At 45.9% G+C, this 121,896-nt stretch overlaps 2 protein-coding genes across 2 annotated transcripts; both read left to right on the top strand.

Moving 5' to 3' along the window:
- The first annotated feature begins 2,637 nt into the window (after nucleotides 1-2,637).
- Nucleotides 2,638-68,664, top strand: LOC113836553 (transmembrane protein 92-like). The gene is made up of 5 exons (XM_027424097.2): nucleotides 2,638-2,664; nucleotides 2,929-3,051; nucleotides 67,559-67,581; nucleotides 68,263-68,455; nucleotides 68,599-68,664. Exons 1-5 carry the CDS (start codon nucleotides 2,638-2,640, stop codon nucleotides 68,662-68,664), a joined length of 432 nt encoding a protein of 143 aa, XP_027279898.2.
- A 39,623-nt stretch (nucleotides 68,665-108,287) lies between these two features.
- On the top strand, nucleotides 108,288-111,942 carry LOC103163033 (transmembrane protein 92). Its single transcript, XM_027424100.1, has 4 exons — nucleotides 108,288-108,386; nucleotides 110,812-110,834; nucleotides 111,510-111,702; nucleotides 111,847-111,942. Exons 1-4 carry the CDS (start codon nucleotides 108,288-108,290, stop codon nucleotides 111,940-111,942), a joined length of 411 nt encoding a protein of 136 aa, XP_027279901.1.
- Nucleotides 111,943-121,896: the final 9,954 nt, after the last annotated feature.

Genomic DNA, 121,896 nt, shown 5'->3' with positions numbered 1-121,896 from the left:
TAGTTAGTGGTCAGCCTCCAAGGAGCCTGAAGATGAAAGGAGGGCCTGTGGGTAGCCAAAACGCAAGATGAAAGGAGCCTGGGTCTCTGAACAAATCAGAAAAGGAAAAAAAAATTTCCCAGTCTTGGGGTACTATCTTCCAGATTATCAGATAAGAGAGAAGCTAAGCGCTGTCTTTTTAATTGTGCTTTATTGAAATATAGTCTTAGAATGTAGCTCAGGTTAGCCTGGAATCTGATTTCCCTGCTTGAGCCTTCTAAGTCCTGGGATTATATGCATGGGCCACCATAACCAACCTTTACTGTTGTCTTTATTTCCTGTTTTAATTTTTTTGTCGTGTGTGTGTGTGTGTGTGTGTGTGTGTGTGTGTGTGTGTCTGTCTGTCTGTCTGTCTGTCTGTCTGTCTGTCTGTGGGCATGAGTGTGGATGTCAGACGATAACTTGTGGACATTGGTTCTCTCCTTCTACCCTGTAGGTTCCTGTTAGTGAAGTACCTTTGTAGCAAGTACCTTTACCTGCTGAGCCATCCTGATGGCTTGACACTATTATTTCTTGACCTCAATAATGAGGAGTGAAATCTAAATCCTTCCCAATAAGGAGCTGAAGGAAATAGTGGAGATTGATACTGTGAGCCCATCCCGTCCCTGACCACCTTCTTTTTAGTATGCAATGCAAAGATAGGAGAAGTGAGGTTCAGAGTCTATGCTTAATCGGGAGCTGATCCAGCTGTGAAGGAAAATGTCTCCCACACAGAGTCTTGAAAAGAGTGAGGAAATGAACCCATGACTTCATGTTTTCACAAGGCTAGTCAAGATCACGTCCACAGTCCTGAGTGGCCTAAGCAGACAGCAATATAGTCAACAACTGAACTGCCCAGACATCACCAATCTATTACAGATTTACTGTTGCGTTTATGTTGACAGACCTTTTCTCTATGGTTTGCACTGGTGATTGAACCCGGGGCCTCACTCATGCTCTGCTAAGCACAGCTCTAATTAAGCCACAACCCTGTGCACAGCAGAATGTCCTAAAACCAAACTGCAATGCTCCACTATGGGGGCTTGAAACTCCCTCACCATTTGCAGAGTTTTGTTTCTGAGCAGGAGACTGGAATCAATGACATATTATTAAGACTATTTAAAAACCACATCCAAACATTACATCAGAACTTAAAGAATTCTTTCCAGGGTCAAATTCAACCAAAGAACAGATTGCTGCACTGCATGCTGCTCTTTCTAAACTGCAGTGTGTGTGGGGGGGTGGGTGGGCTTATGTCTTTCAGAAATCTGCCATCTACTGACCTTGCACACTTGAGAAGTGAGGGTGGATTGTCGGAGAGACACGGCTGCGTGGATTCCTGATTGGTCTGAATCCAAAACCATCTGACAGAGCCACTAAATATTCGTTGCCATTTCTAATGACCTATAATTGTGGCTTGGGGTTTTCTAATTCAGTACAAATAGGAGTAAGAAAAGAAAGTGACAGGATTCAAAAACCCTTATGGTTCCCTATAACTGCTGTGTCTTCTCCCTCATTAATATGGGGTAATTTTTCCTCTTGTTGCTTTTAAAATGTTGCATTTCTTTATTTTGGAAATAAATGCTTTTAAAGTTGGTTTAAACTTGGTGGTTGGTGAGCTCAATGCTGGTTAAGGAACTGCTAATATTAATAGTGTAGAAAACAAGGCCAGGTGGTGGTGGTGGTGGTGGTGGTGGTGGTGGTGGTGGTGGTGGTGGTGGTGCACACCTTTAATCCCAGCACTTGGGAGGCAGAGTCAGGTGGATCTTTGTGAGTTGAAAGCCAGCCTGGTCTACAGAGCAAGTGCCAGGATAGGCTCCAAAGCTACACAGAGAAACCCTGTCTTGAAAAAAAAAATTGTAGAAAACAGGTGAGTGTGGAGGCCCACCCCTCTCATCTTGGCCCTCAGGAGGCAGAGACAGGTGGATCTCTTGAGTTTCAGGACAGCTGGATCTATGTAGAGATTTCCAGGCCAGTCACAGTGATGTAGCAAGACCCTGCCAAGGGCAGGGGGCAGGGAGGGCATTGAGAGGCAAAGAGGGAGGAGTGACAAGAGAGAGGAGAAAGAGTAAAGGATGAAAACCAGGATGTAGAGATGCACATTTATAATCCTAGCACTTGGGAGATGGAGGTGGAAGGATCAGGAAGAGATCAAGGCTAGCCTCAGCTAGTTACCTCATGAGTTCAAGGCCACCCTCAGCTACAAGGAAACTCCCCCCCCCCCAAAAAAAAAAGTGTGTTCAAAGGCTTCCCAGCTTACTCCCTGGGCTGCTGCATTCCACAGTGATAAGGAAATTCCAGTGAGGAATCCTGGTGGCCTTTAAGATCTCCCAGCCTGGCTCACCGTGTACAAGCATACTGTACAGCTGGGCCCACACTCTCCATGGCTTCTGCTGGAAGGAGATACTCAACATCCCAAATGCTGCACTTGCACAGGGGAGGTGCAAGGCATTCCTATTTGACTTGAGGACCCCAGCCCAGTGCTTCTCCCCAAAGCCTTTTGTCTAAGATGGTTCATGGCTCCCTCCCCCAGGCTCTCTTTCACCTAACAGTCTCAACAAGTTAGCAATCGCCCCGTGGAGGCATCTTCACAATTTTCACAACCAAACTCCTCTGGCTATGGGGGTCCTCAACTGCACTCTAGAGGTGAGGTCCAGAGTCATGGAAAGAGCTTTCTAGTTCTAAGATCAAAATTTCTCCATCATGATCTCTCATCCAAGCTGTGACCTCCTTGCTCTGCCCTTCATTGCCTGCAAATGCCAGCCACCATCTCCAGCTCTGCTCCTCTCCCAGCATCCCCCCTCCAGTCCCCCTCCTGCCCCTAATCTTTCTGGAAAAGTCAGCAGCTGCATGGTCTTCCCAGGGTGTTTGAGCTTTTGGACCCTTGTGTAATGGTCCCCTCCCACAAAGGGACCCGACCCCCCAGCCATCCCTCAGCTCCTGCGGCTGGAGGCGGGCTGGTGCCACGTCCTGCAGAGCACTGGTGGCCTGCCAATGCTGCTGGCCCTCCCTTCCCAGTGGCGCAAGGCCTGGGTGTGTCCTGCCCAGCATGGACCCTGCTCCAGAGCAGTGTGAGGAGACAGTCCCCTCCCCTGTCTCCTATGGTTGCCATGCTCCCTCAGGCCCCACTCTCAGGGTGTTTCAAAGACTCTCCCGAGATACCACCTCTGCCCACCTGACACTCCACAGGGAGCTGGCTGATGATGGGGGACAGGGAGGCAGCTTGAGGGATTTGGGAAGGAGTAAAGGAGGAAGGGGGAATGGTACAAATACATTTTAATTAAATAAAGGAAAATAATAACCATAGGGAGAGGGTAGACAGATGGCACTGGGAGCCTGGGAGAGGCTCCATCCTACTCCAGTCTCTCCTAGCGCCTTGCCTAGTGGGTATTGAATGCTCAGAGAATACTGGAGAACTCCATAGGCTCCGGGCTCAGACCCCCATTTCAAATCCCAGTCTCTCCTTTTCCCTGCCATGCGATCTAAGGCAGGTTTCTTTCCTTCTCTGTGCTGCTCTCACTTGTCCTGTCTCTAAAATGGGGAGAACGATCCTTTCATTTTATGGAAATGTAACTCTCCTAGGTCCAGTCCAGTGCCAGGTGTGCAGTTGCCCCCCCTCTGGGAACAAACTCTTCTAACCTGCCTGGTCCCAGTCAGCATCCTCGCCCTGGGGCCTGCTCTCATCCCTCTTTCTTCTCCCAAGAACTCGAGTACCCCTTGTTTCTCTCAGCTCCAGCAAAGGTGCTCTGAGATCTAAGGAAAGACTTGGGAGGAGGAGGCAGGAGGATCAGGAGGTCAAAGTCATCTGTGGCTATGCAGTTAGTTTGATGCCAGGCTGAGTCACATGAGACTTTGTCTCAAAAACAAACAAGCAAGCAAACAACCAAATGAGATTGGGAGGTGACTCAGTGCCTACTTCATGAGCATAAGGCCCTGGGCAGAGGAAGAGTAGAGAGAGGTGGAATGCCCCAAACTTGCTGGCCCTCTGTCTAGTCAGTCAGTGAGGCCCAGGGTAATGAGAGTCTGTTTCTGCCTCCAAAAATAAGATAGAGTGATGGAAAAAGGGAAAGCAGATCGACCCCAGATGCTCTTTGGGAGGCCAGTACGGGACTAATCCAGCTCCCTGATCATGGATGCCAATGGGGAGGCCACTGCACTCCTGGGAGCCTCTGGAGGTGGACTGGCGTTTTGCCCTGGTGGGTGGGTGGGACTTCGAGAGCCCATCCCACTTGAAGGGATTCGCTCTGTCTCTGAACACATGGGGAGGGGCCTAGACCCAGCACAGGAAGATTTGGTGGACTTGGTGGAGCCCCGGTTGGGGGCCCTACCCTGCCTGGGGAGTGGCGGGTGGATGGGGTGGGGGGTAGGTTGGAGGTGGGGGAGAAGGAATGGGGGTGAGGGGAGGGAGAGGGGAAGTACATGTGAAACAAGCCTGTTCCCTAACTTGAATTAATAATAATAATAATAATAATAATAATAATAATAATAATAAGAGAAAAAATAATCAAAAAAAAGATAGAGTGATAGAAGACACCCAGTGTCAACCTCCTGCCTTCACGTGTGCACACGCGCGCGCACACACACACCACACACACACACACACACACACACACACACCAGTGTCCATACACCCCTGCTCCCACATGTACACACGCACCTGCACTTACATGTGCATACACACAATCCTAGGGAAAGATTGTCTTCCACCGCATATAACAGGCCAGCCAAGACATATGACCCATTTCAGAAACGCCCCAATCAAAAAGCTCTAGAATGAACTCCGGGCTTTCAGGGAGGAGCTCTGCCCTCTAGTCACCTGGCTCTGTCACCAAACATCCTCGAGACTGAACCTCCCTGAGCCTCCCTTTCCAGTTCCATGCGCGGGGGGGGGGGGGGGGATGCTTCCCATCCAGCCTCCCTCCTGGGGTTGTCTGGGGGTTCAGCTGTATAGACTGGTGCCCAGTGCTTGGTAAACCTAGACAAGGTGGAGAACTTTCAGGCCTGGTTATCATAGGGATGGGAGGGGAGAGTGGACCAGGCCTTCAGGCGTCTGTGCTGAGGCTGTGCCAAGGGTGTAGTCAGTAGGCTGTGGACTGGACAGCGAGCTGTTCGGAGACGGGGTTGACTGGGTGAAATCTTAGAACCAAGCTTTGTGCAGGCACTCGGGCCTTCTGCTTGCCGTGGCCTGCCTGCCACCTGCTCTCCCTCCCGCTTTCTCCCGAGGCATCTTCAAATGCCTACCTTGCGGGCGGGTGCAGGAACCCACACTGGATCCTGATGCCCTGAGGCCCTGCCAAGTCTGGCTGTGGCTATAATTCCCCTCCCTTCAATCCTCTGAACTCCAGCCCAGGAGAATTAGGCATTTCCTAATATTAGTCATGATTCCTTCAGCCACAAGTGCCAACAGCCTAGCGCAAAGTGGCTTAAGCAGAAAATTAAAGCTATTTGGCTTATTTTACCAGAAAGGCCAGTGTGCCAGGCTCTGAGGGCTGGGAGGTTATCAGGAAGTGGTTTCTGCCTCTCTTGGTTTTGCTCTTCTCTGTGGCGATGGCTTTTGTCCTGCACAGTTTGGCTTCATGAGAGAGGTACTCAGACAGCCTCCTTAGCCTATTTTCTAAGAGAGTAACAATCCCAGGAGAAAAACAAAACCTCTTTCATAATCATTTCACAAAGGGGGGGGAAATCCCGAAGACTGACCCACATTGAGCTGGCTTAAGTCGTATGTCCTTCTCTCAACCAGTGACCACAGCCAAGCAGATGAAGAACACTGGCTGACTTGGGCAGATGCCCACACTAGCAGCATGTGGAGAGTGGGGGAGGGCTGGTTCCCCAAAATAAAATCTGGATGGCTTTTCTGGAGTAGAGAAGAATGAGTGCTAAGGCAGGCAGAAACAATGGGTGTCTGAAACACCCCACCCCTTGGCTGCTAGAATGTACACCCAATGAGCTCTTTCCATACACATCCCTTTAGAAGCTCTTCTGTCACCATTTTATCTTTCTTTTTATTTGGAAAAACTTTCACATTTATAGAAAAGTTCCCAAAACAGTGCAAAGCACTTTTCTCTTTAGCAGCCTTGGGAGTGAACTGCTACCACGGTGTCTCAGCGCTCTTGCGCACCTTAGTGTGCAGACCTTAGATGGCATCCTCCCAAGTCACCAGGAAGCTGCAGAGAAAATCTACAGTGTTATAATTCATGCACATTTTGCCGTTTGCCACAGTAATGTCCTGTGTAGCAGAAAGACCTACTTGGTGGCTTTGCTCTTGTCCTCAGTTTTTTTTTTTCCCCTTGACACACATGAATGTTTGTATTGCTGTGATAAATAGACGGCCAACGAAACCTTAGCAGGAAAGGGTTTATTTCATCCTGTGTTTCAGTCCATGGTTGAGGGGAGTCAGGCAGCAACCCAAGCAGGAGCAGATGCAGGAACGCTGGAGCAAAGCTGCCTCTAGACTTTTCTTACACAGCCTAGGCCAACCTGCCTAGGAATGGCACCACCCACTGTGGCCTGGGCCCTCCTGATCAACCACTAATCAAGAAAATGCCCCCACAGACATGCTCTCAGACATGCCAGTCTGATGGAGGCCATTCCACATTTGAGGTTTCTTCTTCCCAGGTGTATGGGTTTGCAAGATGGCAGACCATGATTCCACACAGTGTCTTTTAATGCGCGTTTGTCTGATATGTCTCCAGTTATGAATGTGGGCCAGGAACCTCACAGAAGTGACACTGCTCTTCTCACCAACTTCCGACATATTACTGTCTCTGTTGACTGAGTCTGACTGAGGGAATGTCTACCAGGTTTACCCTGTGACCATCAGCTCAATCCTTTTCTCATTGTAATTCAATGCATTTTGTGGGCAGGAACTGTGAGCCATGTAGCCTCATTCTTTATCCACTTGCATCTGTTGGCTTTGACATCCATTGACCCCTTTGACTGAAACACTTTAATATGACAATCAGATGCCTAACTATGCACTATGGCCTGGGGAGGGAGGCGCGCTTGTCAGCAACAGAAATCTTCTTCTTCGAAGAGAGGAGGCTGAAAGTCTGAATTCAGGGTACTGGTGATGCTCAGGCAGGCCTTCTTCCCTTCTCCTGTGGTAGGAGGACAGCTAAAGGGAAGCATCCTGTCATAAAGGCGTGGTAATGCTACTTACTTCAGGGAGGCCACGAAGCAGTCAGCGGAGCAAGCAAAGGGGTGAAGACTGTGCCCTTCAAAGACACAACAGAGCTCAGTGATCAGAGCACTCGCTGTTCTCGAAGCACACACATGTACACGTGTGAATGGCTGTGAATGCAGACCCACGTGTACACGTGTGAATGGCTGTGTGTGAATAGCTTTGTGTGTGCATGTGCACACCATGCATATTGCCTGTTGCCTGCAGAAGCTAGAAGAGGTTGGGCAGACACAGCAGAGGGCTGCCATCTGCACGTGGAGAGATCGGCTCTGCCAGCACTTTGAATCTGGATTTCTGGTCTCTAGAAAAACAAGTGTCTGTCATTTCAGCTGCCTGGACTGTGATGTTTCATTACAGCAGTCCAGGCTGCCTGAGGCGGCCCCATTATTCTCTGAGTAGTTTCCTTTGTGGGATAGTTGTACACTGTGTGAAGCTGTGTCACTGTGATTGGTTTAATAAAGAGCCGAAAAGCCAATAGCCAGGCAGGACTTCTGGGGACACAGAGGACTCTGGGAAGAAGAAGGGTGGAGTTGCCAGCCAAACAGAGAGGAAACAGGAGATGAAGGAGAGACAATATCACATGACAGGATGTAGATTAATAGAAATGGGTTAACTAAGATTATAAGAGCAAATTAAAAACAAGCCTAAGCTATAGGCTGAACTTTCATAATAAGAAGTCTCCATGTCATGACTTGTGAGCTGGAAGCCCAAAGAAAAATCCAACTACAAATGGCCCTGCTGTTCAGCAGAGCCCTTGAGCAGCTGGTGTGCTAGGTAAAAACACCTCTGGTTTGGACTCAGGAAATTCCCAGAGATGGGGTGGTAAACAGAGCTCCTACCACCCAGTACCACAGTCATGAAGCTAGGCCCTCAGGAAACCAAGGAGCCAGCAGCAAGAGTCACACAGTGGCTGTTTAGCAGCTTAAGGTTTGGCAAATGCAAGCACTGAGTAAGGTCAGGTCCAGACTGAGAAAACCTCTGAACAGATATAGTATGTTTAAAAATGTACTTAGATACCAAAGAAAGAAAAGAAAATGGGCATAGACAGTCATAGAAAAAACTAGTTTAAAAATAATAATGTGAAGTCTTTAAAGAGAGAACAAAGTAATATAGAAAGAATAAGGCATGTAGGATGGGAAATACACAGAACATCTGGATCTTGTATGGTGCTTTGTTGACTTTGAATTTTTGAGATTTTAATGTACAAAAACAGTAGCTGCTGAGAGACATTGGATTATGGAAACTTCTAAATTAAACCAACCTATATATTTTAAGAATGTTTTAACTTCAAAATGGAAGTCAAAGAATATGTTATACTGGGGGAGAGGTTGTATCCTCTCCTGTGGAAACAAAGAGTTATGGTTCTCTTCAAAATTAATAAAGATAAGATTTGATCAGGGATGAGCGTTGGTGGCTCATGCCTTTAATCCCAGCACTCGGGAGACAGAGACAGGCAGATCTCTGTGAATTCAAGGCCAGCCTGGTCTACAGAGCAAGTTCTAAGACAGGCTCCAAAACAATACAGAGAAACCCTGTCTTGAAAAACCAAAAAAAGGCTGAGCGTTGTATAGTAAGAAATTACCAATACAGAGTCAGGTAGAAATATAAGGGTATTTAATAGGGAAAAGCCTTACTTACAGAGCGAACCAGCCAGCCGGTGGTAGTCTGTACAGCAAGAAGCAAAGAGAAAGAGAAACCGAAAACGCAGTCCCCCTACTCACTCTGACCACGCCCTCACAAGCCCTCAGGTACTCTTGTAGCCAGCCCCTAAGAAGGCGTGGCTACAGCTTCCCCTACAATTCCCCTTTTAGTCTAAAAGAGGATTAAAACTTAACAGTATAAAGGTAAAATATAAGAAGATAACTATCTATTTTAACTAAACCCTAAAGTCATAAACAATAGGAAGCTATTCCTAACTAGGTATATACACTATCCTAAGTGACAACAATGGGGAAAGGGGGCGTAGCATTTTCCAAGTTACTTCCTGCTGAAATGGGACGATGATAGTCATGTGGGGTCCTGTAGAAAGAAAATGTTAGTATCCAGTCCATGTTAGATGGGATTCACTTGATTGAAGATCTCGCTTGAAATCCTCAACTTGATTGAAGTCAGTACCCGAACCTCTGGCCAGAGTGTCAGTTGAAATGGAGCAAGTTGGATCCAGTGCAGTCGAGGAGATGTGGCCCATTTTCTTTCCAGGGTGTCCAGGGATTGCTGTCAGGCAGGTCTTCATTGGCTGTGTGGGACTCAAACATAAACAGTTAGCAGAGAAATGTTTGCTTGTGTATGTACACATGCTAGGGAATGCAACCATGAGAGCATAACAATTATGAAAGGGTGTACACCTTGAGAGAAAGATCCAAGAAAAGACAAAGACAGTCCCCAAATTCTTCTTTTATTCTGTATTACATCAATTGGCTTCTTGATACAATACAGAAACACTAAAGCTTAGTTAAATAATGTGCTTGGATTTTAGAGGAGGAAAGCCAAATCCACCTCTAAGTCCAGCATTGGTTTAATTGAATAGGGACTAGGAAATAAAGAGAAATAGAGTTTTTTGAGAGACAGCTGTAAAGTTTACCGTATGGCACATTCCTTCTATTTGATGGTTATAGCTACCTTTTCTTCTTAAGTATCTACCCATGCAGTGTCTTTTGCCTTCTGAAGATGAGTTTTCCTGTGAAGATAAAAGCAAAACACTTCCCTTTCCTTTGGGAGGTTTCTATTTAGTTTATAAGATATACCTTAGTAGAATACCTGTCATTTGTCCTCGTTGAGAGGTTTTTCCTTTTCCAGTCGAATCTTGATCAACTTTGATGGTATCCAAAGTTTTTCTTCTCCTGTAGAAACCAATGCAAAACCCCTACCCCAACGTAATACATGTCCTGGTTTCCATGCAGAGGTTAGTACATCTTTGAAGTATACTGGCTGATTGAGTTCAGCAGTTTTTTCCGTAGTCCAGTGTCTTTCTGCAGCTGTTTGTCCTTTTTCATTGGCATTAAGAAAGTTTAGTGTTAATAAAGCATTATGCAACCTATGTTTGGGGGGTTTAGTCTTCCAAGCTTGTTTGTTGAGCATCTCCTTAAGTGTTCTATTAGATCTCTCAACCACTGCTTGTCCTGTAGGATTGTGTGGTATACCAGTAACATGCTTTATGTTATAATATTTGAAAAATTGTTCCAATTTCGTAGAGACATATGCTGGAGCATTGTCAGTTTTTATTTGTGCAGGTATACCCATAACTGCCATCACCTCTAGCAGGTGTATAATAACAGAATCAGCTTTTTCAGAGTTAAGAGCAGTAGCCCATTGGAACCCTGAGAATGTGTCTATGGTATGATGCACATATTTCAAATTTCCAAACTCTGCAAAGTGAAAGACATCCATCTGCCAAACCTCATTTCTCCGAATGCCCTTAGGATTACAACCTGCTGGCAATGGAGTTTGATTATAAAAGGAACAAGTAGGACAGTTTTTCACTATCTCCTTGGCTTGTTGCCAAGTGATAGAGAAGTCCTTTTTCAAACCTTTGCTATTTACATGATGTTTCTTATGAAATTCTGAGGCTTCTAGCACACTTCCAATTAATAAACAATCAATCTCATCATTGCCTTGTGCTAGTGGGCCAGGCAGACCCGTATGGGATCTGATATGTGTAATATACATAGGATTACTTCTGTTTCTGATAGTTTCCTGTAATTGTAAAAACAGAGAAGTTAATTCTGTATTATCAGGAACAAATTCTGCAGTCTCAATATGTAACACGACTCTCTCTGCATACTGAGAATCAGTAACTATATTAAGAGGTTCTGTAAAATCCTTAAGTACCATGAGAATTGCATATAATTCTGCCTTCTGTACAGATGTATATGGACTTTGAACTACTTTACTTACCTCACCTGCTTTATAACCTGCCTTACCTGATTTGTTGGCATCAGTGTAGAAGGTAAGAACTCCAGAAATGGGAGTTTGTCTTACAATACGTGGAAGAATCCAGACTGTCTTTTTTATGAATTTAATTCTGTCAGTTTTGGGATAGTTGTTGCTAATTGTTCCCAAAAAGTCAGTAAGAGCTATTTGCCAATATTCATTATCTTTCCATAAGGAAGAAATTTCTTCATTAGTTAAAGGTACTATAATTTCTGCTGGATCTTTTCCAGTCAGCTGGCGAAGTCTTAATTTACCCTTTAAAATCAAATCAGAAATCTTTTCTATATATGTCTTTAACTTTTTATTCTGTTTATGTGGCAGAAATATCCATTCCAATATAGTGTCTTCCCTCTGCATCAGAATTCCAGAAGGGTATTCTCTGGATGGCAAGATAACCAGAATACAGTCTAAATTAAGGTTTATCCGATCTACATGTGCATTCAATATTCTGTTTTCTACCCATTGTAACTCTTTTTCTGCCTCATCAGATAATATTCTAGGACTGTTTAGGTCCTTATCACCTTTAAGGGCCATTTTTAAATGCTTTAAGTCATGTCCTTCTACACCAATAATTGTCTGTAATTGAGAAATTTCCCCTAATAATTTCTGAAGAGAATTAAGAGTTTGATACCGATCTCTCCTAATTTGTACCTTTTGAGGTCTGATTCTCTGTAAGTCTATCTTGTAACCTAAATAGTTAATAGAATTTCCTCTTTGTATCTTTTCTGGTGCAATCTGTAATCCCCAACGAGGCAGAACTTCCTTCACCATTTCAAACATACGTTCCAAAGTTTCCTTATTAGAATCTGATAAAAGAATATCATCCATGTAATGATAAACAAGAGATTGTGGAAATTTCTTACGAATTATTCCCAAAGGTTGCTGTACAAAGTGTTGACACAAAGTAGGGCTATTTAGCATTCCTTGTGGCAAAACCCTCCATTGATATCTCCTAACTGGCTGTGAATTATTAAGAGTTGGTACAGTAAATGCAAATTTTTCTCTATCATTTTCCTGTAACGGTATTGTGAAAAAACAGTCTTTTAGATCAATGACTATGATAGGCCATCCTTTAGGTATTAAGGAAGGTAATGGCATTCCAGGTTGCAGAGAGCCCATTGGTTGAATTACCTTATTTATAGCTCTCAGGTCTGTCAGCATTCTCCACTTACCTGACTTCTTTTTGATGACAAATACAGGAGAATTCCAAGGACTGGTAGATTCCTCTATATGTCCAGCATCTAGCTGTTCCTGTACTAACTTTTCTAAAGCCTCTAGCTTCTCAGAGGTCATAGGCCATTGTCCTACCCAAACTGGTTCATCTGTAAGCCACTTCAATGGCAGGGCCTTTGGCTCCTCTGAAGGTCCATCATTTGTACCTAGTTTCTGTACAGCATGGATGGTTGGTAACCGTTTTCCATAGCGTCTTACCAGATCTTTTTCATAATTTGTATCTGACACTGGAGGAATATTAATCTGAGTATTCCATTGCTGTAAGAGATCACGACCCCAGAGATTTATAGCTATATCTGCCACGTATGGTTTCAGTATCCCTTTCTGTCCTTCCGGTCCAATGCAGACCACTGAGTTAACACTCTGTCGAACTCTAGATAGAGTTCCAATTCCTAAAAATTGTACATTTGACTCTCTAAGAGGCCATTTCTGAGGCCAAGACTTTTGAGTAATAATAGTTACATCCGCCCCAGTGTCCACTAAGCCAGAAATAACTTTATTATTAATTTTAACTTTTAACTGAGGCCTTTTATCATTAATAGAAGCTTGCCAAAATATGCGTTTCTCATTTTGTCCATTCACACTTGATTCTTCATCACTATTCAAACTACCATCTAGAGCAATATCTTTTTTCACAATATGCAAAGTACTATCTATTGTTCCTGTGAGAGATTGTCTTCCACTGCTATTGGAAATGACCTGACCTTTCTCGATGTGGGGGCCTTCTTGAGGCCCCCCTCGGGGTTTCCCGACCTTAAGGGGTTTCCTTGTATGTCCCTGGTCGATCTACATTCATTGGTCCAGTGTCTGCCCTTACCACATCTTCTACACAATCCAGAAGGCAGTGGCCTTCCATATGAGGCATTGTTAGAATTCATTTGTCTACAATTTCTCTTAGTATGTCCCATTTTACCACAGTTGAAACATCTAGGTTCCTGGCGCCTTCGTGGTCTCAAGGGGAAGGCTCTTCCTCCCCAAGGTTCTGGTTCATAGTAGTAGTAACCTCTAGCCTCTTGGTACCTATGTTGACCTCTGTAAGGTGCTTCTCCTTGCCAAGCCCTTACATCCTCACCTCTAGAACTTTTAATTTCCTGTTGCCGTTTTAAACCTTTGGAGATGGCTTCTCCTACCCAAGCTCCAGTATCTTGCACATTATAGTCAATGTTGGCTGCATACAAAACCCATTCTTCTAACGGAGCTGATCTGATCTTTAAAGGCAAAAGTATTCTTTTGCATATAGGGTTTGCATTTTCATAAGCTATTGTATATATAATTGATTGTCTTGTTTCTGGTTCTGTTACCTGTAATTCTACTGCCCTAGTTAACCTTTGTAAGAAGTCCTGGAACTGTTCTGTAGGTCCCTGTTCTATTCTGGTATAAGCTTCTAGACGTTCTCCTGGCTCACGAACCTTATCCCAGGCATTTAATGCTGCTTTCCTGCAAAGAGACAGTATATCGTCATCATATTCAGCCTGAACCTGTGGGTCAGCATAAATACCCTGACCAAGAAGCTTATCTAGAGGCGCTTCAAAACCTTCCTTTATGCCCTGACGTTCAAGGAGCTTTGCCTCTTCCCTTACCAATGCCTTCCACTGGATTTGGCATGAATTCTCAAGTACAGCTGCTACCAATCGTTCCCAATCTGTGGGTGTCACCCTGTTAAAGGTTGCCCATGAATGTAATAGCTGTTTTACGTATGGGCTATGGAGACCATATGAGACAACTGATTCTTTAATATTCTTAAGATCCTTCGGCTGTATAGGTTGCCATTCATAAACCATTCGTCCATGAGGGTGTTTCTTAGAAGCTGGCTTTTCTACCATGGTAGCTGGGTACACTAATGGTGTACGAGTAACAACCTTAGAAGAATAGTCACGATACCTGGGTGGAGTAGGTGCCTGGGATTGGAGTGATTCTGCTTCTGAGGCATCCCACTGATCTTTAAGCCTAGCAATGATATCCTTTTGAAAAGTTTCAATCTCCTTAATCATAAAAGATTCTAAGCACGTTAGTGAATCTGTAAATTGCTCTAACTGCTCATCTACACGTTTTTCTAGGTCTTTCATACGATCATCCTTAGACAGCATCTGGATGGCATGGAAACTGCCTTCTAGGTATTGGAGTCTAGATTCCAGGTCATGATTTGCTGATTTTGAGTCCTCAGCAATCGACCGTATGGACCTATGTAATCTGTCAGCCCTGTACTGTAAATTATCTTCCAAACATTCAAATCTAGACTCAAACTTCTGATCTGCTACCTTGGATGCTTCAATGACTGATTGAATGGCATTGTCCAATTCTTCAACCCTATGCTGGGTATTTTGCACCGTTGCATCTAGTTGATGAGTAACATTGCCTATCTGAGTTTCTAGCTGGCTACAGATATTCTTTAGCTGGTCATGGTCTTCTGACAGCCTAGCCTCTAAGGCCTCAGACATGGAGGATCTCTCTGTGTTTATCTTATCATAAATACGCTGTATCTCATCAGACAGCTCTGTCTTTAGTGTATTGGACACAGAGCCAAGCTTATCATCCAATTTCTGTTCCACTTGCTGCACAATTGTGGTCTGACCTAATCGTAAAGCTGTTATTTCCTGCAAGCAGGTGGTGAGGTTATCCTTATCCCTATTCCTGTGTCCTCTGGCTAGTAATACTATTTGTACCAGCAAGCTAACTGCCATTATGGCATATAGGCCAGTAATTGGCACATTAACATCCTCCTCAAACAGTGAATTCACGTAATAAGCAAAAATATTACCAATTTTAGCAAATGATAAATATTCCGCCATAATTTTACCTGATTTCTACTCCAGATGCAGTAAATATATTTGATCAGCAGGTAGCACAGGCGTTCAGTTATTCCGAGGCGTTTGGCAGCAGTCAGTCAGCGGTGGAGAGAGGTCACAAAAGCGGCTGCGCTTATCTTAGAGAGTATACGGCCTTGCGGCTACAACCACTGAAACAGATTCGGGCTTTCCCGCAGGCCAGGGGAAGCCACAGCTGAAAGCGGAGGCCTACCTGGACTCTAGGCAGCTAGAAACTGTCTCTGAGCTGGGTGGATGGTTCTGAGCAGCTCAGCAGCAGTGGGTCGGCTGCTAGCCGGGAACGCCTGTGGAGAGTGGGTGCTTTCCGGGCCTAGGCAGCGGGCCCGATGGAACCCACAGCCTGTCCCAAATGGGGTGTGGGTTTCCAATATCCCGCTTCTGACACCAGATATAGTAAGAAATTACCAGTACAGAGTCAGGTAGAAATATAAGGGTATTTAATAGGGAAAAGCCTTACTTACAGAGCGAACCAGCCAGCCGGTGGTAGTCTGTACAGCAAGTAGTAAAGAGAAAGAGAAACCGAAAACGCAGTCCCCCTACTCACTCTGACCACGCCCTCACAAGCCCTCAGGTACTCTTGTAGCCAGCCCCTAAGAAGGCGTGGCTACAGCTTCCCCTACAGCGTTGTTATAAAGAAAAACCAAAAAAAAAAAAAAAAAAAGATTTGATCAGGGGAGACCTCCTGAGGATCTTGGCTGTAGACATGAGTGAAAAAGCCAAGAAAGATTACAAGATATGTGATGTATAAACTGATCCATTGGCATGAGAACATCTCTGACACTGTATGAGACTTGATAAATATTGGCTAACAGAATCCTCATGACTTAATATTATATACTATCCTTTCATATGGCATGGATAGAGGTTTATCGATGTTTTGAGTAATACACTCCAAACAAACTTATAAAGTTAACAGAAGCCTTTTACCTGCTCAAATATAAAACAAAAAAAAAAAAAACATCTTTAACTGACTTGTGCACCCCTCACTTTCCATATCTGTGTTAATGTTACCTTTAAAAGTTTGTGCGTTTTCAGAAAGAAAAAAAGGATCAAACACAATAAAGTAGGTCAGGTTATCCAGTCTCTTAGAATGTCTCTGTTGCAGTTTCCTCAAAATTTTGCATCCGGAACAACTTCAATACCCATCACACAGAGACTGGACAACAAACGATACAGCCATTATCTCAATTTTCTCATGCTTTCCTAGAGATGCCATCATCCCCAGACAACAGGAAGAAGTCTAGAGAACACGATACCTACATTCCCAAGAGGTGGTATGGGTGATTTTTAGTCATTTGGTGGGTTACGGTGTTTCTCATCATTTATGGGGATTGGTTACAAGTTGTTATTGGTCATAGTCAGGAAAAATGTTGGGCTAAGGAGATTAGATTCAGGGATCTCTTTCTGAAAAGTAAAAGGGAGATATGGAAAAAGGATAAAAGGGTAGATTATTGAATTTACTTTAAACTAAAAAGCAGCTGCTGATCTCAAATATTTTACATTGGTATGGATTTTGTACATTGATGTAAATTTAAGGTTATTTTTGCTATTCTATATATGTTTCTATTCTTGTTTAAGGCATTGTACCCATGCAGCTCATTTAAAAATGTAACATATAATGAAGAAATACAGGTTAGTTAGTCATCTATAATAATCAAACTTGTAGTCATGTTAGATATGCTTTCATAGTTAAACAGAGACATATTTTAGATAGATAGGCTGTCTTCAAACACTTCAGAGACCTAAAGAATATGGCATTTAAGATGTTTTAATAACCTAAGGCTTTTCATAACAGTGAGATACATCTGCTCCTAACAGCATCAATTCACTACATAAAAGGATGATGGGCATTGAAGAACCTCCATATGGAGTTCACTTTTATTGTGGCAAAGTTAGCCACTGGGCAAGAAACTGCCCTTGCCGTGACTGCTGACAATATGCTGTCCAAATTGGACAAGCGGGAGACAAAAGAAGGTGACTGCCCAAATTTTGCCAAGACAAGGTTGGACAGTCTTTCAAAGTTCCTGCTTCACAGAAAAGTCTGTCAAATATTCTAGGCTTATATGCCAAAGATGGATGCCCCAACTTTGCAGAGGAGCCTTGGGTGACTATCCAGGCAGCCAGCTGCTTCTGGCGTATTTATAGTTTTAGATGTTTGTTTACATTTACTATTTACTCAGGTAAATATTTTATCCGTCTTGGGTCTCTGATGGAGTTGAAGCTAAGATAGTTATAGTTACAGTTCTCCTTGTTACCAAATTCAGAAAGAAACTCACAAGAGAGGTATAAGGTTGAGAGACATAAAAGTTTAAGTTGTTTATCTGAGAAGATGTTTTGAGGTCTAAAAGGAGAGTTTTAGTATGGAATTCAAGTTAGGATAGAAAATGGTTTAGGTATAAAATTTTGAACTCATCAAGATAAGATGGATAAATTTCTCCAAATTTGACAAATACAAATGAACTGGACATTGTGAATGTAATTCTTAATTGATAATTGTATATTATTTTACTGTATTTTACTGTATGTTATTTACTGTATTTTACTGTATAAAAAAAAACCTTCCTTTTACTTAGATGGGGGAAATGTTGTGGGGTATTTGTACACTGTGTGAAGATGAGTCACTGTGATTGGTTTAATAAAGAGCTGAATGGCCAATAGCCAGGCAGGAAGAGGTTAGGTGGGGCTTCAGAGACACAGAGGACTCTGGGAAGAAGAGTGAAGTTGCCAGCCAAACAGAGAGGAAACAGGAGGTACAAGATGAAAGAGAGGCTGGGTGGTAGTGGTGGTGCATATCTTTAATCCCAGCACTTGGGACGCAGAGGCAGGAGGATCTCTGTGAATTCGAGACCAGCCTTATCTACAAGAGCAAGTTCCAGGACAGGCTCCAAAGCTACACAGAGAAACCCTGTCTCAAAAAAAAAAAAAAAAAGATGAAAGAGAGGACCAATCAGGTTTTCTAGATAGGCAAAGAATCACAGCCTCAGAGAGTTAAACAAATGCAACATAAAAGAATGCAACACATCTTTGCATCATTAAAACAAATGTCGCACAGCAAAAATCAATGTAACACACCTTAAAATAATGTTCCACAACAACACCCTTTCCCATGCCACTGTTACACTGCATAGGTCATTGCTGAACACATCTGCACCTCCCCCTGCAGCTGCCCCTCCCCCAAGACAGGTGTCCCTATAACTCTACTTTGACTTGGACACTGTTGTGTGCCATCACCACAACCATGGTGCCTACCCTGCACTTATTGTAGTGCTGAGTTGTTCAGGCATGGAGAAAGGAAGAAGGAAAAGAAAGGGTGGGAGAAAGAAAAGAGGAGATAAATACTCTTCTAAGGATTTCATTTGTAATTTTAATTTGTGTGAGGTCAAGAGTAGTATGGACTACCTTATCTCAAAAACTTTTTTTTGTGTGTGTGGAATTCCTAATCATGGTTTATTCTTGGTTTTCTTGAAACCTTTATTTTCCTTTTACTACTCAAATTTTCATCTATCTATCTATCTATCTATCTATCTACCTACCTACCTCTCTATTCATTCAGTTTGAGACAGGGTCCTACTATGTTCCCCCTGCTGGTATTGGGCTCCCAACATATTTATTTAAAGCACCTAAATATTATTATCACTCTTATTATATTTATTTATTTAATAGGCACAGGGTGGCTAATGCATGCCATAGTACACATATGGAGGTCAGATGACAACTTGCAGGAGGTGGTTCTCTCCTTTCACCTTGTGGATCCCAGACAAGGAATTCAAGTTGTCAGGCTCAGCAACAAATGCTTTTACCCTATGGAGCATCTTGGTGACCGCCACCCCTCATATGTAGAAAAAGCTGGACTGTAACTAAAAAAGGTCTGCCTGCCTCTGCCTCCTGAGTGCTGGGATTAAAGGTGTGCACAGCCATGCTGGAGACGTCTTTTGACTTCCAGGTTCCATGGCCTTACCCAAGCCCTCTGTGTACTGAGCTTTCCTCCACTATACTCAGGCTGCTTCCAGTCCCACACAATGCCCAGGATGGCTACATGATAATTTGGACTGGGCCAATGTTTAGTGCCCTGCTTGCTCTGAGGATGTAATCGGCCCATTGTCTGAGCTGTGTAGTGTTTTAGGATCACCTTCTGGGGTAATAGGTACCTGGCTTTGCTGCTGCTCACTTCGCTTCTTGGGTAATTACCTCTCTGTCAGCCCTGCTGTTTGTTGAAAGACTGTCTGTAGGTGACCAGACACACCAGGGTCTGTGTCAGCTTCTCCTCCAGAAGCACTGTCTATTAAAGACTTTGGACCTACTGGTCGTGAGCTGGTGCAGCCTGTGCTCTCACCTTGGAGCCTCCCTGCCCCATTCCCTTACCTACCCTTCTCCCACTCCTGGAGTCCATGTTCTAGGCTTGGTTCCCTTGTTGCCTGAAGTGTATGTCTTCCTCACTCACTTTTTAGAACCAAGGAACTGTAAAATTGATATAATTTCTGAAAATTTTTAAATAAGTGAATGCCCTTAACATTCCCTTATACTTGATTGAGCCTCAGCTAGATTCTCACAGAATCTAGAAGCCTGAAACTCACAGAAGTCCACCTTGTTTCTGCCTTCCGAGTGTTGGAATTAAAGGTGTGTGTCACTGCCCTGCACCCCTTACAAGTTTGAAGTCCTATTTCAGGTCCTAGTATGTTTCTCTCTTGCTGTGATTGATCCTATGACCAAAAGCAACTCAAGGAGGAAAGGGCTTATGTCATCTTACAACTCCAGGTCACAATCCCCAGCACTGTGTGGTATTATGACAGGAACTCATGTCAGTAACTTGGAAGCAGGAACTGAAGTAGAGATCAGAGATTAATGCTCTTACTGGCTTGTTCCCCATGATTTGTTCAGCTAGCTTTCTTTTTTTTTTTTAGATTTTATTTATTATGTATACAACATTCTACTTTCATGTATATCTGCACACCAGAAGAAGACACAAGATTTCATAACGGATGGTTGTGAGCCACCATGTGGCTGCTGGGAATTGAACTCAGGACCTCTGGAAGAGCAGTCAGTGCTCTTAACCTCTGAGCCATCTCTCCAGCCCCCAGCTAGCTTTCTTATACAACCCAGGACCACCTCCCCAACCAGGCCCATGCGTGGACAGATGTCCTGGGTTATGTAAGAAATCTAGCTGAGGCTCATTCAAGATGGTGGCAGCTGCCAACACCCTGTAAGGCCAAGGGGCAGCTCTAAGAAGCTGGAAAAACCCATGGAGGCTTCTTAGGAAGAGTCAGTGATGGAAGATGAGACTGCAGAACTTGAAGTATCACTGATCACTGGAACTGAAAAAAGACAGGTCTTGTGAGAGCCAAAGTCACATTTTAAGTTTTAAATACTATGCCTTAGAGATCCATGGAACAAACAAAAACAAAAACAAAAACAAAAACAAAAACAAAAAACAAAAAACAAAAAACAACCCCCCCCCCCCCCCCCCCCCCCGCCTCTGATCTGCAAGGCCCTTGAGGAAGGACAGATAGTTCCTGAAATGCTGGAGGCTATTTTTTATGGGAGCTAACAAGCCACATGTTTTTCATTCCCCTAAACAAGCTTGTTTGACCCATATGCACCAGATGTGTTTGATCACATATGGGCCGGAGGTTCACAGGCTGGAGGTAGTCATGATGTATACTTGCTCCTGATTGGACCTGACGGGAAACACAATGAGTCATGGGCTTTCTTTCTTAAACCACCATAAACTATGATTCTGGGCCACTTCCCAGGAACCTGGGTCTGGACTGGTCAGAGCCCATCCACCTGGCTAGTAATTAATTAAAGCTTGCTTCAAATTTGCTTTAAACTGTGGTAGTGGTCTTATGGCAGAACTGAGTGGCATTTGCTGCAGAGCTAAGTGGAATGGCGATAGGTATGGGAATGAGGCTGGTGAGGACAACCGGGCATGCCACGGCTAAGCAGGGCCTGTCCTCGTGCTGCTTGGAGGCTCAGGCCATCATCAGGCCTGCCTCACCCTGGAAGGCTCAGGCATTATGCTGGCCTGCCCCTGTTACCGGGTGGAACAGGCAGTACCCTGGTCAGCCCAGGGTTCCATGGGAACTAAGTCTGTACGCAGGTGCGGAGGACCCCTTTAAAAAGACAGATCTCTGCCCATTTACGCGCTCTCTACACTTCTCTCTCTACACTCTCTACTCTTCTCTTTTCTGTTTGCTTCTGCCTCTCTATTTCTCTCTCTATGGCGACTGGCCATGGCGGTCAGCCATTAACCATGTTTCTCTTCTCTTTTAGTCTCCCTACTCTGCCGGGCTTATAATAAACTAGTTAATATGTCTCATCCTGTGTCTCATCTTGGGCCCCTTCTTCTTCTTTATGTTTAATTTAAACAAAAATCTAACACACTCAGTCACCATCTGCCATCTGCCAGCAGACCTGGCCTTGGGCCTTGGGCCTTGGGCCTGGAGTTGCTGCTGCTGCTGCCTTGCTAGGGGGAAGAGAGCAGCATGCGTCCGAGAGATTAAGCCCAGGGAACCAGTAGGGTGGTAGGCATGAACGTGGAGTGGCGTACAGCAGCCTGGAGCTCGTGCAGGTCTTGCCCCCAGTACAATGCCCAACTACAGGATCATTCTGAGAAATAACAAATATCTTGAAGGGACCAGCTCCCCATTTTGGCAGCCGTAGCAACCTAACACGTGCTTGCCTGACCTTGCCTTGGTCACTAGGAGGTCAGATGCCTGCCTCGTGGCATGGAATCAATCAGAAGTTAGCTAGCAGGACTATGCTTTATGGCTCTGGGTGTGCTTTACTGACGGACAAGTGCACAGCAGTGGTGTATAGAACATAGCAACTGCCTTGGGTGGTCCAATAGGCCATAACAACCAGTTGACCAATCAACACAAGACAGGTCCTCCAAGCCTGGAGGCACACCAATCCTGAGCCTGTGCGTACCCCAGACACTCCCCTTACACTGCCCTATAAGATCTCTGTCCTGTGGTTTCTCGGGGTCTTTTCCCCAGCCATCCACTGTGGTGGGTGGATGAAAGGCCCGAGCTAATGGGCTTAGCTCGTTAAACAACTGCAATAAAAGACTCATTGTTTTTGCATCGAAATGGGCCTTTTGGTGATTTTGGGGTTCAGAATTTGGGCTCAACAATCTGAGAATGGTTCATTTACCCGGTTAAGTCTCCTCGAAAGACTTCCATGGTCTGTGCTACTGTCTGAGGCCATGTTGCAGTCCATGATCTGTACTGCTGCCAGAGACCATGCTGATGTCCATGGTCCAGCAATCGCTGGAGACCATGTTGATGTCTGTGACTTGTGCAGCTGCCAGAAGCCATGTTGAGGTCCATGCCACCAGATGCTGTGTCCACAAACCAAGCTGCTGCCAGCTGCTGTGGTCAAGGAAGCTTCTTTTGCAGTAGTATTGATGACCGCAGGCTCATAACTGAGAATGAGAGACACTGAAGGCTTCTGTGACAACCTCTCACCTCTCCCCACCTAAAAAAGAAAAAAAGAAGGAACTAGTCCAGACAGAAGCTATTGAAGAAAGTACTTAAAAATTATGACAAAGATGCTGAATTGAGGGCTGGAGAGATAGCTCAGAGGTTAAGAGCATGGGCTGGGCTGCTCTTCCAGAGGTCCTGAGTTCAATCTGTTTGTCCTCTATGTAAACATATATTTCAGGTAAATAAGTTTAATGCAATTTAAAATACACATTTTGTTCACCTTTTAAGTTAATGAAATAACAAATTTAAACTGAAAAAGAAAGATGCTGAATTGTAGCTCTTCCAAGTTGATGGCTTACGGCTGAGGTTGGGGGTGGGGAAGGACTCAGTTTTCTTTAAGGGGCTGGCCACTGGGAGTTGGACCTGATGGGAAATACAGTGAGTACATGGGCAACACAAATTGGACTGGGTGTTTTTTTTTGTTTTTGTTTTTTTTTTTTTACTGTTTTTGGGAGAGGGGCCCAAGGGTGAGAGGGTGGACCTGGGAATGGGTGTATTGTCTGAAATTTCCAAATAATTAATAAAAACATGTTGGGAAAAAAAGAGGAATGATAGAATCAAGGAAGGAAGGAAGGAAGGAAGGAAGGAAGGAAGGAAGGAAGGAAGGGAGGGAGGGAGGGAGGGAGGAAGGAAGAAATGTAGCTGAGTAAGCCATCTGGGTGTGGTGGCACACACCTTTAATCCCAGTACTTGGTGGCTGAGGCAGGTGGATCTTCAGGCCACTCAAGGTGTTTGGCATGCTGGGCAAAAGTTCAACCATTGACTTATATCCCAGCCCTGTTTGTTTGTTTTTGAGATAGGGTCTCACCATGTAACTCGGGCTGCTTGGAACTTGGAATCCTCCTTCAGCTCCTGAGTGCTGGAGTTGCAAGTGTGAGCCACTACACCTGGCTTATTTTTGGCCTTTTACATTTCCCTATAAATTTTATTATCAGCTCATCAGTTCGAACCAAAAGAAAAAAAATCATCTTGGTGGTTTTTCTTAACACTATTGAATTCACCCACTTTAATAAGTGTGTAATTCAAAGGATTTTGTTAAATTCACAGAGTTGAGCAACCATTACCAAAGTAGATTTTAGAACATTTAACACGCTCCAGAGAAAACCCCATGCCCATTAGTAGTTCAGTCCCCTTCCTTTTTCATTCTGCCTGAAACCCGAGGCAATCATTAATTCTATTTAATCGTCACAGATAAGCTTATTTTGAATATTTCTTCTAAGTGGGATTGTTGGGCTGGCTGCTCTGCTTTGATCCAAGTTCAAGCCCAGAATCTAGTTGGTAGGAGGAGAAGCCACTTCCCATTGTCTTCTGACATCCACATAGACACACACACAAAACCCTCTCCAATAAATAAGGAAATGTAATTTAAATTTTGTTTGTTTTTCAAGACAAAGATTTCTCTGTGTAGTCCTGGGTGTCCTGGAACTCATTCTGTAGACCAGGGTGGTCTCAAACTCAGGGATCTGTTTGCCTCTGCCTCCTGAGTTCTGAGATTAAAGGTGAATGCCACCACTCCCCAGAAATTTAAAAAAAATAATAATAATGGAATTGTAGTATGTAGTATTTCGTGGCAGACTTATGTAAAGCTATCACTGGCTGTATGTGCCATGGTTGGTGATTGGATACTGAAAGGTTCAGGCATTATGCTGGCCTGCCCCTGTTACCTGGTGGAATCCACTCAGGCAATACCCTGGTCAGCCCAAGGTTCCATGGGAAAGAAGTCTGTACGAAGGTGCAGAGGACCCCTTTAAAAGATAGGCCCCTGCCCTCTCTCTCTCTCTCTCTCCCCCTGTTCCTGCTCTCTGTCCCCTCTCTCTGTTTCCCCGCTCTGTCTCTCTATGGCGACCGGCCATGGCGGTCAGCCATTACCCTGTTCCTCTTCTTAGTCTACCCATTCTGCCTTATAATAAACTTACAGTCAATATGTCTGTCTCAGCAATTTCTCTTTTCTTCTTTTTAAACAAAAGAATAACATTTGGCGCCTGAACAGGGACATGCTAGCATAATCTGTGTGTATTTACATTTCGTGAAATCTAATAGTATTTCATTTTTATGGTGAATGATGTTTGTTTGGATATATCACATTTATTTATCTGTTTATTAGCTGTTTCTACATTTTGGTTTTTATGAATAATGACACTGAACATTTAGGTATACTTTTTTGTTTGTTTTGTTTTGGTTTTGGTTTCTGTTTTTCTGGCAGGGTTCCTGGCTGACCTTGAACTTGATAGGTATGTCAGACTGACCTTGAACTTCTGATCCTCATGTCTCCACCTCCTGAGGACTGTTATTAAAGGTACATGCCTTTTTGTATATATTTTAGTGCAGAGATAAGATTACAATTGCTGGGCCACTATGTGACCTGATGATTTGGGTTTTGTAATCTTAAGAGTTTTCACATTATAGATCCCATGGGCAATGAATGAGGGTTTTTTTTCGTTCTGACTTTTTATTTTTCAGCAAATTAGTTGGGAAAAAGAACTGACCACTTTACAATATGGATATCACCAATCAATGAACACGGTATATCAATGTGACTAGTTTAGTGTGTGTGTGTGTGTGTGTGTGTGTTTATGACAGGTCTCACTGTGTAGCCCTAGATGGCCTGGAACTTGCTATATGAAACAATCTGGTCTTGAACTCACAGCAATCCACCTGATTCTGCTTGATGAATGCTGAGATTAAAGTCTTGTACTGGGGCTGGTGATATGGCTCAGAGGTTAAGAGCACTGGCCTCTCTTGCAGAGGACCCCAGTTCAATTCCCAGCACTAACATGGTAGCTTACCATCATCTATAACTCCAATTCGGAATCCAATACTGGCTTCTAAGGGTGCCAGGCACACATACAGGCAAAACATTCACATAAATGAAAATAATAAAGCTGGGCCATGGTGATGTACACCTTTAATCTAGTACTCAGGAGGCAGAGGCGGATGGATCTACGTGAATTCGAGGCCAACCTGGTCTATAGGGCGAGTTCTAGGACAGCCAGGGCCGTAAAGAGAAACCTTGTCTCAAAATAAATAAATGGGAAAAATAAAGCCATGTGCTACCACTTTCATTTTGAAAAAAACAAAACAAAACAACACCCCCCAAAAACCTGGGTGTGGTATCGAACACCCTTAATCCCAGCAATCAGAAGGCAGAGGCTGGTGATCTCTGTGAGATTGAGGCTGCCTTGGTCTACAAAGTGAGTTCCAGAACAGACAGGGCTGTTACATAGAGAAAGCTATGTCCAAAAACAAGAAATCAAACAATCAAACAAACAAAAATAGACTTCTTGTGTCTCAGTTAGGGTTTCTATTGCTGTGAAGAGATACCATGACCATGGCAATTCTTACAATGGAAAATATTTAATAGGGCTTACATACAGTTCAGAGGTTTAGTTCATTATCATGGCGGGAAGCATGACAGTGGGCAGGCAGACATGGTGCTGGAGAAGGAGCTGAGGGTTCTACATCTGGATCTGCAGGCAGCAAGAAGAGAACAGGAGTGAGCTTCAGAGACCTCAAAACCTATGCCCTAATGACACACCTCTCCAACAAAGCCACACCTACTAACAAGGCCACACCTCCTAATAGTGCCACTCCCTGATGGACCAAGCCTTCCAATACATAAATCTATGGGGACATCCTTTTTTTTTTTTTTTTTTTGAGAACTGGAACTCGATCTGTACAGGCTGGCCTTGAACTCACAGAGATCTGCCTGCCCAAGACCAAAAACCAGCTGGGCAATTCCAAACTCTGAATCTTTATGTCTGATGTCAAAGTGCTCTTCAGATCTCTAACTCCTTTCTTCTTTTTTGACTGCAACATACACTTTTCTCTTGGGTGGGTTCCACTCCCCGGTAGCAGCTTTCCTCAGCAGGTATCCCATGACTCTGGCATCGCCAACATCTTGGGGTCTCCAAGGCAATCCAGGCTTCACCTTCACACTTCATGCAATGACCTCTCTAGGTCTCCATGCGGGGACACCCCTGCCACATGCCTGGCCTCAGCAGCTTTCCTTAGTCATGGAAAGAGATTCTATAATGCCTTTATTCTATCCTTGATTCTAAAGTCAGAACCAAGTGGCCGAAGATGCTAAATGCTGCTGCTTGCTGGGCCTGCAACTTGGCTTCCATGTTCAATTACATCTTCACTTCACTTCTCTGTTTTCCGATAGTTTCCTTCATTATCTAAGCTTGGCTGTCCTGGAACTCACTTTGCAGACCAGGCTGGTCTTAATCTTAGAGATCCACCTGCCTCTGTCTCCCTGGCTCTGGGATTAAAGGTGTGTACCACCAAACTAGGCCCTAAAATTTTCTTAGATTCCTTTTTACAATCTGGAAGCTTAGCTAGCTGGTATCTTACCCTGAAGTAACCACTCCCTTTAGTCCATTTAGCAGCAGAATGTCCTTTAACCTGTTTATCTCCTTGAACACAAGATTTAGCTCCATTCCCTTCCTGGCATCCCTTTCTCTTCAAGTGTCACATTTCAAATTTTTCCTTGCTCAGATTGCTCTTTTTCACTGTAGATCTGCATAAGAATGAACACCAATAGCTGAAGGGACCAGCTCCCCATTTCAGCAGCCATAACAGCTGAACACGTGCTTTTCTGACCTTGCCTTGGTCACTAGAGGTTAGGTGCCTGCCTTGTGGCAAGGAACCACTCAGAAGTTAGCTGGTGGCGCTATGCTTTACGGCTCTGGGTGTGCTTTACGGACAAGTGCACAGCAATGACGCTTAGAGCATAGCAACCACCCTGGGAGGGCCTATGGGCCATAACAACCAGTTGGCCAATCAACACAGGGCAAGCCCTACAAGCCTGGAGGCACACCAATCCTGAGCCTGTGTGTACCCCTAGACACTTCCCTTACACTGCCCTACAAGATCTCTATGCAGCCCCTTCGAGCTGTCTTTGCTAGCCATCTGCCATGGCGGGTGGGTGAAAGACCCGAGCTAACATGGGGTTAGCTCATTAAACAACAATAAAGCCTCATGCAGTTTGCAGCAAGCTTTTGAATCCGCCTGGTGATTGGGGTGACTGAGGTCCTGGGCTGAGACCCCGGAGACCTGAGTTTTCCGGGGGGTCTAACATAGTCACAGGATAGAGTCAATACTAGGTTGTTTTGAGATGTCCTCTGCTCAAGCTGTTGTTAATTTAAAACTCTTCGTTTATCGTCAGGCAGTTTATCATCAGGCAGACTTTTTGTATAAGGGCAAACAGCAGCCACAGTCTTCAAAATATCACAAGAACAGTCTCTAGGTCACATGCTAACATTATTCTCATCTGATGAAACCCCTTGAGCCATCCCCCCCCACCCAGTTCAAATCACCCTCAGCACCACTGTCTTCCATGTTCCTCCTGGGATGGCCCATTAAGCCCCACTTAAAGCTGCTTTTCTAATCCAAAATCCTAAAGTCCACATTTCCTCAAACAAAAGCATGGGCAGGCCTATAACAGCAATAGTCTCTGGTACCAGATGGTGGTGGTGCACACCTTTAATCCCAGTACTCAGAAGGCAGAGACAGGCGGATCTACAGAGTTAGTTTCAGGACAGAGGACTACTCAAAAAACTCTATCTTGAAAAACAAAAATAAAAAAACAAAAAAATGACATCCTTAAAAAATGAATATAAACAATAGCAACAAAAGGAGGGGTCTGTAGGGATGGCTCAGAGGTAAAGAGCATGCCCTGCTCTTACTGAGGACTGGAGTTCAGCCCATGCCCAATTGAACTCCAGCTTTACGGGATCCCACACCTTTGGCCTCTAAGGGCACCTGAACTCACATGCACATAACTACACAGAGATACATACACATAAAAACAATCTAAAGATAAATCAGAGGCTAGAGAAATCACTCTACAATTAAGAGTGCTTACTGCTCTTCCAGAGAATCTGGGATCTGGTTCCCAGCACCCAGTGGTGGCTCACAACTGCCTGTATCTCCAGTTCTGGGGGATCCACCGGGAAACCAGGTTCCTGCACACTCATGGTGCACATAAACTTACCTAGGCTTATACATATAAACATCAAAACTATTTTTAAAGTCTAAAATGTGTTTTCTTATGAGTATTATTCTGTAACTTCATGTGTAGACTCGAGCATATTCTAGGTCTAGATTTAGATTTTTATCTTAAAGAAAAATTCTATTGTTGATGAAAATGTCCATTTTCTTTTAAAAATAATTAGTTTTGGATATATTTTATTTTGTTTGTATGAATATGTATGCATACCATATGTGTACCTAGTTCCCTCAGAGTTCAGAAAAGGGCATTAGATGCCTTGGAACTGGAATTACAGATGGTTGTGAGCTACCATGTGGGTACTGGGAATTGAACCAAGGTCTTTTGCTACAGCAACAGGTATTCTAAACCACTAAGCCCCCTCTTTAGTCTAAAAATGTCATTTTCAAATGGCAGCTGCTGGTTTATAGGAATGTGGCTGGGTTTTATGCATTGACCTTGTTTCTAGTAACACTGCTAACTTTATCAATCCAAGGGGGCAACATCTGTACTTAAGAAAAAAAAGGTCCTGCCTCCACAATCATGGTATTAGCAGCCTTACGCTCCCCCTACCCTTTTCCTCACCTTTTCCTACCAGTGAGGCCTTCTGAATATCAGTGAACAAAAGTGTTGGCCATCATGTCGAACCCTCGATGGCCCCACCCTCAGGGGCTGCCTGTCAATACTCTACACCACTAAGTGTAGAGTCTGCTGTGGCTTTTATTCATCACCAGACTGGGGGGATTCCTCTGATGCCTGCTTCTGATTATTTGTTTTGTTTGCTTTTTGTTTTTTGAGACAAGGTTTCTCTGTAGGTTTGGAGCCTGTCCTGGAACTCTCTTTGAAGACCAGGCTGGCCTCAAACTCACAGAGATCCGCCTGCCTCTGCCTCCCAAATGCTGGGATTAAAAGTGTGCGCCACCAACGCCTGCCTGCCTGCTTCCGATTTCAATCACAAAGAGATGTGAACTTTTATCAAGTGCTTTTTAAATGTCTATTTAAGTATGACTTTATGCCTTTCATGTGGTTAGTTACATAATTGACTTTTCAAAGATGATGCCAAGTTTGCATTCCTGGAGTAAGTTTAAATTCATCCTGATGCATAATTGTTTTTATATAACCTTGCATTTTATTTGCTGCTGTTTTGTTTAGCTTTTGTGTCTATGCCTTGACAGAAATTGCTTTACCGCTGTCCTTTCTCATAATGTCCTATTTTAGTTCTAATATCAGGGTTATGCTGCCCTCATCCAAAATGTTAGGAAATGTTCTCACTGTCTCTATTCTATTCTATTTGTGTAAAACTCGTGTTATTTAATGTTTGGAAGAATTCAGCAGACAAACCATCTGGATTTCAAATTTTTTTCCTTGTGGGAAGATTTTGAGATTGAGATTTTTAAATTAAGGATATACTTTCTCTAATAAAGTACAATATATTGTTTTATGTAAGATTTGGTAGGCTACAATTTATTTATTTATTTATTTATTTATTTATTATTTTGTTTTTGTTTTTCCGAGATAGGGTTTCTCTGTGAAACACTCCTGGCTATCCTGGAACTTACTTCATAGATCAGACTGGCCTCGAACTTACTGAGATCTGCCTGCCTCTACCTCACAAATGCTGGGATTAAAGGCATGTGCCATCACCCTGCTGGGGTTTGTTTTTGTTTTTTAAGTTTAGTCATTTCATCAAACATTTCTAATTTATTGGCTGGCTAGGATGACTCTTACCTTTAATTTAAGCACCTGAGAGGTGGGAATGGGCATTCCAGTTCCAGTAGCCTGGTCTACACAACAGTTCCAGGTCAACCTGGTCTACACAGCATTTCCAGGTCAGCCAGGACTACATAGACACTTTAAATGCTAGCAGTTGGAGGTAGAGGAGGTTGGATCTCTATGAGTTGGAGGACAAGTTGGTCCACACAGTAACTTCCAAGCCAGCCAAGGCTACATAATGAGACCCTGTCTCAAAAGGAAAAGAAATGTTTTGCCTAATTAATGTTAGAAATTTAGAGATTTTCAAGTTGTCTTTATGTTACAATTCCTAACCTCCTTTTATGGCCTTTGGGGGAACCACACTCTATGATTTCCACCATTTGATATATCCTGAGGCTTGCTTTCTGGTGCCAAAATGAAATTCATGCATGTATACATGTGTACACACACACACACACACACACACACACACACACACACACACACACACACGATGTCCAATTGGCTTAAAGTCCCTATATCTTCACTATTTTTGTCTGCTCCTTCTACCAGCTCCTTGTGGTGATATGTTTGAATGAAATATCCCTACATTCTAAGAGACTGGAAGCTTGCTGGACCTCACAGCTTAGTAATAATACAATTTAAGGTTACTTATGACTTCACCTGATAGCCTTTAAGAGAACAATGTAACAACCAACCAACCTTACTTGCCTTGTATTTCCCCGGTAATCAGCTTTTACAGTCTAAGTTAATGTGTAACTTTAATATTAATATTAAATTACATACTCTTCCATGCCCCTAACCCAGGGGGCAACTCGTGTGTTATGGTAATCATTTGTTGAAAAACTGCAAACAGGTTGAAAGCAATCTTATACACCAAATATCCTCCCTAATGTTAGAAACAACATACAAACACTACTAGATAACCGTGTGTTTGCACTACTGAGTGCCACAGGGTCAGTTGCGATCAGCTGGAACAAATACCTTTCATTCATTTGTTTATTTATTTTTATTTTACGTACATTGATGTTTTGGCTGCATGTGTGTCTGTGTGAGGGTGTCGAGTCCCCTAGAACTGGAGCCACAGGCAGTTGTGAGCTGTCATGTGGGTGCTGGGAATTGAACCTGGTTCCTCTGGAAGAGCAACCAGTGCTCTTAACTACTGAATCATCCACCTTTCCAGCCCCTGGAACAAATAATTTAGTACCTTGTAAAACTCTATTTATAAAGGTTTCTGTAAAATATCCCTCATCCCCCTCCTACATGATTTTCCGGGCTGTTCAATAAACAGAACACAGACAGCCCTTTGTCAGGGACAGTTAGACATCGAGCAGGCATAGGGTCACATACAAACAAGTAATAGGGACAGAATGAATACAACAGACTACAGACCAGCCTGAAACCCAAAACTACGTACAGACAGAAGACACAGGGAGAGGAGAATTCAGACTTGGGCTTTCTCTTGGTCAAATGAATCCAGGGGAAGTGCTTAGTTTTTCTTCCTTAATGTGACACCAACACAATTTGGTGCCTCTGAGGTTGCCATCACTGCATTTGACTGATGTAGTTACCAAGAGGGGTATATTAAAATTTCTAATCCACAACAGGGATTTGTGCAAACTTATAGGTATTTCTATCATTAATTCTTCAAGTTTTCATTTTATGTATTTGGGGATGGATGGGTGTTGAGACAGGGTTTCTCTTTGTAACAGTTCTGGCTGTCCTAGAACTCACTTTGTAGACCAGTCTGACCTCGAACTTACAGAAATCCACTTGCCTCTGCCTCCCAAGTGCTGGGATTGAAGGCATGGGCCACCACCACTCAGCCATTTTCTGTAGTTTAAGACATCATTATATTCTTAAAGATATGGAAATTAAAAAGGATTGTATTGTTATATTTGCCTCTTCTAAAATCAGAAAGATCACCATTTATTACTAGTTCCATGTCTTGACATACACCCTATTCTATTTATATAAGCAAAATGGACAAAATTTATGTAATATATGTTAGATGTAGTGGCTTCCACTTATAATCTTGAAATTTGGGAGGTAGACTATGAGATTTTTAGGCTCAAGATCAGCCTGGATCACACAGCTAGGACAGATCAAAACCAAACCAAACATTTTCCAAGGTCATACGTCTTTATATCTCCCAGGGTCTTACATCTTTTGGTTAGTATTTACATTATAGCTTCATCAGTCTTCATTTGCAATACTTCTTTGTATTTGTATTTTACAATGTTTCTCTCATAGTAGCAAAGCTTTCCCCGCCCCAAAATTGTTCTCATCTGAGGGGTGCAGCCCCAGTAGCCAGGTCTGACCAGCTCAACCCATAGCCTTGGGTTGGCCCACCCTAACATATTCCCCATCTAGGACCTCCTGGAGAGTGTGAAGGGACCAGTCCTGTGGAAAGATACCCACAGAATCTCCATGACTTGGGGTGGCTGCAGGGTATCTGAGAGGAGTTTCAGTGAGGGTCCAGTGATGTTGTACCAGAAGCCAGAGGCCTTGAACCAGCCCAATGACTCACTGCAATGAACAGTTATAAGTAAATCTGAGAGGCCAAAAAGGTATACTGCAGGACACACCATGGTCACCAATGCCACTAAGATGAATGAAGAGGTGTTGGAGAGGCAGAAAAGTAAAGTGGCTTTTTGTTTGTTTGTTTGGTTGCTTTGAATTTTTAAAAATTTTCTTTTGGGGCTGGGTCACTGCAAGAGTAAGGGAGGGACTGGGAAATGATCAGAATTGGGGTACATGATGTGGAATTCCCAAGGAATCAATAAAGATCACATTAATAAACAAAACAAAACAAACAAAAAACCCCAGAGTCTCTCTGTGTAGCCCTGGCTGTCCTGAAACTCACTCTGTAGACCAGGCTGGTCTTGAAATTGGAGATCTGCCTGCCTCTGCCTCCTAAGGATTAAAGTTGTGCGACAGCATCACCAGGCTAGGATATAATTTTTAATGTAGCTCTGCCAGTGATGAATAAAGTGTCTTTTTGGCCTCCAAATATCTCTATTTCCTTCATTCTGTTGACTAATTTTTTAGATTTATTGAATTTTATGTTTATGCTTTGCCCTGGTGTATGTACACGCAGTACATTCATGCTGGAACCTGAGGAGGTCAGAAGAGGGTGTCAGGTCCCCTGGAGCTGAAATGGTGGATAGTTGTGAGCCACCATGCGGGTGCTGGGATGGTGATAGCTGTGAGCCACCATGCGGGTGCTGGAATGGTGATAGTTGTGAGCCACCATGCGGGTGCTGGGATGGTGGATAGTTGTGAGCCACCATGTGGGTGCTGGAATGGTGATAGCTGTGAGCCACCATGCGGGTGCTGGGATGGTGGATAGCTGTGAGCCACCATGCGGGTGCTGGGATGGTGATAGCTGTGAGCCACCATGGGGGTGCTGGAATGGTGGATAGTTGTGAGCCACCATGCGGGTGCTGGGATGTGAACTTCATCTTAAGAGCAACAAGCTGCTCTTAACCTCTGAGCATCTCTCCCGCCCAGTTTCACTTTATTATAAAATTTTTTACTTGTTACTGTGCGTACATGCATACTCGAGTGCTCATACACAGCAGTGTGTGAACCCAGGCACACATGCCAAAGTCGGAGGACAGCAGTGGGTTTGGCTCCCTCTTCGCGCCATGATCTTGGGAGATGAAAATGTCATCAGATTTGTGTGACAAGTGCCTTTACGTGATGAGTCATCCTACCTGCCCTATTTTTTTTTTTCATTTTAAAGTTTAACTTTTGTATATTTAAGTTATAAAATATCTACTATTGCTAGATGTGGTGGCACGTGCCTATAATCTTTGAACTTGGAAAGTGGAGGCTGGAGGATCAGAAGTCCAAGGCCAGCCTCGGCTACGTACTGACTTTGAGGTGATCCTCAGCTACAGAGACCCTCTGTCACAAACTACTTTCTTCTACAGAGCAGAACTATACTGTTGAGAGGCCGTACATTAACCCTTGGGTTTGAGGATCACTTGCTTTATTTCCAATTTTCAAGTGTAACATATTACAAAATTGTTCTTTATTTTTAAAATCCCAAAATATACAGTTTGAGGCCAGCCTGATCTACAGAGGAGTGCTAGGACAGGCTCCAAAGCTACACAGAGAAACCCTGTCTAGAAAAAAACAAAACAAATCCCAAACATACAAAAAAAAAAAAAAAAGCTGGAAAAAATGCAACAAATACTTGAGTACCCACATCTAGATTCAGCATCTGTCCAGGTTTTCGTTTTTTGTGTGTGTGTGTGTGTGTGTGTGTGTGTGTGTGTGTGTGTGTGTGTGTGTATGTGTGTGTGTGTGTGTGTGTTCTGAAGCCCTTTCAAAGTAAAATTACAGACACCATGGAGTTTCTTTGCTAAATACTTCAACATAGTAATGTATTCTTGCCTCACCGCCATCCATAATCATACTCAACAATGCTGAGAATTATCCTGTATTATCACCAACCACCCAATCTACTGTCTAATTTACTCCTTTGTCTCAAAAGTGTTTTTCCTCCAAAGACACTGCCAAGAATCACCCACTATATTTGATCATAGTGTCTCTTACTTCATCTGTCTAATCTTTGTCCAAACTGACTTTTCATTTTAGAACAATTTTAAGTTCACGGGGAATCTGAGCAGAAGGCACAGAGACTTCCTCCTACCTCCTGGCTCTGCAGCACAGTCTTCTCCATGCTCCAAACCATGCCAGGCAGTCTGTGTGGTGAGCATAGACTGGCTCAGAATCTGCACCCACAGTGCACATCTCTGTGAATTTCATAGGCTCTGACAAGTGTATATGACATCTGGCCGTCACTGAAGCACCATAGAGAATAATTTTGACTTTTCCTAACTCTCTCTCTCTCTCTCTCTCTCTCTCTCTCTCTCTCTCTCTCTCTCTCGGGCTTGGGCGATCGTATGGTAAGACAATGTTTAGTTTTGTAAGCAACCTCCCAGCTGTCTTCCAAAGTGGCTGCAGCATCTTGCATTCCCACCAACAATTTAACCTTACTGAAGTGCTTGTAAACCAGAGATGGATCCCCAAAAACCACTTAAGAAAAAAAAAATGAGTGTAATGTTGGGCTTGTAATCCCGGCACTGGGGAAGTGGAGACAGCTCATTGGTCAGCTATCCTCCTGCACCCTTGATGAAGTCCAAGCCAGGAAGAGAGCACTTGCTTCTCTTTCAGAGGACTCAGCACTCGTGTGGAGGCTCGCAACTATCTGTAACTCTGCCGCTAGGGGATGAGACGCGGTCTTCTGTCTCTAATGGCATCATGCATACCCTGCACGCATGGTGCACATACAAAATGCAGGCACACACTCATACACAAAATACAAATAAATAACTCTTAAAAAAAACAACAGTGGATGGTGCCTGAGAAATGACACTGAGGCTGTTTCCTGCCCTCCTATACCTGCACACACACAAAAAGAAAAAGGAAAAGAGAACTCATCTCTTCTCTCTTGCACACATCTCCCTCCCCTTGCCCCTGGCGACAACCAATGCTTTTAGTTTTCATAGTTTGTCCTTCTCTAGAACCTCATGTAATTGAAAACCTGTAGTTGACAGCCTCTTCAGATTAGCTTCCTTCATTTAGGATTATGCAGACTTTGCTTCATTTTTTTTTTCCTATGCTGCTGAGTATCTCCTTAGCACTGAGTATCCTTTCCACTGCCTGTGTGTACCAAAGTGAATTTACCCACTCACAGAAGGACATCTTGGTTGCATCCAACTTTTGGCACAAACAGAGCTGTTGTAAACATTCATGTGCAGATTCTCATGTAGAACTGACTTTTTGACTCATTTGGGTAAACACCACCGAGCACGAGTTGCTGATCGTATGGTAAAACTATGTTTAGTTTTGCGAGCAACTGCCCAGCTGTCTTCCAAAGGGGCTGCAGCATCTTGCATTCCCACCAACGATGAATGAGAAGCCTTGTCCCACACCCTTGACAACAGTTGCTGCTCATTCGTGTGTGTCTTCACTGGTGAGATGTCCTTATCTTTTGCCCACTTTAAAATTGGATTATTTCTTTTCTTTTTTTTTTTAAAGATTTTATTTATTTATTATGTATATAACATTCTGCTTCCATGTATATCTGCACATCAATACAGGGCACCAGGTCTTATAACGGATGGTTGTGAGCCACCATGTGGTTGCTGGGAATTGAACTCAGGACCTTTGGAAGAGCAGTCTGTGCTCTTAACCTCTGAGCCATCTCTCCAGCCCGGATTATTTGTTTTCTTATTGTGGAGTTCTAAGAGTTCTTTATATATTTTGGATAAAACCATGTAATCAGCAAGTATTTTTTCCAAAAGCTTGTTTTCCTATTCTTTGCTTTTGGGGGCTAGGGTGGGATGAGGTGAGGATTATGTACATATGTGTGATGTGCACACATTCGAATGTTCCGGTGTTATGTAGGTGCATGTGTGTCTATGTAGGTGCACACTTGTTTACTTGTGTATAGATGCCAGAGGTTGCCATTGGGTGTCTTCCTTGAACATTCACCGCTTTATTTATTGAAGCAAGATTGCTACATGAACCCAGAGCTCAATGGTTTCAGTCTAGCAGCCATCTTGCTCCTGGGGATTCCATCTCGGTCTCTGGTGTGCTAGGATGACAGCTCAGGTGTCATGCCCCTCCAGCTTTCTTTACATGGATAAGACTATGTTGGCGCTGGCCATTCTGGACCCTTTGACACTCCACATATGGTTGAGAATCAGTTTACCAATCTTTGATGGATTACCTGTTGGGAGTTCTACCGGAATTGCCATGGGGCTGGGCATGGAGCATGAGTGATAAGTGCTTGTCTAGCATGCACGGAGCCCTGGGTTTGATTCCCAGCACTGAATAAATCCAGGAGGATGCTGAACATCTGAAATTCTAGCACTTTGGCATGCAGAGGATCAAGAGGTCAAAATCAGCTAGGTCTATTGACACACACCTTCGATCCCAGCATTCAGGAGCAAAGGTGGAGAATCTTTGTGAGTTTGAGCTAGCCTGGTCTACAGAGTGAGCAAGTTCCAAGACAGCACAGGCTACATAAAGACTCCCTGTCTTAACAACAACAACAACAACAACAACAACAACAACAAACTAAATACAAAAGGAAAAAAAAAACCAATGGTGTTAGCTGTGAGATATTTTGATGTTCTGTGATCAAGCTGAAAATGTGCCTCACTTTTTGAGAGCTTTTGTTTGTTTTTCATTTTTTATTCATGAACAGGTATTGTATTTAGCCAAATGTCTTTTCTGCATCTATTTCTTTTTTGAGACAGGATCAGTGGTTCTCAACCTTCCTAATCTTGTGGTCCTTTCATACTGTTCCTTTTGTGGTGATCCTCAACCATAAAATTATTTTCTTTGTGCCTGGCAGTGGTGCCTTTAATCCCAGAACTCAGGAAGCAGAGGCAGGGGGATCTCTGTAAGTTCGAGGCTAGCTTGGTCCACAGAGTCCCAGGACAGGCCCCAAAGCTACACAGAGAAACCCTGTCTCTAAAAACAAAAACAAACAAAAAAGGTATTTTCATTGCTACTTCATAACTGTAATTTTGCCATAATTATGGACCATAATGTAAATATCTGTGTTTTCTGATGGTCTTAGGCGACTCCTTCAACTCTCAAAGGGGTAGAGACCCACAGGTTGAGAACCGTGGCTCTATGTTATCCTGGAGCTCACTATGTAGATCAGGATGGCCTCAACTTCACAGAGATCCTCCAGCCCCTCCTGAGTGCTAGGATTAAGTGTGGGCAGCACCACATCTGGCCTCTGCATCCACTGATGTGGTAGAGAGATTTCTTTCTTCTCTGGTCTATTCATGTAATTAATCAGATTAAATTAGCTGATTTTCAAGTGTTGAGGCACATTTGCATGCCTGAAATGACTCATACTTGGCAGTGGTTGCAGTTATTTGACACACTGTTGGATTTGATTTGCCCTTGTGAAAAGATTGGCTGAACCGACATTAGAACAGGACAAGGAACTTGACAGATGACCCTTGAAGACAAGAGGGTGTTTGCAGAGTGTTTGCCTTCATACTCCAACAAGTACTTTCTTGAATAGATGTCAGATGAAGGACTCATTTAAAGACAGAGTCCTCAGATATACCAGGAGCTATTCAAACACCCCTTGCACAAAATGAGTTTGGTTAAGGATGTTGACAGCACACCACTTGCCTCAAGTTTTTAGAATTGTTGCTGAACTCTGTATCCTTGACATTATCTTTTGAAGAAAAAAATATATGATCTACCAGGCAACTCAAAACTGAGGGAGTTTGCTCTTGACAGATATTATTATTATTATGATGATGATGATGATGATGAGGAGGAGGAGGATGATGAGGATGATGAGGATGATGATGATAATGAGACAGGGTTTCTCCGTGTGACAGTCCTGGCTGTCCTGAAACTTGTTTTGTAGATCAGGCTGGCCTCGAACTCACCAAGATCTGCCTGCCACTGCCTCCCAAGTGCTGGGATTAAAGGAGTGTGCCACCACTGCCTGGCTGTTTTTTGATTTTAAATAGCAAAGACAAAAAGTTATTTAGTGAGAAGGGAAATTATCTAGGTCAGAAACTCTAACTTACACAAAGAAAGAAAAGTGTCAAAGAAAAGAGTAGGAGCTGGCTCACTGAGCAAAGCACTGATCGCAGCAACCGTGTTGGGCAAATCCAGGCACAGTGTGTTGTGGTAGAAGGAGAGATGGGTCAGGCTGGGGGAAGGATGGATCCTTGGAGCTTACATACTGACCAGTCCCTTTAGCCAAATGTGTGAGTGCCAGGTTCAGTGAGAGAGAAAGACCTTGTTTCAAGACTAAGGTGGGAAGTGGTTGAGGAAGACACCACCGTCAACCTCAGGCTTTCACACGCACATATACACACTGCATGCCCCCACATGAACACAACAGACATGTGCCTATACACATAAAAACAGAAGAAAAACAGTGAAGACGAATGAAAACTTTTACTTTTCTCTTTCCTAACTAACTGTCTTAACAGAATACTTTGTTCAAAATAAGAAAGACTACCAATAACCATGGAGCTAAAGATGGTTCAGTGGTTAAGAGCACTGGCTGCTCTTGCAGAGGACTTGGGTTTGGTTTCCAGCACTCATAAAGGCAGCTTGCATCTTCCTGTAACTCCATTTCTAGGGAATCTGAGGCTCTCTTCCAGCCTCCAGGCCTGCATGCATGTGGTACATCACACACACCACACACACACACACACACACACACACACACACACACACACACACCTTAAAAAAAAATAAGCTGGACCTGGTGGTACACATCGTAATCTCAGCAAGAGGCAGAAGCAGGAGGATCTCTGTGAATTTGAGGCCAGCCTGGTCTACAGAGCAAGTTCCAGGACATTCTGGGATACCAGGCTACCTTGTCTCAAAAAACAAACAAACAAACAAACAAACAAACACCAGGGGAGCATGATGTTGCATGCCTGTAATCCCAAAGCAAACTGCGTTTCCCAAGGTCATACGGTCATACATCTTTGTACCTTCTGGGCCTTACATCTTTTGATTAGTATTTACATAGTATAGCTTCACCAGCCTTCATTTGCAATATTTCTTTGTACTTGTATTTTACAATGTTTCTCTCATAGCAGCAAAGCTTTTTTTTTTTTTTTTTTTTCACCTCCAAAATTGTTCTGGCAATCTTTGTTTCAAACTCATCTACACTTTATTACTTGTTTTTTACTTGTTTAAAATCATGGCAATTCACTTCTTCACCCTTTGCCTCCTGAATCCTGGGGTTGCAGGTATGCACCACAACCGACTTGCTTTTTGTTTTGTTTTATTTTGGTGACTTTGAAACAGGGTCTCACCAAGTAATCCTTGTAGTATAGGTTGGCCTCAAACTCACATAGATCTATCTGCCCCTGCCTCCTGAGTGCTGGGATTGAAGGTGTGGTATCACCACACCTGGCTGGTTCTATGCTTTTTGAAGTGTCTGATATAACCGATATCTTTACTCTTTTTTTTTTTTTTTTTGGTTTTGGTTTTTTGAGACAGGTTTCTCTGTATAGCTTTGGAGCCTATCCTGGCACTCGCTCTGGAGACCAGGCTGGCCTCGAACTCACAGAGATCCGCCTGCCTCTGCCTCCTGAGTGCTGGGATTAAAGGCGTGCAACACCAATGCCCTGCTCTTTACTCTTTTATAGATAGGGTGCCCCTATCCCGTTTTCTTTCACTATTTTCTATTTCTATTTGATTCTTTACAGTGTGAGTAGGATATGCTTTGGTAGACTTTGGTTTCTGCCTTTTGCATTTATCCTGCTAGTATTTTCTGAACTTCCTGGATCTGTATTTCAGCGTCTGGCATTAATTTGGGGGAAATTCTCCGTCATGATTGCTTCAAATTCTTCTGTTCCTTTCTTTTCCTTCTGGTGTTCTCATTATGTGTAAGTAACTCCTCCGCAGCTGTCCCCTGGTTCTTGGATACTTGATTTGTGCTTATTGTTTTCCAGTCTTTCTTCTCCTGGCTTTTCTGGTTTGTAAATTTCTATCCACATACCCTCAAAGCAAGAAATTCTCTCCTCAGCTGTATCCAGCCTGTTTTGAACTCATCAAATGCATTGGTCATTTTTGTTATGCTGTTTTGTTTTTTATTTTATTTTATTTATTTTGAGACATGGCTTCTCTGTGTAGTCCTGGCTGTTCCAGAACTTGCTCTGTAGATCAGGCTAGCCTCCAGTTCACAGGGATCTGCCTGCCTCTGCCTCCCAAGCCTGGCATGATTTTTCTTGTTGTTATTGTTGTTGTTTTTAATCTTAAGCACTATTTTGTTTGTGTTGTTTTGGTATTTCAAAAAATATTTATAACCAAAATGGTGTTGCATGCCATTAATCTCAACACTCAGAAGGCAGGGTCAGGTGGATCTCTGTGAGTTTGAGGCCAGCCTGGTCTCCATAGTGAGTTTAATAAGAAGTTTCCCTGTCATTGTTTGGGAGCTTGCTGGTGGGACAGAAAAAGACTAGTTACATATGGTGCCCAGTGTGGGGCTCGAATATCCACATAGGGCCTGAGAAAGCGGTCTCTCAGGTAGGCTCACAGTACAGATGCTCTTTTAAGAGGGCCTGCTTACAGCTGAGCACTTGAACAGCTGGCACTGGGTACAAAATCCTGCATTAGGAAGACACAACAAATTCCCAGAGCTGGGGAGAGTAAATGTGGGTCTGGGGCTAGAACCCACTGACATGAGACAAGACTGTCATGGTACCAAGGGTAGGGCTGAGCCAGTGCACCATATGCTAAGCAGAGCTACACAGTGGTAGCCTGACAATTTAAGATTTGGCTCACATGGTCAGAGAAGGCTGCAGACACATAAAAAAGAAAACAAACAAAAATAAAAAAGCCAAGTCCAGGCAAAAAAAAAAAAAAAAAACTCTGAACAAGTTGCAGGCTAAATAAAAAAGGAAAACGGGTATAGCCAGTCATAGAAAAAATAATTTAAAAATAATAAAGTCCTTAAAGAAAGACTAAAGTAATAGAAAAAGAATAAGCCATGTAAGGATGGGAAATACACAGGACATCTGGATCCTGTATGGTGCTTTGTTGACTTAGAATTTTTTAAATGCTAATGAACAACAACAACAAAAAAAGCAAAGCAAAACAGTAGCTTGGTCTGGCAGTGAAGGTGAAAGCCTTTAATCCCAGCACTTGGGAGGCAGAGGCAGGCAGATCTCTGGGAGTTCTAGGCCAGCCTGATCTACAGAGCGAGTGCCAGGATAGGCTCCAAAGCTACACAGAGAAACCCTGTCTCAAAACAAAACAAAACAAAACAAAACAAAACAAGAAATACTACAGGACAAGGGACATAATTCTGATCCCTCTGCTATGGGAACAACTCTGACAGAGGATGAGACATGATAAATCTTGTTGGCTACAAAGTCCTCATGACTTATTACTATCCCTTTCATATGCTATCCCTTTCATATGACATGGATAGAGGTTTGGTTATAGAGTCCAAATAGATTTATAAAGTTGACAGATCCCTTTTATCTGTTTAAACATAAAACAAAAAATAATTTTTAACTGACTTGTACACTCTGGACATTCTATATTTGTGTTAATACGGATATATATGTTACCTTTAAAAGTTTGTGTTTTCAGAAAAAAAGGACAAGACACCAATAAACACAAGTAACCCAGGTTATTTCACCTCTCAGGATGTCTTTGTTACAGTTTCCTCAAAAGTTTGCATCCAGAATAACTTCAAAGTTGCTAACTGAGATGGTCCAGCCTCATAGACTATCCAGCCAAGACTTCAGATAAACTCTATAATTTCCCATCACACATGGTTTAAAGAAAAAATGATGCAGCTAGCTCTCCCAGAACTTGATCATTATCCTGTAGCAGTCTTGCAGTGAATTTGTGGCCTCAGGCAGACAGAAGCAGAAAGAGGGAAGCTTGAGACATGGCTTTTCTTTGTGCCTTTTTTCTGGCGGGTCAGTGGATCCAGTAGGAAGGGCAGAGAAACACTCCCACAGTTCTTTTTATTTTTCTGTGTAATTGTTCCCTAATAAACACCCATTTATCATTTATCTTGGGTCTAGTGAAATAATTACATCCTTCATTATCCTAATTTTCTCAGGGTCCTTTAAAGATGCCATTGCCCCCAGATAACAGGAAGCAGTATAGGAACACGATGCCCACATTCCCAAGAGCCAAGGTGGGTGTTTTTTGTCATTCGGTGGCTTATGGATATTTGTCATCTTTTAGGGTGGATGGTTACAAGTTGTTATTGGTAATGGTCAGAAAAAAAGCTAAACAAAGGAGATTAGATTCAGTGATCTTTCTGAAGGTAAAAAGGGGAGATATAGTATAGAAATGATGGATAAAAGGGTGGATTGTTGAGTCTACTTTTGAACAACCACTAGTCTCAAATATTCTACATTGGTATGGGCTTTTGTATATTGATACAAATTTAAGATTATTTTTGTTGCATATATATATTACATATATATATATATATATGTTTCTATTCTTGTTTACAGTATTGTACCTATGCAGCTCATTTAAAAATGTAATATAAAGTTTTAGTCTTTGAAAGCTATTTAGGATAATAAAGAAAGACAGGTTAGTTGTTAATCATCTATATCAATCAAACTTTATAGCCATGATAGGTATGTTTTCCAGGTCAAACAGAGATATAGTTAAAATAGATAGATTCTCTTCAAACACTTCAAAGACCTACAGAATATGAAATTTAAAATGTTTTAATAACATTTTAATAACAGTGAGACACATCTGCTCCTAGCAGCACCTATTTACTTCAAAAAAGGATGATGGGCATTGAACCTCCGTGTGGAGTTTTCTTACTATGTGTCAAAGCTAGCTATCTTGGCGAGAAACTGTCCTTGCCTTGATTGCTGTCCAATAGTATGCTGTCCAAACTGGACAAGCAGGAAACAAAAGAAGGGGACTGCAGAACTTGCCAAGACAAGTTAAGACAGTCCTTCAAAATTCCTGCTTCATATAAAAGTCTGTTGGATATTCTAGGCCTGTAGGCTAAAGATGGATGCCCCAACATTGCAGAGGAACCTGATTGACTGTCTGGCAGCCAGATGTCTCTATAGTTTCCATCGTTTTGGAAGTTGTTTGCTCTGCACTTCCTGTTTACTCAGGTAATATTATACCCTTCTTGGTCTTTGATGGGGTTGAAGACCAGGTAGCTATGGTTAGTTTTCCTTGTTACCAAATTTAGAAAAAAAAAAACTTACATAAGAGATATAAAGTTTATACGGTTGAGAAACATTAAAGCTTAAGTTGTCTGTCTAAGAACATGTTTTTAGGTCTAAAAAGATATTTTTAGGATGGCAATACAGGTTCTGGTAAAAATGGTTTAGGTAGCCAGGCAGTGGTGGTGCATGCCCTTGATTCCTGAACTTGAGGGGGAAGAAGCAGGGGATCTATGTGAGTTTTAGGCCAGCCTTGTCTACACAGCAAGTGCCAGCACAGGCTCCAAAGCTACACAGAGAAACACTGTCTTGAAAAACAAACAAACAAAAACCAACCAAACCAAAAAAAAAATGGTTTAGGTATAAAACTTTGAACTCACTAAGATAGGATATTATCATAGGGTACTTTCTCCAAATTTTGCCAAATAAATATGCATTAAACATTGTAAATGTAATTCTTACTGGATAATTGTTCTTATTATATATAGTTTACTATGTTACTACTTTCCTTTTTATTTAGACAGAAAGGGGGAAATGTTGTGGGATATTTGTACACTGTATGAAGGTGGATTGCTGTGATTGTATAATAAAAAGCTGAAAGGCCAATAGCTAGGCAGGAGGTACAGGTGGGACGTCCAGGGAGAGAAAGAAAGAGGAGGGGGAATCTAGGAGCATGTGAGACACCAGAAGACACAGAAGGGAATCAGAAGGTGTAAGAGGGAAGAGAGGTAACACCACACCATAGAACTTAGATTAAGGTAAATAGAATAATTTAAGTTATAAGAGATAGTTAAGAACAAGCCTAAGCTATAGGCCAAGCTTTCATAATAAATAAGAAGCATCCATACCATTACTTGGGAGCTGGCTGATGGGACAGAAAAAGACAAGTTAAAGTTTCCATTTGAGGCCCTGACAGCCACTAATTTACTGAACTGAAATTTTGATACTAGATGTTTGATAGAAATGGAATCACACAATATGTGAACTCTTGTGACCATCTTATTTCATTTAGACAATGCTTTTGAGGTTTGGCCAGACTGAATAATTACTTCATTGCTATTGAGTATTACTTTATCATTTAATGTATAAGCACACCATTCCTTTCCGTGGCTAACTAATATTCCATTGTTTGGATATAGTTCATTTTTTTGATCTGTTCATCAGCTGGACATTCCTGTTGTTTCTACCTGTTTGCTATTATGAGTAATGCTGCTGTACTCGTTCAGGTACAAGCCTTTGTGTGGATACGTTCTCGTTTCCCTTGGGGACGCTTAGGGATGGAATTATTGAGTCACACGTCAACTCTGTTTCATCATCTCTGAACACTTTCCTTTCTGACACAAAATGATTCAAGCTTACCGTGTACTTTCCCACCCCCCCCCCCCCGTCCTGACCCTGTGATCAGACATCCCCAAGAAGCCTTGGTTGCTTCAGTAGACAATGGCATGTAGTAACAAAGGTGGATGGTGGTGATGCCCTGCTATTATTAAAATTGTGGCTCCCCCCAGACCTCCTTGGTGGATGAAGCTGGGAAATACAACTTGTGTGCTCATAATCTTATGGACACTGACACATACAGCATAAACACTCGGTGGCTTAAAGCAATCTGTTTCTATAGCTGAGTTTTTAAGGACAATTTGATTTTTAATTGTTTGCATAAGTGTGTGGGGAGGTGTGCGCATGTGGGTATATGTGCAGGTGCCCGAGGAGGCTGGAAGAGGGTGTATAACTCTCCTTAGCATTGGAGTTATAGACAGGTGCTAGAAACTGTGCTTGGGTCCTCTGCAAGAGCAGCAAGCACTCTCCCCCTGAATCATCTCTCCAGCCCCCTCCAGCCCCTCTGTAGCTAGTTTAAAATTCTCACCAACACCTCCACTCCCAGTCCAGGTGTGGGGAACTTTGGGTGGCAACACCTTTTCCATGCTTATGGCACTCATTATAACAATGACGAATCATCTATTTGCGAGTTGCTAGGTCATATTTGCTCCTGAAGCAGTCCTGCTTCAGTCAACCGATATCCCATCACCCCCCCCCCCGCCCCACCCTCCGTCTCAGGCTCTGACCCTGTCACTGGACCAGCCCACCACTTGGATAGACCTTATCCGTTTAGGCTCCAGCACGCCATGACTCAACCTCCACAAAGAAGCCCCTGGAACCAACATCTCAGAGTGCATACCCCACACAGAAGTGCCCTCATCTTACAAGCTATTGCCTCCCACACTAAGGTCCCTGGGTACCCTATGGGCTCCCCTCTCTCTTCTGGATTCCACTATCTGCTTGTCCACTAGCCCAGCCAGGGGCCCTCTTCACCCCTCATGAGTCCGACTGCCCTTGCTGAGCTGGGCCCAAGTGGACAGCGTCCTTACTGTGCTCAGAGTCTTGGTCTTGACGACCCATACCAGCCTGTCGTCCTACCTGGGTGCTCTCTTTTGGTTCCCCCTCCAACCTATTGGAGTTGTCATTTTCACGTCATTTGTCTTCCCTACCGCCAACAATATGTGAACCACTGTGTGTCTCTACCCCAATGCCTGATGCAGAAAAGTGGCGGGGGCGGGGCATTTTACTTTGCTTGGCTGCATCTAGAGGCTTCTGGAAGAAACTGGTTTTGAAAGGAAAAGGAAGAAAGGGAATGCAAGGACAGGAAAGGGAAGGGATGGGGAAAAGGGAGAAAGGATACAGAAAAGGAGGAAGAAAAGAAGGTGGGGGATGAAGAGATGGAGGCCACAATGAGCTGTCTGGCTATGTCACATGGAGTACTGGGCATTGTGTGTGTATGTCTGTGAGGATGGGGAGTGGGCAGGGGCTTCCAGCAGCTCTTCCTTCAGAGAGTCTTTAATTGCTTCTGGCAGCAGGCAAGTAAGCCACCTCAACGCATAAAACTTGTCTTGCTCCAGTTTTGGCTGTGGCTCATTCCAGAACCCCAATGGTCAACCAGATTAGATTAGGTTGAGCCGTGAGCAGCAGTGGAGGGCTCAGAATAAGAGGAGTGACTTCGAAGGGAGGACAGAGCCTAGAAAGTAAACTGGGGGATCAGGAGGAAGGACATGAGAGGGACATTGGTGATTGGGGGAGGGGGGGTTGAGCATGAAGGAGGTGAAGAACACTGGTGCCCGGGGTTGTCAAGCAGACAGAGGGAACTACCAGATCATCGAAGGAAGACATGAGGTTTAGGGAGACTTTCTCTCTCTCTCTCTCTCTCTCTCTCTCTCTCTCTCTCTCTCTCTCTCTCTCTCTGTGTGTGTGTGTGTGTGTGTGTGTGTGTGTGTAGACCACAGTGTGGCAATTGTCAGGGGCAGGAGATGGAGCCCTGAGCCTGGCAGAAGAGAGTAGTGCTTTGGGCAGAGAACACTAATTAGTCGTGGGTCAGGTGACAGAGTCCCGGGTGGGAGGCCGCTGCTTTGTTTTGGAGAATGGCTGGAAATGAGGTCTCTGCATGGGGGCCCAAGAATGAGATGAGCCAAGAAAGCAAGCATGCTTGTGGCGGGAAAGCAGGGCTAGTCAGGGGAAAGGACTTTCTGTGGGGAAAGACTCCGTAAAAAGGGAGGTTCTAGGGTGGGACGGGGGCGGGGGCGGTGAGTGGAAGGGGCATCACGGATCTCATCCCTTGAGCCTGGGACTCTGACAACGGTTACTGCGTGGGATCCAAGCCTGTTCCTTTCAGACAGCGAGGCCCCAGCCTGGAGACATAGAATGGGGAAATGGGGAGGGGCTTCTTCACTCATTCCCTTCCCAGGCAGTAGATGGGGAGTCACACGTCAGCAGAGGTCCCTCTTGCCTGAGCCTTCTGCTCCTGGGGTCCTGGCACCGAATGGGCTGGGGACTGGGCTGGGGTCCCTCCTCCATAGGGGTAGGTAGGGGACCAGGACCGGCAGCCTTGGGCCGGATTTGTTTCTCATTTTGCTTTTGGCTCTTCTGGTGGAAAAATCGAGGCGCTCCCCTCGGTGCATCTGAGGCAGAGAGGGAGAGCATAGCGTGGCTTGGAGGCTGTCCTGGCTGGGAACTCGGGAGAGGGCGGGACCTGGCTGGAAGAGACTGCACCCCCCCTCCGTGAAGCCCCCACCCTGCACCCTCTGTTTCTTCGACGTGGCTCTTTAGCCCCGGATTGAGCCTAGCCAGGAGTCCTGTGGGGGGAGGACCAGCCAGGGCGGAGGCAGGCATCAGGGTCAGCCTTTGCCGAAGCACCCTCCCTCTCCAGACCTAATCAGGAGGGATTGTCTCTCAAAGGAGACTTGAAGTCCCCCAGGAGGTCGGGGAAGCTGCAGCAGGAGGGCTCAGGAGTAGATCACGCAGTCTTTCTCCTTATTGCAGGGATCCTACCTAACAGGGAGGCAGTTGTGTGTCACTTTCATAGCCATCCCAAGGTCAGCATTAACCAACCCATTTTATGGATGGGGTAAGTGAGGCTTACATAGTCAGCTCTGCCTGATCAAAGGTTGTAAAGCCTCCCCGAGGCAGAGTCGGGATTTGAACTCAGATAAACGACTATTTCCCAAAGCGGATGCTCAGTACCCTTCCCCCTACCAACAAGGCTGTGGCTGAGCACTCAGCGAGGGCACCTTGAAGAAGCCCAGCAGACCCGATTTTTTCCCAGCACAGCCACTCCTTTCTGTGTCTGTGCTGTCCTCAGCCCCTTATTTGGTAGTGACGTGTCTCAGAGGTCCCCTCCATCTGCCCTCCTGTGGAGGCAGCACCCCCACACACTCCATTTTCCCAGTGGCCTGCCCCAGCCCCCTCCTCAGCCTGCTGCCGAGAGGAGCCCAACCGCTTTCCCTGGAATCTGCTGCCTCGGCTTTCTGCTGAAGCACCATCTGGACTGCATTAGGCACTGAAGAGAAAACTGAGAGCGGGAACATGGAGCTGGTCCCCGGCTCCCGTCGGCAGGAAGGGCTCTGTGCTCTTCAAGGGTTGTCCAGCCTTAGCCCCCACTTTGCTATGTCGCTAGAAAAGGTGGCCCAGAAGGCAGCACTCAGACCTTCGCAGAGCCCTGTTTGAAACCGCTCGCCTCACCACCCTTCCCGTAACAGAGAAGACTAAAGTCCAGAGAGGGGTAGTAACTTTCTCAGGGCCACACAGGGAACCATAGGAACCAAGACCAGGCTTAGGAGCCTTCCATGCACTCAGGTTTCTAGAGAACACTGGAAGTCCCTGCCAAAGCAAGGACTTAGGGGAAAGCCGAGTGTTCCACCCCCCCACCCCCCCACCCCCGAGCTGAAGTGACACAGGAAAGAGAAGTGTCGGGGAGCGGTCTTCATTCTTCTGGGTCTGGTCCCTTGCTTTCTGAGCCCACTTTCTGCTTCTGCCCATGTGCCATACCTCCCTGCACCCCCTCCCCCATCCCTGCGCTTGGCTAAGTCTTGGGGTGGAGACCCACTGGTCCTTCCTGAAGCTCTCCCCCTTGCCTAGCCCCAGATCCAGACGTGGCAGGGTGAGACCATGGAGTGAGGTTTCTCTGCTCCCTCCCAAGTGCTGTGCTGGCGGCTCCAGAAATAAAAATCGAATGTGGGCTTGGCAGAGGCAGAGGGTGGGAGAAGCAGCCGCCACAGCAGCAGAAGCAGCAGCAGCAGCAGCGTGCTGGGCCTTCATTCTTTCCATTGTAACTTCACCTCCTAACCTCTGGCATTTTAATTATGTCTCCTACCCGCTGGCTGTGCCTGGGCCCGCTTTGTGAGCTCACCCTTTCCTCCAGGAGGGGAGGGAGGGGGTGGCTGCTGTGCTCTGGGACCCTCAGCTCCCAGCCTTTACCCTGGACCTGAGCAGGGGGTCAGGCTGGCTGACCTCCTGCCTCCCCACCCACTGCCTCTCTATGCCCAGGAAGGGTCTTGGGTGGGGAGTTCTAACTCCCAGGCGATCGCCTGGCACCTCTGGTCCTATGTATGACTCATTCATCTTCACAACTTCTGCACCATTTAATGGTAGCCATTTAATGGTAGTCTAAGGAGAGGTGTGACAGGTTTGCTACCGTTTCACGGCCAACTCAGCCTCAGTTGGTCTATGCAAGGCAGAGCTGAGGCTAGGAAGAGGGGCTGGAATAGCTCAGGCTTGACATCTCCTCACAACCCTAGAGTGGCCACATTTCCCAAAGGGACAGGATGGAAGTATGAGAAAGCCACACAGGAGGGCTGGGGATGCAGCTCACTGTGTAGAGCGCTTGCCTAGCATCCATGAAGCCTGGGCTGGTCCTCAACACTTCATGCTCTGGGCATGGTGGCACAGGCCTGTAACCGTAACAGGCCTGTAACTGTAGCATGCCTGTAACTGTAACAGTAACAGGCCTGTAACTGTAGCACTCTGGAGGCAGGGTCAAGAGGATCAAAGCCCAAGGTCATCCTCAGGTACATCATGAGTTTGAGGACAGCCTGGGCTGTGAGACCTAGACTCAAAAAAATCAGAGGATTTTGGTGTCCCTACATGGTAGGATTTCTGAAGGAAGCAGTGGCAGGAGGATCATGAATTTGAGGGTAGACATTTAGCCAGGTATGGTGGTGCACACTTTTGATCTCAGAACTTGAGAGGCAGAGGCAGGAGGATCTCAGTGAGTTCCAGGCTGACCTGGTCTACAGTGAGTTCCAGGACAGCCAGGGTTTCATAGTGAGACCCTGCCTCAGAAAACAACAACAACAACAAATTAATTAGGGCCAGGGAACTGATTTGGGTAAAAAGGATTTGCCACTAAGCCAAGCTACCTAAGTTGAATCCTGGAGACCTATACAATGGAAGGAGAAAACTGACTCATATAGGTTGTCTTTGGACTTACACACACACACATACACACACACAGACTTATACACACAGAGACTTACACACATACAATTTAATAAAAAAAAAACACTAAAAATCAAACAAAGGGGTAGAGAGATGGCTCAGAGGATCTGTGTTTAGTTCCCAGCACCCACATAGCAGCTCACAGTTGCCTATAACTCCAGTTCCAGGGGATCTGACACCCTCTTGTACCTCCATGGGCACCAGATGCTCACAGGGTACACTTATATGCATGCAGAGAAAACACTTATACGCAAAAAACAAAATAAATGAATCTTTTAAAAGTCCTTTTCATTGCTGGGCATTGGTGGCACACACCTTTAATCCCAGCATTCGGGAGGCAGAGGCAGGCAGATCTCTGTGAGTTTGAGACCAGCCTGGTCTACAAGAGCTAGTTTCAGGACAGCCTCCAAAGCCACAGAGAAACCCTGTCTTTACCACCCCCCAACCCCCACAAAAACTTAAAATTTAAAAATTTAGATTTTCTTTTAATGTGTGTGAGTGTTTTTTGTTTGTTTGGTTTTGGGTTATTTTGTTTTGGGGTTTTTGCCTGCATATAGTATTGCACCACATGTATGCCTGGTGCCCACAGAGTTCAGAAGAGGGCAAAGTATCTGGTACAAGAATTACAGATAGTTGTGAGCCACTATGTGGGTGTTGGGAATCAAACACTGGTCCTCTGTAAGGACAACCAGTACTCTTAACCAATCAACCATTTCTTCAGCCCCTTTAGAGTTTTTAAAGTAAAATAATTCTCAAATGTCTCCACTCCGGGTTGTGGCCAACTCTGGGAGTCACACCTTCCTCCCTAGCCCTGCCCAGAGCAGGAGTTAGATGCTATCGTGCTCCTTCGTGGTTCATAACTCCAGACTGCTGTTCAAAATGCCAGTGGCAGCTGATAAGGAACCCTGATCCTTCCTGGAGACAGAGGTCCTGGGTGTGTGTGTGGGCGGACGGGGAGCTCTGCTGGTTCCCTGGAGGTCAGCTTCTTCAGGCTCAGCATGAGACAGCCTCAACTCTGCCACAAGGCCACTACCCCTGCTAAGACTTCCTTGTTCTAGTTCCCCCCATAGACCCTGGACCTGCCTGTGAGGGTAGCCATCCATTGTCTTCATGAATGAAGAAGGTTCCATCAGCAATGACATAAGGCCTGCTCAGTCTTGGGCCTAACTGGGGCCTTCTATGGCCTTGGTGGATCTCCCAAGCTCAGAAAACCAAAACTCATCCAATATGCAGTGTTGGGGGAACAGGGCAGCTCTATTCTCTAGGCAGCTCCTAGAGGGGGGCTTTGACCCAATCTTGGCTGAAGAGCACAGGGAAGATTCCCAAGGATGTGACAACCAGGCCCAGGAGGAGACAGAATCCATACAGCTAGAGTAACCTGTGAGGATAGTTTGAAGATGGTCAGCATGAGAAGATCCCTAGGAGGCACCAACTGAGTTCCATGTGTCAAGGCCATGGTGGACAGGTCTAGCCTGTGGTAATAATATGGAAAAAGGAAAACTGATGGCAGAAGGGTGAGGACCAGGGAGTACCCTAAGGCTGGCTTCCAGCTTTCTGGTTTGAATGTCAGGACAGGCAGCTTACATGAAAAAGGTGAGTTTGGGTACCCAAGTAGACTGACCCCTGAAGAGATTAGACAACCCAGGTACCATGCAGAAAATATAGAAAAGAGGCTGGCCAAGACCAGGACAGAGTAGGCATGGCCTACAAAGGAGCTGAACAAGGAATGGCCTGCTCAGTGCCACCCAGGCCCCCATACAGGGTCTGAGCTAGTTCATGTAATCAAGAAATTTTTTGTTTTGTTTTGTTTTTTAAAAGATTTTTATTTATTTATTATGTATACAACATTCTGCTTCCATGTATGTCTGCACACCAGAAGAGGGCACCAAATCTCATAACAGATAGTTGTGAGCCACCATGTGGTTACTGGGAATTGAACTCAGGACCTCTGGAAGAGCAGCCAGTGCTCTTAACCTCTGAGCCATCTCTCCAGCTCAAGTTTTTGTTTTTGTTTTTGTTTGTTTGTTTTTCCGGTTTTTAGAGATAGGGTTTCTCTGTGGCTTTGAAGGCTGTCCTGGAACTAGCTCTTATAGACCAGTCTGGCCTCAAACTCACAGAGATCCACCTGCCTCTGCCTCCCGAGTGCTGGGATTAAAGGCGTGTGCCACCACTGCCTGGCATGACCAAGAAGTCTTTGTCTTTCTTTGTCCCCAGTCCTTTTCCCTATGTCCTCACTCTGTCCCCGTTATCTCCCTTCGATGTCCCATCACTCTTCCTCAAGCCTCTTACATATCACCCATTTCCTTTCTTCCCAACTTAGAAGGCTCAACACCTTTCTATGGGACACTCATACCAACCCATCAACCCAGCTTCTGAAATTACCCCCAACAACCAACCACACCCTCCACTGGAGACTCACTGGAGTGGACTCAGCCCTTGGCTCCCTCAATGCCCAGTTGAGCCTCTACCAGGTACCAGTCTCTGAGACAACTCCAGATGAGTGGGCCCCCAGGGCCTTCAGTCTACAGGAGGAAGAAGTGGGACCTGCAAGCCCTTGCAGAATGAGAAGGGAGGCCCCAGGAGGGCTTTGCATTCATCCAAGGAGCTCAGTAGTTATCAGGGAGGAGGTGATGGTGGAATTTTGAAAGGACCAGCAGGAATTCACAGCAGAGGAGAGAAGAAAGTAAAGGAGAATGTGGATAGGAAAGCAAGGCAAGACACTGAGGTTACAGCTCAGAGTGGCTGGGGGTCCCAGGAGGGCGGTTCACAAGCACAGCAAGCTACAAGCCCAAACATAGGTCTGCAGGCTTCCTCACTGTCCACAGAGTGTCTAACCCCAGGGCTTTTTGGATCTGGTACTGCCTCTGAGTTCAGCCAATCCGAAAATTGCCTAGGCAAGTGCTGAGAACTCTAAGAGACTGAATAAAGTCCTAGAATACAGGGTTTAAGTTACAGCTGGGAGACAGACCCTAAAGTCAAAAGTAAGTAAATCTAAAAAGTAAAATGATAGAAGTTACCCTTTGAAGGCTGGGTTTGTGTCTATCTGCCCCATGGATGAAAAATCCCCAAAGATAGAATCTGTGCCTTCTCCATTAGGCTAATGCAGGGCCTGTGACTATTCCATCAGATTTGGGAAAAGCCTGTGCTCACCCCAACTGTTACACCCCATTGCAGCAGTGCCCATGCCTCTTTGTTCAGACAGGTTGAGCTTGCACCTTCACCATCAGACTATAGCAGGGCCTATGCCTCCTCCATTAGGCTAGAAGCACCCTCTGACTCAGGAAGGACATGGCAGAATATCTGGACCAGGAGCTAAGATATCTCAGAGCCTTCTAGAACATCCTGGCCCCCAGTGCTTCTCTCAGACCCCAGCTACTTCTGTCCCTGGTGGTGGGAGAAGGGCTGAAACCTGAGACCCAAATTCTCACGGTTTGGAAAGGACCTGCCCTGTGCTAAGGAAAGATGCTGGGGAGGGGGCAAGGGCAGGGAAAGGGGACCCTGGAGGTTGCAGAGATCTTGGGAAGGAACCTCCATTGCCAAGCAGCCTGAATGGGAGGGTTTCCCTCTCTTCCTTCCCCAATCCATTAAACCCTTAAATTAACCTCAGCCCCACCCTGAGCTAGGAGAGAGTGCCCAAAATACATCCTAAATTACATGATGCTTGGGGGCAACCACAATTCTTCCTCCCTCTCCAGCAGGCAGCGTGGCTCTACCCAATGCGGGAGGACCTCCCCCACCACCAAAGGCTTATTTATATAGCTCCAGCTCCCCTTTTTGCTGTCTGGCCCTATTATGCTTGGGTGAGGCCCAAGGAGGCTCCACAGCTCTTCCCAGAGGCCAGGGGAATAGGGGGTTATGCCCTACCAGTCTGCTGGTCTGAGGCATAATTTATGGCCTAACCAGGATACTTTGGGGGCACTGTTAATGATAACATTAGGCCTTGGGACAGAGCTGGATAGTTCCAGACAGGCACACTGAACAAGTGGTGGTCTTCCAGAGATGGGGCCCAGGCTCCAGGTTCCCTGAGTTCTGAGACTTCACACACACACACACACACACACACACACACACACACACACACACACAGAGTGATCTGATTTCAGCCACTGGTCACAGATCTGATGTATCCTGTCCCACACCACCTGGCACTGTCAGGATGCTGACTCCAAGGACCCTAGATGCAGGGGAGCTCTGGGGAGACCTGGCCAAAGGAAGGGGCAAGCCAGCATAGCTATTTTGTGATCACAGATTCAGCCATGGGCCTCTCTGGACAAAGCTTCCTTCCATCCTGGGAATACGGCTCCAGTAGTTGCCCTAGCTTCTAGAGCTGCTGCTCTAGCCGGTTGAACTGGGCAGTGCGGCGTGTGACCTGGAAGAACAGGATAATGACAGAGTGAGAATGAAGCAAGGAGGGGGCTTCTAGAGTCCTAGCTGGTAACAACTGCTCCCTACCCTCACAACATCTACAGGCCTGGATGCCTTCCCACAGCCGCTGGTCACACTCTCCTGCTCTGAGCACCACTGGGCTTCACCGTCTCTATAGCCTTGGGCAAACGGGATCAGTACCTTCTCCCATTCTTGGGGGCTGAGGAGTGATGGCGTTCCTCTGGCTCTTCCCAGCCTGGCTAGATCTTCCATTCCTCTGTTGTAGGCACACTGAGTCCTGTTGGGTGTCCCTCCATTCTGCCCTTCCCAGGCCTGACGCCTCCAGATCCAGCCTCAACCCCCCTGTTCTCCCTTAGGAGTTTCCCTGTGATATGGGAGTTGGTACTCATTCTGAAGGGTGGAGAGGAACATGAGGGGTCCTACAGGCAAGGCACCCTCAAGGAGCCTTTTCCAGCCCATGTCTGAGGAGAAGGGACAGAGACTGGGGGCCAGTGGGACTGGGTGGTGACATCACAGGATCTAGAGAAGCATGTACACATCGAAATTCATACCTCATATGGGTGATTTAGGAGATGAGGCTCAAACTCTCTGGATATATCCCCTCACTGTAAAAAGTGGGACCGTGACAGAACATAGCAACTGGCAGGATCTTGGCCACTGATGGGTGAGTATGCTCACAGCAGAACTGTGCAATACTGGAAGAGGAGCCGGGGGCTGTGTGTGTATACTGGGTCAGTCTATGAATGTGTGAGGGGTACAAGTATGTACGCTGTGAGTGGGCATTTATTGAGAGACTAGAGGTTTTAACCATGAGCCCTCTGAGGAGCCAGAAGTTCTCTGTCAAGGGAGCCAGTCACCACAAGCACACCCCCAAGGAGGTGACATGTTTTCTCCCTATTAAACTTGATTATCTGTCTGCTTGACAGCCCCCATGCCTCCCTACTTTACCAGAAAACACAATTTATGGGCCTGGGGCATCAGACCTGTCATTTGGTGAGAGGATGCAGCCCAGCCAGGCTGGAGCAGAGGTTTGTGTAAAGAAACTGTGTCCAGCCTGCCAGGCACCGGCCCAGACACTTAGTGCCCTGTTTACCCTGGCCCGTGTGGTTGGCACAGGTAGACCTCTCCAGGGAGCAGCTGGCAACTCTGTCAGCAGACCCACCTGGAAGTCAAAGAGGAGCCCAGGACAGCAGCTTTGCAGAGGCAGAAGGGCAGGCAGAACTTCACCCAGATGCAACACACCAGCATTGCAATGCATAGCATAGCAGCCTTGAGCTCAGGGCCTCCTGCTGACTGACTAGACAGATTACCCTGCTGGGCCCTCTAAAAGATGTTGCAGCTCCAGGAGGCTGGATACTGCTTGGCTTATGAGAGCCTAGGTCTTTGGAGCCTTGGTCTAGGGTACCTAGCTACCACTGTCTTCCTCTCACTCCCCAGAGGAGTGAACTTGGCTTAAACACACTTGTTGTAACCCTCTGCCTACTAAAGTCAGTGGCTGCAGACACAATGTCTTCCTGTTTCTTCTTCACCACATGGACCAGGATTCTGCTCTGCCACCCAGTGAACAATATACACAGCATTGCCCAGCAGCATGAAGGCTCACAAACTCCAGAAGACACAAGGTGCTCACCCAGCATGGCCCCTCCACTGTAGCTATGAAACCACCCATACCCATACCCCCACACTCAAATATTTATTCCTTTGTACCTTCCTGCCAGTGGTACAGTTCTGAAATAGGCGCAAAGAGGTCGACATGCTTGCCCTGGGATTCTCCCAGCCCTTTCGCTTCCCAATCTTCCCTCCCTCCCACCTCCCCCATTCCCCCTTTCCAATTCACTGAGCACCACCACCCCTTCTTCTCTGTCCCCTGGTGGTCCCCTTCCCATCTCTCTTTTCCATCTCTGAGCCTGTATCAGAATATGCAAGGCTGTGCACTGGGGGCAGCTCCCACTTGACTGGCAGTGAAGTTGGGGATTGCTCTAGAGAACAGGGAGCAGCAGCTGGAAGTGACTTTGGGCCTCATACCACCCTGTTCCACACCCCCACATCGACTGCCCATCCTCCCCAACCAGGGTGAGTCATCCCCACATCTGGAACTGACCCATCTGGAGGCCCTGCAGCCTACTCAGGCAGCTCAGGGGCACCCGGCTCCCCACTGTATCTCACCCCATCCTCTCCTGGCCCGGGGCGGGGGGGCTGCTGTCTTGCCTCTTACCCCACCCCCATCAAAAGTGGCCTGGTCTCCCAGCATGCAGGCATCTAGTATCAGAAATGGAGTAATGGTAAGACACCCAGCCCATATTTACTCTCCCCAACAGCAGTAGAAGCAGTGGCTCAGTGTCCATGGCTTGCACAGGCTATGCAAGTGGCTTTAGAGGAGCCCAGACCAAGGGCTGGGAGAGGCAGGAGCCTGGCAGTAAGAAGGCAGTGGTTTGGCTCAGAAGGCAGGGGCAGGCAGAAGGAGTTTATCCTGGCCCAAGGCCCCAAGCCAAACATCCTCCACTAACCTAGCAGACACATCAAAAAGCCTGAAGGGAAGGGGCCCTTTGGTAAAGGAAACCTGCAGTCCTGGACGCCTGACAACCTGGCTCTGGGCACAGGACCACCCTGTCCCACTCAGCAGGCCAGATCAGACTGGAAGCAGCGGTTTGGAGGGGACATTTCTATGTATATTCTCCCCTGCCTTTGGTGCAGTGAGGGGTCAAAGCCAGCATCAGGTCATAGCTTTGGTCTCTAGAGCAGTTTCTTCCTAAACTATATGTGTCTCCCTGGGTCTCCACCTACGCTCCAGGCAGAGAAGGTTGATAGGGGTCACTTTGCACCCTAGTATTTCATCCACAGCTTGGAAGAAAAGGACCATTAAGCTGAGAGGGAACTGATTTCACCCCCAGGCGACCTTGCTCTGCAAAGAACGTTTCTACATGGACAAGGCAAGGACGGAGAGGGCAGGGGGCTTAGGAGCTGGAAGGAGAACCCAGCATCGAAAAATAAAAGCTGGAGCAGAATCAGAAGGCGAGAACTGGGCTGCAAGCCACGGGGCCTCTCTGGGGGCCCCGCAGGGGCGGAGGGAGGGAGCCCGGCCGTGAGGCGCTAACACGGGAGCGGGAGGCGTTAACAGGGCCACTGCGGAGAGGGGGGATCCTGGAGTCAGCTTGGAGATAAGGAAGCTGGGGTGGGGTGAAGGGCACGGCCACGTCAGCACAGACGCTGGCTGGGTGCACACAGCACGTGCACACATATGTACTCAGACGCACGCGCCATCACATGTGTGCGTACACAGGACTGGAGCCAAGTCTGTCCTCAACTGGGAGCCAGATGATGTGGCTGCTTCGCAAAGCCAGGATCGCAGGAAGAATGCGCTCTCCACCCACCTCCTTCCTCCGCCCCCTCCCACCCCCTCTCCTTCCCTGTTTCCTTCCGGGATGTTCCCAGGCTGTCCCCGCGTCCAAACTTAATCCGAATCCCCAGACCATTAAGAAGCTCTTCCTTAAATGTGCCCAGCCCTCAGAGGGGCTGCTTTTAGCCCCCAGCTTCTTTGGGGGAGGGGAGGTTCCTGTAAATGTAACCGCAAGCTCCCCTCACATCATGGATTGCTGTAAGACAGATCAAGGCACACACAGGGTACAGTAGAAGCCTCTTTCAAGGGGTAAGAATAGAGCTGAAAAGTGAAGGACCCAGAAATCACAAATTCCTTGCTTCTTTATGGCTGGAGGCACCTAACTCAAGGAATAAACAGTGAGGGCAGAGAAACCATGCAGGGGTGGATGGGTGGGTGGGTGCGTGTATGTGTGTGTGTGTGTGTGTGTGTGTGTGTGTGTGTGTGTGTGTGTGTGTGTGTCCGTGTCCGTGTCCCCAAATGGAGTAGACTGGGGGCCTCCAGACCCTCAGCCAGTTTTTGCTCAGCCTCTCCAGCCTGCATTGTGGTAGTTTGTTTCATCCCTCACTCCAGACAGCCAAAGTCCGTTAGCTCAACAGTCTCCTCTCCTGCCACACACACCCAGTTCCTGAAGCACCCCCCTCGGGTCTGGGCCCCCGGAAAACTGCACTTTGGAAGTATAATGGTTCCCAAATGCCATTTCTTTGTCTCTGTTAAGCCTTGGGGAAGGTGAGCATTAGTAGAGACCCTCCAACCCAGTCATTAGGGTAATAAGCTCCCTGCACCGTTAATTGTCAGGTGTTCACCCTCCCTCTGCATCCTGGCCCGCAGATTAGCAGCTCTGACTTGGGGTCAATTCCAGATGTCACTTAACCTACCCCCATGTCTATCATTCAGGAAGAAGGGCTAGTGGGCTTTCGTAGTCAAAGGAATGTTGGGAAGGAGAGTAAGACCTGGTCCCACTATCGGGACCCTGCTTCTCTGCCCCTCCTAGAACGAGGGTCAGCCATTGCCCACCCCCCATACATCCTGAGAGTAGCTCAATTCCTTGCTAGGAGAAAGGTGCATAAGCTTCAGGAAGCAGAAGAAGCAGATGCCCCCAAACAAACATCATCAGTCAGAAGCCCCCTAACCCAGGGCCCAAAGTTCACCAAGAACTTTGGAAACAAATTTCTCCTTAGAGAGACCCAACCCTGACCCTGGAGGCTCCCACCAGCTTCCCCTCTGACAACACAGCCTCTGTTTACTTGGAACAAAGCAGCATGGGGAATGAAGGCTGAATCAGAGCTGGCTGGTTCCCTGCAGCCTGGTGGGAACATGAGGACATGTCCACACATCTCCAAGAGAGAAGGGAAAGGGCCCTAGAGAGTGGGGAGGGCACTGGAGGACTGCTCTTCCGTGCCTAAGAAGGCTTTCTGGAGGAAGCGATAAGAATTTATTGGGCTTCAGAGAAGTGTATGGGCAAGATGTTCCAGGTGGGAAGTGACCCTGGCTGAGGCCAGGAGGGAATTGGAGAGAGTGGGGTGAAGGTCTCTAGTGGGGCGGGGCAGAGCGTGCACACTGGATGAGGGACAGGTGTGGGGGCCCCTGATGGTCCTCCTGACTGTCATTTATGCAAATGACAGTTGGAGCCTTGGAAGTTTAGAGTGCAAGAGAGAAACATCAGAGCCAACAAGGAGGCCACGATTACAGAAGATGGTTGTGATGTCCCTAAAGAGCAAGGTGGCACTGCATCTCACAGGGGAAGTGACGGCTGTGATTATCTCCAGTCCCTGAGAGCTCTCCAAAGGCCCATGAAGGAATGTAGGGAGGGAGTAATCTAGAAAGAGTAGAAATCTCTTAGACCAGACTTGGTGGCACACCCCTCTAATCCCAGATAGAGTTAAGTAGATTTCTGTGAGTTCAAGGCCAGCCTGGTGCACATAGTGACAACCAGGGTTCTGTAGAGACTGACACACACACACACACACACACACACACACACACACACACACACAAGAGGTTATATATATATATATATATATATATATATATAGAGAGAGAGAGAGAGAGAGAGAGAGGGAGCTCAGGGTTCTGACCCAGCTTCACATACCACCACATCTGGCAGTGGTCAATACCAGTCATCCTCCCAAGCCCTATTCCTTCTAATTGACTTTTCCTGGGGTGCAGTTCACGTACTGAAAAGTAGAGGGGGCTGCTGAGCTGGGCTTTAGGGGCAATAGTGCTTGTGTCGTGCAGCCTATATAGAGGAACAGAGTGACAGCTGCTTTGGGAAAAGGCAAGGTCTTTAATTCCTGGGCACTTCATTCTAACACAAACAAAACCAACTCAGCCAGTCAGTGGTGACACACACCTTTAATCTCAGCACTTGGAAGACAGAGGCAGGCATATCTCTGTGAGTTTGAGGCTAGCCTGGTATACAAAGCAAGTTTCAGGACAGCCAGGGCTACACAGAGGGACTCTGTCTCTAAAAAAACAAAACAAACCACAAACAAACAAAAGCCAGCTCATGTTTATTTGTTATTGCTGTATGCCAGGCACTGGGCAATTGGGGTGGGGGAGGGAGACCTTGTCTATGCCTGCCCAGCTGACCCCAGAGAAGAAGTAGACTGTATTCTGGTTTGTACAGACTCCCTCGGTATCACTTAGCAGCTCATGTCATCCCCTCCACAGTCTGTGTGTGTCACATTGGTCTTCCTTTTGCAAATGAATTTAGAGAAAGAGCTTAGGTCACACAGCAGACCATAAATGGCATATCAGCTAAGATGACACAATACTGCCCCTATAGGCAGAATCCCAAATAGAGCCAAGTATTCCGCCTCTGTGGAAGAAGCCACAGCCCAGTGACTAGGTGGGCTAGTTTTAGTAGTGTGGAGAAGCCAGGAACACTAGGATGAAGTATCAAGGGATGAAACAGGACATTGCCTAGCTCTTCATCTCCAGGGTCAGCTAGGCAGGTATGGACATAGTATCCCTCCCCCAACCCTCAGCAGAGTGTTTCTTCAAGAGAGCTGTGGCTCCCCTGGCTAAGATGTAGACACTTGAGCGATGTGGGGGGTCTCGGAACCTGCTTGGTGGAGATTGTGACTCAGCCCCCATGTCCTCTGTGAGTTGGCCTTCCTGGCCTCTGAGCTCCAGCTGCCTTCTCTGAGAAAGTGTGGGTGGCCAGCTGACCTCCAGGCCCTTACAACCAGGCCCTAAGAGGGCCCACGGACAATCAGCTCGTTCTTCAGCAAATGGCCTGGAGAAGAGTGACTATGGAGAAGGCATGGGGACTTTACCGCTGTTGGGAAACCCAGCTGGAATTTGGTGTGGAATTCAGCGAGCCACAGAAACTTCAGAAGGTCTCTGGGTCTTCCTGCCTCTGCCTCTGGTTCCCTTCGTGGAAGAATATATTCATGTATGTCTGCATGCACATGCCACCCTCTCATTGCCAGCTCACTGGGTGGGCACGGGGTTGCTGTCCTTGAACAGGACCCTTGTCTCTCTGAACAAGAACCACTCTCACTGTTGTGATGGTGGCACACACCTTTAGTCCCAGCACTCCGGAAGCAGAGGCAGAGGCAGGCAATTCTCTGTGAGTTCAAGGCTAACCTGGTCTACAAAGTGAGTTCCAGGATAACCAGGGCTATACAGAGAGAAACCCTGTCTCAAAAACCAAACCAACCTACCAACCAACCAAACACAGCTCTCCACTGAGCTCCGAACCTGATTTCACCTACAGGAATGCTGAGCCTTTTAGTCTTAGTGGATGCTGGCAAGGGCCTTGGGCTCTTGTCCTATGCAGGAATTCCCGATTTCCAGTCTCATCCCCTCCTTGTCTGCAGAAAGGGACAGAGGGGGCAATTTGGTATTATGGAACTGGGAGGCCAGAAGCAACTTCTAGGGACCAATTGGACTCTTCCTGATGAGTCAAGTCCAGGGACCACCTTTTTCCTTTTAGAAGTCGAAGGGCAGAGGGTGGAGCAGCTATTCTCCAGTGTCTACTCCTGTGACATTTTAAATGTGGGTATGGTCAGATTTATCAAGTAAAATATGAGACATTTTGAACTTATTTAGCAGGGGTTGTGGTGGCCTTTAATCACAGCACTTGGGAGGCAGAGGCAGGCAGGTCTCCAAGTTTGAGGCGAGCCTGGTCTACAAAGTGAGTTCAAGGAAATCCAGGGATACGCAGAGAAACCCTGTGTTTGGTTGGTTGGTTTTGGTTTTTCAAGACAGGTTTCTCTGTGTAGCTTTGGCTATCCTGGAATTCTCTCTGTGAACCAGGCTGGCCTTGAACTCACAGAGATCTGTCTGCCTCTACCTACCGAGTGCTGATATTAAAGGTGTAGGCCACCACTACCAGGCTGAGAAACTCTGTTTTGAAAAAAAAAATTAGGTAACTTTGAATTTCACATAATAAATACATTTTAGAATTATCTAAATGCAACTTTAATTGGGTGCCTGTTTTTCTCTTTTGGCAACAATAGATCTGGATCAGGTGGATGTCAGAAACTCAGAAGGAAATGCTTCATTTTGCTCCTCAGAGCAACTGGTACTAGCCGCTTCCCTTCAGTGCTCCACCCCCCCCCCCCCACATAACACCAACTACTGAGTATGTCCCTGTCCCTGAAGCCTGGCCTTCTCCTCTTCCCTGGCATAATTCTAGAGGGCTCCAAGCCTGGGCAGGTTGGCAGGCAGCAGGGGATGAGCGAGGAAGTATAACTCAGGACACGGGTGCTGAGACACTGTGGCTTGGGCAGGGCCAGGAGGTCAGAAGTCCAAGTTAGTTTAACAATTTCACACAAGAGGCAGAAGTGTGAGTGTTGTCAGGAAGTTTCAGCACTCTCCCAAAAAGTTCCTTTTTGGCTGGGGGCAGGAAGCACTAGTCATACTCCAATATTAACTGCAGGAAGGGGGAAAGGGTGGCAAGAGACAGACTCCCATTTCTCCCACCGATTGCCATTAGAGAGGGGAGTCTCTGGGGACCAGCTCCCAATTGCACTTGGCTTAGCACTGGAAGGTTCTGTTTTTAAGAAGTAAAAAGGACCAAGGGATAATGAGAAACAGAGGCAGAAAATGGGAGAGAGACCAGAGACCTATTCCGTGGAGAATGATGGAGCTGGAGGCCCTGAGCGACAGAAGGGGTGGGCGTGGAATGCAGGACCAAAGCTGTCAAGTCTCCTTCCTCCACTGACCTACAGTGGGTGACAGAGAGAACAAGAGCGGGAAACAGAGGCTCCCAAATCGGTGCCTCTGGACATGGCGAAATGCTGAAATCGGAAAACGGAGCCTGGGGGAAAAGGAGAAGCTTGGAGAAAGTCTCTTAGTATGACCGAGAAAAGGGGACCAGAAGGCAGGAGAGGGCTCCAAGATGCCAGCTGTTTGCCGGCGGTCAAGTCAAAGTGGACCGGTAGTTGGGGATGAAACCACACCAGAGCCTGCCAGATTGACCTTCCTACGTCCACAGACCAGGCAGCGCCCCGGCCACCACATCATTGCGCCCTTTCCCGGGGCTAGATTGCTACATGTCTCTCTTCCACTCTCGACAGTCATCACGCACCACCTGTCTGCCTGTTCTTGCTAGAGGCCCAATCCCTGGGCGCACTTTCGTGCTGGGCGATGCTGCCACCTGGCGGCCAGACTCTGACCGCCTGAGTCCTACCAGGAATCCCACCTGACCTGCCCGAGCTACTTGAGGGCTCTCCACTTTTTGACCATAGTGGACAAGACCTTAGCCTCAGTTTCCTAAATAAGTCTTTAGTCTCATTTTTTTTAATCAGAAAGGAAATGAGCCAACAACTCCCCACAAAGTTGCAAAAGGGAAGGGACATTAATTGTCTCAATAATGGGGATGCTATGCTGGGCTTTTCCTCCCTTCTTGGGCAAAGCACAAAGGAATGCACCCTTTATATGCCCCCCACCCCCCACTATCCCTCTTGTTCCTTGCCTGTCTTTCTGAAATCTCTGCATACCTCCCGTTGCAGGCCTCTCATCTCTGGGCAGGTACAGCACCCCTCATTTTGTGTGAGATAAAAGGGTGGGGTGGGGAGTAACAAGGCATAATTCAGCAGTCTTGAGCTGTTCCTTCAAATTTTTATTTTAAAGATATTTTTATTCTGGGTGGTGGTGGCACACGACTTTAATTCCAGCCCTGGGAGGCAGAGGCAAGTGGGTCTCTGAGTTCAAGGTTAGCCTGATCTATAAGTTCCAGGACAGCCAGGGCTACACAGAGAAACTGTATCTCCAAAAATATAAGCAAAAACAATAACAAAAATCTGGTGGTGACCCATAACTTTATCCCAGCACTCAGAGGCAGAGGCAGAGGCAGAGGCAGAGGCAGAGGCAGAGGCAGAGGCAGAGGCAGAGGCAGAGGCAGAGGCAGAGACAGAGGCAGAGGCAGAGGCAGGCAGTTCTCTGGGAGTTTGAGGCCAGCATGGTCTATATGGTAAGTTCCAGGACAGAAAAGACTGTATAAAGAAATCCTGTCTCAAAAAACAAAATTCATGTTTTCAGGCTTGGTGGAAAGCATCTATACCCATTGGTTCATCTGACTGGACCTGCTGGGGTTTTTTGTTTTTGTTTAAGATTTAGTTATTTCATTGGGCGGTGGTGGCACATGCCTTTAATCCCAGCACTCAAGAGGAAGAGGCAGGCCGATCTCTGTGAGTTCCAGGCCAGCTTGGTCTTCAAAGAGAGTTCCAGGACAGTCTCCAAACCTACAAAGAAACCCTGTCTTGAAAAACAAAAAACAAACAAAAAATAGTTATTTCATTTTCTGTATGTATTTTATTGCATATATGTATGAGCACCATGTGCATACCTGGTGTTCTCAGAGTTCAGAAGTGGCTGTCCTCTCCTGCTTGAGAGCCATCATGTATGTAGATGCTGGAAACCCAACCCAGATCCAAGGACAGGTGCTTTTAACCCCTGAGTCATCACCCTTCCCCCTTGCCTACCTTCCCCTCTTTGGTCTTTTCTTTTTTCTTTTTTTCTATGTATTTTTGAAACATGGATTCTCTGCAGCCACGGCTGTCCTGGAATTCACTCTTTAAACTAGGATGGCCTTGAACTCACAGAGATCCTCCTGCACCTGTCTCCTGAGTGTTGGATTAAAGGTGTGTGCCACCACCATGTGATTTCGATTTAATTTACTATTACTACTACCATTATTATTATTTAATACTAGCTGGCCAGAATCTCATTAGGTAGACCATACTGGCTTAGGACTCACAGAGACATTCTGTATTCTGGGATTAAAGATTGGTGTCACCACACCCTACTCTAACTATTTAAATACTGCTCAGACCAGGGATTCCCATAGTGCTCTGCAACATCCCACTTACTACTTAAATCAACGCATTCCCACGTCTCAATGCCTCAGACTCAAGCAAGTTCAGCTCCTCTCCACTTCTAGTCTACCTGAGCTCCAGGCTAGAAGCCTTAGTCTGGCCCATCTCAGGTGTGTTAACTCCGCACCCATTCTGACGCTGGGACCCATAGGTGAGGGAAGTTGTAAAAGTATATACCTATATACATAAGAATGGTCTAGAACTCAACAGATATCTGTCTTTCCTACCTCAGCCCTGGCATTAAAACTGGGCTGGAATTAAAGAAAGATGGTGTGACCACAGTTACCAGGGCTTAAATATAATACAGGAACTGGGTAGTGGTGGCTCATGCCTTTAATCCCAACACTCAGGACACAGAGACAGGCAGATCTGAGTTTGAGGCCAGTCTGCTCTATAGAGTAAGTTCCAGGGCCTGGGGTAACACAGAGAAACCAGGAGAGTGGGGAGTGGGCAGAGTCTGAGATTTGGAAGAGCAGGGGATGTGACTGAGTTCCTGGGCCCCTTGCTGTATCTTTAATTTCTTCCTACACCTGTCCTCACTAAAGAACAGTGCTGCTGTAAGCCTGTGACCATCACTGGTTCCCTTGTCTTTGCTCTTAAAATGCTATTGTAATGATCAGTAGCACAGTCAAGCCTGGCTTCCCATTCCATATCTGTTGAGACAGGGTCTAGTCCTGGCTTCTCTATAAATTGCTAGGGAAGCCAAGCTGGCCTCAAACTAACATATCCACCTGCCTCTGCCTCCAGTATGCTGGGATTAAAGGCAAGGACCACCACAGCAGGCAATGGTTGTCATTTTAAATGATGTGGCCACAGAGAGATGCCTTGAGGACATGTAGAAGAGAGACCTAATTAAGATCTTAGACAAGATGGAATTCATATAGAGGCCCTGAATTCCCAGCAAGGACATCAGGATGAATGGGGCTTGAGTGTGTTCAGGAAACTGATAGAAATGCCTCTACCTTGGACATGGAGAGCCAGGGGGTGGGGTGGGGTGGGAGTTGGGGGGGCTTAGATTGCTTTCTGGAGGTTTTGGAGTCAGGGATCCACACCAGGTGGCTTCCTGGACCAATGGACAACCCTGTGGGTGTGGCAGGGGGAATTACCTGGGAGCCAGGTAATAGTGTTCCACACCTTTAATCCAGCGGACTGGAGGTGGAGATAGGTAGACTTCTGAATTCCTGGCTAGCCAGGGACACCTAGTGAGACCCTGCCTGTCTCAGTAAGAAGAAGTGAGGGAGTCAGACATGGTAGTGCATGCCTTCAATACAAACACGGGAGGCAGAGGTAGGCTCCAATCATTTACCATGGACATGGAGCTAGAGGGAGGCAGAGTCAGTCTGATATTCACTGCCCTAGATGTCTGAGACTAGCCTCTGGTTTTTCTTTTTGAGAAAGGGTCTTATTCTGGTATCTAATCGGGCCTCAAATTGTCTATGTAGCATTGAATGATTCTCCTGCCTTCTTGAGTTCTGGGACTGTGGCCATGTATTGCTATTCTGGTTTATGCACAGCTGATTTATTGCCATTGCTGGGAATTGAAGCCAACACCTAGTGTGTGTTGGGCAAATACTCTAAGACAAAAGACCCAACTCCCAGTTTTTAAGATCTAACCTCTGCCTATTTTTCTTCCACAGGTTAAAGCTAACTGTGACACCTTGTAAGTATGGGACTTAGCTCTAGTCAATCAATGTTGGGGTTGGGTGGGGTGTAGTTGGTGGTGGTGGTGGGTGATGGTATGCTCAGATCTGCCCTGGACAAGGACACAGATACCTCCTCCTAACTCTTCCTGCTTTTCCTGAAACCATACCCCATTCCTACCACCCAACATTGGGAACTGCATGACTGGGGCAAGTCTGTTGCTCCTGTTAATGCCTTACCGTTGTTACCTGGAGCCACAAACCTGCCATTCAAGATTGATTGACTGGCATGGTCATTCTGCCTGAGTAACCCTGAACTCAGGTCTCAAGTCCAGGCCTCAGTTCCTCCCAGTGAAACCAAGATGGATCTATACCCCACACCCACGAAGGATGACTTGCAACCTGAGGGTTTAGGTGTCTGGGGAGGCAAGGACCCTTTGTTCTGACACTTTGGATGCCATCTGTGTCTCCCCATCTCTGTCTGACTTGACCAGAACCTGCACAAAAGGATTCAGATGCTGTGAGAGTGGATGCTGCCTGCAGAAGGAAACCATTTGGGATTTTTCAAACGAAGATTTAAGGTAAGCCAGGGTCAGGCCTACTAGGGTACCATTCAGGGCTGGGTCCACCTGAAATAGGATGGGGGTGGGTGATGGAGGAGAGTGGTATAGTCACTCAGGGAGAAATCATTCCCTCCCCAGGATCCTGTTTATCGTCTTCCTGGCCATGATACCTCTGTTCTGCATCTGCGGCCTGATGAAGCAATTCTGTTGCAAGTGCAGACCTCCAGAGCAGAACCTCAGAAGCCATCATCAGACACCTCCAGAAGCCCCGACCACGGCTCCCCTAGAGATCTGGGTCCCCACCTTGGATCCCCCACCACCCTATGATCAGGTGAGTCTTTCTGTCCCAATCCTTAACTTGTTTCATAGCTGGCTATCCAACTTGTTGAAGTCACAGACTGGGGAGGGCTGCTAACAACTTCATCATTCCTTAGGCAGGCCTGAAGCAAGCTAAGTACCCTTTCTCCCCTGCAGGTCATCATGAAGCCTGTAGAACCACCTCCTCCCTACAGCCTCAGGCCTGAGGACACTGCTGGTTAAATGAGAGATACTGACAACACAGCCTTTTGAGCTACCTCACCCACAAAGTTTTTTGATCAAGCCCAAGACTTGGACAAAACTTGGGAATGAATGACTCCACCTGTCCTACCATGATGTCTCTCATCCTTTGATTTAATTTATTGTTTTTCTCCCCCTTTGCCTCCCCAACTGCTGAGCTGGATTCATGATCTTTGTTTGAACTCCCAAGCTAAAGACTGTTGAGGGAGCCTGCAGTGGGAAGCAGAGAATGTTCTGGTGGAATGCAGACCTTGACTGGACAGCTCTCTCTGCCATCCTACAGAAGCACTTCTGTACCTGGAGGAGACAGGACATTGAACTGCATGGACACTAGGCTGCGTTCCAGACAAGATCCCACTGTACCTCCATAGCCAAGCACTAAACAAAACTGAAGTTTCACTGACTGGTCTCTGCCTCTGGCTGGGAAGTAGTGATGGAAACCAGTTCTGAGGCTAAGCTCTTGCCAACTGCAATGGTGACTGATTGCATGGACCCCCTGCCTAGGAGCATGTGGTACATTTTGGAGCTCTGACTTGCCCTCAGTGAGACACTGAACATACAGTAGATCCTGGTGACTATGCTTTGGGGATCGTCAGGAATGCTAGCTACAGACTCCTTATCCTTGTCTTTGCTATGTGTGCTGCAGTGGACTCAAGGCCAGCCTTCCTTTTCAGACACTAGAGAAGTCCCACAGCTGAGTTCTATCCTGCAGCAAGAGGTCCCCTGCGTGTCACTGAAGATAGTTTAAGGCTTTGAATTTCTCTGCAGCAAGAATGGGATGGTCTGAACAGAGTGGCTTTCCCAAAGCTCAGTGCCTGCAATAAATTGTTTTCTTATTTTTAATGTTCATTAGTGTTTTCTCTCTATGTGTATCTGTTAGGGAGTTGGGCCCTCTGGAACTGAAGTTACGAGTGGTTGTGAGCTGCTACGTGGGTGATAGGAATTAAGTCCATGTCCTCCGGAAAAGCAGCCAGTTCCCTTCACAGCTGAGCCATCTTTCCAGTCCCTGCAAGGACTTGTTTGGCATTTCAGTCAGTACTGTTAGTGGGAGTGGAAGAGATGTCACCCTTTCAGAGGTGATCTTGCACTATCCATTCATGCCACGGATATTTATAAAGCCAGGATTCTATGTCTGGCCTGATGTTCAGGATCAGATCAGCTGCAATTCTACAGATAAGTGTGCGGAGATGACTGTGTACTAAATCTCAGGGGGGTGTGCATCTCCTGGTGCACTGGGCTGGATGGGGTTCAGCTATGGTTCCCATCCATTGCCCTATGGAAGCTTGCTCTGAAAGACATAAGAACCCACACTGAACACCACCCATTACCTAAGCATGAAGAAGGATCTGCTGCGCAAACCTACATCGTGTCTGTCTTTTAGTGTTGGGAGGAAAGGGGCATTCAGAGCAGTTTTGGTTTGTAAAACAAACTTCACCTTTACATTTTAAAATGTGTATGTGTGTTTCTCTACATATCAATAAGATCTAGAAGAGCCAGGTGCTGTGGTACAGTCCTATCCTCTGAACTAGTCAAGAATCTGAAGCAGGAGGATTAAAGTCAGCCTGAGTGACTTAGTTGAGATCTAATTCAAATTTAAAAGGGGGAAGAGGGGCTGGAGATGCAGCTAAGTGGTAGAGAACTTGCCCAGACCCTGAGTTAGGGCCCTAGTTTTTGCCTTAATGTTTCTAAGAAGGATATGAGCTCCTGGGAGCAGGGTGTTGCTGGTTAGGTATAGGTTTTTTTCCCTTCCAGACAATTTCTCTGTGTATCCTTCTCTGGCCTGGAACTCGATCTATAGACCAGGCTAGCATCCACCTCACAGAGATTGCAGCATCTGCGGGCCATGTGTTGGGATTAAAGGTGTACAGCACCACTGCCTTGTTAAGATTTTATTTTTAATTATCGCCCCCACCCCCGACCGGGTTCCTCTGTGCCTTTGGAGGCCGTCCTGGCAGTAGCTCTTGTAGAACATGGTTGTTTCTAACTCAGAGATCCACATGTCTCAGCATTCCCGAGCACTGGGATTAAAGGCATGTGCCACCACCACCCTGCTTCTATTTTTAATCTATATTAGTGTTTTGCCTGCTGTGTATCATTACCAGTGTGCATGCAGTACCCTAGGAGGCCAGAGGGGGTATCATCCTCTGGAACTCAGATTCCAGTCAGTGTCACAGTGTGGGAGATGGAATCTGATCCTGCCTGGGTCCTATGGAACAGCTGTCAGTGCTGCAAATGCTGAACCATCTCTGCAGCCCAAACTTTATATTTTGTGAGCTTTAGCACTGCTTGAGATTTTTACAATGGAAATGCCTTGCTTTTGTATATTTGAGAAATGTGTTTACAGTAATTTATTTATAGGCAGATGTAGAAATTCTGAAGCCTGGGGATATAGCTTAGTGTTAGTGTGTTTGCTAACGTGTACAAGGCCCTGGGTTCAATAATTAGGGCTGGAATAAAAAATACTAAGTGAAATTTGATAAATGACAACTGGTATAATTTTTAGCCCTGTTACAAAGACAGGGGCGAGTAAGACTGACAGGTGGCATACATGACACATACATGACTCTGAGGGATAAAGGAACACTGTCTGTTTTCTTGGAAAGGCCTGGATATCTGTGGATACAGGAAAAACTTTTAAAGCTCATGTGCTCAGCCTTTGGGACTCACGATGGACTCTGGATTTAGATTGGGTGAGAAGCATTTAGCTACAGCCTGGCTAGTTAGTGGCTGGATGAGCAGTTGTCCAATGAGTGACTAGTCTTTCCTTATGGAAATTTAGCAGCTCAAACTCATGAATTAATGATGAAAGATAGGAGGTGAATGAAGGAGGAAGTGAGTGTGTAAGGAAATGAATGAGATCTGCCTCCAAGTTTTTGTACAGACTCATAAAGCTTGGTTAGAACCTGGAAGCTCTTAGGACATCCTTAATAGGAAGGAACTCCCTGAGGATGCTGGGTGGGACTCACAATGACGAGCTAAGGGAGCATGGTCCTGGGAAAAAGAGTGGCAGGTGCTGCACAAGGAAGTAGAGGTGACAGCAACATCTCCTGTCGTTACCTCACCCCCCAGCCGAGATTCAGGGATATAGTTTTTGTATCTAACACAACCAGTTTTCCCATTTACACAAGAAAGAGATGAGCTCCTCTCTATATTTCTGGTAAAATATTCCTTCCTTCCTTCCTTCCTTCCTTCCTTCCTTCCTTCCTTCCTTCCTTAGTTTCTTCCTTTTTCCTTCCTTCCTTCCTTTATTCCTTTTCCCTCCCCCTCTTCTTCTTTGTTTTTGAGACAGGGTTTCCCTGTATTGCCCTGTCTGTCCTGGAACCTGCTATGTAGACCAGGCTGGTCTTGAACTCTGAGTTCCATATGCCTTTGCCTTGGAGTGCTGGGAGTATAGGTGTTCAGAACCATGCTAGGCTAGGATATACCTTCTGATTCCATATAGAGATGTTCTGGGTAGAGCAAGTGACAGTCTGATTAAGCCCTGCAGCCTTTCCTGTGGCCTGTCCCTTGTTAAGTCAACTTGACACAAGCTAGAGTCAGAGAGGGGAGAGCCCTGTGAGAAAATACTTCTCTAACATATGCCTGTGGGCAAGCATGTGGGACATTTCTTTCTATTTTTTTTATTATTTATTTATTATGTGTACAGTGTTCTGCTTGAATGTCTGCTTAAAGGCCAGTTGAGGGCTCCAGATCTCATTGTAGATGGTTGTGATTCATCACGTGGTTGCTGGGAATTGAACTCAGGACCTCTAGAAGAGCAACCAGTGCTCTTAACCGCTGAGCCATCTTCCAGCCACGAGCATTTCTTAACTAGTGATCCATGAGAAGAGGGTTCAGACCATTGTGGGTGACCAGCCCCTGAGCTAGTGATCTTTTAAAGAAAGCAATTTAGCCAGGTGTTGTTGTTGTTGGTGGTGGCACACACCTTTAATCTCACACACTCTGGAAGTTGAGGCAGGCAGTTCACTGTGAGTTCCAGGCCAGCTTGTTCTTCAAAGAGAGTTCCAGAACAGTCTCCAACCTACAGAGAAACTCTGTCTAAAAAAACAAAACAAAACAACAACAAAAAAATTAGTTATTAGATTTTCTGTATGTATTTTATTGCATATATATATGTGAACCATGTGCATACCTGGTGCCCGCTGAGTCCTGAAGTGGCTGTCCTCTCCTGCTTGAGAGCCATCATATGTGTAGATGCTGGAAACCCAACCCAGATCCAAGGACTGGTGCTGTTAACCCCTGAGTCAGCTCCGCCCCCCCATTGGCCCCCTCTCCCTCTTTGTTCTTTTTCTTTTTTTCTAAGGATTTTTGAAACATGGTTTCTCTGTAGCCGTGGGTGTCCTGGAACTCACTGTTTAAACCAGGATGGCCTTGAACACACAAAGATCCTCCTGCATCTACCTCCTGAGTGATGGGATTAAAGGTGTGTGTCACCACAAGGTGACTTTTTGATTCAATTATCTATTACTACTATCATTATTATTATTTAATACTGGCTGGCCTCGATCTCATTAGGTAGACCACACTGGCTGTGAATTCACTGAGATTTTCTGAGTTCTGGGATTAAAGGTTTTGTCACCACACCCTACTCTAACTACTTAAATGCTGCTCAGACCAGGGATTCCCATAGTGCTCTGCTACATCCCGCTAACTACTTAAACCAACGCATCCCAGTCTCAATGCCTCAAACTCAAGCAAGTTCAGCTCCTCTCCACTTCTAGTCTACCTGAGCTCCAGGCTAGAAGCCTTAGTCTGGCCCATCTCAGGTGTGTTAACTCTGTCCCCATTCTGAGGCTGGGACCCATAGGTGAGGGAAGTTGTAAAAGTCGTGCCCTGTCACTCCTTCCTTGCTCACGGAAACTTAGTAGGCCCCTTGCCATGACGCCAGATGCCAGGATCCCAGACCCAGTGCTCACCTTGCTCTTCTGCCTGCTTTCCTGCCTGCTCTCCAGTCTCCAACCAGTAATCGCCAACCAGGTACGCAAACTTCTGAACATTTTGGAGGACCCTGTGGGACAGAGGCTTGCCTTGGAGACAGTCCCTGCCTTACCTTGTCAGAAATTCCTTGTAACCACTGGCAATTAGCAATTTCCTTTCTATTTTGCTTGGGGAATATGGAAGTAGGGACCTTGGAGGGAGCTCTGTGGAAATGTGGGCCCCAAGTCTTGGCCAGGTTGTGTTAGTGGGATCTGGCTCCACCGACAGAACTGAATGGGAACTTTGATTGCTGTGTTTGTAGTGTTTCTAACTTAGTTTCTCCAATGTAAGGCTGAGGAATCTGAGGTCTTGTATGTTGGGGCGAGGCATCTGTACATCCCTGTTCCCTATGGCTGGTGACCTTGTAGTATATGGACCCTCTATGGGAATCCTTCAGGTGTACGATGGAGAAGGAGGCTCTCTGGACTTCTTTGATTAGTTTCAGCTTGTCCTCCAGATAGACTTGGCTGCCTGGCCCATGGCTGGGTGACCTCTGAATTGCATGGACCAGAGAGGAAAGGTTGTGAGGACTGCCCCAAGTTCTTGTTCCTCCTATATAACTCTTAAGTGTCTTGGGTTGGCAGATTATCCTGCAAACAGAGAGGTGGTCAGAACCAGCTTTTAAATTGACAATCTTGATTGAGAATCTGTTATGTAGTGGGGGTAAAGTCACAGGCCTGCACTTCAGGCAGTAAACTGGCTGTTGAAGTTCACTGTAATTGAAGTTCTCTGTCTAAGGCCATGCATGAATCCAGGTTCAAGGCACCATTTACATTCTTGGATCCCAGCATCCACTGTTGATCCCTCTGTGCAGGCCCAGGTACAGGCATTGTCAGTCTCCCAGTAAGAGCTAATGAATCCAGATTAATATCTCACTCTATGCTTCCTAAAACTCAGCCTGCTAACCATCCCACATCAGATAACCTGGATAAGATGGAAACAGAAATAATCCTGGTCCTGGATATTAAACCTGCAATTAAAATTTTTTACATAGGATATCCCTATATAGATAAAAATGATCTTGAACTCAACAGACATCTGTCTTTCCTACCTCTGCCCTGGCTTTAAAAGTGGGCTTGAATAAAGAGAGGCGGTGTGACCATTGTTACCAGGGCTTCAATGTAATACTAGAGCAGGGTGGTGTTGGCAGCGGCTCATACCTTTAATCCCAGCACTCAGGAAACAGAGACAGGCAGATCTGAGTTTGAGGCCAGTCTGCTCTACAGAGCAAGTTCCAGTACCTGAGGCTACACAGAGAAACCAGGAGAGTGGGGAGTGGGCAGAGTCTGAGATTTGGAAGAACAGGGGAAGTAACTGAGTTCCTGGGTGCCTTGCTGTGTCTTTAATTTTTTCCTACACCTGTCCTCACTAAAGAATGGTGCTGCTGTAAGACCGTGCCCATCACTGGTTCCCTTGTGTTTGCTCAGAAAATGCTATTGTAATGATCAGTAGCAAAGACAAAAGCTGCCTTCCCATTCCATATCTGTTGAGTCAGGGTCTAGAACTGATTCCTTTACAAATTGCTAGGGAAGCCAAACTGGCCTCAAACTAACAGACCCACCTGTCTCTGCCTAGGGTATGCCGGGATGAAAGGCAAGGACCACCACAGCAGGCAATGGTTGTCACTTTAAGTGAGGTGGCCACAGAGAGAAGCCTTGAGGACATGTAGAAGAGAATCCTAATTAAGAGCTTAGACAAGATGGAATTCTGATAGAGGCCCTGAATTCCCAGCAAGGACCTGAGGATGAATGGGACAAGAGTGTTTAGGAAGAGAGTCTTGGGTTGCTTTCTGGAGGTGTTAGAAGCAGGGATCCACTCCAGGTGGCTTCCTGGGCCAATCGCCAACTGTTTGGGAGTGGCAAGGGGAATTACCTGGGAGCCAGGTAATAGTGTTCTACATCTTTAATCCAGCAGACTGGAGGTGGAGACAGGTAGACCTCTGAATTCCAGGCTAGCCAGGGCTACCTAGTGAGACCCTGCCTGTCTCAATAAGAAGCAGTGAGGGAGTGAGATATGGTAGTGCATGCCTTCAATCCAAACACAGGGGTCACAGGCAGGCTCCAAACATTGACCCTGGACATGGAGCTGGAAGGAGAGAGAGGCAGCCTGAGATGCACTGCCTAAGATGTCTGAGATCAGCCTCTAGTTTTTCTTTTTGAGACAGGGTCCTGTTCTGGCATCCAATCCGGCCTCAAACTGGCTAGGTAGCCTGGAATGATTCTCCTGTCTTCTTGGGTTCTGGGACTATGGCCATGTACTGCTATTCTGGTTTATGCACACCAGATATATTGCCATATTTTGCTGGATATTGACCCCAACACCTAGTGTGTGCTCGGCAAGCACTCCAAGAATGGAGACCCAACTGCCTGGTTTTAAGCTCTGACCTCTGCCTGTTTTTCTTCCACAGGTTACAGTTAAATGTGACACCATGTAAGTATGGGACTTAGCTCTAGTCAATCAAGGCTTGGGGTTTGGTGGGGGTAGGTGGTGGTGGTGGTGGTGGTGGGTGATGGTATGCTCAGATATGCCCTGGATAAGGAGACAGATACCTCCTCCTCACTCTTCCAACTTTTGCTGAAACCATACCCCCCTTTCCCACCATTCAACATTGGGAACTGCATGATTGGGGCAGGTCTGTAGCTGCTGTTAATTCCTAACCGTTATGACCTGGAGCCCCACAACTGCCCTGTAAGATTTAGTAGCAAGACATTCTGCCTGAGTAACCCTAAACTCAGGTCTCAAGTCCAGGCCTCAGTTCCTCCCAGTGAACCCAGGATGGATCTATACCCCACACCCATGAAGGATGACTTGCAACCTGAGAGTTTAGGTGTCTGGGGAGGCAAGGACCCTTTGTTCTGACACTTTTGATGCCATCTGTGTCTCCCCATCTCTGTCTGACTTGACCAGAACCTGCCCAAAAGGATTCAGATGCTGTGAGAGTGGATGCTGCCTGCAGAAGGAAACCATTTGGGATTCTTCAAACAACTCCTTAAGGTAAGCCAGGGTCAGGCCTTCTGGGTACCATTCAGGGCTGGGTCCACCTAAAATAGGATGGGGGTGGGTGATGGAGGAGAGTGGTATAGTCACTCAAGGAGAAATCATTCCCTCCCCAGGATCCTGTTTATCGTCTTCCTGGCCATGATACCTCTGTTCTGCATCTGTGGCCAGATGAAGCCCTTCTGTTGCAAGTGCAGACAGCCAGATCAGAACCCCAGAAGCCATCATCAGACACCTCCAGAAGCACCGGCCACGGCTCCCCTAGAGATCTGGGTCCCCACCTTGGATCCCCCACCACCCTATGATCAGGTGAGTCTTTCTGTCCCAATCCTTAGCTTGTTTCACAGCTGGCTATCCAACTTGTTGAAGTCACAGACAGGGGAGAGCTGCCAACCAACTTCATCATTCCTTAGGCAGGCCTGATGCAAGCTAAGTACCCTTTCTCCCCTGCAGGTCGTCATGAAGCCTGTAGAACCACCTCCTCCCTACAGCCTCAGGCCTGAGGACCCTGCTGGTTAAATGAGAGACACTGACATCCCAGCCTTTTGAACTACCTCACCCACAAAGTTTTTGGATCAAGCCCAGGACTTGGCCGAAACTTGGGAATGAATGACTCCACCTGTCCTACCATGATGTCTGTCATCCTTTGATTTAATTTATTGTTTTTCTCCCCCTTTGCCTCCCCAACTGCTGAGCTGGATTCATGGTCTTTATCTGAACCCCCAAGCTAAAGACTTTTCAGGAAGCCAGCAATGGGAAGCAGAGATTGTTCTGGTGGAATGCAGAGTTGACTGTATAGGTCTCTCTGCCATCCTACAGAAGCACTTCTTTGCATGGAGGAGACATGAGATTGAACTGCACAGACCCTGAGCCACCTTCCTGACAGGATGACACTCCCTGGATAAGATTTTATTTTTAGTCAACCACCCAAACACACATGGTGTCTTTGTGCTTTCAGAGACAATCTTTGAAGTAGCTCTGGAGACCATGCTAGTCTTGAACTCAGAGAACCTCCTGTATCAGTCTCCCTGAGTGCTGGGATTAAGGGCATGTGCCACCACTGCAAGGCTTTTATTTTTAGTCTGTATTAGTGTGTTGCTTGCTGTGTATGTGTACCAGTGTGCATGCAGTACCTTAGGAGGCCAAAGGGGTTTCATCCTCTGGAACTCAGGTTCCAGTCAGTGTCACAGTGTGGGAGATGGGAACTGACCTGCCTGGGTCCTTTGCAACAGTTGTCAGAGCTCCAAATGCTGAACCATCTCTGCAGCCCAAACTTTATATTTTGTGAGCTTTAGCATTGCTTGAGATTCTTACAATGGACAAGCCTTGCTTTGTATATTTGAGAGATGTGTTTACAGAAATTTTTTATAGGCAGTTGTAGAAATTTTTATAGGGCTGGGGATATAGCTTGGTGGTAGTGTGTTTGTCTAATGTGTACAAGGTCCTGTGTTCAATAATAAGGACTGGAATAAAAAAAATTAGGTAAAATTTGATCAATGACAACTGGAAAGTTTTTAGCCCTGTTAGGAAGTCAGGGGCAAGTAAAACTGACAGGTGGCATACATGACATGTACATGACTCTGAGGGATAAGCAAACACTGTTTGTTTGCTTGGAAAGGTCTGGATATCTGTGGACATAGGAAAAACATTTGAAGCCCATGTGCTCAGCTCTGGGACTCATGATGGCCTCTTGGTTTAGATTGGGTGAGAAGCAGCCAGCTTCAGCCTGGCTAGCTAGGGGCTGGATGAGCAGTTTGCCAATGAGTGAAAAGTCATTCCTTATGGAGATTTAGCAGCTCAAACTCATGAATGAATGATGAAAGATAGCAGTTGAATGAATAAAGGAAGTGAGGAAGTGAGTGTGTAAGGAAATGAATGAGATCTGCCTCCAAGTTTTTGTACACATTCATAAAGCTTGGTTAAAACCTGGCAGCTCTTTGGACATCCTTAATAGGAATTCCCTGAGGATGCTGGGTGGGACTCACAATGAGGAGCTAAGGGAGCATGGTCCTGGGAGAAAGAGCTGTAGGTGCTGCACAAGGGAAGGAGAGGTGACAGCATCATTTCCTGTCATTACCTCACCCCATAGTCGAGATTCAGGGCTATAGTTTCTGCATCTAACACAATCAGTGTTCCCATTTACACAAGAAAGAGATGAGCCCCTCTCTATGTTTCTGGTAGGATATTCCTTCCTTCCTTCATTCTTTCCTTCCTTCCTTCCTTCTTTCCTTAGTTTCTTCCTTTTTCCTTCCTTCCTTCCTTTATTCCTTTTCCCTCCCCCTCTTCTTTGTTTTTGAGACAGGGTTTCCCTGTATTGCCCTGTCTGTCCTGGAACCTGCTATGTAGACCAGGCTGGTCTTGAACTCTGAGTTCCATATGCCTTTGCCTTGGAGTGCTGGGAGTATAGGTGTTCAGAACCATGCTAGGCTAGGATATACATTCTGATTCCATATAGAGATGTTCTGGGTAGAGCATGTGACAGTCTGATTAAGCCCTACAGCCTTTCCTGTGGCCTGTCCCTTGTTAAGTCAACTTGACACAAGCTAGAGTCAGAGAGGGGAAAGCCCTGTGAGAAAATACTTCTCTAACATATGCCTGTGGGCAAGCATGTGGGACATTTCCTTTATTTCTATTTTTATTTTATTTATGTGTGTACAGTGTTCTGCTTGAATGTCTGCTTAAAGGCCAGTTGAGGGCGCCAGATCTCATTGTAGATGGTTGTGATTCATCACGTGGTTGCTGGGAATTGAACTCAGGACCTCTAGAAGAGCAACCAGTGCTCTTAATCGCTGAGCCATCTTCCATCCACGAGCATTTCTTAACTAGTGATCAATGTGGGGAGGGTTCAGATCATTGTGGGTGACCCACCCCTGAGATAGTGATCTTTTAAAGAAAGCAATTTAGCCAGGTGGCTGTGGTGGCACACACCTTTAATCTCACACACCCTGGAAGCAAAGCAAGCAGATCACTGTGAGTTCCAGGCCAGCTTGTTCTTCAAAGAGAGTTCCACAACAGTCTCCAACCTACAGAGAAACTCTGTCTCAAAAAACAAAACAAAACAAAACAACAACAAAATTAGTAATTAGATTTTCTGTATGTATTTTATTGCATATATATATGTGAACCATGTGCATATCTAGTGCCCGCTGAGTTCTGATGTGGCTGTCCTCTCCTGCTTGAGAGCCATCATATGTGTAGATGCTGGAAACCCAACCCAGATCCAAGGACAGGTACTCTTAACCTGTGAGTCATCTCTGTCCCCCCACCCCCATTGCCACCATCTCCCTCTTTGTTCTTTTTCTTTTTTTCTAAGGATTTTTGAAACATGGTTTCTCTGTAGCAGTGGGTGTCCTGGAACTCACTGTTTAAACCAGATGGCCTTGAACTCACAAAGATCCTCCTGCATCTACGTCCTGAGTGATGGGATTAAAGGTTGGTGTCACCACACCCTACTCTAACTACTTAAATGCTGCTCAGACCAGGGATTCCCATAGTGCTCTGCTTCATCCTGCTTACTACTTAAACCAACGCATCCCACCTCTCAATGCCTCAGACTCAAGCAAGTTCAGCTCCTCTCCACTTCTAGTCTACCTGAGCTCCAGGCTAGAAGCCTTAGTCAGGCCCATCTCAGGTGTGTTAACTCTGCCCATATTCTGAGGCTGGGACCCATAGGTGAGGGAAGTTGTAAAAGTCGTGCCCTGTCGCTCCTTCCTTGCACACGGAAACTTAGTAGGCCCCTCGCCATGATGCCTGATGCCAGGATCCCAGACGGAGTGCTCACCTTGCACTTCTGCCTGCTTTCCTGCCTGCTCTTTTAGTCTCCAACTAGTAATTGCCAACCAGGTAAGCAAGACTTCTGAACCTTTTGGAGGACCCTGTGAGACAGAGGTTTGCCTTGGAGACAGTCCCTGCCTTACCTTGTCAGGAATTCCTTGTAACCAATGGCAATTCCCAACTTTCTTTCTCTTTTGCTTGGGGAAAATGGGGGTAGGGACCTTGAAGGGAGCTCTGTAGAAATCTGGGCCCCTAGTCTTGGCCAGGTTGTGTTGTTAGTGGGATCTGGCTCCACCGGACAGAACTGAATGGGAACTTTGATCCCTGTTTTTGTAGTGTTTCTAACTTAGCTTCTACAATATAAGGCTGAGGAATCTGAGGTCTCCATGTCTGGGCGAGGCATCTGTACATCCCTGTACCCCATGGCTGTGACCTTGTAGTATATGGACCCTCTATGGAAATTCTTCAAGCGTACTAGGGAGAAGGAGGCTCTCTGGACTTCTTTGATTAGTTGCAGCTTTCCTCCGGTTAGACTTGGCTGCCTTGCCCTGGGCTGCTTGGCATCTGAATTGCATGGATCAGGAAGTCAAGGTTGTGAGCACTGCCCCAAGCTCTTGTTCCTCCTATATAACTCTTAAGTGTCTTGGGTTGGCAGATTATCCTGCAAACAGAGAGGTGGTCAGAACAAGCCTTTACATTTACAATCTTGGTTGAGAATCTGTTATGCAGTGGGGGGTGATGAACCAAGCTTGAACTTCAGGACAGTTCACTGGCTGTTGAAGTTCACTGTAATTGAAGTTCTCTGGATAAGGCCAAGCATGAACCCAGGTTTAAGGCACTCTTGGATCCCAGCATCCTCTGTTGACCCCTCTGTGCAACCCAGGTATAGGCATTGTCAGTCTCCCCGAAAGAGCTAATGAATCCAGCTTAATACCTCACTCTGCTTTCTAATACTGAGGCTCCTAACCATCCCAAATCCGATCACCTGGATAAGATGGAAACAGAATTAATGCTGTTTCAGGATATTAACCCTGCCATAAAATCTTTTACATAACATATCATTATACAGATAAGAATGATCTTGAACTCAACAGACATCTGTCTTTACTACCTCAGCCCTGGCATTAAAAAGGAGCTTGAATTTAAGAGAGGAAGTGTGACCATTGTTACCAAGGCTTCAATGTAATACTAGAGCAGGGTGGTGGTGACAGCCGCTCATACCATTGATCCTAGCACTCAGGACACAGAGACAGGCAGATCTGAGTTTGAGGCCAGTCTGCTCTACAGAGCAAGTTCCAGTACCTGAGGCTACACAGAGAAACCAGGAGAGTGGGGAGTGGGCACCGTCTGAGATTTGTAAGAGTAAGGGATGTGACTGAGGTCCTGGGTCCTTTGCTGTGTCTTTAATTTCTTTCTACACCTGTCCTCACTTAAAAACAGTGCTGCTGGGAGCCTGTGCCCATCACTGGTTCCCTTGTGTTTGCTCAGCAAATGCAATGGTATTGAGTAGCAAAGACAAATGCTGGCTTCCCATCCTCTATCTGTTGAGACAGGGTCTAGTCCTGATTCCTCTAGACATTGTGAGTAAGCCAAGCTGGTTTCAAGCTAACAGATCCACCTGCCTCTGCCTCAGGTAAGCTGGGATGAAAGGCAAGGACCACCACAGCAGGCAATGGTTGTCACTTTAAGTGAGGTGGCCAGAGAGAGATGCCTTGAGGACATGTAGAAGAGAGTCCCTATTAAGAGCTTAGACAAGATGGAATTCTGATAGAGGCCCTGGATTCCCAGCAGGACCTGAGGATGAATGGGACAAGAGTGTTCAGGAAACTGCTAGAGATGCCTCTACCTGGGACATGGAGAGCCGAGGGGGAGGGACTTAGGTTGCTTTTTGGAGGTGTTAGAAGCAGGGATCCACTCCAGGTGGCTTCCTGTGCCCATCAACAACTGTTTGGGTGTGACAGGGGGAATTATCTGGGAGCCAGGTAATAGTGTTCCACACCTTTAATCCAGCAGTCTGGAGGTGGAGTCAGGTAGATCTCTGAATTCCAGGCTAGCCAGGGCTACCTAGTGAGACCCTGCCTGTCTCAATAAGAAGCAGTGAGGGAGTGAAACATGGTAGTGCATGCCTTCAATCCAAACACAGGGGTCATGGGCAGGCTCTAATCATTGAACCTGGACTTGGAGCTGGAAGGAGGCAGAGTCAGTCTAATATTCACTACCCGAGATGTCTGAGACTAGCCTCTGGTTTTTCTTTTTGAGAAAGGTTCTTATTCTGGTATCCAATCGGGCCTCAAATTGGCTATGTAGCCTTGAATGATTCTAGTGTCTTCTTGAGTTCTGGGACTGTGGGCATGTACTGCTATTCTGGTTTATCCACACCAGATATATTGCCATATATAATCCTGGAAATTGACCCCAACACCTAGTATGCTGGGCAAGCACTCTACGAACTGAGACCCAACTCCCAGTTTTTAAGCTCTGACCTCTGCCTGTTTTTCTTCCACAAGTTACAGTTAAATGTGACATCATGTAAGTATGGGACTTAACTCTAGTCAATCAAGGCTTGGGGTTTGGTGGGGGTAGGTGGAGGTCGTGGTGGTGGGTGATGGTTTGCTCAGATATGCCCTGGATAAGGACACAGATACCTCCTCCTAACTCTTCCTAGTTTTGCTGAAACCATACCATCCTTTCCCTCCACCCAACATTGGAAACTGCATGATTGGGGCAGGTTTGTAGTTGCTGTTAATCCTGTTCCTTTATGACCTGGAGCCCCACACCTGCCCTGTAAAATATAGTAGCATGGTCATTCTTCTTGAGTAACCCTGAACTCAGGTCTCAAACAAGGCCTCAGTTTTTCCCAGTGAATCCAGGATGCATCTGTATCCCAAACCCACGATGTATGACTTGCAGCTTGAGGGTATAGGTGTCTGGGGAGGCATGGACCCTTTGTTCTGACACTTTTGATGCCATCTGTGTCTCCCCATGTCTGTCTGACTTGACCAGAACCCCCACAAAAGGATTCAGATGCTGTGAGAGTGGATGCTGCCTGCAGAAGGAAACCATTTGGGATTCTTCAAACGACTCCTTAAGGTAAGCCATGGTCAGGCCTTCTGGGTACCATTCAAGGCTGGGGCCACCTGAAATAGGATGGGGGTGGGTGATGGAGGAGAGTGGTATAGTCACTCAGGGAGAAATCATTCCCTCCCCAGGATCCTGTTTATCGTCTTTCTGGCCATGATACCTCTGTTCTGCATCTGTGGCCAGATGAAGCACTTCTGTCGCAAGTGCAGACAGCCAGATCAGAACCCCAGAAGCCATCATCAGACACCTCCAGAAGCACCGACCACGGCTCCCCTAGAGATCTGGGTCCCCACCTTGGATCCCCCACCACCCTATGATCAGGTGAGTCTTTCTGTCCCAATCCTTAGCTTGTTTCACAGCTGGCTATCCAACTTGTTGAAGTCACAGACAGGGGAGAGCTGCCAACCAACTTCATCATTCCTTAGGCAGGCCTGAAGCAAGCTAAGTACCCTTTCTCCCCTGCAGGTCATCATGAAGCCTGTAGAACCACCTCCTCCCTACAGCCTCAGGCCTGAGGACCCTGCTGGTTAAATGAGAGACACTGACAACACAGCCTTTTGAGCTCCCTCACCCACATAGTTTTTTGATCAAGCCCAAGACTTGGACAAAACTTGGGAATGAATGACTCCACCTATACTACCATGATGTCTCTCAGCCTTTGATTTAATTTATTATTTTTCTCTCGATCCCTCTCCCACTGCTCAGCTGGATCCATGGTCTTTTCGGAACTCCCAAGCTAAAGACTGTTGAGAGATCCTGCAGTGGGAAACGGAGAATGCTCTGGTAGAATGCAGATCTTGACTGGACAGCTCTCTCTGCCATCCTACAGAGGAACTTCTGTATCTGGAGGAGACAGGAGATTGAACTGCATGGACTCCAGGCCATGTTCTAGACAACATCCCACTGTACCTCCATGCCAATCACTAAACAAAACTCAAGTTTCACTGACTGGTCTCTGCCTCTGCCTGGGAAGTAATGATGGAAACCAGTCCAGATGCTAAGCTCTTGTCAACTGCAATAGTGACTGAGTGCATGGACCCCCTGCCTAGGAGCATGTGGTACAGCTTGGAGCTCTGACTTGCCCTCAGATGAGACAGTGATGACATACTGTAGATCCTGGTAACTGTGCTTTGTGGATGGGCAGGAGTGCTAGCTACAGATCCCTCATCTTTGCCTTTGCTATGTTTGCTCAGTGGACTCAAGGCCAGCCTTCCTTTTCAGACACTGTAGAAGTTCCACAGCTGGATTTTGTCCTTAAGCAAGAGGTTACCAGCCTGTCATTGGCGATAGTATAAGGCTTTGAATTTCTCTGCAGCAACAATGGAGTGGCCTGAAGAGAGTGGCTTTTCCCAAACTCAGTGCCTGCAATAAATTGTTTTCTTATTTTCTATGTTCATTGGTGTTTTGCCTCCATGTGTATCTGTGAGGGCGTTGGGCCCTCTGGAACTAAAGTTACGAGTGGTTGTGAGCTGCTACGTGGGTGCAAGGAATTAAGTCCTTGTCCTCTGGAAGAGCTGCCAGTTCTCTTCACAGCTGAGCCATCTCTCCAGACCCCTGAAAGAATTTGTTTGCCATTTCAGTCAGTATTGTTGGTGGGAGTGGAAAAGATGTCACCCTTTCAGAGGTGATCTTGCACTATCCATTCATGCCATGGATATTAAATAAAGCCAGGATTCTATGACAGGCTTGGTATTTAGGTGAGATCAGGTGCAATTCTACAGATAAGTGGGCAGAGATGACTGTGCACTAAATCTCAGGGGGATGTGCATCTCCTGGTGCACTGGGCTGGATGGGGTTTGGCTATGGTTCCCATCCAGTGCCCTTTGGAAGCTTGATCTGAAAGACTTGAGAACCCACACTGAACACCACCCATTACTTAAGCATGAAGAAGGATCTGCTGTGCCGACCTACATTGTGTCTGTCTTTTAGTGTTGGGAGGAAAGGGGCATTCAGAGCAGCTTTGGTTTGTAAAATAAACTTCACCTTTACATTTTAAAATGTGTATGTGTGTTTCTCTACATATCAATAAGATCAAAAGAGCCAGGTGCTGTGGTACAGTCCTATCCTCTGAACTATTACAGAATCTGAGGCAGGAGGATTACAGTCAGCTTGAGTGACTTAGTTGAGATCTAATTCAAATTTAAAAGGGGAAGAAGGGCGGGAGATGCAGCTAAGTGGTAGAGAACTTGCCCAGACGCTGAGTTAGGGCCCCATGGCCACTAATGATTCTAAAAGGATATGAGCTCCTGAGAGCAGAGTGTTCGTGGTTAGGTATAGATTTTTCTCCCTTCTAGACAGTTTCTCTGTGTCCCTACCTGGCCTGGACCTCCATCTATAGACCAGGCTAGCATCCACCTCACAGAGATAAGCACCATCTGCCAGCCATGTGCTGGGATTAAAGGTGTACAACATCACTGCCTTGTTAAGATTTTATTTTTAATCATCCCCCACCCCAGACAGGGTTCCTCTGTGCCTTTGGAGGCCATCTTGGCAGTAACTCTTGTAGACCATGGTTGTTTCTAACTTAAAGATCCATATGTCTGTCTCAGCATTCCCGAGCACTGGTATTAAAGGCATGTGCCACCACTACCCTGCTTTTATTTTTAATCTGTATTTGTGTTTTGCCTTCTGTGTATCTGTACCAGTGTGTATGCAGTACCCTAGGAGGCCAGAGGGGTTATCATCCTCTGGAACTCAGGTCACAGTGTGGGAGGTGGAATCTGATCCTTCCTGGGTCCTATGGAACAGCTGTCAGTGCTGCAAATGCTGAACCATCTGTCCAGCCCAAAGTTTATATTTTGTGAGCTTTAGCATTGCTTGAGATTTTTACAATGGAAATGCCTTGCTTTTGTATATTTGAGAGATGTGTTTACAAGAAATAATTTATAGGCAGATGTAAAAATTTCAGAAGTGCTGGGGATACAGCTGACTCGTAGTGTGTTTGTCTAATGAGTACAAGGCCCTGGGTTCAATAATTAGGGCTGGAATAAAAAAAATACTAGGTGAAATTTGACCAATGACAACTGGTATAATATTTAGCCCTTTTACAAAGACAGGGGCGAGTAAGACTGACAGGTGGCATACATATCACGTACATGACTCTGAGGGATAAGCAAACACTGTTTGTTTGCTTGGAAATGCCTGGATATCTGTGGACACAGGAGAAACTTTTGAAGCTCTTGTGATCAGCCTCTGGGACTCATGATGGACTCTGGGTTTACATTGGGTGAGAAGCAGCCAGCTAGGGCGTGGCTAGCTAGGGGCTGGATGAGCAGTTTGCTCCTTTGTGAGAAGTCTTTCCTTAAGGAGATTTAGCAGCTCAAACTCATGAATCAATGATGAAAGATAAGAGGTGAATGAAGGAGGAAGTGAACGTGTAGGGAATTAACGAGATCTGCCTCCAAGTTTTGTACAGATGCAAAGCTTGGTTAGAACCTGGCAGCTCTTAGGACATCCTTAATAGGAATTCCCTGAGGATGCTGGGGAGACTCATATTGAGGAGCTAAGGTAGCTCTCCTTCATTCATGTCTTATCTTTCATCATTCATTCATGAGTTTGAGCTGCTAAATCTCCATAAGGAAAGACTTCTCACTCATTGGCAAACTGCTCATCCAGCCCTTAGGTAGCCAGGCTGTAGCTGGTCCTGGGAAAAAGAGTGGCAGGTGCTGCACAAGGGAAGGAGAGGTGACAGCAACATCTCCTGTCGTTACCTCAACCCAGAGCTGAGATTCAGGGCTATAGTTTCTGCATGTAACACCACCAGTTTTCCCATTTACACAAGAAAGAGAGGAGCCCCTTTCTATGTTTCTGATAAGATATATCTTCCTTCCTTCTTTCCTTCCTTCCTTCCTTCCTTCCTTCCTTCCTTCCTCCTTCCTCCCTTTCTTCCTTTTCCTTCCCCCTCCTGTTCTTGGTTTTTGATCAGGGTTTCCCTGTATTGTCCTGTCTGTCCTGGAACTGGCTCTGTAGACCAGGCTGGTCTTGAACTCTGAGATCCATCTGCCTTTGCCTTGGAGTGCTGGGAGTATAGGTGTTCAGAACCATGCTAGGCTAGGATATATCTTCTCCTTCTATTTAGAGAAGTTCTGCGTAGATCATGTGACATTCTTATTAAGCCCTGCAACCTTTCCTGTGGCCTGTCCCTTGTTAAGTCAACTTGACACAAGTTAGAGTCAGAGAGGGGAGAGCCCTGTGAAAAAAATCCCTGCATAACATCTGCCTATGAGCAAGCCTGTAGGGCATTTCCTTTCTGTCTATTATTTATTATTTACTTATTATGTATACATTGTTCTGCCTGCACATCTGCTTCCAGGCCAGTTGAGGGCGCCAGATCTCATTATAGATGGGTGTGAGCCATGATGTGGTTGCTGGGAATTGAACTCAGGGACTCTAGAAGTGCAACCAGTGCTCTTAACCTCTGAGCCATCATCCAGCCAGGAGCATTTCTTAACTAGTATCAATGTGGTGAGGATTCAGACCATTGTAGGTGACCCACCCCTGAGCTAGTGATCTTGTTTTTTTTTTTTTTTTTTTTTTTTTTTTTTTTTTTTTTTTCTCGAAACAGGAGTTCTCTGTGTAGCTTTGGAGCCTATCTTGGCACTCCCTCTGAAGACCAGGCTGGCCTCGAACTCACAGAGATCCGCCTGGCTCTGCCTCCCAAATGCTGGGATTAAAGGCGTGTGCCACCAACGCCCAGCTGATCCTGGGTTTTTCAAGAAAGCAATTTAGCCAAGTGGCTGTGGTGGGACACACCTTTAATCTCACACACTCTGGAAGCAAAGCAGGAGAATCACTGTGAGTTCGAGGCCAGCTTGGTATTCAAAGAGAGTTCCAGAACAGTCTCCAACCTACAGAGAAACTCTGTCTCAAAAAACAAAACAACAACAACAAAAAATTAGTTATTAGATTTCCTGAATGTATTTTATTGCATATATATATATATATATATATATATATATATATATATATATGTGAAACATGTGCATACGTGGTGCCCGTGAGTTCTTATGTGACTGTCCTCTCCTGCTTGAGAGCCATCATATGTGTAGATGCTGGAAACCAAACCCAGATCCAAGGACAGGTACTCTTAACCCCTGAGTCATCTCTGCCCCCCCCCCATTATCACCTCTCCCTCTTTGTTCTTTTTCTTTTTTTCTATGGATTTTTGAAACATGGTTTCTCTGTAGTCCTGGGTGTCCAGGAACTCTCTGTTTAAACCAGGATGGCCTTGAACTCACAAAGATCCTCCTGCATCTACCTCCTGAATGATGGGATTAAAGGTGTGTGTCAAACCATGTGACTTTTTGATTTAATTTACTATTACTACTGCCATTATTATTATTTAATACTGGCTGGCCTGGATCTCATTAGGTAGACCATACTGGCTGTGAATTCACTGAGATTTTCTGAGTTCTGGGATTAAAGGGTGGGGTCACCACACCCTACTCTAACTACTTAAATGCTGCTCAGACCAGGGATTCCCATAGTGCTCTGCTTCATCCTGCTTACTACTTAAACCAAGGCATCCCACCTCTCAATGCCTCAGACTCAAGCAAGTTCAGCTCCTCTCCACTTCTAGTCTACCTGAGCTCCAGGCTAGAAGCCTTAGTCTGGCCTATCTCAGGTGTGTTAACTCTGCCCATATTCTGAGGCTGGGACCCATAGGTGAGGGAAGTTGTTAAAGTTGTGCCCTGTCACTCCTTACTTGCACACGAAATCTTAGTAGCCCCCTCGCCATGATGCCTGAGGCCAGGATCCCAGACCCTGCCCTCACCTTGCTCTTCTGCCTGCTTTCCTGCCTGCTCTCCAGTCTTGAACCAGTAATCGCCAACCAGGTAAGCAAACTTCTGAACCTTTTGGAGGACCATGTGGGGCAGAGGTTTCCTGGGATACAGTCCCTGCCTTACCTTGTCAGGAATTCATGTAAACAATTAGCAACTTCCTTTCTGTTTTGCTTGGGGAAAGTGAAGGTCTGGAACTTGAAGGGAGCTCTGTGGAAATGTGGGCCCCTAGTGTTAGCCAGGTTGTGTTGTTAGTGGGATCTGTCTCTACCGACAGCCGTGAATGGGAACTTTGATCCCTGTTTTTGTAGTGTTTCTAACTTAGCTTCTCCAAAGTAAGGCTGTGGAATCTGAGGTCTTGCATGTCTGGGCGAGCATCTATACATCCCTGATGCCCCATGTCTGTGATCTTGTAGTATATGGACCCTCTATGGGAATTCTTCAAGTGTACTAGGGAGGAGGAGGCTCTCTGGACCTCTGTGATTAATTGCAGCTTTCTTCTGGTTAGACTTGGCTGCCTGGCCCTGGACTGGGTGGCCTCTGAATTGGATCAGGGAGGTAAGTTTGTGAGCACTGCCCCAAGCTCTTGTTCCTCCTATATAACTCTTAAGTGTCTTGGGTTGGGAGATTTTACTGCACACAGGGAGGTTGTCTGAACGAGCTTTTACATTTCCTATCTTGGTTGAGAATCTGTTATGGGGACAGGGTGAAGTCCCAAGCCTGCACTTCAGGAGAGTTCACTGGTGGTTGAAGTTCACTGTAATTGAAGTTCTCTGGATAGGGCCATGCATGAACCCAGGTTCAAGGCACTCTTTACATTCTTGGATCCCAGCATCCTCTTTTGACCCCTCTGTGCAACCCAGGTTTAGGCATTGTCAATCTCCCCGAAAGAGCTAATGAATCCAGCATAATACCTCACTCTATGCTTTCTAAAACTCAGCCTCCTAACCATCCAGATTAGATCACCTGGATAAGATGGAAACAGAAATACTGCTGGTCCATGATATTAACCCTGCCATTAAAATTTTTTACATAGGATATCCCTATATTGATAAGAATGATCTTGAACTCAACAGACACCTGTCTTTACTACTTTAGCCCTGGCATTAAAAGTGGTCTTGAATTTAAGAGAGGCAGTGTGACCATTGTTACCAGGGCTTCAATGTAATACTAGAGCAGAGTTGTGGTGGTAGCAGCTCATACATTTAATCCTAGCAATCCTGACACAGAGACAGGCCGATCTGAGTTTGAGGCCAGTCTGCTCTACAGAGCAAGTTCCAGTACCTGAGGCTACACAGAGAAACCAGGAGAGTGGGGAGTGGGCAGAGTCTGAGATTTGGAAGAACAGGGGAAGTAACTGAGTTCCTGGGTGCCTTGCTGTGTCTTTAATTTCTTCTAACACCTGTTCTGACTAAAGAACAGTGCTGCTGTAAGCTTGTGACCATCACTGGTTCCCTTGTGTTTGCTCAGAAAATTCTATTCTAATGATCAGTAGCAAAGACAAAAGCTGGCTTCCCATTCTATATCTGTTGAGACAGGGTCTAGTCCTGGCTCCTCTACAAATTGCTAGGGAATCCAAGCTGGCCTCAAACTAAAAAGAGACCCACCTGCCTCTGCCTCCGGTATGGTGGTATAAAAGGCAAGGACCAACAGAGTGGGCAATGGTTGTCACTTTAAGTGATGTGGCCACAGAGAGATGCCTGAGGACATTAGAAGAGAGTTCTACTTAAGAGTTTAGACAAGATGGAATTCTGATAGGGGCCCTGATTCCCAGCAAGGACATGAGGATGAATGGGGCTTGAATGTGTTCAAAAAACTGCTAGAAAAGCCTCTACCTCGGAAATGGAGAGCTGGGCAGGTGGGGCTTAGGTTGCTTTCTGGAGGTTTTGGAGCCAGGGATCCACACCAGGTGGCTTTCTGGGCCAAACTCCCACTGTGTGGGTATGGTAGGGTGAATTACCTGGGAGCCAGGTATTAGTGTTCCACACTTTTAATCCAGCAGGCCGGAGGTGGAGATAGGTAGACATCTGAATTCCAGGCTAGCCAGGGCTACCTAGTGAGACCCTGCCTGTCTCAGTAAGAAGAAGTGAGGGAGTCAGATATGGTAGTGCATGCCATCAATACAAATATGTTAGGAAGAGGTAGGTTCCAATCATTGACCATTTCATGGAGCTAGAGGGAGGCAGAGTCAGTCTGATATTCACTGCCCTAGATGTCTGAGACTAGCCTCTGGTTTTTCTTTTTGAGAAAGGGTCTTATTCTGGTATCCAATGGGGCCTCAAATTGTCTATGTAGCCTTGAATGATTCTCCTGCCTCCTTGAGTTCTGGGACTGTGGCCATGTACAGCTATTCTGGTTTATGCAAACCTGATTTATTGCCACTGCAGGGAATTGAACCCAACATAGTGTATGCTGCTGGACAAATATTTTAAGACCTGAGACCCAACTCCCAGTGTTTAAGCTCTGACCTCTCCCTGTTTTTCTTCCACAGGTTACAGCTAAATGTGACACCATGTAAGTATGGGACTTAGCTCTAGTCAATCAATGTTGGGGTTGGGTGGGGTGTAGTTGGTGGTGGTGGTGGGAGATGGTATGCTTAGATATGCCCTGGACAAGGAGACAGATACCTCCTTCTCACTCTCCTACGTTTGCTGAAACCATTTTCCCTTCAGCCACCCAACATTAAGAACTGTATGATTGGGGCAGGTCTTTAGCTGCTGTTAATCCCTAACTGTTATGACCTGGAGCCCCAACTTGCCCTGTAAGATTTAGTAGCATGGAAATTCTGCCTGACTAACCCTGAACTCAGGTCTCAAGTCCAGGCCTCAGTTCCTACCAGTGAACCAAGGATGTATCTGTACCCCACACCCATGAAGGATGACTTGCAACCTGAGAGTTTAGGTGTCTGAGGAGGCAAGGACCCTTTGTTCTGACACTTTTAATGCCATCTTTGTCTCCCCATCTCTGTCTGACTTGACCAGAACCTGCCCAAAAGGATTCAGATGCTGTGAGAGTGGATGCTGCCTGCAGAAGGAAACCATGTGGGATTCTTCAAACGATGATTTAAGGCAAGCCAGGGTCAGGCCTTCTGGGTACCATTCAGGGCTGGGTCCACCTGAAATAGGATGGGGGTGGGTGATGGAGGAGAGTGGTATAGTCACTCAGGGAGACATCATTCCTTCCCCAGGATCCTGTTTATCGTCTTCCTGGCCTTGATACCTCTGTTGTGCTTCTGTGGCCTGATGAAGTGCTTCTGTCACAAGTGCAGACTGCCAGAGCAGAACCTCAGAAGCCATCATCAGATACCTCCAGAAGCACCGACCACAGCTCCCCTAGAGATCTGGGTCCCCAGCTTGGATCCCCCACCACCCTATGATCAGGTGAGTCTTTCTGTCCCAATCCTTAGCTTGTTTCACAGCTGGCTATCCAACTTGTTGAAGTAACAGGCTGGGGAGAGCTGCCAACCAACTTCATCATTCCTTAGGCAGGCCTGATGCAAGCTATGTACCCTTTCTCCCCTGCAGGTCATCATGAAGCCTGTAGAACCACCTCCTCCCTACAGCCTCAGGCCTGAGGACCCGGTTGGTCCAATGAGAGACACCGACAACACAGCCTTTTGAGCTACCTCACCCACAAAGTTTTTGATGAAGCCCAGGACTTGGACAAAACTTGGGAATGAATGACTCCACCTACACTACCATGATATCACTCACCCTTTGATTTTATTTATTGTTTTTCTCTCAGTCCCTCTCCAACTGCTGAGCTGGATCTATGGTCTTTGTCCAAACCCCCAAGTTAAAGACTTTCAGGGAGCCAGCATTGGGAAGCAGAGACTGGACAGCTCTCTCTGCCATCCCACAGAAGCACTTCATTGCCAGGAGGAGACAGGAGATTGAACTGCATGGACTCTGAGCCATCATCCAGCCTGGAGCCCACTGTACCAGCAATGCCAAGCAAAAAAATAAATAAATAAAATAAAAAACCCTGAAATTTCTCTGAGTGGTCTCTGCCTCTTGCTGGGAAGTAGTGATGGAAACCAGTTCAGAGGCTAAGCTCTTGCCAACTACAATGGTGACTGAGTGCATGGGCCACATCCTAGGTTCATGTGGTACAGCCTGGAGCTATGACTTGCACTCATGTGAGATAGTGATGACATACTCTAGATCCTGATGACTATGCTTTGGGGCTGGGCAGGAGTGCTAGCTACCCCCACTTCATCCTTGTCTTTCATATCTTTGCAGCAGTGGACTCAAGGCCAGCCTTCCTTTTCAGACACTAGAGAAGTCCCACAGCTGGGTTTTGACCTGCAAGAGGCCACCTGCGTGCCACTGAAGATAGTATAAAGTTTTGAATTTCACTGCAGCAACAGTGGCATGGCCTGAACAGAGTGGCTTTTCCCAAAGCTCAGTGCCTGCAATAAATTGTTTTCTTATTGTTAATGTTCATTGGTGTTTTGTTTCCATGTGTATCTGTGAGGGCGTTGGGCCCTCTGGAACTGAAGTTACAATGGTTGTGAGCTGAGATGTGGGTGACAGTAATCAAGCCTGTGTTGTCCCTAAGAGCTGCCAGTTCTCCTCACAGCTGAGCCATCTCTGCAGTCCCTGAAAGGACTTCTTTTGCCATTTTAGCCAGTACTGTTGGTGGGAGTGGAAAAGATGTCACCCTCTCAGAGGTGATCTTGCACTATCCATTCATGCCAGGGATAATTATAAAGCAGGATTCTATCTGGTCTGGTATTCAGGATGAGATCAGGTGCAATTCTACAGATAAGTGTGCAGAGATGACTGTGCACTAAATCTCAGGGGGGTGTGCATCCTCTGGTGCACTGGGCTGGATGGGTTTTGGCTATGGTTCCCATCCATTGCCCTATGGAAGCTTGTTCTGAAAGACATGAGAACCCACACTGAACACCACCCATTACCTAAGCATGAAGAAGGATCTGCTGTGCCGACCTACATTGTGTCTGTCTTTTAGTGTTGGGAGGAAAGGGGCATTCAGAGCAGCTTTGGTTTGTAAAATAAACTTCACCTTTACATTTTAAAATGTGTATGTGTGTTTCTCTACATATCAATAAGATCTGGAAGAGCCAGGTGCTGTGGTACAGTCCTATCCTCTGAACTAGTCAAGAATCTGAGGCAGGAGGATTATAGTCAGCCTGAGTGACTTAGTTGAGATCTAATTCAAATTTAAAAGGGGAAGAGGGGCTGGAGATGCAGCTAAGTGGTAGAGAACTTGCCCAGACCCTGAGTTAGGGCCCCAGTTTCTGCCCTAATGATTCTAAAATGATATGAGCTCCTGGGAGCAGGGTGTTGGTGGTTAGGTTTAGGTTTTTCTCCCTTCTAGACAGTTTCTCTGTGTATCCCAGATGGGCCTGGAAGTGCATCTGCAGACCAGGCTAGCCTCCACCTCACAGAGATGTGCAGCATCTGCCGCCCAGGTGCTGGGATTAAAGGTGTACTGCACCACCGCCTTGTTAAGATTTATTTTTAATCATCGCCCACCCCAGACAGGGTTTCTTTGTGCCTTTGGAGGCCTTCATGGCAGTAATCTTTCAGACCATGGCTGTTTCTAACGCAGATATCCACATGTCTCAGCATCCCCGAATGCTTCGATTTAAGGCATGTGCCACCATTACCCTGCTTTTATTTTTAATCTGTATTAGTGTTTTGCCTGCTGTGTTTCTGTGTCAGTGTGCATGCAGTACCGTGTTAGGCCAGAGGGGGTATCATCCTCTGGAACTCAGGTTCCAGTCAGTGTCACAGTGTGGGAGGTGGAATCTGATCCTGCCTGGGTCCTATGGAACAGCTGTCAGTGCTGCAAATACTGAACCATCTCTGCAGCCCAAACTTTATATTTTGTGAGCTTTAGCATTGCTTGAGATTTTTACAATGGAAATGCCTTGCTTTTGTATATTTGAGAGATGTGTTTAAAGAAATAATTTATAGGCAGATGTAAAAATTTCAGAAGTGCTGGGGATACAGCTGACTCGTAGTGTGTTTGTCTAATGAGTACAAGGCCCTGGGTTCAATAATTAGGGCTGGAATAAAAAAATACTAGGTGAAATTTGACCAATGACAACTGGTATAATTTTTAGCCCTGTTACAAAGACAGGGGCAAGTAAGACTGACAGGTGGCATACATGACTCGTAAATGACTCTGAGGGATAAGTAAACACTGTTTGTTTGCTTTGAAAGGCCTGGATATCTGTGGACACAGGAAAAAATTTGAAGCTCACGTGCTCAGCCTCTGGGTCTCATGATGGACTCTGGGTTTAGATTGGGTGAGTAGTAGCCAGCTACAGACTGGCTACCTAGGGGCTGGATTGGCAGTTTGCCAATGAGTGAGAATTCTTTCCTTATGGAGATTTATCATCTCAAACTCATGAATGAATGATGAAATATAAGGGGTGAATGAAGGAGGAAGTGAAAGTGCAGGGAATTAATGAGATCTGCCTCCACGTTTTTGTACAGACACATAAAGCTTGGTTAGAACCTGGAAGCTCTCTGGACATCCTTAATAGGAATTTCCTGAACTTGCTGGGGGGACTACATTGAGGAGCTAAGTTAGCATGGTCCTGGTGAAAAGAGCTGCAGGTGCTGCACAAGGGAAGGGGAGGTGACAGCAACATCTCCTGTCGTTACCTCACCCCAGAGCTGAGATTCAAAGCTATAGTTTCTGCATGGAACACCACCAGATTTCCCATTTACACAAGAAAGAGATGAGCCCCTCTCTATGTTTCTGATAAGATATACTGTTCTTCCTTCCTTCTTTCCTTCCTTCCTTTCTTCCTTCCTCTTTCCTTCCTCATTCCTCCCTTCTTCCTTTTCCCTTGCCCTCCTCGTCTTGGTTTTGATCAGGGTTTCCCTATATTGCACTCTCTGTCCTGGAACTGGCTCTGTAGACGAGGCTGGTCTTGAACTCTGAGATCAATCTGCCTTTGTCTTGGAATGCTGGGATTATAGGTGTTCAGAACCTTTCTAGGCTAGGCTATACCTTCTGCTTCCATTTAGAGAAGTTGACAGTCTGATTAAGCCCTGCAGCCTTTCTTGTGGCCTGTCCCGTGTTAAGTCAACTAAACACAAGCTAGAGTCACAGAGGGGAGAGCCCTGTGAGAAAATACCTCTATAACATCTGCCTGTGGGTAGGCCTGTAGGGCATTTCCTTTCTTTCTATTTTTTTATTATTTATTTATTATTTGTACAGTGTTCTGCCAGCATGTCTGCTTACCCGCCAGGAGAGGGCGCCAGATCTCATTGTAGAGGGTTGTGAGCCATCATGTGGTTGCTGGGAATTGAACTCAGGACCTCTAGAAGAGCAACCAGCGCTCTTAACCTCTGAGTCATCTTACAGTCCTGAGCATTTCTGTTCTTTCTTTCTTTCTTTCTTTCTTTCTTTCTTTCTTTCTTTCTTTCTTTCTTTCTGTCTGTCTGTCTGTCTGTCTGTCTGTCTGTCTTTCTTTCTTTCTTTCTTTCTTTCTTTTTTCTTTTTTCTTGTTTTTGTTTTTTCCAGACAGGGTTTCTCAGTGGCTTTGGTACTAGCTTTTGTAGACTAGGCTTGTCTTGAACTCACAGAGATCTGCCTGTCTGCTGAGTGCTGGGATTAAAGGCGTGTGCCACCAACGGCCAGCTGAGCATTTCTTAACTAGTGATCAATGTGGGGAGGGTTGGGACCATTGTGGGTGACCCACCCCTGAGCTAGTGATTTTGGGTTTTTAAAGAAAGCAATTTAGCCAGGTGGTGGTGGTGGCGGCACAGACCTTTAATCTCACACACTCTGGAAGCAAAGCAGGCTGACCACTGTGAGTTTGAGGCCAGCTTGGTCTTCAAAGAGAGTTCCAGAATAGTCTCCAACCTACAGAGAACTCTGTCTCGAAAAACAAAACAATACAAAAACAACAAAAAAATTAGTTATTAGATTTCCTGTATGTATTTTATTGCATATATATATGTAAACCATGTGCATACCTGGTGCCTGCAGAGTTCTGAAGTGGCTGTCCTCTCCTGCTTGAGAGCCATCATATGTGTAGATGCTGGAAACCCAACCCAGTTACTCTTAAAACCTGAGTCATCTCCGTCGCTCCCCACACCCATTGTCCCCCTCTCCCTCTTTGTTCTTTTTCTTTTTTTCTAAGGATTTTTGAAACATGGTTTCTCTGTAGCCCTGGCTGTCCTGGAACTCACTGTTTAAACCAGGATGGCCTTGAACTCACAAAGATCCTCCTGCATCTACCTCCTAAGTGATGATGGGATTAAAGGTGTGTGCCACCACCACGTGATTTTTTTATTTTATTTACTATTACTACTACCATTATTATTATTTAATACTGGCTGGCCTGGATCTCATTAGGTAGACCATATTGGCCTGAATTCACTGAGATTTTCTGAGTTCTGGGATTAAAGGTTGGTCTCACCACACCCTACTCTAACTATTTAAATGCTGCTCAGACCAGGGATTCCCATAGGGCTCTGCTAAATCCCGCTTAGGACTTAAACCAAGCATCCCAGGTCTCAGAGACTCAGACTCAAGCAAGTTTAGTTCCTCTCCACTTTTAGTCTACCTGAGCTTCAGGCTAGAAGCCTTAGTCTGGCCCATCTCAGGTGTGTTAACTCTGCCCATATTCTGAGGCTGGGACCCATAGGTGAGAGAAGTTGTAAAAGTTGTGCCCTGTCACTCCTTCTTTGAACACGAAATCTTAGTAGCCCCCTTGCCATGATGACTGATGCTAGAATCCCGGACCTCGTGCTCACCTTGCTCTTCTGCCTGCTCTCCATCTCCAACCAGGAATCGCCAACCAGATAAGCAAGACTTCTGAACCTTTTAGAGAACCCTATGGGACAGAGGTTTGCCTCAGAGACAGTCCCTGCTTTACCTAGCCAGGAATTCCTTGTAAGCAATGGCAATTAGAAACTTCCTTTCTGTTTTGCTTTGGGAAAATGGAGTTAGGGACCTTGGAGGGAGCTCTGTGGAAATCTGGGCCCCTAGTCTTGGCCAGGTTGTGTTGTTAGTTGGATCTGGATCCACCTACAGAACTGAATGGGAAGTTTGATCCCTGTTTTTGTAGTGTTTCTAACTTAGCTTCTCCAAAGTAAGGCTGTGGAATCTGAGGTCTTGCATGTCTGGGCGAGGCAGCTGTACATCCCTGTTCCCCTATGGCTAGTGACCTTGTAGTATATAGACCTTCTATGGGAACTCTTCAAATGTACTAGGGAGAAGGAGGCTCTCTGGACTTCTTTGATTAGTTGCATCTTGTCCTGCAGTTAAACTTGGCTACCTGGCCCTGGGCTGGGTGGCCTCTGAATTGCATGGATCAGGGAGGCAAGGTTGTGAGCACTTCCCCAACTCTTGTTCCTTCTATATAACTCTTAAGTGTCTTGGGTTGGCAGATTATCCTGCAAACAGAGAGGTGGTCAGAACAAGCTTTTAAATTGACAATCTTGGTTGAGAATCTGTTATGCAGTGGGGGTGAAAAACCAAGCCTGCACTTCAGGACACTTAACTGGCTGTTGAAGTTCACTGGAATTGAAGTTCTCTGTCCAATACCATGCATGAACCCAGGTTCAAGGCACTCTTTACATCCTTGGATTCCACCATCCTCTGTTGACCCCTCTGTGCAACCCAGGTACAGGCATTGTCAATCTTCCCCTGAAAGAGCTAATGAATCCAGCTTAATACCTCACTCTATGGTTCCTAAAACTCAGGCTCCTAACCATCCCAGATCAGATTACCTGGATAAGATCGAGAGAGAAATAATCCTGGTCCAGGATATTAACCCTGCCATTGAAAGTTTTTACATAGGATATCGATGTATAGATAAGATTGATCTTGAACTCAACAGACATCTGTCTTTACTACCTCAGCCCTGGCATTAAAAGTGAGCTTGAATTTAAGAGACGCAGTGTGACCATTGTTACCAGGGCTTAAAAATAATACTAGAGCAGGGTGGTGGTGGCAGCTGCTCATACCTTTAATCCTAGCACTCTGGACCCAGAGACAGGCAGATCTGACTTTGAGGCCAGTCTGCTCTACAGAGCAAATTCCAGGTATGGGTCCACACAGATAACCAGGACATGTAGAGAGAGTTCTACTTAAGAGCTTAGACAAGATGGAATTCTGATAGGGCCCTGAATTCCCAGCAAGGACCTTAGGATGAATGGGGCTTGAGTGTGTTCAGGAAACTGCTAGAAATGCCTCTACCTTGGACATGAAGAGCTGAGGGAGTGGGGCTTAGGTTGCTTTCTGGAGGTTTTGGGGCCAGGGATCCTGGGAAATCCTCAACTGTGAGGGTGTGGCAGGGTGAATTACCTGGGAGCCAGGTAATAGTGTTCCACATCTTTAATCCAGCAGTCTGGAGGTGGAGACAGGTAGACCTCTGAATTCCTGGCTAGCCAGGGATACCTAGTGACACTCTGCCTGTCTCAATAAGAAGCAGAGAGGGAGTGGCACATGGTAGTCTTGCCTTGAATACAAACTCAGGAGGCAGAGGTAGGGTCCAATCTTGACCATGGACATGGAGCTGTAAGGAGACAGATACAGTCTGATAAGCAGTGCTGGAGATGTCGGAGACGAACCTCTGGTTTTTCTTTTTGAGAAAGTGTAGTATTCTGACATCCAATCAGGCCTCAAAATGGCTATGTAGCCTTGAATGATTCTCCTGCCTCTTGAGATCTGGGACTGTGACCATGTATTGCTATTCTGGTTTATGCACACCTGATTTATTGCCATTGCTGGAAATTGAATCCAACACCTAGTGTATGCTGGGCAAGCACTCTCAGACCTGAGACCCAACTCTGACTTCTGCTATTTTTCTTCCACAGGTTAAAGTTAAATGTGACACCATGTAAGTATGAGATTTAGCTCTAGTCAACCAAGGCTTGGGGTTTTGTGGTGGGTAGGTGGTAGTGGTGCTGTGTGATGTTATGCTCAGATATGCCCTGGACATGTAGATAGACACCTCCTCCTCACTCTTCCTACTTTTGATGAAACCATAACCCCCTCTCCCACCACCCAACATTGGGAATTGCATGATTGGGGCAGGTCTGTAGCTGCTGTTAATCTCTTACCATTATGACCTGGAGCTCCACACCTGCCCTGTAAGATTTAGTAGCATGGAAATTCTGCCTGACTAACCCTGAACTCAGGTCTCAAACAAGGCCTCAGTTCCTCCCAGTGAACCCAGGATTCTGTACCCCACACCCATGAAGGATGACTTGCAACCTGAGGGTATAGGTGTCTGGGGAGGCAAGGACCCTTTGTTCTGACACTTTTAATGCCATCTGTGTCTCCCCATCTCTGTGTGACTTGACCAGAACCTGTCAAAAAGGATTCAGATGCTGTGAGAGTGGATGCTGCCTGCAAAAGGAAACCATGTGGGATTCTTCAAAAGATGATTTAAGGCAAGCCAGGGTCAGGCCTTCTGGGTACCATTCAGGGCTGAGTCCACCTGAAATAGGATGGGGGTGTGTGATGGAGGAGAGTGGTATAGTCACTCAGGGAGACATCATTCCCTCCCCAGGATCCTGTTTATCGTTTTCCTGGCCATGATACCTCTGTTCTGCATCTGTGGCCTGATGAAGCACTTCTGTCACAAGTGCAGACTGCCAGAGCAGAACCCCAGAAGCCATCATCAGACACCTCCAGAAGCACCGACCACGGCTCCCCTAGAGATCTGGGTCCCCACCTTGGATCCCCCACCACCCTATGATCAGGTGAGTCTTTCTGTCCCAATCCTTAGCTTGTTTCATAGCTGGCTATCCAACTTGTTGAAGTCACAGACTGGGGAGGGCTGCCAACCAACTCCATCATTCCTTAGGCAGGAGTGATGCAAGCTAAGTACCCTTTCTCCCCTGCAGGTCATCATGAAGCCTGTAGAACCACCTCCTCCCTACAGCCTCAGGCCTGAGGACCCGGTTGGTCAAATGAGAGACACTGACATCCCAGCCTTTTGAACTACCTCACCCACAAAGTTTTTGGATCAAGCCCAGGACTTGGACAAAACTTGAGAATGAATGACTCCACCTATATTACATGATGTCTCTCATCCTTTGATTTAATTTATTGTTTTTCTCCTGGTCCCTCTCCAACTGCTGATCTCGATCTATGGTCTTTGTCCAAACTCCCAAGCTAAAGACTGTTGAGATTGCTGGCAGTGGGAAGCAGAGATTGTTCTGGTGGAATGCAAACCTTGACTGGACAGCTCTCTCTGCCATCCTACAGAAGCACTTCTGTACCTGGAGGAGACAGGACATTGAACTGCATGGACAGTAGGCTGAGTTCCAGAGAAGATCCCACTGTACCTCCACAGCCAAGCACTAAACAAAACTCAAGTTTCACTGACAGGTCTCTGCCTCTGGCTGGGAAGTAGTGATGGAAACCAGTTCAGAGGCTAAGCTCTTGCCAACTGCAATGGTGACTGAGTTGCATGGGCCACATCCCGAGGAGCATGTGGTACAGCTTGGAGCTCTGACTTGCCCCCAGGTGAGACAGTGAAGACACAGTGTAGATCCTGGTGCCTATGCTTTGAGGCTGGACAGGAGTCCTAGCTACCTCCACTTCATCCTTGTCTTTGCTATATTTGCTACAGTGGACTCAAGGCCAGCCTTCCTTTTCAGCCACTAGAGAAGTCCCACAGCTGAGTTTTTAACTTCTCTGCAGCAACAGTGGAGTGGCCTGAAGAGAGTGGCTTTTCCCAAACTCAGTGCCTGCAATAAATTGTTTTCTTATTTTTAGTGTTCATTGGTGTTTTGTCTCCATGTGTATCTGTGAGGGCATTGGGCCCTCTGGAACTGAAGTTACAAGTGTTGTGAGCTGATACGTTTGTGACAGGAATTAAGGCCATGTCCTCTGGAAGAGCTGCCAGTTCTCTTCACAGCTGAGCCAGGATTCTATGTCTGGCTTGGTATTCAGGAAGAGATCAGGTGCTATTTTACAGGTAAGTGTGCAGAAAAGCCTGTGCACTAAATCTCAGGGGGATGTGCATCTCCTGGTGTACTGGGCTGGATGGGATTCGGCTATGGTTCCTGAAAGACCCCCCGAAGAGGTACTTTCGTAGAAGGAGACCCGCACCCAGGAATCAGCGAGACCACGAACTTGGATGCAAAAGCAAGAGGCTTTATTAGAGACTCGGGTACCCGGGGCGACTTAGCTTCTGTGTGGCTAAGCGCCCCGAGCCAAGGGAAAGGGGTCCTTATATAGGGAAAAAGGCGCAAGTTAGAAGCAGGGATTCTATTGGATAATTCTAATGAGGCATTGTACAGAGCTATTCCCATTGGTCAATGTAAATGAGGCGCTATACAGGGTTATTCAAATGAGGCGCAGTACAGAGTTATTCAAATGAGGTGAAACACAGAGTCTTTCAAATGAGGCGAAATACAGAATCATTTCTATTGGATGGTTCAAATGAGACACAGAGCCATTCCAGATCAGCATATTCTCAAGGTCTGGTGTCTGGTACAACAGACTCAATTCCCCCCCCCTCCGCGTCCAGATGGCTGACCTTGGGGGCGGAGACCTTGGGACGGAGTGTTTCTCATCGGGCGGGGGCTCAGGGGCAGGGCTCCAGGCCGGCTCACTTGGTGTTCGTTCTCGTGCCGGCCCACCTGGTGCTCGTTCTCAGGCCGGGCGTGCGGCGGGTGGCGGGGGAAGGCCACCGGGGGTGGGGATCAGGGAAGCCGCCGACAGGAGGAAGAGGAGAAAAACTTGAGAAAGAAAGGGCTAAGGGGCAGGGGTCTTTCAGTTCCCATCCATTGCTCTATGGAATCTTGTTCTGAAAGACATGAAACCCACACTGAACACCACCCATTACCTAAGCATGAAGAAGGATCTGCTGTACCGACCTACATTGTATCTGTGTTTAAGAGTTAGAAGGAAAGGGGCATTTAGAGCAACTTTGGTTTGTAAAATAAACCTCACCTTTACATTTTAAAATGTGTATGTGTGTTTCTCTACATATCAATAAGATCTAGAAGAGCCAGGTGTTGTGGTATAGTTCTATCCTCTGAACTATTCCAGAATCTGAGGCAGGAGGATTACAGTCAGCCTGAGTGACTTAGTTGAGATCTAATTCAAATTTAAAAGGGGAAGAGGGGCTGGAGATGCAGCTAAGTGGTAGAGAAATTGCCCAGACCCTGAGTTAGGGCCCCAGTTTCTGCCCTAATGATTCTAAAATGGTATGAGCTCCTGGGAGCAGGGTGCTGGTGGTTAGGTATAGGTTTTTCTCCTTTCTAGACAGTTTCTCTGTGTATCCCTGACAGGCCTGGAACTCCATCTGTAGACCAGGCTAGCCTCCACCTAACAGAGATTCCAGGGTCTGCCGCCCATGTGCTGGGATTAAAAGTGTAGAGCACTACTGCCTTGTTAAGATTTTATTTTTAATCATCGTCCCCACCCCAGGCAGGGTTTCTCTGTGCCTTTGGAGGCCATCTGGTAGTAACTCTTGTAGACCATGGTTGTTTCTAACTCAGAACTCCACAAGTCTCAGCATTTCTGAGCGCTGGGATTAAAGGCATGTGCCACCACTACCCTGCTTTTATTTTTAATCTATATTAGTGTTTTGCCTGCTGTGTATCATTACCAGTGTGCATGCAGTACCCTAGGAGGCCAGAGGGGGTATCAACCAAGGTTCCAGTCAGTGTCACAGTGTGGGAGATGGAATCTGATCCTGCCTGGGTCCTATGGAACAGCTGTCAGTGCTGCAAATGCTGAACCATCTCTCCAGCCCAAACTTTATATTTTGTGAGCTTTAGCATTGCTTGAGATTTTTGCAATGTACATGCCTTGCTTTTGTATATTTGAGAGATGTGTTTACAGGAATTTATTTATAGGCAGATGTAAAAATTTAGAAGGGCTGGGGATATAACTGAGTGGTAGTTTGTTTTTCTAAGGTGTACAAGGCCTGGGGTTCAATAAGTAGGGCTGGAATAAAAAAATACTAAGTGAAATTTGATCAATAACAACTGGTATAATTTTCAGCCCTGTAACAAAGACAGAGATGAGTAAGACTGATAGGTGGCAAACATGACACATACGTGACACTGAGGGATAAACAAACACTGTCTGTTTGATTGAAAAGGCCTGGATATCTGTGGACACAGGAAAATCATTTGAAGCTCATGTACTCAGTCTCTGGGACTCACAATGGACTCTGGGTTTAGACTGGGTGAGAAGCATCCAGCTACCGCCAGGCTAGTTAGTGGCTGGATGGGCAGTTTGCCAATTAGTGAGAAGTCTTCCCTTATGGAGATTTAGCAGCTCAAACTCATGAATGAATAATGAAAGATAAGGGGTGAATAAAGGAGGAAGTGAGCATGTAAGAAAATGAATGATCAGCCTCCAAGTTTTTGTACAGACTTGTATAGTTTGGTTAAAACATGGAGCTCTTTGGACATCCTTAATAGGAAGGAACTCCCTGAGGACGCTGGGTGGGACTCACAGTGAGGAGCTAAGGGAGCATGGTCCTGGGAAAAAGAGAGGAAGGTGATGCACAAGGAAGTAGAGGTGACAGCAACATGTCCTGTCGTTACCTCAACCCAGTGCTGAGATTCAGAGCTATAGTTTCTGCATGTAACACCACCAGAATTCCCATTTTCACAAGAAAGAGATGAGTCCCTTTCTATGTTTCTGGTAAGATATACTTTCCTTCCTTCCTTCCTTCCTTCCTTCCTTCCTTCCTTCCTTCCTTCCTTCTTCCTTCCTTCCTTCCTTTCTTCCTTTTCCCTCCCCCTCCTCTGATTGGATTTTGATCAGGGTTTCCCTATTGCTCTTTCTGTCCGGGAACTGGCATTATAGACCATGCTGGTCTTGAACTCTGAGATCCATCTGCCTTTACCTTGGAGTGCTGGGATTATAGGTGTACAGAACCATGCTAGGCTAGGATATATCATCTGCTTCCATTTAGAGAAGTTCTTGGTAGAGCATGTGGCCATCTGATTAAGCCCTGCAGCTTTTCCTGTGGCCTGTCGCTTGTTAAGTCAACTTGACACAAGCTAGAGTCAGAGAGAGGAGAGCCCTGTGAGAAAATATCTCTATAACAACTGCCTGTGGGCAAGCCTGTAGGGTATTTCCTTTCTTTCAATTTTTTTTATTTATTTATTACCTGTACGGTGTTCTCCCTGCATGTCTGCTTGACGGCCAGCAGAGGGCGCCAGATCTCATTATAGATGGTTGTGAGCCATCATGTGGTTGCTGGGATTTGAACTCAGGACCTCTAGAACAGCAACCAGTGCTCTTAACCTCTGAGCCATCTTCCACCAACGAGCATTTCTTAACAAGTGATCAATGTGAGGAGGGTTCAGACCATTGTGGGTGACCCACCCCTGAGCTAGTGATCTTGGGTTTTTAAAGAAAGCAATCAGCCAAGTGGTGGTGGTGGCACAGACCTTTAATCTCACACACACTGGAAACAGAGGCAGGCAGATGACTGTGAGTTCCAGACCAGCTTGGTCTTCAAAGAGAGTTCCAGAAGAGTCTCCAACTTACAGAGAATCTTTGTCTTAAAAAAACAAAACAAAACAACAACACAAATATTAGTTATTAGACTTCCTGTATGTATTTTATTGCATATGTGTGTGTGTGTGTGTGTGTGTGTGTGTGTGTGTGTGTGTGTGTGTGTGTGTTTGTGTGTGTGTGTGTGTGTGTGTGTGTGTGAACCATGTGCATAGCTGGGGCCCGCAGAGTTCTGATGTGGCTGTCCTCTCCTGCTTGAGAGCCATCATATGTGTAGATGATGGAAACCCAACCCAGATCCAAGGACAGTTTTTCTTAACCCCTGAGTCATCTCTATACTCCCTCCATTGTCCCCCTTTCCCTCTTTGTTCTTTTTCTTTTTTTCTATGTATTTTTGAAACATACAAAACATACAGGGATCTCTGTAGCCCTTCCTGTCCTGTTTGAACCAGGATGGCCTTGAACTCACAAAGATCTTCCTGCATCTACCTCCTGAGTGATGGCATTAAAGGTGTGTGCCACCACCACCTGACTTTTTGATTTAATTTACTGTTACTACTACCATTATTATTATTTAATACTGGCTGGCCTGGATCTCATTAGGTAGAGCATACTGGCTGTGAATTTACTGAGATTTTCTGAGTTCTGGGATTAAAGGGTGGTGTCACCACACCCTACTCTATCTATTTAAATGCTGCTCAGACCAGGGATTCCCATAGTGCTCTGCTTCATCCTGCTTACCACTTGGTTAGAACCTGGAAGCTCTTTGGACATCCTTAATAGGAATTCCCTGAAAATGCTGGGGGGGGGACTACATTGAGGACAGTGTTAGCATGGTCCTGGGAAAAGAGCGGCAGGTGCTGCACAAGGAAAGGAGAGGTGACAGCAACATCTCCTGTCGTTACCTCACCACAGAGCTGAGATTCAGGGCTATAGTTTCTGCATGGAACACCACCAGTTTTCCCATTTACACAAGAGGAAGATGAGCCCCTCTCTATGTTTCTGATAAGATATACTGTCCTTCCTTCCTTCCGTCCTTCCTACCTTCCTTCCTTCTTTCTTTCCTACCTTCCTTTCTTCTTTCCTTCCTTCCTTCCTTCCTTCGTTCTTTCTTTCCTACCTTCCTTTCTTCTTTCATTCTTCCTACCTTTCTTCCTTCATCTTTCCTCCTTCCTCCCTTTCTTCCTTTTCCCTCCCCTCCTCTGTTTGGTTTTGATCAGGGTTTCCCTATATTGCACTCTCTGTCCTGGAACTGGCTTTGTAGACTAGGCTGATCTTGAACTCTGAGATCCCTCTGCCTTTTTCTTGGAATGCCAGGATTATAGGTGTTCACAACCATGCTAGGCTAGGATATACCTCTGCTTCCATTTAGAGAAGTTCTGGGTAGAGCATGTGACAGTCTGATTAAACCCTGCAGCCTTTCCTGTGTCCTGTGCCTTGCAGAGTCAAGTTGACACATGCTAGTGATCAATTTGGGGAGGGTTCAGACCTTTGAGGGTGACCCACCCCTGAGATACTGATCTTGTGTTTTTAATGAAAGCAATTTAGCCAGGTGGCTGTGGTGGCACACACCTTTAATCTCACACACTCTGGAAGCAAACCAGGAGGATCACTGTGAGTTCGAGGCCAGCTTGGTCTTCAAAGAGAGGTCCAGAACAGTCTCCAACCTACACAGATAATCTGTCTCGAAAAACAAAACAAAAGAACAAAACAAAAAATTGTTATTAGATTTCCTGTATGTATTTTATTGCATATATATATATGTGTGTGTGTATGTGTGTGTGTGTGTGTGAACCATGTGCATACCTGGTGCCCGTGAGTTCTTATGTGAATGTCCTCTCCAGCTTGAGAGCCATCGAATATGTAGATGCCGGAAACCAAACCCGATCCAAGGACAGGTACTCTTAACCCCTGAGTCATCTCTGCCCCACAGCCTCATTATCACCTCTCCCTCATTGTTCTTTTTCTTTTTTTTCTATGGATTTTTGAAACATGGTTTCTCTGTAGCACTGGCTGTCCAGGTACTCACTGTTAAAACCAGGATGGCCTTGAACTCACAAAGATCCTTCTGCATCTACCTCCTGAGTGATGGGATTAAAGGTGTGTGCCACCACCACCTGACTTTTTGATTTAATTTACTGTTACTACTACCATTATTATTATTTAATACTGGCTGGCCAGAATCTCATTAGGTAGACCATTCTGGCTGTGAATTTACTGAGATTTTCTGAGTTCTGGGATTAAAGGGTGGTGTCACCACACCCTACTCTATCTATTTAAATGCTGCTCAGACCAGGGATTCCCATAGTGCTCTGCTTCATCCTGCTTACCACTTAAACCAAGGCATCCCACCTCTCAATGCCTCAGACACAAGCAAGTTCAGCTCCTCTCCACTTCTAGTCTACCTGACTCCAGGCTAGAAGCTTTAGTCTGGCCCATCTCAGGTGTGTTAACTCTGCCCATATTCTGAGGCTGGGACCCATAGGTGAGGGAAGTTGTGAAAGTGGTGCCCTCTCACTTCTTACTTGAACACGAAACCTTAGTAGCCCCCTCACCATGATGCCTGAGGCCTGGATCCCAGACCGTGCCCTCACTTTGGTCTTCTACCTGCTTTCCTGCCTGCTCTCCGGTCTCCAACCAGTAGTCGCCAACCAGGTAAGCAAGACTTCTGAACCTTTTGGAGGACCCTGTGGGACAGAGGTTTGCCTCAAAGACAGTCCCTTGTTTACCTTTTCAGGAATTCCTTGTAACCAATGGCAATTGGCAACTTCCTATCTGTTTTGCTTGGGAAAAATGGGGGTAGGGACCTTAGAGGGAGCTCAGTGGAAATGTGGGCCCCTACTGTTGGCCAGGTTGTGTTGTTAGTGGGATCTGGCTCCACGGACAGCCATGAATGGGAACTTTGATTCCTGTTTTTGTAGTGTTTCTAATTTAGCTTTTCCAATAGAAGCTGGGGAATTTGAGGTCTTCATGTCTGGGGTAGGCATCTGTACATCCCTGTTCCCCCAAGGCTGTGACCTTGTATTTTATGGGCCCTCTATGTGAATTCTTCAAGTGTACTAGGGAGGAGGAGGCTCTCTGTACTTCCTTGATTAGTTACAGCTTTCCTCAGGGTTAGAGTTGGCTGCCTGGCCCTGGGCTGATTGGCCTCTGAATTGCATGGATCAGGGAGGCAAGGTTGTGAGCACTGCCCCAAGCTCTTGTTCCTCCTATATAACTTTTAAGTGTCTTGGGTTGGCAGATTATCCTGCAAACAGAGACGTGGTCAGAAGAAGCTTTTAAATTTACAATCTTGGTTGAGAATATGTTATGCAGTGTGGTGAAGAACAAAGCTTGAACTTCAGAACAGTACACTGTCTGTTGATTTCAATGGAAATTAAGTTCCCTGTATAAGGCCATGCATGAGCCCAGGTTCAAGGCACTGTTTACAGAGGATTCTGGATCCCAGCATCCTCTGTGGAGCCTCTATGCAACCCAGATATAGGCATTGTCAATCTCCCATCGGAAAGAGCTAATGAATCCAACTTATACCTCACTCTATGCTTTCTAAAGCTCAGGCTCCTAACCATCCCACACCAGATCACCTGCATAAGATGGAAACATTAATAATGCTAATTCAGGATATTGACCCTGACATTAAAATTTTTTACATTGGTTGTCCCTATATGGATAACAAGGTTCTTGAACTCAACAGACATCTGTGTTTACTACCTCAGCTCTGGCATTAAAAGTGAGCTTGAATTTAAGAGAGGCAGTGTGACAATTGTTACCAGGGCTTCAATGTAATACTAAAGCAGGGTGGTGGTGGCAGCTGCTGACCTTTAATCCTAGCACTCAGGAATCAGAGGCAGGCCGATATGAGTTTGAGGCCAGTATGCCCTACAGTGCAAGTTCCAGTACCTGAGGCTATACAGAGAAACCAGTAGAGTGGGGAGTAGGCAGATTCTGAGATTTGGAAGAGCAGGGTATGTGACTGATTTCCTGGGTGCCTTGCTGTGTCTTTAATTTCTACCTACACCTGTCCTCACTAAAGAACAGTGCTGCTGCAAGCCTGTGACCATCACTGGTTCCCTTGTCTTTGCTCTTTTATGCTATTGTAATGATCAATAGCAAAGACAAATGCTCACTTCCCATTCTATATCTGTTGAGACAGGGTCTAGTCCTGGCTCCTATATCAGTAGCTAAGGATATCATGCTGGCCTCATACTAACAAACCAACCTCTTCTGCCTTTGGGATGCTGGGATGAAAGGCAAGGACCACCACAGCAGGCAATGGTTTTCATTTTAAATGATGTGGCCCCACAGAGATGCCTTGAAGACATGTAGAAGACAGTCCTAATTAAGAGCTTAGGCAAGATGGAATCCTGATAGAGGCCCTTAATTCCCTGCAAGGACGTGAGGATGAATGGGGCTTGACTGCTCTAGAAAATGCCTCTGCCTTGGACATGTAGACCTGAGGGGTTGGGCCTTAGGTTGCTTCCTAGAGGTTTTGGAGCCAAGGGTCTACACCAGGTGGCTTCCTGGGACAATCCCAAACTGTGTGGGTGTGGGAGGGGAGCCAGGTAATAGTGTTCCACATCTTTAATCCAGCTGTCTGGAGGTGGAGACAGGTAGACCTCTGAATTCCTGGCTAGCCAGGGCTACCTAGTGAGACCCTGTCTGTCTCAGTAAGAAGAAGTGAGGGAGTCAGACATGGTAGTGCATGCCATCAATACAAATATGTTAGGAAGAGGTAGGTTCCAATCATTGACCATTTCATGGAGCTAGAGGGAGGCAGAGTCATTCTGATATTCACTTCCCTAGATGTCTGAGACTAGCCTCTGGTTTTCCTTTTTGAGAAAGGGTTTTTTTCTGGTATCCAATCTGGCCTCAAATTGGCTATGCAGCTTTGAATGATTTTCCTGCCTACTTGAGGTCTGGGCCTGTGACCATGACTGCTATTCTGGTTTATGCACACCTGATTTATTTCCATGGCTGGGAATTGAACCTAACACCTAGTGTGTGCCTGGAAAATATTCTAAGACCAGAGACCCAACTCCCAGTTTTTAAGTTCTAACCTCTGCCTATTTTTCTTCCACAGGTTACAGCTAACTGTGACACCATGTAAGTATGGGACTTAGCTCTAGTCAATCAGGTTGGGGTTTTGTGGGTTGTAGGTGATGGTGGAGGGGTGGGAGATGGTATGTTCAGATATGCCCTGGACGAGGACATAGATACCTCCTCCTCAATCTTGCTAATATTGCTGAAACCATATCCCCTTCCTACAACCCAATATTGGGAATTGCATGATTCTGGCAGGTCTGTAGCTGCTGTTAATCTCTTACCGTTATGACCTGGAGCCCCACACCTGCCCTGTAAGAGTTAGTAGCATGGAAATTCTGCCTGACTAACCCTGAACTCAGGTCTCAAGTCCAGGCCTCAGTCCTCCAGTGAACCCAGGGAGATCTGTACCCCACATTCACGAGTATGACTTGCAGCCTGAGGCTATATGTGTCTGGGGAGGCTAGGACCCCCTTTGTTCTGACACTTTTGATGCCATGTTTGTCACCCAATCTCTTTCTGACTGAAACAGAACCTGTCCAAAAGGATTCAGATGCTGTGAGAGTGGATGCTGCCTGCAAAAGGAAACCATTTGGGATTTTTCAAAGGACTCCTTATGGTAAGCCAGGGTCAGGTCTTCTGGGTACCATTCTAGGCTTGGGCCACCTGAAATACTATGGGGGTGGGTGATGGAGAAGAGTGGTATAGTCACTCAGGGAGACATCATTCCTTCTGCAGGATCCTGTTTATCGTTTTCCGGGCCATGATACCTCTGCTGTGCATCTGTGGCCTGATGAAGCACTTCTGTCGCAAGTGCAGACAGCCAGAGCAGAACCTCGGAAGCCATCATCAGATACCTCCAGAAGCACCGGCCACGGCTCCCCTAGAGATCTGGATCCCCACCTTGGAACCCCCACCACCCTATGATCAGGTGAGTCTTTCTGTCCCAATCCTTAACTTGTTTCATAGCTGGCTATCCAACTTGTTGAAGTAAAAGACAGGGGAGTGCGGCCAACCAAGTTCATAATTCCTTAGGCAGGAGTGATGCAAGCTATGTACCCTTTCTCCTCTGCAGGTCGTCATGAAGCCTGTAGAACCACCTCCTCCCTACAGCCTCAGGCCTGAGGACCCAGTTGGTGCAATAGGAGACACGGACAACACAGCCTTTTAGCTACCTCACCCACAAAGTTTTTGGATCAAGCCCAGGTCTTCTACAAAACTTTGGATGAATGAATCCACCTATACTATCATGATGTGTCTCATCCTTTGATTTAATTTATTGTTTTTCTCCTGGTGCCTCTCCAACTGGTGAACTGCATCCATGGTCTTTGTCCAAACTCCCAAAATAAAGACTTTTGAGGGAGCCTACAGTGGGAAGAGGAGATTGTTCTGGTGGAATGCAGACCTTGACTGGACAGCTCTCTCTGCCATCCTACAGAGGCACTTCTATGCCTGGTGGAGACAGGAGATTGAACTGCAGAGACTCTGAGCCATCTTCCAGACCTGAGCCCACTGTACCTGCACAGGCAAGCACAAAACAAAACTCAAGTTTCACTGACTGGTCTCTGCCTCTGGCTCGAAAGTTGTGATGTAAACCGGTTCAGAGGCTAAGCTCGTGCCAACTGCAATGGTGACTGAGTGCATGGACCCCCTACCTAGGAGCATGTGGAACTCAGACTTTCCCTCAGATGAGACAGTGAAGAAATAGTGTAGATCCTGGTGCCTTGCTTTGGGGCTCCTCAGGGGTGCTAGCTACCTCCACTTCATTCTTGTCTTTGCTATGTGTGCTGCAGTGGACTCAAGGCCAGCCTTCCTTTTCAGACACTAGAGAAGTCCCACAGCTGAGTTCTATCTTGCAGCAAGAGCTCACCTGCGTTTCACTGAAGATAGTATAAAACTTGGAATTTTTCTGCAGCAACAGTGGCGTGTCCTGAACAGAGTGGCTTTTCCCAAAGCTCAGTGCCTGCAATAAATTGTTTTCTTATTTTTAATGTTCATTGGTGTTTTCACTCTATGTGTATTTGTTAGGGAGTTGGGCCCTCTGGAACTGAAGTCACGAGTGGTTGTGAGCTGCTACGTGAGTGATAGGAATGAAGTCCATGTCCTCCGGAAAAGCAGCCAGTTGTCTTCACAGCTGAGCCATCTTTCCAGTCCCTGCAAGGACTTGTTTGGCATTTCAGTCAGTACTGTTAGTGGAGGGGAAGAGATGTCAGCCTTTCAGAGGTGATCTTGCCTAGGAGCATGTGGTACAGCTTGGAGCTCTGACTTGGCCTCTGGTAGGCAGTGAAGACACAGTGTAGATCCTGGTGACTGTGCTTTGGGGCTGTTCAGTGGTGCTAGCTACTTCCATTTCATCCTTGTCTTTTCTATGTTTGCTGCAGTGGACTCAAGTCAGCCTTCCTTTTCAGACACTAGAGAAGTCCCACAGCTGGGTATCGTCCTGCAGCAGATTATCTGCGAGTCATGGAAGATAGTATAAGGCTTTGTATTTCTCTGCAGCACCAGTGGAGTGTCCTGAAGAGAGTGGCTTTTCCCAAACTCAATTCATGCAATAAATTATTTTCTTATTTTTAATGTTCATTGGTGTTTTGCCTCCATGTGTAATAGTGAGGGTGTTGGGCCCTCAGGAACTGAAGTTACAAGTGGTTGTGAGCTTCTATGTGGGTGCCAGTAATTAAGTCCATGACCTCTGGAAGAGCCACCAGTTCTCCTCACAGCTGAGCCATCTCTGCAGTCCCTGAAAGGACTTCTTTTGCTATTACAGTCAGTACTGTTGTTGGGAGTGGAAAAGATGTCACCCTTTTAGAGGTGATCTTGCACTATCCATTCATGCCAGACATAATTATAAAGCCAGGATTCTATGTCTGGCCTGGTATTCAGTATCAGATCAGGTGCAATTCTACAGATAAGTGTGCAGAGATGACTGTGCACTAAATTCAGGGGGTGTGCATCTCCTGGTGCACTGGGTTGAATGGGGTTCGGGTATGGTTCCCATCCATGGCCCTAAGGAAGCTTGTTCTGAAAGACATGAGAACCCACACTGAACACCACCCATCACCTAAGCATGAAGAAGGATCTGCTGCACTGACCTACATCGTGTCCATCTTCTACTGTTGGGAGGAAATGGGCATTCAGGGTTGTTTTGGTTTGTAAAATAAACTTTCCCTTTACATTTTAAAATGTGTATGTCTTTCTCTACATATCAATAAGATCTAAAAGTGCCAAGTATTGTGGTACAGTCCTATCCTCTGAACTATTCCAGATTCTGTAGCAGGAGTTTTAAAGCCAGCCTGGGTGCCTTAGTTGAGATCTCTTATCTCAAAATTAAAAAGGTGGAAGAGGGGCTGGGGATGTAGCTAGTGGTAGAGAACTTGCCTAGACCCTGTGTTATGGCCCCAGTACCTGTTCTAATGATTCTAAAAGGATATGAGCTCCTGGGAGCAGGTTGCTGGTGGTTAGGTATGGGTTTTCTGCCTTCTAGACAATTTCTCTGTGTATCCCTGCCTGTCCTGAACTCCTTCTGTATACAAGGCTATCCTCGAACTCATTGATGTGCCTACTACTGCACCACAAGTGCTGGGATTAAAATGTACATCATCCCTACCCATTAAGATTTTATTTTAATCACCTCCTCTCACTCACGCAGTGTGCATGAAGTACCCTAGGAGGCCTAGGGTGTATAATCCCAGGAACTCAGGTTCCAGGCAGAGTCACAGTGTGGGAGATGGGAACTGATCCTGCCTGGGTTCTATGGAACAGCTGTCATGGCTCCAAATGCTGAACCATCTCTCCAGCCCACACATTATACTGTTTGTGCTTCTGCATTGCTTCAGATTTTTACAATGGATATGCCTTGCTTTTCTATATTTGAAAGATGTGTGTACAGGAATTTATTTATAGGCAGATGTAGAAATTAATGAAGGGTCGGGGGGATATAGCTTAGTGGTATTGTGTGTGTGTAAAGTGTACAATGCCCTGGGTTTAATAATTAGGATTGGAATAAAATATTCTAAAATAAAATCGGTGAGCAGCACCGTGGTTGGCACCCCTTTAATCCCAGCCCTGGGGATGTAGGGTCAATCACATCTCTGTGAGTTTGAGACCATCCTGGTCTACAAGAGTTAGTTCCAGGACAGCCTCCAAAGCCATAGGGAAACCCTGTCTCAAAAAAACCAAATAACAAAATGCAATCAAACCAAAAAAAGCATACTAGTTGAAATATAATCAATGATAACTGGTATAATTTTTAGCCCTGTTATGAAGACAGGGGCAAGTAAGACTGACAGGGGGCATACACGACATGTACATGTCTCTGTGGGAAAAACAGACACTGTTTGCTTGGAAAGGCCTGGATATCTGCAGATATAGGAAAAACATTTGAAGGTCATGTGCTCAGCCTCTTGGACTCATGATGGACTCTGGGTTTAGATTGGGTGAGAAGCAGCCAGCTGCAGCCTTGTTAGCCAGGGGCTGGATGAGCAATTTGACAATGAGTGAGAAGTCATTCCTTATTGATATTTAGCAGCTCAAACTCATGAATGAATAATGAAAGACCATAGGGTGAACGAGGGAGGAAGTGTGTAAGGAAATGAATGATATCTGCCTTCCGGTGTTTGCACAGACACACACAGCTTGGTTGGAACCTGGAAGCTCTTTGGACCTCCTTAATAGGAGTTGCCTGAGATGCTGGGGGGGACTCACATTGAGGAGCTAAGGGACCATGGTTCTGAGAAAATGAGCTGCAGGTACTGCACAAGGGAAGGAAGGATGACAGCAACATCTCCTGTTGTTACCTACCCCAGAGCTGAGATTCAGGGCTATAGTTTCTGCATCTAACACCACAGGTATTCCAATTTACACAAGAAAGTGATGAGCCCCCTTCTATATGTCTGGTAAGATATACCTTCCTTCCTTCCTTTTCTCTCCTCCTCTTCTTGGATTTTGAGATGGTGTTTCTGTGTATAGACCTGTCTGTCCTGGAAATGACTCTGTAGAATGGGCTGGTCTTGAACTCAGAGATCCATCTACCTTTTCCTTGGAGTGCTGGGTTTAAAGGTGGGCAGCACCATGCTAAGGTAGGATATACTTCTGCCTCCTTTTGAGATGGGCTAGGTAGAGGATTGACAGTCTGATTAAGCCCTGCAGTCTTTGTGTGCCCTGTCCCTTTTAGGGGACAGTAAGCCATGCCTGCTAGAAGGTGGCTACAGGTGTACCTGACCATGCCTGTCAGGGTGTACTCAAGGTGAGTTCAGGATGACACTTGATAGATTTTTAAGGGGCTGCAAGGCATATCAGAGCCCCTTCTCTCTGGCCAGTCTGCCTTGTTACCCCTGGCACGCTCTGGCCATCGTTTGGCTGGTGTTTACCTGAATAAAGATTCAGACAAGGGTCATCTAGTTATACCTGTTGGCCTGAAATCCACCAGCTATTCTGGCTTCCTGTGAGCCCTTTGGGCACAGCCCAGAAGCCGCTATCCACCAGGCCCGGAGAGTTTAAATCTTTCACAGGCCTCCCTGTGGGTTTTCCTACCCCAGGCTACACACTCATTACTGCTAGCCATGTGTGTGTGCCAGAGGCCCTGAGCAGCGAGTAACAAAGTTTTGTCCAATTTTGTCCTGCCTAACCTAACAGAGAAACTTTTCCTTTCTGTGCAGGCCGTCGCAGATTCTGTGGCCTGCCACCGCTGGCAGAAAAATGGAGCATCCTCCACCAAGACAGCACACCGCTATGCCCCCCTTCTGTGCTACCATTCCCAGGTCCAGGTCTCTGTGCTGCCGTCTGCACCTGCTCAGCCGCAAGCCCGCGTCCAGTTCCATCTGCCCAGCTTGGTCTCCACCAGTACTGTTCCAAGATTTTCCCATACATACTAAACACATCCCCAATCCATTCTTAACATGCTCTGTTAGCATTTTTCTGGAACTTTCACGTCTGACTCAAAACAACCGCAACTGAACACCTGTGCCATTTGCTGGTAAAGGGGGTTGCTGCATCTGGAGTGGATCAGCCTGATTCATCTAGCTGAAAATATACTGCCACATCTGCAGTTGAAACTGACTGGTAAATATGGCCAAATACTTATCATTTGCCTCAACTGGTATCATTTTTGCTTCTAATGGAAATTCAATTATCCAGGAGGATATTGATCTGTCAATAATTGGCCTATATGCCTTACAGCTGTTAGCGTGTAATGCACACATTATCACTATCCAGAGACCTCAGGAACCAGGAGAAATTTAATGTCACCACCTGCCTACAGGACATACAAGCTTTACATAATGAGGTTTTGGAGTCCAGACTGACCCATGATCAGTTTATGCAGCATGTAGAACAGAAGCTTGATGATAGGCTTTGTTCCATGTCTTATCTGATACAGGCAGAGCGGTCAGAGAACCATGGTGAACTAAAGAAAATATGTACCAGACTGGAAAATCAGATAGGCTCTCTGGTCTGTAATCTGGATACCAAAATGCAAAATACCCAGGATGCTTTAAGCAATTGGATAATATCATTAAATCAATGGCTGAAAAATATGAGAGGGTAGATAATAGAGTTGAATCTAGGTACAAATGTTTGCAAGATGACCTACAGTACAGGGCTGACAGATTCGAGAGGTCCATCAAGTTGCTTACTGAGGCAAATCATGACCTCGAGTATAAACTTCAATTCCTGGACCGCAGTTTCCATGCCACCCAGATGCTAGCTAGAGACGAACATATCAAACATCTAGAAAACCTTGTGGAAGAGCAGTTACAGCAATTTACGGGTTCCCTATCATGCCTAGAATCTTTTATGATTAAGGAGATTAAACTTTTCATGAGGATATCATTACTAGACTCAAGGATCGTTGGAATGATGTGGAGACAGAATCACTCAAATCTGAGGCACCTATTCCACCCAAGTATCTTAATCATTCTACTGTCATTACGAGTACACCATTGGGCTACCCAGCAACAAAGGTAGAAAAGCTACCTGCTAAAAAACACTCCCAGGGACAGCTGGCTTATGTATGGCCAACCTAAACAGCTGAAGGATCTTAAGCATATTAAAGAATAAGTTGTCTCATATGGTCTTCATAGCCCACACTTAAACCAGATATTATATTCATGGGCAACCTTATCAGGGTAATGCCCACAGATTGGGTAGGATTGGTATCAGCTGTACTTGAGAATTCTTGTCAAATCCAGTGGAAGACATTGATAAGGGAAGAAAGAAGCTTCTTGAGAGTCAAGCCATTAAAGACAGTCATGATGCTCTTCTGGATAAGATTCTAGGTGAGAGTATTTATGCTGACCCACAGGTTCAGGCTAAATATGGTGACCATATACTGTCCCTATGCAGGAAAGCAGCACTAAATGCCTGGGATAAGGTTCGGTAGCCTGGGGAGGGACTGGAAGCTCCTATCAAAAAAGAACAGGGACCAATAGAACTATTCCAGGACTTCTTAGACTGATTGACCAGGGTAGTAGAATTACAAGTAACAGAACCGGCAGTAAGACATTCGATTGTATATACAATAGCTTATGGCAATGCAAACCCAATATGCAAAAGAATAATTTTGCCTATAAAGATCAGACTTTGTCAGTGTTTCTAGTTTAACAGGGGCTTGGGAAGACATAGGTCGGCCTCGCATACACGCAGGCCCTCGGGAGATATCTAGGAATGTAATGGAGAACAGAAAACTCTGAGCCTACTCTGGGGCGGCTAGATGGTAAAGAATATACAGGACAAATGATTGGGATGAGCAGAAAGAGAGAGTTAACAAGTACCAAGATGCAGGGAGTCTTCACCTCCTTCATTTTAACCTGGAATACAAAGAGGCAAATACCCAATGGTAAAATTCAGCAGGAGCTAAGAGGCTTGAAAGATTTAACAAAATCGCTGTCCCAAGAGATGGGAAATTTACAGGTTTCCTTGGATCAGAGACACAGAGACGCTCAGGGGTACATAGCAGGATGCATGTGCCAATACCATTCAAACAACTCAAGGAACCAAAAATGGCTTATGTCCACTATGGACCAACACCAATTTTTACCCAGAGGCTGATAGGGAATATTGTTGTAAGAGCCTCACCCCTAGGAAAGGGAAAGCAGGTAGCCAACGCTTGCCGGTCAGGAGGGGAGTATCTGTTATAGAGACCAGGCAGGGACCTGTGGAGTTAGTTCAGAATTGGTTTCTAGGCCTGTGTGGACATTATACTAAAACGTTAGAGACACAGGCGTTGAAACTTTGATTGTGAAACTGCTAGCTTAATAGAATGCTATTACTTGCCAGGACACCCTAAGTCCTCCCAGGAAGAGGACTGATGAAGGCGAATTCATTAAGAAGTTTTCAGATATGGACCTAGCTTACACTCAGGGATTAGCGATGATGGCTGCATTACAGGAACTTCAGTTAATAATAAGTTATTCCTACAGAAAAAGGAAGGCATAGGGAAGAAGAAATGCACAGAGCCTTCTAGGGGTTGCTTTGGACCTAATCAGGAAGGGCACCAGGTCAGACAGAGTCCCAACAAAAGAGAAAATAGGGGGTCAGGCTTGTGCCTGAAATACAGCCACAGATTTTCCAGTGGCTCAGAGGGCAAAAGTGGAGCTAAGGCCAAGTTCAATTCTGGCAGCAGCCGCAGTCTGCCAGCTCTCAGCCAGCAGCTTGGTGCCACCACGTGCCCGCGTAGCAGCAGGCTGGACAAAATGGCTGACATGGTGGCGCACAGCCTGAAGCTCCTTGGAGTAACTTGCAGCCTTGGGAACTGCCGCCATGGCTGATGGCTACTCAAATGTATGTAATGCTATTGATACAGACAGTCAGAAAATGTTTTTAGACTTATGGAGAAGAAAGGACAACATACTTAAGCTTAGATCTGTTCAAATTTTGGATGCTTATTGTTAGGAGAAATTTCAATTAAGGACTTTTCTTTTCAACACACTGATCATAACCAAGGCAAAAGGAGAAATGTGAGATGTATGCAAGCTATGAATGAATGGTGTGGCCACACCTGGAAGCGTGATGTGAATATGAATGTATGAATGCCGACAAATGGAAATGCCTAAATTGCCTTGGGTATGACTAGAGAGATACTTACATTGCCTCGGATATGGTCAAAGAACTACTAAAATCGCTTTAGATGTAGTCAAAAAGAGCATCCAGTGAGTCAGTCAATGTCTTAACAGGAAAATTTATTGATATGAACCCTAGGAGAAAGTCAATCAAAAAGATAGCAGAAGCCTATAGCATTAGCTTAGGGACGGGAGGAATCCATGGATGATTCTGTAAAATTTGGCAGAGGAGAGGATACAGATCTTCCTAAATTTTTATGGAAAAAAGAGGAAAATCTAGAAAACAAAAGTTGATACATGCTTTTAAAAAGGGTTTGTGAAAAGAAGCCTCAGGAGAGAGCCATCCTGTGAGATTCACAGCTGGAATGTCTTTGCAAATGCAAAATAGACCAGGTCAGCTGAGATGCAAATGAGGTCTTATCAGCTTCTAAGGTTAGATTAGAAAATGTGACTCAGAAACTTTAAGTAAATCTCAAAAAATGTTTAGGACATATGTTTTATTCTAAATTAACGTTTAATAGATAACAATTAGAAAAGGTAATTTACAATTTTTTGTTTTAAGTTATTAAATATTCAATGGTTGACTCCCTTTTGGGGGGCATCTAATGATGATTTAAATCCTTTAAATAAGATTCTATAAGGAGGTAGTGATCCAAATTTACCCAGACAGCTAACTAAGAAGGTAGACAAGTATTTCTATAATTCGAGGAGGCAATTCAGCATCAACAGATATATTATATTGACTATGCAAAACCATGGGAAGCTTATGTGCTCCCCACAAAGCATAGTCCGACTTCTGTTTTATGGCAGAAGGAACCATTATGGTGGGTATGACTACCTGTCTGGACAGCCAAAGTATTAAACCCTTATCGTAAAGTAATAGCCTGCATGGTACAGAAAAACAATATGGATCCTAGGAGGTATTTTAGGAGAGGACCAAGTTTGATAGGTGTCCCTTACACCAAGCAACAATTTAATTGGTTGTTTCAGACAATGATTCATGGGCAATTGCCTTTGCTCAGTTTTCAGGAAGAATTGATAATCAGTTTCTAGCTAATGGACTGTTGTAACTTACAATAATGCATCCTTTTATATTTCCAAAATTGTAAAATCAGTCCTATAAAAAATGCTATGTTAGGTTTTACTGATGGTTCTAATGGGAGAGCCGCTTGCATATGTTATTGATAGAAAGGAATAGCTGGAGCAGACAGCTCTGGCTTCAGCTCAAACGGTCAAAATCAAGCTGTTGCAATGGTCTTTCAGATCTTAGTAAATAATCCATTTAATTTGTATACTGACAGTCACTATGTCTTTAAGGCTCTTGAAGTAATAGAGACAATTCCATACATAGGATCCAGTAATAGTCAGATTAGAATATTATTTGAACAAATTCAAAATGTTATTCACCTGAGAGATTTGCCAGGGTTTATGGGTCACACTGGAAACCTATTAAATAAGGCCTTTCCTGATTACTAGCCAAATGGAATGAGTCAACAGATTAATTAACAAAATTGGTTGATTTGCCTTAAATAGAGAAAGCTCTCATTCTTGTAACTTTCTTCATCAAAATAACAAAAGTCTAAGAAAGCAATTTGGCCTAATCAGAGAACAGCTGGTCAAATCATCAAACAATATGGAATATGTCCACAATAGGTCTATGGCTAAATTAGGGGGTGATTCCTCGAGGTCCACTGCCTAACCACGTATGGAAAATGAATGTTACTCATTGCAGAGTTTGGCAAGTTACAAATACATGCACATGGCGATTGACATGTATTCAGAATTCTTGATGTTATAAGTCACTCTTTTAAGATGTTTTTGCTTACATGGGAGTCCCAGAAATCATAAAGACAGACATAGACATGGATATTATGATAAGGCATTTCAGTTATTTTGTACTCATTGGGAAAATGATCAAAAGACAGATAGACATTCCTTGTGATCCTCCAGAACAAGGAATTTTAGAACATGCTCATAGCTCCTTAGAAACACAGCTTCTAAGATTAAAAGGGGAGCTGTGCCCCATCCTCCACATGATGCATTAAACCACCCAAGGTTTATCTTAAACTCTT

The sequence above is a fragment of the Cricetulus griseus genome, chromosome 7 (assembly GCF_003668045.3).
Source record: "Cricetulus griseus strain 17A/GY chromosome 7, alternate assembly CriGri-PICRH-1.0, whole genome shotgun sequence".
Lineage (NCBI taxonomy): Eukaryota > Metazoa > Chordata > Mammalia > Rodentia > Cricetidae > Cricetulus > Cricetulus griseus.
Note: the sequence above shows the minus strand (reverse complement) of the source record. Positions and strands in the feature narration are given on the sequence as shown.

Excerpts from the sequence above, each read along its gene's own strand:
- LOC113836553 (XM_027424097.2), top strand. The coding sequence starts at position 2,638 with ATGGGGGTCCTCAACTGCACTCTAGAG. Across the intron at positions 3,052-67,558 it reads CCCAGTGGCGCAAGGCCTGG|GTTAAAGCTAACTGTGACAC; the intron begins GTGTGTCCTGCC and ends TTTCTTCCACAG. Across the intron at positions 67,582-68,262 it reads AAAGCTAACTGTGACACCTT|GATCCTGTTTATCGTCTTCC; the intron begins GTAAGTATGGGA and ends TTCCCTCCCCAG.
- LOC103163033 (XM_027424100.1), top strand. The coding sequence starts at position 108,288 with ATGATGCCTGAGGCCTGGATCCCAGACCGTGCCCTCACTTTGGTCTTC. Across the intron at positions 108,387-110,811 it reads AACCAGTAGTCGCCAACCAG|GTTACAGCTAACTGTGACAC; the intron begins GTAAGCAAGACT and ends TTTCTTCCACAG. Across the intron at positions 110,835-111,509 it reads ACAGCTAACTGTGACACCAT|GATCCTGTTTATCGTTTTCC; the intron begins GTAAGTATGGGA and ends TTCCTTCTGCAG.